The 126,009-nt window shown below is 53.0% G+C and overlaps 6 protein-coding genes and 1 long non-coding RNA gene across 14 annotated transcripts; 2 read left to right on the forward strand and 5 right to left on the reverse strand.

The window, feature by feature from the left end:
- The first annotated feature begins 346 nt into the window (after positions 1-346).
- On the forward strand, positions 347-12,244 carry LOC138418206 (uncharacterized). The gene is made up of 2 exons (XR_011248447.1): positions 347-729; positions 10,181-12,244. It is a non-coding gene; the product is annotated as an uncharacterized lncRNA (long non-coding RNA).
- GNG8 (G protein subunit gamma 8) lies at positions 5,352-7,507 on the reverse strand. Of its 3 annotated transcripts, none has more exons than XM_069549256.1 (3): positions 7,237-7,507; positions 5,959-6,337; positions 5,352-5,598 (listed from the first exon to the last, which is right to left on the reverse strand). In XM_069549256.1, exons 2-3 carry the CDS (start codon positions 6,040-6,042, stop codon positions 5,470-5,472), a joined length of 213 nt encoding a protein of 70 aa, XP_069405357.1. In that variant the 5' UTR covers positions 6,043-6,337; positions 7,237-7,507; the 3' UTR covers positions 5,352-5,469. The 3 variants fall into 3 exon arrangements, with proteins under 3 accessions (XP_069405357.1, XP_069405358.1, XP_069405359.1); XM_069549257.1 differs by having other exon boundaries at positions 5,959-6,044; positions 7,237-7,490; XM_069549258.1 differs by lacking the exon at positions 7,237-7,507 and adding an exon at positions 6,648-6,684.
- A 4,381-nt stretch (positions 12,245-16,625) lies between the features above and the next one.
- On the reverse strand, positions 16,626-26,494 carry DACT3 (dishevelled binding antagonist of beta catenin 3). Its single transcript, XM_069549259.1, has 4 exons — positions 26,173-26,494; positions 20,499-20,595; positions 20,184-20,336; positions 16,626-18,885 (listed from the first exon to the last, which is right to left on the reverse strand). The coding sequence occupies exons 1-4, from the start codon at positions 26,419-26,421 to the stop codon at positions 17,486-17,488; spliced, it is 1,899 nt and encodes a 632-aa protein (XP_069405360.1). The 5' UTR covers positions 26,422-26,494; the 3' UTR covers positions 16,626-17,485.
- A 4,514-nt stretch (positions 26,495-31,008) lies between these two features.
- PRKD2 (protein kinase D2) lies at positions 31,009-62,389 on the reverse strand. 3 transcript variants are annotated; one of them, XM_069549261.1, is made up of 19 exons: positions 62,072-62,389; positions 61,364-61,774; positions 59,033-59,171; positions 54,839-54,970; positions 51,571-51,725; positions 51,244-51,466; positions 49,909-49,986; positions 49,680-49,833; positions 48,635-48,752; positions 48,279-48,356; positions 46,541-46,799; positions 44,787-44,839; positions 44,578-44,650; positions 43,817-43,923; positions 42,797-42,958; positions 38,856-38,954; positions 34,642-34,909; positions 31,803-31,888; positions 31,009-31,468 (listed from the first exon to the last, which is right to left on the reverse strand). In XM_069549261.1, the coding sequence occupies exons 2-19, from the start codon at positions 61,601-61,603 to the stop codon at positions 31,256-31,258; spliced, it is 2,637 nt and encodes an 878-aa protein (XP_069405362.1). In that variant the 5' UTR covers positions 61,604-61,774; positions 62,072-62,389; the 3' UTR covers positions 31,009-31,255. The 3 variants fall into 3 exon arrangements, with proteins under 3 accessions (XP_069405362.1, XP_069405363.1, XP_069405364.1); XM_069549262.1 differs by having other exon boundaries at positions 59,046-59,171; positions 62,072-62,358; XM_069549263.1 differs by lacking the exon at positions 59,033-59,171 and having other exon boundaries at positions 62,072-62,364.
- Positions 62,390-64,922: 2,533 nt separating this feature from the next.
- STRN4 (striatin 4) lies at positions 64,923-89,684 on the reverse strand. Of its 4 annotated transcripts, none has more exons than XM_069549265.1 (18): positions 89,358-89,684; positions 82,427-82,530; positions 81,871-81,944; positions 80,892-80,970; positions 78,638-78,835; positions 76,377-76,518; positions 73,027-73,186; positions 72,398-72,511; positions 71,938-72,032; positions 69,905-70,080; positions 69,767-69,814; positions 69,288-69,409; positions 68,057-68,227; positions 67,779-67,919; positions 67,220-67,318; positions 66,952-67,038; positions 66,082-66,319; positions 64,923-65,857 (listed from the first exon to the last, which is right to left on the reverse strand). In XM_069549265.1, the coding sequence occupies exons 1-17, from the start codon at positions 89,640-89,642 to the stop codon at positions 66,150-66,152; spliced, it is 2,265 nt and encodes a 754-aa protein (XP_069405366.1). In that variant the 5' UTR covers positions 89,643-89,684; the 3' UTR covers positions 64,923-65,857; positions 66,082-66,149. The 4 variants fall into 4 exon arrangements, with proteins under 4 accessions (XP_069405366.1, XP_069405365.1, XP_069405368.1 ...); XM_069549264.1 differs by having other exon boundaries at positions 71,938-72,053; XM_069549267.1 differs by lacking the exon at positions 89,358-89,684 and adding an exon at positions 88,946-89,211.
- FKRP (fukutin related protein) lies at positions 89,231-99,138 on the forward strand. Its single transcript, XM_069549270.1, has 3 exons — positions 89,231-89,296; positions 90,791-90,852; positions 95,380-99,138. The coding sequence occupies exon 3, from the start codon at positions 95,419-95,421 to the stop codon at positions 96,904-96,906; it is 1,488 nt and encodes a 495-aa protein (XP_069405371.1). The 5' UTR covers positions 89,231-89,296; positions 90,791-90,852; positions 95,380-95,418; the 3' UTR covers positions 96,907-99,138.
- Positions 99,139-104,027: 4,889 nt separating this feature from the next.
- SLC1A5 (solute carrier family 1 member 5) lies at positions 104,028-116,382 on the reverse strand. Its single transcript, XM_069549268.1, has 8 exons — positions 114,272-116,382; positions 111,963-112,005; positions 111,457-111,504; positions 110,467-110,633; positions 107,479-107,712; positions 106,564-106,758; positions 106,271-106,405; positions 104,028-104,848 (listed from the first exon to the last, which is right to left on the reverse strand). Exons 1-8 carry the CDS (start codon positions 114,838-114,840, stop codon positions 104,614-104,616), a joined length of 1,626 nt encoding a protein of 541 aa, XP_069405369.1. The 5' UTR covers positions 114,841-116,382; the 3' UTR covers positions 104,028-104,613.
- Between the last annotated feature and the right edge of the window lie 9,627 nt (positions 116,383-126,009).

The raw sequence follows: 126,009 nt of genomic DNA on the forward strand, positions 1-126,009 counted from the left end.
GGGAAGCAAGGGGACCTCAGTTTCCTCGTCTGTAGAATGGGGCAACACTGACTCCGTGGGCCTGATGGACTGACTATGGCCAGTGGCCCATCTGAGACCCCTCTTTGGAACAAGGCGAGAACCTGTGTAGATATCCCAGCACATCCAAGGCCAGGAAGAATGGTCCTGACCCCGAGGACTGGACACTGGGCAGCTACTGACTTCCTCTCTCTGTCCTTATGTCACCCCAGCCTCCATGACCACAATCCCCTCCCCTCTCCCCCGTCTCCTGGTTCCCTATCACCCACGGCCAGCTGGCACTCCCAGCTTCCACCAGGATGGGTGCCCCAGCCCCAACCACACCAGGGGCTCTGGAGGGTGACCGTTCAGCCCTGCTCCGAGGGTGCCTGGTGTTTGTGTCTCAGGCCTACTTGGCCACGTGGTCCCCCCCTCATCCTCTGTGCAATCCCCAGCCAGACCAAAGGGAACTCAGGAAGTTCTCTCATATTAATGAAGGATGACGCCTGGCAGGCTAGCGTCCTGTCTCGGCATCAGGGGAGTTGCAGGGGTGGGAGGGGGTGCTCTGGTGCCCAGAGCCTCCCTGTCACTGGCTTCCTGTTGAGCATTCGGGAAGTCCACACTGCTCCCCTGACGGTACTCGCCTCCAGGCCTCGGTTTCCCCACCTTTGCCGCTGAGGGTCAGAAGCCCTGGCGACCTTGACATTCTGTGCTCCAGAGCAGGCAGGAGAGGTGAGTACTGTAGCTCCTTCCTAAGAATCCCTGGGGTCCATGCCGCCGGGGTCAGACACGCTCACCTTCTGGGGAACCCCCAGCCTCCTGCTTGAGAGGTCACCCCAGCTGGGCTGGGCTGGAGGGTGGGGTGGTGGCTTCCGGGGGTGGGAAGAGCTGTGGGAGGGAACTGCTCTGAACGGGTGAGTCAGCAGCTTCCCCCTGCCACGCACTGCTGAGACGGGACTCGAGCCTCCCCAGAGGGACCCTGGGGCAGCACAGCAGAAGATGGAGGACAGCCCCAGGAGGACTGGGAATGGACACGCAGCACCCTGCGGGGGAGGAATGGGTACCCCGAAGGGAGCGTGCTACAGACTGGGCCTGTGAACTTCGTGTGTGGGTTTGGGTCACCTAAGTGAGCATTGTATCAGCATAGTGCGTGCGTGTGTGTGTGTGTGTGTGTGTGTGTGTGTGTGTGTGTGTGTGTGTGTGTGTGAGTGTGAGCGGTGGGTATTCTTTCCTGTAAGGTCTCTTTGTGTATCTGTGTCTAGGGGTGTGTTGTGTCTGTTCATTGGTGACCACGTGTTTCTTCATGGCTGTGTCAGCCCATGTGTGTCCGTATGTATCTAAGCCTTGATGTTCTTCATCAAATGGCTGCCTTGCCTTTGTTGGGATGTTGTACAAAGTACAACAAAGTACACGTTGTACTTTGTTCAGCTACTGAACAAAGATTCAGTTTAGTCACTCAGTCGTGTCCGACTCTTTGCGACCCCATGGACTGCAGCATGCCAGGCCTCCCTGTCCATCACCAACTCCCAGAGCTCGCTCAAACTCATGTCCATCGAGTCAGTGATGCCATCCAGCCATCTCATCCTCTGTCATCCCCTTCTCCTCCTGCCTTCAATCTTTCCCAGCTTTAGGGTCTTTTCAAATGAGTCAATTCTTCGCATCAGGTGGCCAAAGTATTATAGCTTCAGCTTCAGCATCAGTCCTTCCAGTGAATATTCAAGGCTGATTTCCTTTGGGATGGACTGGTTTGATCCCCTTGCAGTCCAAGGCACTCTCAAGAGTCTTCTCCAACTCCACAGTTCAAAAGCATCAATTCTTTGGTGTTCATCTTTCTTTATAGTCCAACTCTCACATCCTTACGTGACTACCGGAATAACCATAGCTTTGACTATACGGACCTAAATTAGAGACGAAATTCACTCTGCCTGCTTTTAGGGAGCCCTCAGACTGTTACTGGTGGGGTTGTTATTCACTCAACAAACCACCATGTGTAGAGGGCTGAGGGACTCAGAGGTGGTACCATCCAAAGGGGGCGTGGTCCCAAGTGGCATGCGACAAGCAGTGGGAGTGGAGGGTCATAGCTGGAGCCTGGGCAGGCCCTCAGCTGAGTCATTCCATCCGGGCGAGTGTCCTCATGGGGACAAGCACCAAGCAAGCCAGGAAATGGGACCAGGACAAGCTCTCCCACTCCTGCCGGCCAGCGCCTATAGTCGCCTGCCCAGGCCTGCATCTGGTCGTGCTGCTGACCTAAGATGCCAGCTTGCCCTGGGCCTGACCCTCTCCCGGCTCCCGGGCTTCCGTCCTCCAGGCCCTACCCTGGGAGAGAGCTGGCTCCACCTCGTACCCACCGCCCCCCCCCCAACACACATATGCCACCAGCTGCTCATGCCTGCCAGGCCCGCTTGTCATCTGTGCCCACTCACTGCTGTGAGGAGCTGCCACGTGTCCATCCTAACCCATCCCTCCTTAGCAGGCCCCAGCGCCTTCAGTAGAGGCCAGTATTCTCTGCCCACCACCCCAACTGCCAGCCCACAATGGGCCCTTGCCCACCTACTAGCCGCTGCTTCCTTCACCGGCCCCTGGTGTCCCTACTCTGCCTCCCCTGCCCTGCCTTTGCCTGGGCTGGGTGCCTCCCCTGGGATCCCCTCACTTCTGTCCCTCAAGGCCCCCTTTGAACCCCTCCGGCCCCTCCGGAGGTCATCCATTGGCTCCTCCCACTCCAACCTCAAGCCCCAGCTGACTAGGTTGTCTCTCCCTGCCAGTCTTCCATGTCTGTAAAATGGGGTTAAGCAGAGTCTTTGTGGGAGCTGCTGTTAGAACGGAGTGAGATGGGCTTGTGAAACCGGACTCCTAAGTGACGGCCATGATTACGGCTCTTTCTGGCCTTGCTATGTCTACTACTCTCCAGCCCCTCAGTGCCAAGCATGCAGGGTGGGGTGTGGAAGGAGGACAGCTGGGTGGGGCAGTCTGCAGACCTGGGGTTTGGGGTGAAGTGGGAGGGAACGGCTGAATGCCAGCACTTCCCCAGGTATTCACCTCTGCCTCTTGGCCTGGCTCTGGCTGGCCTGAGCCTGACCCCAGAGCTGACCTCACAGCTGGAGGCGGCAGGGAAAGGGAACCAGAAGTCACATCCAGCTAATGAGATTATCTGGTTTGGAGGCTGGTCACCCAGGACCTGCTCCGGCTTCTCCCTTCTGGCTTCTCATCTCTCTCAGCCTCGGTCTAGGTGCAGGCTCACCCACCCCTGCTCCTCCAGGCAGGCACACATTCCTCCGGCTCGCTGCCCCACCACTAGGTCAGCCAACCCCACTTGCTTCTCCATTCCCATTCCCCAAGATCAACTCCAAGGTCCCAGGGTTCAAAGGGTCTAACAGGCCAGGCTCAAGAAATTCGTACACTTCTGAAGTGCAGAGCTCTGGAATCCTAGCCCAATTAGGGGACAGGACCCCAGCATCCTGACCCCAACAGGGTTCAAAGACTCCACAGTTCCAGCCCTCCGAGTTTCTGAGATTCCTTTGCATTTCAGGTTCTAAGATGCAAGGATGCTGAGTCTGTGAAATTCCAGAATCCTTCTGGCAACTTCCCCTCAGCATCACTCCTCCTCCCTTCAGCTCATCCTTGGCTCTCTCTGTCCCCCTCTGTCTCCCCCGGGGCTCCCACAGACATGATGCAACCAGGGCCGGAGCCAGGCTGAGAGGTGGGAGGTAGGAGAGAGATGTAATTACAGCGTCTCTTGCCTCAATTCAATAGGAAGCTCAGATTTGGGGCCCAGGGGACCCTAATTCAATGTGAATAATGGAGCACTTGCCAGACACAGGCACGGCCCCTCTGGGAAGGGGAGGCCTAGGGAGTCATCTCCACCAGATCCAGGGGTGCAGACTCAAGACAAGAGGGCTCGAGGAGAGGGGAGGGGCCACAAACTCAGTGGACCTCAGACCAACCAGGTTAAATAATTAAGCCCATAGCTCACCCAGTCTGCATTTCTTTATTTTCAACAGAATCATGGGTTCAAGGCATTTTACCTTTCTCTTCATTTCTCTGTAAGAAGCTCCTGGCACAGGCTCTGTGGTAAATAGTGTCTGATCCCCAGTGTCCCTCACTGGGAGACAATAGCGTGTGGTGGGGATTTTGGCAAACTGGAAAGCCAGGGCCCCATATCATAGCCTCTGGTCACCCTGGAGATTGTGCAGTTCTAAGGTCACCCAGACCTTCCAAATGGAAGAAGCCGTCAAGGTGGGCGTTTATGTGAAGTACTCTCATTTAACTGCCGGCATGTAGGTCCTAAAAGGGCTTCCCTGGTGGCTCAGTGGTAATGAATTTGCCTGCAATGAAGGAGACATGGGTTCATTCCCTAGGTGGGGAAGATTCCCTGGAGAAGGAAGTGGCTACCCACTCCAGTATTCTTGCCTGGAATATCACATGGACAGAGGAGCCTGGTGGGCCACAGTCCATGGGGTCCCAAAAAGTCAGACACAACTTAGCAGCTAAACAGCAAATACAGGTCCTGGAAATCACCAGTGTATGAAGTGGGAAACACAGAAGAGGAATCAGGGCTGTCACCGTAATCCATGTCCTCAGAAAAAAGGAAATAGAAGAGAATGTACGTACTGATTTGTCTCCTGTAGCCTCACTTCTCTCTTCTCTACCCCATGTTTAATTCCCACCCTGTACCAGCTCAGATGTCCCCTCCTCCAGGAAGCCCTCCCTGACCTTCAAGCTGAGTCAGGCCTTCCCTCTGAATTCCCCCATCCCAGCTCTGCCCACTCTGAATCATCACTATCCCAGGACAGCTCTATCATTCCCACTGGATTCTGAACCCCAGGAACCCGGGGCCAGGGCTGTCTTGGTCGTGTCCATGACCCCTGTTTCAACTATTACAGGTCCAAGAGTGTTTGGAAGAATGAATAAAGGAACAGGGACAAGTTCAGTGCTTGTGGGGGTGGGGCTGTGGTAGGGAGTAGGCCCATGTGTAAAAAGGGGTTGTAATCATTCAGGGGACGAAAAAGGTGGGTACTGGGTATTCTAAAGACCTCCAGCCCAGGAGAGAGGCAAGAAGAGCCACCAGCCGAGAGGTTCAGGGAGCAGGAGCGTCCAGTCTTCACCCCATTATCTCTTAGCTTGTGACTCTGAGTAAGGGACCTCCTTTGGCTCAGTTTCCTCATATACGTAGCCAATTGCTTTCTGGGGCTGTTGGGATGATTAAATCAATTCAGGATCGCGGGAACACTCCGTGGAGGCCAGAGCCAGGACGTAGGATGTCCTCTGATAATCCCCCTGCCCTGCATCCACATAACCTCGCCCCACACCCCCACACTCCACACACACACGAAGAAGGAATGAGAAGGGACACGGGCTCCTCCATGGTGGCCCCAGGTTCTGCATGTGCCTCAGTTTCCCCGAGAGCACAGGCACCCCCGCAGTCACCACGTTTATTGGATTCATATTTTGACGGGGTAGGGGGGTCGGGAGGGCTCAGAGCAGGACGCAGAAGAGGCGCTTGTCTCGGAAGGGGTTCTCTGCGGCGGGTACCGGCGTCACCAGCGGGTCATCTTTGGCGTGAGTCTCGCAGAAGGCCAGGAGCTCGGCCGCTGCCTGCGACACCTGCGGGCACCCAGGGGAAGATGTCCACGCCCCGCCCCGCCCCGCCCCGCCACGCCCCGCCACGCCCCTGCCTGGGCCACGCCCCCTGCCTGGGCCCTTCCTCTAGTCAGGCCCGCCCCCGTCAGGCTCCGCCCCCGTGTCCAGGCCTCTCCTATTGCCAGCCCCCGCCCTTAGGCCCCGCCCCCTCTCGGTCCAGCCCCCTTGTCCAGCCGCTCCCCACCCTCCACCCCCTTTCCTTGGAGTCCAGTCCCGTTCCGAAGGGGATCTTTCCACCCGGGCTCCCGGCTCCACTCCCAAGTCTGACCAGTCCAGACTCCAGCCCCGGAGCCCGCGGCCTTCCTCCCCAGCCCGACCCAGCACCTTCATGCGGTCGATGTTCACCTCCAGCTTCAGCTGCTCCACGGTCTTCCGGGCCTCCGCGATCTTGGCCATGTTGTTGGACATGGCTGCGGCGGGGAAAGGTTAAAAGCCGGTGGGAGTGGGGGCGAAGGAGTAGGCTAGGGCAAAGGTGGGTCCCCAGATAGGGTTGGCGGTGGCGGTGGAACCCACTAATAGGGGCGTGCGTGGAAGGGCTCACCGATGCGGTGCCCAGAGTGGAGGAAGAGACAGGAAAACAGAAGGAAAGGGGAGCGATGGAGATCTGCGCAGATGGGGGGCCAAGAAGCCGGCCGAAAGGGGGACCTAGGAACAGGGACGAGCAGGCCAAGAGAAGGCTTGGAGGGGTGCACAGATGGGGTACCTAGAGGCAGGTGAAGGAGGGAAGAGAGGGAAGGCAGGAGGGAAGCACAGACGGGAGGCCGAGAAGCAGGGGGAGGGAGGGACAGAGGACAGGGACACAGGTGTTAGATCCAGAGATCCAGGTGTCCTCGCCTCCCGGGGAGAGCGCAAGAGCCAGGAGGGGGCCCTCCCCAGGCCAATTAGCAGGGGCTCCCCGGAGAAAAGGGAATTAAGATCACCGCGGGAGGGGCCAGAGGGGGCCTCATTAGGGCCTTGGCAGCAGCTGCCCCCTCCGCCCCCCTCGGGGAGCCCCCCATCCCAGCCCTGGCCACCTCAAAGGCTCCTCTGCTCATTAGCAGCCTTAGAAAGGGCTGGAGAGGGGGGCAACACAGCCAGGACTGGGAGAGGGACAGGGAGGATTGCGACAGAGAGGAGCAGAGAGAGATGGGGAGAGGGAGGGGGAATAAAGAGACTGAGGGAGAGAAAGATGGAGAGACAGGCGGGTGGGACAGAGTGCTGAAGGGAGTGGAGACAGGGAGAGGGGTGTGAGGAGAGAGGCAGAGTGCTATGGGAGAGAGAAGCACAGCGCGGACCAAAGCACAGAGGGAGGAAAAAGAAGGGGCGACAGGAGGCTGAGGGAGAGATGGAGTGACGGAGGTGGGCGAGAGTAGACAGAAGGGCAACTAGAGCGCTAGAGGCAGGGGGAGAGAGGGGAGAAAGGCAGGGAACAGAGAGAAGGAAGTGGAGGGGCAGGAGGGGACCCAGAGTGATGAAAAAGGACAGAGGAGGGCACACGGAGAGACAGAGGGAAAGGCAGGCTGAGGGAGATGAGCAAGGATAAAGTCACTCATCCGCTCGCGCATTCAATCGTTCCCAGGCAGAGGGACCAGCTGTCAGGGGTTCAGGACCACAGCCTCCTACCTGTTGCTGCTCAGGGCTGGGAAGGCAGGCGGGTGGCAGAGACACAGCGTCTGTACCCACCTCGGTTCTGCCCCGCCCCCTCTCCTGGGGCACAGCCCCTGAGGACCCGCCTCCTCCTGCTACGCCACCAGCATGCCCCTCGCCCTCGCGTCCTGTCTCTCTGGGTCCTCTCATTACATCTGTCCGTCTCTCTTTGTCTTTGTGTGTCCGTCTCTCTCTTCCTTTCTCTCTCTCTCTGTGTCAGTCTCCCTTTTCAATCTCTGTCTCTGTCTCCGTCACACTCACACACACACACACACACACACTCACAGGAAAAGAGTCTTAGGATGAGCCCCCCCCCACCCCACTCTGCCGCATTTATCCCACAGTCATCCAAATCTCTCCTGTGCGTTCACACAGCCTCACACTCCGTTACATACGCTCGGCCACCCTGTCACACCCACAACCTCCGTGTCACCCCACCCCAAATAATGCCCTCTCAGCACACAGAGTCACACTCACAGTCCCTCGCAGAGATGCCTCACATGATGCTGTGTACAGTCTCCTGAACCACCCTAACCTTTCGCGGCGCCACAGTCATGTCACACGGTCCCTCACGATCTCTCTGAGAGGCCCATCACCACCAGTGACATCTTACACAACCACAGTCAGAGGGACAACCTCTGCGCATCAGGTGTAGAGACACACACGCGCAGTTCCACACAGGACCACACGCAACCTCTCAAGATGTCTTGCTGAGCCTCACACAATCTGTATCACACACAGGTGCTGCCCTCATACCGCAGCCGCCTGGTGTCACAGCTCACACCCATGCAGTTTTTCTTGCATGCTCATCTGAGCGCCCTGGACAGTTGCACATTCTCTAATGCACTGCCATGACACTCTGCCAGTCTCTCAGGGCCCCACACCATCTGTGTGACACACAGTCACACCCAGCATCTCACACGTCATCACTGTGACTGACACACCCTTGTCGCTCACTCACAAGGTCATTCACACTCAGCTTCCCTCCCCACGTCTCTCACACTGCTTCTCACGCCATTACTTGGTGGGCCATTCTCATTCATTCTTGCCGTCTCTCACACACCCTCTCCCCATGGACACACACAACTCTCCCATCCTCACCATATTGCACACTGTCACACACAACCTCTTGCTCACACATGGTCTCTCAATGTCACAGTCCTCCAAATAGTGTCTCAGGGACCCCCAAACTCATGGTGTCACATGCAGTCACCGATACGTCATCTCGGTCACTCACGTGAACGGTCACACACAATGTCTCGGTGTAACACGATTGGAAGAACTGACTCATTTGAAAAGACCCTGACGCTGGGAAAGATTGAAGGCAGGAGGAGAAGGGGACAACAGAGCGTGAGATGGTTGGATGGCATCACCGACTCAATGGACATGAGTTTGAATAAACTCCGGGAGTTGGCGATGGACAGGGAAGCCTGGCATGCTGCAGTCCATGGGGTCGCAAAGCGTCGGACACGACTGAGCGACTGAACTTTACTGAACTGAACACAGTTTCACAGTCACGCCCAGTTTCTGGTTGTCACAGAAAATCTCACAAGGTCACACAGCTACGCACAACCTCTGGACTTCACGCGCGATCTCAGAGTGGTACACACTCACACAGCGAGTGTCACCCATAGTGTCCTGCCCTGAACACACTCGCGGGCGCTGCACACTCAGCCCGCAGTCGTCTCCTGGCAGCTTCCTGCCGGCCACACGGGGGCGCCCGCGGTCCGCCGAACCGCCCACTCCGCCGGCGCCAAAGCCGTAGGAGGTAGAAACCGGGAGGGCAAAGCGCCCCCGCAGGCAAGCTGGGAATTAGAGGTGGGAGGGACACAGAAAGGTGGAGGGAGCTAGAGAAAGCTCACTGAAGATGGACCGGACACAGAAATTCAGAGAGAGGGAGAGAGAGATGCCGGGAGAGACAGAGGCAAAGATAGGGACACAGAGACGGAAATTTGGAGAGATGGGGACCCAGGGACTAAGAGAGACAGAGACAGGCAGAGGGTTGCAGAGACTGAGACGTGCAGGAGAGACACGTAGACAGAAAAGTACAGTCAGAAACGGTGACTGAGAAACACGGACACCGAGACACAGACAGAAGAGGGTAGAGAGACAGACACGACCGACCGCACCCTCCGCAGGGGACCAGACGGCAGAGGCGGAGTCTGCAGAGGCGCTTCCCAGAGGCAAGACCTCTGGGCCGCCAAAGGGGCGTGGAAGTTCGGGGCGGGGTAGAAGGGGCGTGTTCGGGGCGTGTCTTTGGGGCGTGTCCTGGGTGTGGTTTGCCGCGAGGGGCGGGTCTTGGGACCAGCTCCCGACCTCGCCTCCCTAGCGGGCTGAGGGAGGGGCGGAGGCCGAGCCCCGGGGAGACGTGGAGGTCGCGGAAAGAAGCCTCTTTACTGCAGTCATTCCATCCCAATTCGGTTTTTACTGCCTGAGCAGGGAAGCAAGACCGGCCGGCAGGGGATACGGGCCTGGGTCCCCAATTTGATAGGGGGATATCGGACCCTGGCTCCCCAACCCCCTATCGCGCGGGAGCAGCAGGGCCAGGTTGCGTGGGGGGAGGGGAACTAGGCTCACATCTGGAAAGCATCAGGCGCGCCGGACGTGCCAGGGCCCCGGGCCCGGCTGCGGAAGAGCGGAGGGGAGTTAGGGCGCCCCCGTCCCCCTCCCTTAGCGGGGTCGGCCGGCGCCGGGGAGGGGCCTGGGTTTACGCCTAACCTCGGCGCCTCCCGCAGCTGGTTTCCATCAGCAGTTTTGGCCCGGGCAGCCCCCGAGAAGGAAACACGGCTCAGAGCGGGGAAAGGCAGGGTGACGACCCAATCTTCCCTCCCTGTCTCTAATGGCAGCCAGAGGCTGGGGGCGGGGAGACGGACAGGCGGACGCTGTCTGAACCAAGAGTAACCTCCATTTCTCTTCCCAGTTGCGGACCTTTCCACTCTACGGATTACCTTGGTTTCCAGATGTGCAACCCTGCCCTGTGCTGCAGAGGAATTCCCCAGCCTCATGACAGTGGTACTCCTGATCCCATTTTCTGGAGGGAGAAACTGAGACCCTGGATTGCAGATTCAATTCTGACTTGAATTATTAAAGAAACGGGCGATGACTGCCAACAGTTAATCTAGCATGGAATACCCAGTCCCTACCGGACATTCCATATGAATGTCTGCCGTATGTCAAACTCAGTTGCCCAAAACTGAGCTCCTGAGTCCACCTGCCAAACCCTCTCCTACCACAGTCTTATTCATGTCAGTTGATGGGTCAATCTTAACCCCCCCTCCCTTTCTCACACCCCACAACTGCTCTGGCAACAAATCCCATTAACTCCATCTTCAAAGTCTGTCCACAATCCAGTCACTTCTCACCTCCTCTGCTGCCCCCACTCTGGTCCAGGCACCATGCCCTGCAGCTTGGGCAATTATAGTCCCTACTCACTGGGTCTCCAGCTTCTATTAATACCTCTGTCTCCCTCAGCCTATTCGGCACAGAGCAGCCAGAGGGACCCTGTTTAAAACAAAGTCCCAAGATAACGGTAGCAAGTGCTAGTGAGAATATGGAGACCGTGGGGATGTAAAACGATGCTGCCATTTTAGAAAATAACTCTGGCAGTTCCTCAAAAGATAACAGAGTTACCAGGTGATCCGGCAATTCCTCTATTATGTATCTACCTAGGAGAAACGAAAGAATGTAGTCACACAAACACTTTGTATTTGAATGTTCATAGCAGGATTATTCACAAAAGCCCCAAAGTGGAAACAACCCAAATGTTCATCAACTGATAAATGGATAAACTACATGTGGTCTATTCAAACAGTGGAACATCATTTAGCAATAAAAAGAAATGCAGTACTGACATGTGCTACAACATGGATAAACTTTGAAACATTATGCTAAGTGAAATACACAGTTACAAAAGACTATACATTGCGTGACTCCACATGTATTTCCAGAACAGGCCACTCTAAAAGGACAAAAATAGATCTACAAAAGTGGATCCCCACAGGCTGGGGAGACTGTGGGATAACAGATAAGGGATGCAGAGTTTCTACCTGGAGTGATGGAAATGTTCTGAAATTTACTGTGGTGATAATATAATCACAGGACAACTCTGTGACTATAATAAAAGCCATTGATAAAACCTTGATAAAAGACATTGAAGAAGACAGAAATAAATGAAAAGACGTCCTGTGTTCATGGACTGGAAGAATTAATATTATTAAGCTGTCCATACTATCCAAAGCAATTGAGAGATTGAGTGCAATCCCTATCAAAATTCCAATGGCATTTTTCACAGAAATAGACCAAACAATTCTACAATGTGTATGAGATCAGGAAAGACCCTAAATAGCCACAGCAATTTTGAGAAAGAAATACAAAGCTGGAGGCATCGTGTGCCCTAATTTCATACTATATTACAATGCTATGGTAATTAAAACAGTATGGTACTGGCACAAAAACAGACACATGGATCAACAGACTAGAATGGGGAGCCCAGAAATAAACTGACGCATACATGGGCAATTAATTTATAATAAAGGAGCCAAGGATATACAACAGAGAAAAGATGTCTCTTCAATAAATGGTGTTCTGAAAACTCAACAGCCACATGCAGAAGAATGAAATTGGACCCCTATTTTACACCTTATGCAAAAATTAACTCAAATGAATTAAATACTTGAACCTAAGAACTGAAACCACAAAAGTCCCAGGAGAAAACATAAGCAGTATGTTTTGACATCAGATGTGGAGATTTTATTTTTTGGATTTGACACTAAAAGCAAAAATAAATGTTGGACTATATCAAATTAAGAGTTTTTGCACAGGAAATCATCCACAAAATGAAAGGGCCACTTACTGAATGGGGTACATTGCTAACCATGTACAAGATAAGGGATTAACATTCAGAATACATAAAGAACCAGAATACATAAAGAACTAATATCCAAAATATATAAAGAACTCATACAACTCAAAAGCAAAAAGAAAATCTGATTTAAAAATGGGCAGAAGATCTGAATAGACATTTTTCCAAATAAGACATACACATGGCCAACAGGTACATGAAGAGGCGCTCAACATCACTAAACACCAGGGAAAGGCAAATCAAAGCCACAATGAGATATCACATCTATCAGAAAGGCCATCATCAAAAAGACAAGCAATGACAGGTGTCATTCAAGGATGTCAAGAAAAAGGAACCCTCGGCCACTATTCCTAGGCATGTAAGCTGGTGTAGCCACAATGGACAAACAGAATGGAGTTTCCTCAAACAAACAGAGCTACCATATGATCCAGCAATTCCACTTCCGGGTACCTATCTAAAGAAGATGAAAACAGTAATTGAAAAGGATACATTCACCCCTATGTTCATTGCAGCATTTCTTAACAATAGCCAAGACTGTGGAAGCAACCTAAGTGTCCACTGATGGGAATGAATAAAGAAAATGTGAATTCAATGGAATATTATTCAGGCATAAAAAAGAGGGAAATCTTGCCATTTGTCACAACACGGATGGACAACAGATGACAGAAGTCAGACAGAAAAAGACAAATGCCACGGGGTCTCATTGACATATGGAATCTAAAACCAAAAAGAAGCTTGTAGACACAGAACAGATTGATGGTTGTCTGAGGGGTCGGGAGATGGGCAAAATGGGTGAAGAGAGTCAAAAGCAAATTTCTAGTTGTAAAACAAGTAAGTCATGGGATATAAAGTACAACATGGTTAGTATAATTAATAATCCTGTATTGCATGTTTGAAAGGTGCTAAGAGAGTCCATCTTAAAAGCTCTCATCACAAGGGGGAAAAAATTTTAAACAAAAACCGCTGAGTCCCATATTTTATATGGGTGAATTTTATGGTAGTGAATTATGTTTCAATAGAGCTGTTAACCCCCTCCTCCCACACCCCAAACATCTAAGTTCCTCTTCTGCTCTGAATTCTCCCATGGCTCTCATCTCTCTGGAGGAATAAAAACCAAATTCCTCACCAGGGCCCATGAGACCCCACGTGATGCAGTGGTCCCAGACCATTTTCGGCCCTCGCCTCCCCCGCACCCTCCCCAAGCCCCGTTCTCCCCCGTCACTCATGCTCCAGACATGCTGGACTCCCAGCTGTTTTGCCAACATACCAAGCACTGTTTGGGCTTCAGCACTGGCTGACCCTTCCGCTTGGGAGGTTCTTTCCCAAGAGATCCACAAGCCTCAACTCTCCACCTCCTTCAGGTCTCTGTTCAAACGTCACCCTCTGAACTAGAGCACCCCTGATCAGTCTACTTAAAAACTCCTCTGCCTTCCTATTCCTCCCAATTCCTTCATCTCTGCTGTTTTCCCCTCACAGTCCTTATCACCTTTTAAAAATTATAGAATTTATGTATTTATTATGTTAGCATCCTCTCCTGCCTGCCACCAGCTCAGCCTCCATCCCTGTGAGCAGTTCCTTGTGTATCTGTCTAGAGATAATCCATACAGAAATAGGCTGATGGGGCAATGGCTAACAGCGTGGACTCGTAGGCAGTCTGAACTTAAAGGTCTGGCTTTGCTATTTCTTGGTTTCTGCTAAGTGACTCCAGAGAGCTGTGCCTCGGTTTCTCCATCAAAACGGACATAAGAGGGACTTCCCTGGTGGTCCAGTGGCTAAGACTCCACGCTGCCAATGCAGGGGGGCCCTGGGTTCGATCCCTGGTCAGGGAACTAAATTCCACATGCTGCAACTAAAGATACCAAGTGTCACAACTAAGACCCAGCATAGCCAAATAAATAAATATATATTTTTAATGGGTATAAGAATCATATCCACCTCCGTGAGAATGTGAGAATTAAGTGAGTCACTGAGAATAGTATGGCATATAGTAAGTGCTCACAGAGTGTTAGTTGTTATTTTTTTTATGATTAAGCACTAAAATCTTAAAAAGGAAGAAAGGTCAGCCATCTGCACTTCAACCATCTTGACCACTGAGTGATCTGTGTATCCTTAGACAGGTCCCTTCCCCCTTTCAGCTTTAGTTGCTCCTTTTATGAAACAGAGATGGGAGAAACATTCCCAAGGGCCTGAGAAGCAATGACTTTTCCCGGAAACTTTAAAAAATAACTTTGTGAGTTCCCTGGTGGTCTAGTGATTTTAGATGGCACTTTCAGTGCAATGCCCCAGTTCTCTGGTCAGAGAAATAAGATCCTGCAAATCTCAAGGCACAGCCAAAAAAAAAAAAAAAGGCCAAAAAAAAAGTAAAAACAAAGCAAATAATAAACTTTGTTACTGTAGAAGGAAGTATCTTTTAATCCACACTCACACCACCACTACAACTCACACCTACCAGAAGGGAAGCTCCATGGGGCAAGGACTTTTTTTCTGTTTTGTTCCTTACTATATCCAAATTGCCTTAGTGGGCCCTGGACATACAACTGAGTACAGCAGACCTTACTCTCTCAGAAGTCAAAGAGACAGAGAGGTGGACACACCCATGTAGCCATGTAGTCACAAAGATCAAAGCAACAACAAATACCCATTCTTCAGATTGTGGAGTCAGGCGGAGATTGGATCCTAGTCCTGGCTCTCTCTTGCTTTGTAACCAGGGTAATAGCCCCTCTCTGAGTCTCTAATTACCCATCCATGCAGTTAGTATAATTACTGGACTTACCCAAAAGAAAAATGGGCAAAAGGTGTGAACAGGCAATTCAGAGAATTACAAGTGGGTCAACAAGCATACAAAATGTGTTGTATGAAAGTAGGGAGACATGCTAATTAAGATAAAAACATTTTTTCCCCCCACATTGGCAAAATGAAAATGATTAATAGCATCTCTTGTTTGGTGAAGGGGTGAAAAAACTGGGCATCTCAGAAATTACTGTTGGAAATGTCAACTGAGGGCAGTCTCAGTGGAAGGAATTGTGACTGTGTCAATTAAAATTTCAAATGATTGTACTGTAATGACCAAGCAAGTCTATTTCTAGGATCCTAGAAATATTTATACGCACAGAGGCATATACAAAGATACAACTGCACTGAAGTCCAAAATAGAGACCTGAGGAGCTGACAATAAGGTGAGATCATGGAATCATACGCAGCTACTACAGCGATAGGAAAATACGTCACCTAGTAAGCCAGAAAGAAAAACACCAATACAGTATACTAACACATATATATGGAATTTAGAAAGATGGTAATGATAACCCTGTATGCGAGACAGCAAAAGAGACACAGATGTATAGAATGGATTTTCGGACTCTGTGGGAGAGGGAGAGGGTGGGATGATTTGGGAGAATGGCATTGAAACATGTATACTATCATGTAAGAAACGAATCGCCAGTCTATGTTAGATACAGGATACAGGATGCTTGGGGCTGATGCACGGGGAAGATCCAGAGAGATGATATGGGGTGGGAGGTGGGTTCAGGATTGGGAACTCATATACACCCATGGTGGATTCATGTCAATGTATGGCAAAACCAATACAGTATTGTAAAGCAAAATAAAGTGAAAATAAAAAATTAAAATAGAAAACAAAAGAAAGAAAATACATCACCTAAATTTAGATGAGATGAAAAAATTCTTAGAATACAACTTAGTAAAACTGACACATGAAGAAATAGAAGAGCATAAACAAACAGAAAATCTAAATAGTACTAAGAAATTCAACTAATTAAAACCCTTCCCCTATAGAAATCTCCAGGCACAGATCAAAAAATTGATAAACAATGTATACATATGGCTCAACTTAGGTAAACAGCTTTAGCTGTATAGAGTATAACTCTATGTATATGAATACATATGGGCTTCCCTGGTGGCTCAGCTGGCAAAGAATCTGCCTGCAATGAGGGAGACCTGGATTCGACCCCTGGGTTGGGAAGGTCCCCTGGAGAAGCGGATCTCCCCACGCCAGTATTCTGGCCTGGAGAATGGCATGGACTATACATCCATGGGGTTGCAAAGAGTCAGACACGACTGAGTGACTTTCATTTCATGCATATGTATAGTCACATGTATTTATATAGCTACTAGGATTCATACATGTGCAAACACATAAAGGATACATACAAGGACCCACATCAAACTGATTATGGTGACTTCTGAGAGAAGGCATTTGGGGCTGTCACTTTACCTACATTATTTCTGTTTCTAAACATTTTGCTTTTTATTTCTTTATTATTTCCATTTTATGAAACCATATATATGACCAAACAAAACTCAACCTAGAATTAGATTCATTGATATAAAATATTCAATGGTTAAAAAAAATGCTATTGAGACCTAAGCTAGGATTTGACATCTGGTTCTGACACTACCATACCCAAAACAAATAGTAGTTGCTCAATAAATATTAGTCCAAAGGAAAAGTCCATTTAACCATAAAAGGAAAGTCCACCACCACTTATGTAACACTGTGCATTTATTTACAAAGAGGTTAGAGAAACACACAGATTCTGGCCCCCCTGTGCACTGGGGAGTCACCATCGTCATAATAAATACAGTAATTTTTTTTTTAAGGAAAAAATACTGGATTGGAACAACTGAGGGTCATCCTGGGCTTCCCCCACTCCCTCTCACAGGGGGTGCCATGAGATAGAAGCCATCTTCCTTCCCCTCTTCTACCTCCCAATCCTTCATATCTGTCCAGGGAGGGAGGTGAAAGAGTCTTTCTTTCCTGGTGTTACCAACTCCTACTTGACCCTCAAAACCCCAAAGTCAGTGCTCCTTCCCTTTTCAGGGCACTCTGCAAGCACCCTCTGGGTCAGCCACAGAGTCTCTGACCAGGGTGCTAAGGGGATATCCTAAGAGTTCAAGGATGTGGACGGGGGCACTTTGTGAATGTGAACGGGGGCCATAACTGGCATGGAAACGAGGAATAAGAGGGCTCGGTGAGAGAAACGAAGTGGAAAAAACGGACTGTCTAAACTAAGATGGGGAAATTCAAACTGAATTACCCCTTCTGTATACCACAGTACACCCATAGCACAGATGAAGAAAGTGAGGCCCACAGAAAGGGAACTTTCTAGCCCAATGGCTGCAGAGTCCGCAGCTCAACTGGATCAAACAGGACTCCTCCCCAATTCCTCCCTGTGGTGGAGGAGGAGCCTTTTCAACCAAGACTGCAATGGATGGGGCAGTGAGGAAGGGTCTTTGGAAGCAGAGAGAATGGTGGTCTTTGGAAAGGAGGTGTAGAAGGGTCAGTGAGCGGGGGGTGTGGTGGTGCAGAGGCCATGAAGGTGGATCCCAAGCAAACCTCCAAACTCACACTGTAGTCATGACCTTGAGAGAACCCGAACGGAAACGCAGTATCTTCTTCTTGAGCGCGTGGGAAGCCTTGATCTTCACGAAGACTTTGGCGGGGCCCGCAGGCGCCCCTCCACCCGCACCAGCCCCCGGCCCGGAGGCCGCGGTGGCTGCCACCAGCTGCTGCGGCCACACGAGGCCACCGCTGCCGTCGGAGTCGCTGGATGCGGAGCTGAAGGCAGGCGACTCGCCCTCGCTGGCGCTCGATTCACTCTCCCCGTAGCCGCCTCCGCCGACGCCGCTCGCCGGGCCCCGGCGCCCCAGCGGCCCCAGGCGCCCGGCCGAGCACTCTGAGTCGCTGCCCGCGCAGCCGTAGAGCAGACGGCGCTGAGGAGCTGAAGGGGATGGGCCAGGACCCGGGCCTCGGGCGGCGGGGCCGCGGGGCCGGCCTCGGCGCCCATCGGCAGCGTCGATCTCGGCCGTGGAGCGCCAGCGGCGGCAGGACCCCGCGGCCTGAGCCGCGAGAGTGGGCGCGGGACCACGGCGAGGCCGCGGCGGCCGGGGCTCTTCCCTTTCGGCTGTGGGGTACTTGGGGGGACCTGGCGGAACTGCGGCGGCGCGGCCCAAAAGGCTGGTCTCGGACTGGGAGCGCGCGGCCTTGCGAGCCCTGGGCGAGCCCCGGCGGCCCGAGGCCTCGGCCATGCGTCCGCGGCGGCCCGCGGCCCGGGGACGCTCCCGGGGTGGGGACTGCTCCACGCTGCGGCCCCGCGTCAGAGGGGGCGCTTTGCGGCGCGCCGCGCGGCCAGGGAGGCCGCGGGTGGCGGCCTGCGCGCCCGGGATGTACTGTGCCTTCACCAGGCGGCCCTCCGCCGGGCTGTCGGGGGGCGAGGGGGCAGCGGGCGGCGCCGCGGGCTCGGGGGTCGCCTCCGCCTCCCACGGCGAGGCCCAGGCGCGGCCCAACGGGGCCGGGCTGGCGGGACGGACCCCCGCGCGCTCCACCGGGGGCTCGGGCGCGGATCGCGCGCCTCCGGGGGGCGGGGACGCGTCGGGCGGCCGCTGGCGCACGCTATTCTGGCGCCTCGGGCCCCCGTCCGCGCCCCCGGGACTGGTCCGGGGCTGGCCCGCCCCCCGGCGGCGGCGCCTGCGCAAGAGCGCCGAGATGTAGCCGTCCAGGGGCCGCCCCGCGCCCGAAGCTTCGGGCGAGTCCGGGGGACGGCGGCCGCACGGCCGCGGGCTGCGCAGCGCCACGGCGTGCAGGGGGCTGGGCGTCAGGAAGGGCCCCGCGCGGGCTCGTCGCTCCGCGGAGGAGCAGGCCTCCGGGCCCGCAGACCCCGCAGCCGTCGGGTAGGGCGCCGAGAAGGACCGCGGCACGGCTGCCCTAGCGCCCACCGCCTCGGGTGCGCTGGGACTGGCGTCTCCTAGGGGAGGGAAGCAAAAAAAGGAAGAGAGGAGAAGCTCTCAAAGCCCTTTCCCTATGAGCCTAGGAGGAGCAGTTTGCCTGCCGCCTGCCCTACTCTCCCACTCCCATTAAAAACGACAGTCACAACGAAGCACCTGCTCTCACCCCTTTCCACACATCAGGTTCATAACGAAGTCTTCACGGTGGCCTCCAAGGCCTTGCATGGTCCGTCCTGCCTCTGCGTGTCTGACCTCCAACTCCTCTGCACTTAGAGAGCTCCACCTCCTGGATGCACGGGGCCAGTCGCACTTCCATCTCACGGCCTCTGTTCGGCTGCTCCTGCTGCCTAAACTGCCCTTCCCTCAGCTTGGCCCAGTCCCTCTCTTACTTTAGGGCGCCGCTCCAATGTCACAGTCTCCGTGACGCCGTGTCTGGCCAAATTTTCTACAGTCGCAGTTCCCTCGGCTCCTAGAAACATGCTCTCATCCCCTTCCATAATTTTCTTTTCATGGTACATGTCAATATCTAATATCCTAGGGACTTCCCTGGTGGTCCAGGGGTTAAGACTCCGTGCTTCCAATGCAGGGGGCATGGGTTCAATCCCTGGTCGGGGAACTAAGATTTTAACATGGGACATGACCGTGAAATAATGAAAAGTGAAAGTGAAAGTCATCAGTCACGTGAGACTGTGACCCTAGGCATTGTAGCCCACCAGGCCCTTCTGTCCGTGGGATTTCCCTGGCAAGAATACTGGAGTGGGTTGCCATTTCCTTCTCCAGGGGATCTTCTCGACCCAGGGATCGAACCCGTGACGCCTGCATTGCAGGTGGATTCTTTACTGTCTGAGCCACCAGGGAGCTTATTAAATAAATAAACAAAAATCTAGTATCTTAAATGTTTCACTTATTTATCTTGTATATTATCTATTTCTCACTCGAATGTCAGTTTCATGAAGACAGCGATTTCTTTACTGCTCTATTCCTCACCCCTATGATATGTGCCAGGAAGGCACATAGTAGGGACTCAGAAACGTAGTTGAACAAATGAAGAGCAGCGATTTCTATTTACCGAATGGCTACCATGTGCCAAGTTTCAATGTCTTTGGGCAGAGGCTCACTGAATAGTCAAAACTTCCCTGTGAAGTAGATGTTGAGAATCCCATTTTAATGGATGGAGAGATAAGCCCAGAAAGAAGGAATGTGCTCAAAATCACACAGAAAGGGACAGTTACAGCCAGACTTCAAATCCAGGTTGGTCTGACTCAGATGCTTGTGGTCAAAAGCCTGGCTCTCGGGAGCCCAACCCCACCCACCTTACCTAGGGACTTGGGCCTCTCGCTGGCATAGATGCCTCGGGGTTCAGAGGGACCCAGGCGTCCATAGGAGCCAGAGCCAGAGAAGCCACTGTCCCCACAGAAAGTCGAGGGTGGTGAGTCCGGGCCTCCCGTGGAGCTGGGGTCTTCATAGAAGCCTAGATTTCAAAGAGAAGGGGAGAAAACAATCAGGGGGCGCTGAAAGGGGGACATGGGGTGGAGGAGAGGAGATCAAGAGGCAGAGTGAGGAGCCTGTGAAACAGGAGACAGTGGGGTGGGGGTGGTCCAGGCAGACCCCACTACCTCTAACCCATGCTTACCCGAGCTGCGCCCACTCTCCTGTTCCAAGCCCCCAGACTCCAGGCTCAGGTCTCCCAGCTGCTGGCCCAGGTCCCAGATGAGCCCAGGCAAGGCCTCCTAAGGAGGTAGGGAGAGCGAGATGGTCAGAAGACTCCTCATCCTCTGCCAACTGGTCCTCTATTCTAGCCAGCCCACGGGCAGTTTTGCTTTGACAGTGAGGCTCAATTTCAAAAAGGTAAAAGCAGTACCCAACTTCAGGATTCCCTTCAATATCTCTGTCTCTTCAACCCATTAGAAAGTCCTCCTGGTCATCCAACTCCAGTCCCTCACGCTGCAGGCACCTCATTCCCTCTTCAGTGTGAGTGATAAGGCTTCAGAAGCCCCCATCCCTTGTCCCTTCTCTACGAGCTGTTCCCTCCATCTGGAGCTCATGGCTCCTTAACCCCTATTAGGATGCTCTTTGAGCATCACTTCAGGTCTTCCTGCTGTAAAGGCAGGTCACTGCTAGAAGTTAGTGTTCAGGACCCCATTCATTCATCTGGCTTCTCCCACACTTCGACTCTCTCTTCTCAGATGCTCCCATCTCCCCCACCATGGCCCCCCTTTTTAATATTTATGTATTTACTTACTTGGCTGCTCCAGGCTGTAGTTGCAGCATGTGGAATCTAACTCACTGACCAGGGATCTAACCCAGGCCCCCCCTGCATTGGGAGTGTTCGGAGTCCTAGCCACTGGACCGCCAGGGAAGTCCCCCAGTGCCCCTTATCACCAATGAAAAGTCCTTCTGCAAGGTGTCCTCAAGTTTTTCTTGCTGCAGGTTGACTCTGTCTCTCATTTGGGTAAAACAGGCTGACCCTGATTCATATAAATCTTTGCACATCCCAGAAAGAATCCCCCTCATGCCTACTGGACGGCTTCCCTGGTGGCTCAATGGTAAAGAATCCACCTGCCAATACAGGAAATTCAGGAGATGTGGGTTCGATCCCTGGGTTGGGAAGATCCCCTGAAGGAGGGCATGGAAACCCACTCCAGTATTCTTACCTGGGAAATCCCATGGACAGAGGAGCCTGGTGGACTACAGTTCATGGGGTCGCAAAGAGTCGGACACGATTTAGTGACTGGTCAACAATAGCAAATGCCCTTCTGTGAATCTAGCCTTAGTGGAACTACCATAGCAAACCCCAGGGGGTTCCATTGCCTCCAGCAGGGACCCCTCCTCCTGCTGCCCTAGCTCCATCCTCACCCAGAAGCCCTAGTGTGGGTCACAGCACCTCATCCCCATGGGAAATGTCGATGGAGTCTACCATGGATCCTTTGTGCTGCAGGAAAAGACCGCCTCCTATCAGATGTGAATAAATAAATGAAGGTGAAACCCTTTAAGGGGAGTGACTGGGACACGGTGGGGGCAGGGGCTGCAACAACACACATGGGGTCTCCAAGACACTAGGACTTAACCCCCTTTTGAAAAATAGGACCGGAGCCAGGAAGAGTCTCACACAGATCTGGGTGAGGCCAGAGGTGGGGGCAGCCTCGGGCTGACGGTTGACCCTCAGACAAAAGCGGCTTGTCTGGATGGCAGGCAGGCAGTGGGAGGGAGGGAAGGGGGGAGGAGGGGCTGAGAGGGCAGCCGCCCAGGCTTGCCTATTTAGGGCAGAAAGACTGGCCGGCTCTCCCGCAGACAACCCCCCCCCCCAACTTCCTATTCCTGTGGCTGCTCTCCTGGGCCCTGGTCCTTACCCCTCCCCCCTAGAACAGAAGCCCCCATCTGGGCTTGTATCTGGGAGGAAAGTCAACAGATCGTTTCACTTTGAGCTCAGTGGACAGAGATGCTCAGAGTGCTGTCATCCTTGAGCAGATTCCAGGGATCTATGCAGGGACATGATGCAGTGTCAGGGATGGCTAAAACACATCAAGGACCACCCCTATATCCCGCATCCTGTCCCACACTAATCATGTCCTTGCTCACCCCACTGTAGCCACACTGGCCTCCTGACTGTTCCCTGAATGTACCAGACATGCTCCTAACTCAGTAGGATGTGTTTCCCCAGCACACTCTCCTGGCTCCCTCCCTTGCTTCATTCAGATGCTACATGTTCCCTTCTCTGATCATTCTTTCCAAAATAGCTCCCCATCATTCTGCACCTGGGTTGCCCTGCCTTTCCCCCCTCCCCGACATAGCAGCAATGACCTCCTGACTTAAAATGATGTATCAGGCTGTCATTTGTTCCTTGTCTTTCTCACCAGATCGGCAGCCCCAGCCCCAGAAGGGCAGAGAATCGTGTCTCTTCTGTATACTGCTGCACCGTCCCTGTCGCCACCCCTCCCCACCAACCCAGTCCCAGTACCTAGAACAGTTCCTGGCTCAAAGTAGGTGCCCAGGAAATGTTTGGGAAAGGAATGAATGAATATGGTAGAATCCTATACAGCTGTTAAAACGGAACGAGGCAATTTCTATATAATAGAACCATCATCAAGACCTATTGTGGAGTGAAAAAAGAAAAATGCAGAGGGACTTCCCTGGTGGCCCAGTGGTTAAGATCTACCAGGCAGGAGACATGGGTTTGATTCCTGGTTGGGGAACTAAGATCCCAAACGCCCTGAGGCAACTAAGCCCACACTCCACAACTAGAGAAGCCTGTGCAACAGACTGCCCAAGTGCCATGACGAAGAGCTAGCACAGCCAAAAAAGAAAAGCAGTATAATGATGAGTCAGAACTACTACCTGGGGGTGGTATTAAAAGCTAGGTTGCTGGGTCTGACCCCTGATTCCAGGCAGGAGCCTAAGAAATTGAATTTCTAACAAGTTCCTGGGTGATGCTACTAGTGCATCAGGCCACACTTTAAGAACCATAGTCTCTGATACCTCACTCAAGAAACTGGAATTTGAAAAAAGCCAAGCAAACTCTATGTATTTTGGAATGTAGGCTGGCTTTGTGCATAGATGCAGAATTTACACCAGGGTGACAATGGTGATCACAGACAAGAGGGTGGATTTTAGGGGGTCGGGGAGGGATGAGGGGACTGGATGGTAGGATGAAGTGTTTATGGAGGCACGGCTGGGAGCCAAATTGCCAGGGTTCAAGTTCAACTCACAGCCACTTGCCAGCTGTATGACCTTGAGCCAGTTTCTGGGCCTCAGTTTCTTCATCTCTAACATGGGCATCTTTTGATTCCAATGGGGTTGTTGTAAGGATTAAACAAATTTAAACAGCAGTTCCTTTTAAGCACTTAATAAATACTGACTTTTATTATTACATGAAAGCCATGAATTTCTAACAGGGAAAATATAAAATCATGCTTTACTGGTGTAATTAGAAATAAATGAAAAAAGATTTTTTCCCCCAGTAAGTTCAGTAGGTCCAATTTCAGTTCTTCCACTGCAGGGAAGAGCAGGAGTAAGGAAGATAAATAGCAGAGGCCTCTTCCTCCCCGGTGCCTGGACCCCACAACACCCCCCTATTTGCAAGTCTGACCTCATTTCTTCATCCTCCCAGCTGCAAGAGGATGAATCTTTAAAAGACCAGAAGGTCCTTGGCCTGAATCTGGCTCTCTGCCTATTCACAGTGCCCCTCATTGGTTTTATTTATTTATTTTTTTTGCAAGCCCGTTTGCAAGTGGACCTGAGGCTGTCCAACTCAGGCAGGTTTAAGATGAATGTGGTTTGGACCCCTGGAGACCCCTTTGCCCAAACTTTCCCAGGCCTTTACCGCCCCCACTCACATGCCCCTGGTCTGTGTCCAGTTCCCTTGATCTCTGTTAGGAAGTCCTTCTGCAAGTCTAACTTGAGTCCTTCTTGCTGGAAGGGGACCATTTTCCTTGGCGGCAGAGAACAGCACTCCTGCCTCATTCAGGATTCTTGCCTCTTTTCTGTGAGGTTCTCCCTAATCTTTCCCTGCATCCCTATCTTTCCTACTAGAAATGAATCAATTCTAGCCTCAATCTTTCTTGTTTCAAAGGGAGTGTATCCCTGGGTGGCGGGATGGAGGAGTCGAAGGGGCGAGCATCACACAACAGAGGCTCAGGGATCAGAGGAGGCCCCCACCCCCTCTTTGGAAGGACCCAGGAACCCCCAACACCAGAGGAGTTTATATTTAGCGCTTCTCTGCTCCTCCCTCAGTGGCGCTGTCTCCCTCCGGTTGCCTGCCACCGCCTCCTCCCTGATGCGGGGACGGAGCTCTGCTTGGAGATTGTTGGGGGTGGGGGTGGGAGTACTGATGGCTGGGAGTAGACAGAGGGGCAGAAAAGGGGGAGACTGAGGCAGAGAGAGGGAGAGGATGAAGGGCAGGGAGGCAGGACACGGCTGGCCCATCCCCATGCCTTCTGCCTCTCTTTGGAGGGATGGGAGGTGCCTTCCCAAGCCCAGCCAGCTTAGGGTGGGGTGAGCTGGTGAGGGCCCCCACAACGCGCGGCTCTAACTTCGGGAGGGGGTGGGGCCTCCCACAGCTGTTTCTGTTTCCACAGAAGAATGTGCAGGGTCCCTCTCCTGGCGGGGCGGGGGGGTGGGGGTGGGGGTGGGGGGAGGGGCTGGCCGTCCAGCCCCAGAGTCTGGCTTCAGTTTATCCCCACCTACCCGCCATTCCCCATCCGAGGAGGGGGCAGTCGAGGTCAGTAGCAGGGAGAGCCCCCTCCCCCTGCTACCTCGGCTCAGGTTTCCCCAAACGGGAAGCTCTGACCACACACAGGCTTGAGGATGGGATCAGCAAGTGGAGCTGGGGTCTGGGGCCTGGCAGGCTGGGGGGAGGGGAAGAGAGAGACAGGGATGCGGGGCAGGAAGAAATGCAAGAAAGGAAGACCGAGGGAGACAGAGACCAAGAGGACTGAGAAAGGCAGAGAAACAGGCGCAGAAAGTCACAGAGATGTGGCAGGAGGGGAAAGAGTGCAAGAACCCAGGAGAATTACGGAATAACAAAGAGAGGGAGAGAGGGGAGATGCTCCCTAAGTCATTCTGGACACCTTGCCTCATCGTCCACCATCAAGAACCCAGGGCGTCTAGAAGTCAGACTCCCATGCTGCTTCAATTTGCCACCACTTGGGTTAAGCAGGGCTGTGACCAGGTAGCAAAGGAGGGAAAGTGTCACCGGAGGGTCGAGATCACCGTAGGATCCTAAGGGACTGTGAACTTCCTCTCAGCAGTAATCCTTCCCCTCAGGAGGTTCAAGGATCCCCTCCCCCCTCCCCGCCCCCTCCGGAGATCTCCAAGCACACTAGGACTTAGGGAAGACGGCGGGGGGCGGCGGTGTGGGCCGCTGATACGAGGCCAGGAGAGGGGCATGTTTGCATCCGGCTGAGTGACCTTGGGTGAGTCGTTTGCCCTCTCTGAGCCTTAGGTTTTTTCTCTATAAAATGGGTACTATCATCCCCTTATCCCCCAAGCTGCAAGAAGACAACGCCTGCCAAATACTCAGCCCGGGCTTGACACGTACTTGGCGCCCAGATGGATTTTCTTTGGGGAAGGGGTGTAGGGAATGCGGGCCTGTGCATCACACGAGGGACCGGCAGAGGCGAGGCAGCCCCCTTTCACAGTTTGGGGGCGGGGAGGCCTGATCCTGCCCGCCACCCAGACTCCCCAGCCCCACCCCCCTCTCCTTTTCCCCTCCTCGCTCCCCCACCCGGACGGGTGTCTGAGCATCCAACCGAGACAGACAGACAGACACAGACGAGGGCACAGGGACGGAAGGACAGGCGGCCCCTCACCAGCTGCTCTTCCAGGGCCGCTGCGGCCCGGCGCGCCGCCGCCGCATCTTCGTCCTCGTCGGCGTCCTCCTCGTCCTCGGCCTCGGCGCCCCCCATTCCGGGCTGGGCCAGCCGCAGCGCCTGCTGCACGCGGTACTCCTGTCTCTCCCGGAGCCAGTGCAACTCGCAGAGCCCGGCCAGGCTGCCCTCTAGCCAGCCCCGCAGCCGACCCCGCTCGGGGCTCACCGGGAACGAGAAGGCCCGGATCATGGCTGCGGCCCCCCGCCCCAGACCGGCCGGGCCCCGCGGCCACCCCTCTCCCGGTCCCACCTCCCCGCCCCAACAGCCCGCCTGCCAGCCCGCCCGCTGGCCCGGCTGTCACCGTCTCATCTGCATAGACGCCCGCCCATTGGGCCGCCCACCCGCGCCTTATCTGCATGGCCACGCCCCCGGCGACAGAGCAACCCCGGCTTATTGGCTGGTACCCTTCCTTACGAAGATGCTCTGCTGTGCACCCCCCCCAACGCGACGCATGCTCGCAGCTGCCTACTCGATCGGCTTACGGCCCTCCTCGCCACGCCCCCCTTCTCACCGTCTTTTGGGCCCTGGCCACGCCCCCACGCGTCACAATGAAACAAGTCCTCCCTTGCCCGGATGTCATTGGTCCTGCTCTCTCCCATCCCGCAGCTGGTTCCGCCCCCTTGCGGGAGAGCTCTGGCTGTCATTGGACTGTCCCGCGAGAAGGGCAGGGGTGATCTATAAATAGAGAATGGGTGCTTGTGACATTTTGGCAGCTGCTCCTCTCTCCCCACCTCTCCTAACCTTCAGCTTCTGAAGCGACGCTCGGGTCGGAAAGGATTTGAGAGTCTAGTACCGGTTTTGCCTCCTCTTCCAGGAAGCCTTCCCAGATATTCAGCTGTAATACGAGAGGGCCAGGCCAACTGAGACGACATCCGCCCATAAAATTGTACTTCTAAGCGAGGTCGGCTTCACGGGCATATGACCCGCTTAGGAGGGCCCCGAATTTGGTTAAATACTTTGTTACTGTCTTGACATTCTTATTTTTTGAAAAAGGGCCTTGCATTTTCATTTTGCACTAGGCCTTTCAAATTCGGTAGCCAGTCTTACGTCTAAGAGTCTAAGATCGGTCTTGTCCCAAATTCGGGAATTATAAGACCCTGGGCCGAACAGAATCTAAGTGTCTTTTATCTCCCAGATGCTGTGGGGCTTTGCGCTCACCATTCAACGATTCCAGGGGCCTTTGTACTACGTTCTAAGAGGCTTTGTTCTCTTGCCTTCTAAGATGCTCTGTTCTCAACGCTCTACAGTTCATAAGAGTCTGAGCCTGACATTCGTTTGCAAGGTTCCCTCCTCCCTCCCCTGGCTCCTTGAGCAGGGTTGATGCCCCCTCAGGCGGCCAGCTTGTGTCACTACGCTGAGTGTGCGTCCCTACTACCTTCAAATCTAGCTCCAAAATTTATACCCATTTCTCAGACTGACTTTGACTCCCTAAAAACCAGGACCCAGAAGATTGTGCAAGATCCTTCCTCCTCTATGATCCTGGGTTACCTTCTGGTCCTGGACTGGAGAGAAAATGTTAGAGATTGCGAGCAAAGACTACAGAACCAGACTGCCTGGGGTGAGCCCTAGCTCTGCCACTTTCTAGCTGTGTGACCTTGGAAAACATGCTTGCCCTCCCTGTGCCCCACTTTCCTTAGCTGTCTAATCGGGGCTGTAATACTGTCTACTACATAGAGTTGTTATGAGGGTTAAGGGAGATGTTTGTCAAGTGCTTGGCATACTTCCATTATAAAGAGCCACAGAAGGGTCTGATACATAAGTTAAAAAAAAATCTTGTGAGTCCCACAGAGAAAAAAATGAGTCTGGATTTTAGTAGAGATAAACTTTATTCAATCCTCCTCTTGTTTAAGACAGATGTATACTGCCCTTTATTGTTGTTGTTATTCAATCACTAAGTCGTGTTTAACTGTTTGCAACCCCATGGATTGTAGCCCACCAGGCTCCTCTGTCCATGGAATTTTCCAGGCAAGAATGCTGGAGTGGGTTACCATTTCGTTAAGTTACATTAATTTACCAACAGTGGGGAGATGATCAGATTGATGAAAGGGGATATGGAAAGCTCACTCTCAAACAAGATTTTCTTGGCAGTAAGTGTGTGGGGTGATGTCAGGATTGGTTTTCATCCCTGCTGTTTGTGCAAGACCAGTGGAACCATTTTCTGTGTAAAATGTTAGATCTGGAGCTGACTTAGGGTTCTGGTCACCAGCCATTTGAAGATAAGTATTCCTAGGAAGATAAATAAAAAGAGAACTGCTCATGATCCAATTAGGGAATAAAACCAAAGATTTGAGACAAGAGTGCAGCCAGCTGAGAGGGTTCCAAGTAGGAGATGAAGAGAGATCCTTAGTAGGTGGAGTCAGAAGAGTGGTAGCAATTTTGTGGATTTCCTTGTTGGCCTTTGGATGGTGGTGATGACGATGTCTGCAGAGTTCCTGGGAATGAACGTACCACACATGACTCCTGATCCATAGATAGGGTAGGGGGAGCTTCCTGTGCAGATGGAGCACTGAGTTGGGAAGGGTCTTGGAAGGGAGTATGGAGGGAGGGCACAGCAACCCAGTCTAGTATTCTTGCCAGGATAATCCCACAGACAGAGGAGCCTGGTAGGTTGCAGTCCATGGGGTGGCAAAGAATCAGACACCACTGAGCAACTGGGCACGCACGCATGCAGACACCCATGGAGAACTAAGATCTCACATGCCACGTGATTAAGGCCAAAAAAATAAAAAAATTAAAGTGTGGCAAATTGTGGTATCTCATCAAAATCATTGCTGAGCCCTGAGGGCGGTTGAAAGGTGAAGTGGGGTGGCCCCTGTATCTACAAAGCTGAGGGTAGCATGCCCATTAACGGGGATGGTCATTTTCCTCTGTGGGTTGAGGGGTGTTTATGGAGGCAGAGGAGAAGGTCTGCTGGAAGTCACCAGGGAGAATGAATCTCAGGTTCAAATTCCTTTTATTTATTTAAATATTTATTTGGCTGCATCAGGTCTTAGTTGTAGCATATGGGATCTACTTCCCTGATCAGGGATGGTACCCAGACTCCGTGCATTGGGAGTACAGAGTCTTAGCCACTGGACTACCAGGGAAGTCCTTCAAATTCATTTTTTGTATTTTAAAGCTGGACAGGCTAAAGTCCAATGTTCCTTTTCTTTATAGTACCTGTAGGTGTCTCTCTCAAGATTAGGCTTAGTGGTTTCTGATGGCCCAATAGGATGGACTTTTTACCTATTTATCTCCAGTTGTTTAAGTAACAGGACCTTAAATTGGATTGTGTGGATTTTTTTTTTTTCATCTCATGTTGGACTTTCTTGGAGTTCTGTAATCAAACTAACAAGATGTTTTTGATTGTCTTTAGTTTCTGACCCCAGGATGTTGACAAAAGTCGTGGCCAAGATAGACGCAGTGTGATTGTCAGGGATCAGGCCTGAGTAGTCTTTCCATCTATTTCCTGGCCTGGCGCTATCATTGCAGATGGATTTGTCCCTTTGTTGTCTACCCTCCTGGATTTTTAGACCAGTTAGTTTAAGGAGAAACATTCAGGATGGGGTCTAAGAGACATGCCCCAAAAGTGTGGGCTTGGAATATGCCTCAGAGGTGCTCTGGTTTGTTTGGAGATCCTCATTGACTAGGGTTCATTCATTTAATCCTTTTCAAATTAAAGAGCTGCAACTCCCCAACCAACCAGCAGATGGGCTAATTGATATAAATTGGGAAGACATGGAGCCTAAGCTCTAGGTACTAGCCTAATTTGTTAGTTGCTAAGTCGTGTCTGACTCTTTTGTGACCCCATGGACTGTAGCCCACCAGGTTCCTCTGTCCACGCGATTTCCCAGGCAAGAATACTGGAGTGGGTTGCCATTTCCTCCTCCAGGGGATCTTCCCGACCCAGGGATCAAACCCACATTTCCTGCATTGCAGGCAGTTTTAAATTGGCTGCTGAATACCATCCTGGTTTTATGGGGCTCAGGAAAATCTTGAAGTTTGTGTAACTTCGAGTGTGACCAAGGTGTATAGAGAACTTGGGTAAGCGCAAGCTCTGATCGCTTGCCTTCAGCTCTAGGGCCAAAAGTCTGGGTGATAATGGGGAGCTAGGGCACTGGAGGACAGGGGTCAAAGGACAGAGGTTCTGTCAGCCTACAACCTTCTGGGTGAAGGTGAGCCTCAAGTCAGCTTAGAAGAACTGCCCCCAAAGACACCCAAGCTCATTCTAGGCTGCCCCACCCTCTTGGGCTCTCCCATTCCAGCCCTCCCCACTCCGGGTCCTCACTAGCCAGGAACAAGCCTGTCTCCCCCACTGGATGGTGAAGCCCCTGCAGGTAGGACCTGGGCTGGCTCGGTCACCACCGTGTCCCCAGCATCACCCCGCACAGTGTGACAAATGGATGAGCCAGCGAATGAGAGAAGTCATCACATCAACTTATAAGAAAATACCAACCACTGTGTATCGACTTTCTGCCATAGACCAGATGTGCAGTTAGTAGCAATAACACCAAATTATAAAATTAAACCATTAAGCCATGAGATTACTTGAGTTTTTGAGTTTTTCTAAATCCTTCACCCCTCCGATCCGATTCCTTCTATCTCTCTTCCATTAATCTTCCCTCTCCTCTTTATGCTCTTTCATATCGTTTCCCTTTCTAGTCTTCCCTCCTGGCAGTGCTCCCTCCGTATATTTTTTTATCCGTTAGTTCTCCTTCCAAAACTCCTCTCCCTTCAGTGCCCCTCCCTCCATCCCTCCTCCATCCCATCTTTTTTCCAGACTCAATAATACGAGAGTGCGGTGTGGCCAAAGACCAAGGCCATAGGGCCAGAGATGAGTCCATTTTAATTGTTGGGGAATTAACTTTGGAAATAACCCCGGCCCCTGCCCCCGCCCCCGCCATGCCCCTCCCCCGGGGGCGTGTCCAACTTGGGCAGGAAACTGCTTTCCTTAGAACAGTTCATCACTGGTAAGGTGTGAAGCGCCACTCTCCGAGCACGCAAGGACAGCATCACGAGGCAGCCAGAGCGGGAGCCCGAGACCTCAGAGGACACTGATGCGCTCGGCCAGCCCCTGCATCTCGTGGTCCGGGGGTGGGAGGGTCCCACCGAGCACCCTGTCGGCTGGCAGCCCCGGCCCGGGGAGTGGGTGCTCTGCCACAAACTGCTCCCAGCGCGTATCGTCACTCTCGTGCGTGATGTACCGCTCGCCCATCTTCCCTTCCAGTTCCCGGAGGTCCAGCCACGTCTGGTACTCCTGCGCCGGGGAGAACAGAGATTAGTTTCGATACTGCTCCAAGGGCAGCCAATAGTTGACAGAGCATCACCCGCATGGGATCTGCCCTGCAAGTGAGAAGCCGGATACCAAGGACCGTGAAGCCACACCCTTCACAACCTACCTAGCCAATTAGCTCCATCTCCTTCTACAGCCCAGCCAGTGGGAGGCTCAGCCACATTCCCAGTCCACGGGAAATGTACCTACAACTTAAACTACCTTTGTATCCAATAAGAGATGTGGTTCCACGCCTTCCTCTATCCCAACGAATGACTCAGCCCCTCCCACTTGGCTCTCAGCCCCAATCCTGAGTCACCTGTAACCAGGGGTGGCTGAGAGACTTGTCCACGCTGTAGCGCTTGCGCATCTTCACCTGCAGCAGGTTGTTGATGAGGTCGATGGCTGCACCGGAAGGAGAGAGACAGCTTAAATTCTGCAGGGTGAGGGGCCGCCCTCCTTCAACAGGCACCCCACCCTACTCACCTGCCATGGGGGCCTTCCTTCAGTGCAGTAAGTCTCACCTGCACAAATCACTCTCCCACCTATTTCCTCATTAAACTACACATTTATCCCCATCCCTCACGTTGGATCCTACATCTCCTCACCAAGTCTCATACCATAGGAATGTTTCCCCATTCTTATGCCACCTTCATAGGTTTCGTCAAACACAAGTATGTACAGGTACATCTATACTATACTTCACTTAGTATTTTTCTTTAAGCCAATTCATTTACCCAAGATTGCTGGGATGTGGACAAAGCAAGTTGGTTAAAAACAATATATTGTGTATAGCATGCTGCCACTGTGTAAAAGGAGAAATAAGAGAATGTATGTACCCGTATCTGCTTGCATAGACTTGTAATAAACACTGCCTTTGGGAAGGATGTCAAAAGAATAAGAGAGAATTTTCATTTTAGACCTTTTTGTACATAGAGAAACTCTGAACCATGTACATAACCCTTGGAAAATAGGTGGAATTTGGTTTTAAATCAATTCACTTTTTCAACTCACTTTTTAAGGTGAAAATACACAAATATTATATATTTATATATATAATTGTATAAATAGGTACTTTATATAAAATATAGGATGTAGAATTATATAAAATGGAAACTTTCCATCACCCTTGCCAATAGAAATCCTAAGATCACTTGCCAGGTCCACAAAAATAAAATGAAAAGAAAACAATGTTATGAGATGCTAATCAGGCACCAGTTTCCTGCAGAAGACCCAGAGTTGGAGGCCCACTCTCTATGAAAACGATTAGCGAGTGTCAGGCATTCAAGACAAGCTAGCACTTGTCCAAGGCTCCCTGTTTGATCATGAGCCTTGAAAGACAAGGCCCCACTATGTAAATTCCTCTGAGTATAGGCCTTGTTCTCACAGGCTCCCTTGCACACACCCATCCACACTCAAATTCACTCGCATACACTGGAGGACGCACTTTGACTGAGGGACTCCGGATTAGGTCCCAAAAGACAACCCCTTATACTGCTCCAGGACTCAAGTCAATCCACCGCCTCACTGGTCAGTGCTCATCTTTCTTGGGCCACCAACACCTTTTCCTGCACTGAGCAACCCTCTTTGCCTGCTCCATGAGGTCACATCCTCTATGCCCCTCCCCCTCCTCTTCCCAGACCACTGGGCAACCTTCGTTCATGATCCCTTCTCTCCAACTGACTCCAGTATTCCCAGAACCTAGGACAGTCAGTACTAGGCACAAAGTAGACACTCAACACATACTTGTTGAAGAAACTCCTATGGATGAGCTTGGTTGTTTTTTTCTCTGCACCTTGTGTCTTTTGGAATCTCAGTTCCCCGATCAGGGATTGAACCCTGGCCATGGAAGTGAAAGCACTCAATCTTAATGACTAGACCACCAGGGAACTCCCAAATGCTTGTCTTTTTAACTAATGTCCCTCCCACACTTCTGTCTTCCTGAGCTTCTGATTTCAGAACCTGCCCTTTGTTCTAACTCATTTAAGGCATCTTCACATACCCCAGTATCTTAGCCTCGCCCTTGGCTCACCCTCACACCTGGCTTTGCCCCAAAGCTGGGGGCCCTGAGGAGTTAAATTTCCCAGACCCGTCTCCAAGCCGGCAGGAGCATGACAAAGACCATCACCACCACCAGGCCACAATGCCAAAGCCCCTATATGCAGAGATCCCAATGTCCACCTCTGTCCTGTCCCCTAGCCCCGACCCCCATAGCCCCATGCTTCTCCCGACCTCCACCTGCTCCCAGATTCCAGGCCTGACTTTGGTTTCAGGATCAGTCCTTCCCTTAGAAGTCTGCAGAAACCCTCCATGGCCCTGCCCCTCCTGAGTGAAAGTGTTAGTCACTCAGTCATGTCTGACTCTTTGTAACCCCATGGACTGTAGCCCATCCGCCAGGATCCTCGGTCCTTGGGATTTCCCAGGACAGAATACTGGAGTGGGTTGCCATTCCCTTCTCCAGGGGAATCTTCCCAATCCAGGGATTGAAGCCAAGTCTTCCACATTGGAGGCAGATTCTTTACTACCTAAGCCACCAGGGAAGCCCCCCTGCCCCTTCTCTAGCTAAGCCCCTAAATCAGCTCCCTCCATCACTGGATCTAATCCCAGGGCCCAGGCCCATCTTCATCCCAGTCAAGGCCCCAGTACCCGGCAAATTAGCCAAGCCCTTGTTCCTCAACCCTGGCCCCCTGGCCACTGCTTCTGCGGGGTTAATCCTTTTGGGGTCATAACCCCAAAGACTTCAGGCTCCAGCCAACACCTTGGGAAGACCTGTTCTTTCAATCCTGGCCATCCCAGCCCTTTCACTTTCTCGGGTCTAGTCCTTCTCCTGGTCTCGCCCTAGACAAGCCAAGTATTAATAGCCTCCAAGGTGGCAAGTGTCTTAGTGTTTCCAGGGCACTTCCTTTCCAACTCGCATAACCTAGTCTAGGCCTGAGGCCTCAAACCCTAGTTTCACACACGTGCTGAGTCCCTCCCCCAAAGTTCCAGGTCTCAGTGCCTCCCTTAAACAGAGTCTTCCGGGTGCTGTCGCCCCTTCATTAGGCTCCACCCTCACGACCACTGGCCTTCTCAGGGCGGCCTCGCCCATTATCCCCACCACGCCCCCACCGCGGGGCCCCGCCCCTCGCTTAAATCCAGGAGTCAAGCTAGCTGCGCACCTCCCGCCGAGATGCAGCTCCAAGGGCAGGCCGGGTACATGAATGCAGCATTCTGGATCTGGTCTTTGATGTCCTCGTCCTCGTTGAAGGGGAACGTGCCGCTGAGGCTGACGTACATGATCACGCCCACCGACCACATGTCCAGCGAGCGGTTGTAGCCCTGGTTGAGCAGCACCTCGGGCGCCAGGTAGGCCGGCGTGCCCACCACCGAGCGCCGGAACGACTTCTCGCCGATGATGCGCGCGAAGCCGAAGTCGCACAGCTTCACCTGCAGAGGCGAGGGGTAGAGGGTCTCAGGGCGTATGGAGGTCATACCTCCCGCCTCTGCACAAGTGTACCGCCACTACGGTATTCCAGACAAAATCGGACGCTGGTTTGAATCCAGGCTCCTCTGCTCACTAGCTAGCTGGGTGACCCTGGGCAGGGGGCTTCCTCTGTCTGGGCCTCCGTTTATTCATCTGTACGAGGAGGAAGATCGTACCAGCGCCTATCTCAAAGGGCTGTCGTGAGGATTACATGGGTTTCATCCATCTAAAGCTCACAGGACAATAAATGCGCGACCTGCAGTGAGGCTCCATAAAGGCTCCCTGCTGCCATCCCTCTGTCACGTCGGACAGGTCTCAGCCTTCTTCTGCCTCTGTCTCTCTCTTGTACCACGGCGATGCTAACAGTCCCTACCTTAAAGGGTAGCTGTGTGAATTGAAAGAGTAAATATATGGGAAAATGATAGGAGCAGCGGCGGGCGTAGAGAGAGCGTCGGGGATCGCAGCTGAGGAACAGTAGTTCTCGAAGCCCCGTTTTTGTCATCCGGGTTAAGAATGTTAACAGCAGCTGCCGATCAGGCTTCCCTGGGGATTAAAGGGCACCCAGCATGTAAACAGCTAAGCACGGCATCCATTGTAATAGGTGTGAACCTACCTTGCCCTTGTTGGAGGCAGTCTAGGGTCATGGATAGGCTTCAGAGCCAGCAAGTCTGGGTTCAAAGTCCTGTCTGCTGCCTACCAGTCCATAGGCAGCTGCCACCTCTATTCATATACCGTCCCTCCCCTACTCAAAACCCTTCTCTGGATCACTATTGCCCCCAAGCCTCTACTGCCTTCAAAAACAGCCACACCCCAACCCCTGACCCAGATCTCAATGTGACAGCCTTTTCCTAGGATCCTTTGCCTTTTAACAGACCTTATAATCTTTTACTTTTCTAAGATCCACCCTTTTCTACCTATCTTATGATGGAATATTAAATGGCCATAAAAAGAAGTACTGACACATGCTGTAACATAAATGGACCTTGAAAACATTAAGGGAAAGAAGCCAGTCACCAAGGATGACATACTATTATTGTATCTTCCATATATGTACACATGAAATACACAATATGGAATATACAATAATATAATATGTCATCCTTGGTGACTGGCTTCTTTTCCTTAATTGTTTTCAAGGTTCATTTATGTTACAGCATGCGTCAGTCCTTTACTTCTTTTTATGGCCGTGTATAACGGGCTTCCCTGGTGGTTCAGATGGTAAAGAATCTGCCTGCAGTGCAGGAAACCCAGTTCAATCTCTGGGTCAGGAAGATCCCCTGGAGGAGGGCATAGCAACGCACTCCAGTATTCTTGCCTGGAGAATCCCAGGGACAGAGGAGCCTGGCGGGCTATAGCCCATGGGGTTGCAAAGAGTTGGACACAACTGAAGCTACTCAGCACACACACACACAAATACACACACACACACATATAGAGAAGTGTTTGTTTATTCCATTTACATAAAATGCTTGAACAGACAAATCCACATAAAGTAGATTAGTTGTTGTGGTTGGGAGGATGGTGCAATTGGAGGATGTTGGCTAGAAGTATGAGGTTTCTTTTGTGGTTATGAAAATGTTCCAAAATTGATCATGGTGATGGTTGCACAACTCTGAATACCCTAAAAGCCACTAAATTGTATACTTTAAAGTGGTAAATTGTATAGTATGCACATTATATCTCAATAAAACTGTTTTTTTTTTTTTTAAACTACACCACAGGGCCTTTGCACAGGCTGCTCCCATTGACTAGAACACTTGTCCCCTCCCCACAAAAAACCTACTCTTTCTTCAGATAAAATTTCTCTGACCTTCCACTGGGCTATACAGTTTGAGCTCATAGAACTGTGTCACAGAACTCATCACAGATATAATTATATTCTTGTGACAATTTGACCAATATTTCATCTTCCCTCTTTGAGCTTTGCTGTCCAGTATGGTGGCCACATGTGGCTGCAGAGCACCTGAATGTGGCAAGGGCAACTGAGAAACTATTTTTTATTTAATTTTAATTAATTTATATTTTAAAGGGGGGGTCCTAGATTTTTTTATTGGATAGTTTTTAAATAAGCTTGGAACAACTTGGGTGTGTCAACCTACTTTCCCAACTGTTAACTTTCTGAGATCTAAGTGCAAAATCAAGTATTTCTCATAGAAATTTATTACCCAAATTGAGATTTACTTTAAGTGTAAAATACACACCAGATTTGGAAGACTTAGTAGGAAAAGAAAGACTATTTCACTAATAATGTTTATGTGGTTGATTACATGTTGAAATGTTAATATTTAGATATATTAGAATAAAGTATATTAGCAAAATTAATTTCACCAGTTTCTCTTCAGTTTTTAAAATGTGGCTTACTAGAAAATGTAAAATTATAGATGGGGTTCACATTATATTTCTTTTTTAATTAATTTATCTTTATGTATAAATTTAATTTATATGGGATCTCTGATTGTGACCTGTGAACTATTAGTTGCATCAGGTGGGATCTAGTTTCCTGACCAGGGATCAAATCCCGGCCCCCTGCATTGGGAGCACAGAGTCTGAGCCACTGAACCACCAGGGAAGTAAGTCCCAGTACATTATATTTCCAGTGGATATTACTGCTCTAAGTTAGGGTTTCTCATACCCTGCACTACTGACATTAGGGAAAGATAATCTTGTATTTTGGGGCTATCCTGTGCACTGTCAGATGCTTAGCAATCCCTCCATGCCAGTAGTAACGCTCCCCCTCAAACAGCTTGTGACAACCAAAAACATCTCCAGTGTTGTCAAATATCCCCTGGGGTGCAAAATCAGCCCCAGCTGTAAACCAGTGGGCATGGAGATGGGGATGTCTCTACTTACTACAGTTCCTAATACTCCAGCATGCAGCTTGGCACATAGTAGGCACACAATAATTTTTAGTTGATAACCAAAATGAACTTTTAAAATGAAATGAAATAATCACAAAAGAGAAATAAGGAAGCAAAAACTTCACAGGGATGTGGAAGGGCTAAATGAGAAGCTGTAGCTAAAGGCCCTTAACCACAGTGGGCACCCAATCAACTGTAGCTGTTATAATCATCACCCTTGCTCAATCTGGCTTTGCTCCAAGGGGATTCTCATCTAACCAGTCAGAGGCTCATCAAAATTGTTTTCCTGGGACTGCCCTGGTGGACCAGTGGCTAAGAGGCTACGTTCCCAATGCAGGCAGCCTGGGTTTGATCCTTGGTCAGAGAACTGGATCCCACATGCTGCAACTAAAAAAGATCTCACATATGGAAGGGAAGATTAAAGATCCCACATGTGGCAACTAATAAATATTAAAAACAAACAAAGAAGAACACCAAAAAACTGTTTTCCTAAGAGACCCATAGAATAAATTACCAGTCGCTCCCCTCCAATATCTGTTCTCTGCTTCTCCCCTTAATAAAAATTCTGTATTTTTAATGAGCCACACGGCTGCTCAGAATGAAAACTACATTTCCCAGCATCCTTTGAAGCTCCACGTGATCAAGTCCTGGCCAATAGAATGTGAGGCGTGCCCCGTGCATGTTCGTAATATTACCTTCGGGAAGGAAAGGGGTGCATTCATTTCTTCTACCCCGTTTCTTTCCTCCCCCACATTATCCTTTTACATTTGAGAGGCGGGGCAGCAGCGGCACAACATGGACCACGAAGACCAGGCAACGCCATAGAGAGGCCAGAACAAGACAGCAGGAGCTGTGGTCCCAACACCATTGCACTGCTTTTTCACCCTCAAAATGATTATGCTGGTCCCTCCATGAGTGAGAAGCAAGCCTCTGTCTCACTAAAGCCATTATCTTGGGTCTCTGTGGCTGATTAATTATCTTGATTAACACAGTCCCCACCCACCGTTAGTGTTAGATGGACTTCCCCAAATAAGGAGGGGACATTTCTGACCTGAGGAAATGGGTCGGCTGATGACAGCAACACGTTTTCTGGTTTCAAGTCACAGTGGACGATATTCTTGAAGTGAAGGTGTCTCAAAGCCACCAGAATCTGAGGGGAGGAGATGGCACCAGTAAAATAGTTAGAAAAGTCCCTGCTGTGAGATTCTGCCTTCAGCAGCCAGCCCTCCAAACCCCATCCATGCCATCACCACCCCCGCCCCCCGGCCAACTCCACTCGCCCCCCCCCTCCCCCGCCCCGGACCAGGAAGGCATTGGAGCACCAAAGAAGAAGCTCAGAACCCCAGAACCATTTCAGTCAAAGATAGAAGCTGGACATATAATTCTAGGGAGACTGAACTGGAGCAGGGGTTTGGGGAAGATCCTGACATCCTGACATGCAGATCCTGCTGAAAAAGAGCTATGAATAATGCAGCGGTTTCAAAGAGGTGCTATTGTGTGATTCAATTTTTAAAAAAATATTTTTCACGGATTAAAACCCTGAAATACTAAACAATTACAAACAATACTAATATGACATAAATCAAACATAACACCCTTAAGAGGCGGGGTGTTATGTGGATGTTAGGTCGGTTTGACAGCCAGCCTTATCAAGGTAGCAAACCTGGCTCCACACTTACTAGCCTGATGCCTACAGCAAGTCACTTTACCTCTCTGGGTCTCAGTGTTCTCACCTGTAAAGTGGGGGTAATAATAGAACCCATCCTCATGGGTTGCTGTGAGCTTTAAGTGAGCTGAGTGAGGTATATAAAATGCTTAGGGCAGTGTCTGGCACACAGCAAGCACTCCATATGAGCTATTATTATTGTTGTTGTTTTGGTTATTATTCTTGTGATGGCCTGTTAGTGGACACCTTCCTGTGAGTGTTTTGAAGAAAACTTTTCCTGCTGTAGCTGTTAATTTAAGAATATTCTATGATGGGAAGGTGAGCTAACTTAAACAAACAAACAAACAAAAAACTGTTGGTCTTCCCTACTGGCTTAGTGGTAAAGAATCTATATGATAATGCAGGAGACATGGATTAACTCTCTGATCTGGGAAGATCCCACATGCTGCAGAGCAACTAAGCCCATGATTCCCAACTATTGAATTGAACCCGGTCTCTAGAGCCCAGGAGCTGCAACTATTGACGCCCTTGAACCCAAGAGCCTGCGCTCCACAAAAAGGGAAGCCACTGCAATGAGAAGGCCACACGCTACAACTAGAGTAGCCACTGCTCGCCACAACTAGAGAAAAGCCCAGGCTACAAGGAAGATCCACACAGCCAAAAATAAAGAAATGAAAAAAAAAAGACTGTTACCATTTCTAACTACTTGTCTATGGAAGCCATGATGTTCCCTGATTCTATATAACTCAAACAAAATGTCAAATTGTCAAAAGTGTGACAGAAGCATGAAGCTGTAATTTATATCTTAGAACGGAAATATTTGGACTTTTTCCTTGTTTTCAGTATGGAAATGCTATTTGAAAGCTACTGCTGAGGTCCAAGTTCCTCACTCTACAGACAGAGAGCCTGGAGGTCCAAAGCTATATATGGACATCCTCTCCTACAGAGCTTCAGTGTACTGATTTTCCCAACCCCTAGTAAATATGGTGAACAAAGAGGGTAGATGGGAAACTGGACAGACCCAGGTTCAAACCTTGGCCAGACTGCTACCTGGCAGTGTGACCTTATACCTGTATGACCTTGGGCGAGACCTAGGAAACCCCTCAACCTCAGTTTCCTCATCTGTAAAATGGAGATTATAGTAATACCTACCTCAAAGATGGTTGTGAAGTTTATAAGTTCATGAGGTATAGGGCCTAGCCTAGGACTTGGGGTGGGGCAGGCAAGAGGCAAAAAGCAAAAATCTGCAGAGAGAGAGAGAGAGAGAGAGCACAGACAAAAAGAGAGAACAAGATGAAAGACCAGAATGAAAGAGAAACAGCCTCAGTTGCTGAAGGCAGGCAGTTTTCTCTCCCCACCTGAAGTCCAGATGGGCCTCCCTCAGTGAGTTTCTATCCCCACCCCACAAGCCAGACTGACAAAGGCAGACTGCTTGGGAGAGCAAGGGTGCTGGGCCTGGAGAAAGGAAGCCAGCACAGACTTTTCAACTAACAGAGAACATGTCCCAGAATCAAGTGTGGGGCCAGCCAGGTGGGAAGATCTTTCCAAGAAGGCTGTGAAACCCCCAAAATGAAAGTAAACACCGCAAACAAAATGAAGAGGAAAAGAAATACTGGGATAAAAGATGGAAACAACACAAGCAACAAAGATCCAGGGTCCTTCATACACAAAGAGCTCTTTACAATTCAATAAGAATACAACTGAAAAAAATGGCCAAAGAGCACATAAAGCACAGGTCAATAAACGTGTGAAAATATGCTCAACCTCACTTGTAATTTTTAAACCACCAAGTGAAGCCATATGAAGTATTATTTTTCCACCTTTAAGACTAGCGATTGTATCAGGAATGTCCTGGCAGTCCAGTGGCTAGGACTCAGCACTTTCACTGCTGTGGCCCACGTTCAACCCCTGGTCGGGAACTAAAATCCCTCAAGCCATGTGGCTTGGGGGGAAATAAAAGGACTGGTGAATATATTATCCAGAGTAAGGACTGAGAAAATAGACACCCTCAAGCTCTGTTGGTGAGAATAAAGATTGAAAGAGGTTTTAGAGAATAACTGGGCAACACCTTTCAAAAAAATTTTAAGCACATTTCCTTAGGCTCGGGAGTCTACTGTTTGAAACATGTTCTATTGAAATCCTCCCACCAGAGCCTGTCGATGTTTGTAGACAAATGTTCACAGGCTGTTGTTTGCAGGAGTGGGATAGTGAAACCAACTACATGCTCAGCAACTGGAGAATTTAGTGATATTGTCATGGGATACGATTAAGAAAAAGAGACAGTTCTGCTAACTACATACTGAAATAGAACGGTCTTTCAGAAGCACTATTAAAGTGAAGAAAGTAAGAAGCAGAACAACAGTGTTATATGTGATGTGAAATCAATTTAAATGTATGTATGTACACACACAGACAAATAACACAAATTAGTTTGACTTTTGGAGAAGGGAATGGCAACCCACTCCAGTATTCTTGCCTGGAGAATTCCATGGACAGAGGAGCCTGGCGGGCTACAGTCCATGGGGTTGCAAAGAGTCAGACATGACTGAGCGACTAAGACACTGTTTGACTTTACTCAGTAACAGCATGCCTCCAGGTTTAAATCCCACCAGCTGTGTGACCCTGGGTGAGTTACTTAAAGTCTCTGAGCCACAGTAAAATGGGAGTAGTAATAACCACTACCACATGGGTTGCTAGGAAGATTACATGAACTAAAACAGTGGCTGGCATACAGTAAGGGCTCAATAAAGATTAGTGACCACATTGTTTATCATTCTCATTATCAGCACCCCCATCTCAGCCCTACCCACTCTGGGTGATCACTGTGCAGACCCAGGGCTATCGAGGTCACTGCTGTGTCCTCACACTGCCCAACACGGGGCCAGAGAGTGTCTGTGTTTGCTGAACCATTTAATAAATGAATGAATGAGCTCCCCAGAGAAAGGCTTCTCTCTCCTTCCCTTTTTCTTCGTGAAGTCAGGCCCAGCGAGCCTGACTCATTATATAAAATAATAAAAGAAAAAAACATTATAGTTATTTTCTATAATATTATTATAACCGCTCTATTATTTTCAACTTATTATGTATCTGTAGTTATTACTCTATTACTGTTATTCTACTGTTCTATCATATTATAATTTTTAAAGTATCATTCTAACACTTTTTCTGATCATTATTACTACATTTTCTCTTATCTGCGATTATGATTCTCACCCAATGTCTGCCTGCCCTTCAGGGCACACAGCACAGGTGCGTCTTGCAGGACAGGTGGGGAGCCAGGCTGGGGAGGCGGGCGGTGGGCGGGGCGGTGGGCGGGGCGTGCGCACCTGGGTGATGAGGAACTTGGTGAGGCGCTCAGGCAGCCGGCCCTTCTCGCTGGAGAGGATCATCTCCAGCATGTCCCCGTGCAGCTTCTCCATCACCACGAACACCTTCTCCGGGGTCTCGAACATACATTCCAGATTGACAATCCCTGGGTGCCGCAGGCTCTGGGGTGGGTGAGGTGGGGTGGGGAGGAGGGGTGGGGGTTAGGATCCAGGTCGCCCATGAGCTTGGGACCCCAGAGGACAAGCCACAGGAGCGGGTGGACAACAAATAAGAGGATGTCCCTGGAGGGCCGTTCCCCTCGGGGGTGGCAGTGGGGGAGGGGAAAGGGTGTCCAGAGCCCCAGAGAGGACCACCCTTCCCACACCACCAGGTGTCCAGAAGGATCTTTATATCATGAAATTGTGGTGAAGGCCCAAGGTGGAGGGAGCAAGAGGGAAGGGAGCCTGAAGAAATGGGAAGAAGCTTTGCGCATCTGTATCTTTTAAATCCCCGCCCTCCTGGCTCTTCCCCAACCCTTGCCTAGCTGAACCCCATCTGTTCACGCAGGTCCCCACCCAGCCTCCTCCCAGGGCCCCAGGCACCAGCCCCACAAACCTTCCGCCTCCCCTCCAATAGCAGCCAGTGGGATCTTTCTAAAGTTCACACATCTGACTCTGTCTCCCTCTTTGCTCAAAATCTTTCCATGGCTCCCTAGTACTCTCAGGAGAAAGCCCATAGGCTGGGACCCCACCCTGTTCCCTAGCCTCACCGCCTACCACCACCTTGCTTCACATAAACCACCTAGTAACCCTGAACCCCTTCAAGTTCCTCGAAGACTTTGTGTTCCCTCTCAACTCTAGACCTTTGCCCAGGCTGGTCTCTCTGCTCAGAATACGTGCGCCACCCCTTCAGTCTCAACATGCATACCGCCTCCTCTAGGAAGCCTGCCCTGACCACCCCCAGACTGGAGGAAGTGGGAAGGGAAAGTCCTTGCAGGGTGGGGATGGGGGCAGAGCGGGAACACAGACTCCAGGGCTCACCTGCAGAATGGCCACTTCGTTCCGGAGCTGGCTCTCCTGCTTGGTGGGGAAACGCAGTTTGTCGATGACCTTTACTGCCACATCCCGGCCTGTCTTCCGGTGCTTCCCTGGACAGAGGGTAGGGGAGGCGGGGGATGAGAGGAGCAAGACCTTCCAGTCCTGGCAAGAGGAAGACCCCACTAGAGACACACAGCTAGAGTTGGGCAGAAGTGGATGAAAGGCCACCAAGGGGCCTCAGAGGGGCCCCCAGGAGTGATGTCAAGGGTGGGGGCCCCTAGGAATAAGGGTAGAATGAAGGAAGGTAAAGTCAGAGCTCTGAGGCGCTGTAACAGAAGAAACTAGATTTGTAACCAATCAGAATCCAGCATCTAGCTCTGTGGCCAATCAGGGCAGAGTTTACCTTCCCTATTAATAACGGGAGAAAGTCACTGGCCTTTCCGAGTGAGAAAACGTGAGCCTGCAACCATCTGCCCCCAGGATCCAGCTTTCCTAATCAACTAGAAAAGGAGATGAGCATGTGGCCAATCAGAAGGGGCGGTCTGAGGACTTCCCTGGTGGTCCAGTGGCTAAGACTCTGAGCTCCCAGTGCAGGGGCCCAGGTTCAATTCCTGGTCAGGGAACTAGATCCCACATGCCACAGTGAAGATCGAAGATCCTGTGTGCCATAAGCCAGGGAAGCCAAATAAGTAAATAATTTTTTAAATCTGGGGCCCAGAAACCCCCAAGACGCCTTTCTAGGTCGGCTCTTGAAACATCCTTACCGCCGTAGACCACCCCAAACTGGCCGGAGCCGAGGACCTCATCTGGGAAGATCTGGTAGACAGTGGCGATGTCCTGCAGGGTGGGGGTAGGGAGAGTCAGAGGAGCACATGAGATGGCGGGTGGTCAAGGAAGCTGGGAGGGTGGGAGAGCCGGGAAGTGGTTTGGGGGCGGGGGAAGGGCACATCCTTGGGTGTGGGTGGGGTCTTACCACATTCTCTTGAATCTGGCTGTTGGACACAGAGATGCTCAGAGAAGCTTGTCCTGGGGAGAGGGGGAAGGCGGACTTGAGGAGACCCCAGGCTCAAGATCACCCATAACTCCACCCTCTGGGGCCAGTAGTTAGACTAGACTCATTCACTAAGAACCTCAGTTTTCTCATCCCGGAGAACGGGAATAAGAAAAGGACCCCCCTCCTAGGGCCAGTGAGAGGAGGAAATGAGAGGAGCTCAAAATATGTTGTCATGAAGCAGTTCACCGAGCATTTCATTCTGTGACCTCAGCACCAAGGGAGGTGTGATGATCCCATTTTACTGAGGAGGAAACTGGGGCTCAGTAGGAAACTGACTCAGGCTTCTTCTCCTGAATTTGCGCCACCTCCAACCCAACCAGGGCCAGACATTTCCAAAGTCCTGACCCTTCTGCCATTTGAACATGTGTCCCCTCCCTGAGGCATATTCAGTCCTTGCCCCTTAGCCTCCTCCCTGGTCTCCCTGTCCTGTCTCCATCTCTCCTATTCCCCCTCCATAGGGGAGCCAGAGGGATCTTGCCAAAGCATAAGCCTAACTCTGTCCTTCCCCTGTGCAAAACCCTGCCATGGGGACTTCTCTGGTGGTCCAGTAGCTAAGACTCCACACTCCCAATGCAGGGGGCTGGGTTCAATCCCTGGTCAGGGAACTAGATCCCACAGGCTGCAACTAAGAGTTCCCATGCCCCAGCTAAAGCTCTTGTGTGCTGCAACTAAGACCTGGCACAGTCAAATAAATAAATATTTTTTTAATCAAAAAAAATTCTGCTATGGCTCCCCAGTGTCCTGAGGGGGAAGGCCAAGTCCCTTAAATAGCCTAACGGGAAGTGTCTGGTCCCTCTGCCTCTTTGACTTCATCCTCTCCCTTGCTGTTGTGCGTTCCTGACACTCAGGCTTCCTCGCCAGGCCTCCCATACATCACAGTCTCTCCTATCTCCAGTCCTTGGCACTTGCTCTTCCCTCTGCCAGGAATGCTCTTCCCCTCACTCTGGACTTGGTTAAATCCTCCTCGTCTCCCAGTCTCAGCTCACATGTCACCCTGGGACCACACCGGATTCCTCTGGCACATATTCTACATCCTACTTGTCATTCTCCCAGGAAGATCAGATGAACATCTGTCAGTTACCCTGGACTATGAGCTCCATAACATAGTAAACCAGGACTCTGATCATCCTTTGCCTCCGCCTGAAATGATTTCCCATTTCCTTTCTCTTTGTTTCACCCCTCCTCGACTTCCAGGTCTTAGCCTGGATGTTGCCTCCTCCGGGAAGCCCTCCTGGACACTCAGCCTGGGTTAGTCACCCCACTCTGAGCTCCCACAGCCCTCTTGCTCCCCTGTCCCAACCCTGCCTACTGTGAGTCATCAGTGTCTGGGGACAGGTCTGCCTTCCTTCTGGGACTGAGTCCCAGAAAAGCAGGTCCTGGGCTGTTTTGGTCACAGCTGGGCCCACAGCACTGTCTGGCACAGGCCAGGCACAAAGGAGCATTAATTAAAAAGTCTGAACTCACAACCTGAAGGAGTCTTTACTCGCCCCGGGACAAGACTCAGAAAGGGGAAGTGACATGCGAGGTCTGGGACTTAATGATTTAGACTGATTTCTGCTGAGACCAGAAGCCACATTCTCCACTCTGCCATTCCCTAGCTCTTCCCTTCTCCAGAGCCCCACCTAAGCCCTCCGAGACCCCCCCTTCCCAGGGACCTGGAGTGGGGACCTTACTGTGGGGTGTGTGGCCTGGGGCGCTGGGTGCATCCTGGAGGATGACAGGCATCAGGGCCTGGCGGATGGCTGTTTCCCAGCCCCGGGCAGTCTCGGCCCCCTGCCCACTAGGCCCTCCTGGGGCCCCACCGGGGGTTTCTCCCACAAAGTAGGTGGCATTGGCAGTGACAATCTCGAAGCAGTGTGGGTTGGTGCCTGGTGGCACGAGGCTGAAGTTCTGGGCTGGCTCCACAGTGAGGATTTCGGACAGTGGAATTTCCTGGCAGGACAGAGAGAGTATGCGTGAGGGCTCCGGGCAGACCCTGGCGCTCTCTACTTAGATGAGCACACAGAATCCAGGTTTGGTGGCGAAGAGCCTGGTTTGCATGGAGTGGTCAAGAAAGGCCTCCTGGCGGAATTTACATTGAAGCAGAGATCAGAAAGTAAGAAGAGGCCAGCTGGTGGAGGAATATTGGGGGGAAAGCATGTGAAAAGGTCCTGAGGCAGAAAAGGCTTGTGTTCAAGGGACATGCCATATCCCCATTACATGGATGGTGCCTGGCACAAAGTAAGTATGCCGGGTTTGATGAATAAAAAAGGGAGATCAGGCTAGGGCCAGCTCTGCAGGGCCTAATGGGCCACAGGCAGGAGCCTGGGCTTTGTCTCCAGGGCCCTGAGGAACCATGGAAGGGTTTAGTGCAAGGCAGGGAGCATTTCTCTCTAGCTGTGTATGGAAGGTGAATGAGAGAGGATGGGACAGAGGAGACAAGGAGGGAGGCAGAGAAGGAGAGAAGGTGGAGGGTCTATGGAGAGGAAGAATATGCTTTGGCAAGTGTTAAAAGACAAAAGAAGGGAGGAAGAAAAGAAGGAAAGAATGAGAAAGAGAAACTTATGAAACCAATAAAGGCAGGAGCCAGGACTTTACTGGGGGTCCAGTGGTTAGGACTCCGAGCTCCCAATGCAGAGGGCACAGGTTCGATCCCTGGTCAGGGATGATCCCACATGCCGCATGGCCAAACCAAACAAACCAGGAGATGGAGATGTTGCAACGGGGATGGTGTTTTAGATAACATGGCTTGAGGAAGACGGGAAGGATGAGAAGAAAGCAGCCATGGGACGGGTTAGGAGGATGCTCCAGAGCAGGTAAACAGTGAGGTGTCTGGGTTTTATTCCAAGGGCAGTGGGAGCCACCGGGAGGTTGTAATGGCTTTAAAGGACTCCTCTGACTGCTCTGTGGAAAAAGACAGTGAGGGCGAGGGCAGAAGCAAGGACCGGGGAGGAGACTCGCTGGAACCCGGGACTGGCATGGGAGGCACTGATGAATAAATACAAAGAAAGAATTCAATAAATTAACTATAAAGTAATAATGATAACACACTTGAAATTACTGGGAGTTTAATGGAGCTTAACATACGCCTGGTCCTAAACTAATTGCTCCACAAAGATTATCTCTTTGAATTCCGGCACAGCCCTGAGGCAAGGACTCTTCTTGGACGCCCTTTACAGGTGAGAGGCGCAGGGTGCAGAGAGGTGGAGTAACTTGCCTGCGTCCCCCAGCTGAAACATGATGGAGCCAAAAACCAAACTGAGGGCACGACGTCCACGTGGGCGACACTTGCTGATGGGAATGGAGCATGCAAGCAGGGGGTGGGCAGAGGGTGTGATTCGCAGGCATTTGGCTGAAGCAACTGAGAGAGGAAGGGAGAATACAGCGGACAAAGAGGAGAGCGCTGGGGGACCTGGGAGCCAGAAGGCCCACCTTGTAGTATCTGTTGGTCGTGTTGTTCTGGAAGAGCGTGATGCACTTGCAGTCCAGGCGCCAATAATGCCGCTTCCTCTGTCGGGAGAGGCGCTTGAGAGGGTGAGGTCATCCGCCCCCCCATACTACGGCTACTCTGACTCGAACCCCAGCCAAATTCTAGCCCCGCCTCACCCCTGACCTTGCCTTAGTCCCGCCCCCAAATCCCGCCCCGCCCCCAAACCCCTAGAGCCACCCACTTCTAGCTCTGCCTCCAGCATGACTCCACCCATTCCAAGCCCCAACCAGCCACGCCCCCTCAAACCCCACCTCCTCCAACTCTAGCCCCACCTACCTGGCTCCCCGCCCCTACTCACCAGTGTATCCCTGTTGCTGTAATGAACCACCCAGCCTTCTCGAAGCGTCGTGCTGGATTTCCGCGTTGTGTGTCGCACTGACTGCACCACCCTCATTAGGGGGATGTACCCCAGGGAGCTGAGAGTCGGAGAGAGAAGGAGTTACAAGCAGAAAATAACCATAGTGCCTGGGGCTACAGCAGGGGGAGGGGTGGGGAAGTGGGAGTCAATCTCTGGGTAGCTGGGGCCATTTCGCCAGCACTTTTTTGCCTGTGTTTCCAGATTTACCATAAAGAGGAAGGCGACTCTTGAGAGACCCACATTAAGAGGCTGGTTTCCAAAGTCAGGCTACCTGGCAAGTACTAATCTCTTCGTGCCTCAGTTTCTCCACCCAAAGGGGTTGTTGTGAGAAGTGAAGCCCTTCTTAGGAGCTTAACAGAGTGTTTGGCACATCGTGGGCCCCCAGTAAGCGGTAATTAGTTCTGAACCCACTGATCGTGGAGCCAGTTGTGTGACACCGAGCAAGCGGCTCAGCCTCTGTGCCGCTGTGCACATCATGCTATTGTTACAGTGCGGAAATGAAGGCAGAGAAAAATTAAGTGTGCAACTCCAGAGCCGACAATCTCTTGATCCCTGTGTGAGAACCTGGACTGGACTGACTGTGGCCACATCTCTTTGCCTCTCTGAGACTCAATTTCCTCATCTGTGAAATAGGCTGCCTCTCCCAATAGCCCTCTCTTCTTAAGTGCTTCAAGGTCCAGCTCTGATAGCCTATCACTCTGTTAATGATAGGAAAGACCTGGGAGAAAGGGATTCTGAGGTTCCAGGCGGCCAGAGCCGGTGGCACTAGGAGGAAACTCGGGGTGACCACTGTGATCTGAATACCCCACCCCCTCCCTGGTTTCACGTCCCATCCTTTTCCCCTCATTCTCCCTGCGTCCACCACACGGGGTTGCTTGCTACTCCTGCAACAGGTCTCAGGAAACTGGGAAATAGAAAAGTACAGGGTGAAGTCAACCCACGGTAGGGATGGGGAAGGGCCTTTGCTGGATGGGGCCCTGGGTACCTCTCAGATTTGCCCCCCTCGCCTTCCTCCTCCTCGCTGGCATGGAGAGCATTTTCCGAGTGGGAGCCAGGGATGAAACCAGAGTCATCTGGCTCATCCGTGAGGGAGCTCTTGTCAGCCTCGCTGAAATCAGTGGCCTCCTCCATGGGCACATCTGGGGGGACAGGGAAATCAGAGGGGCCTCCACCCAGTCCTGTCGCCCTTTCACTCAGCACCCCTAGCTTCTTACCTCCATTGATGAGTGCCTCCCCCAGACAGTCGTTAGGGACGCGGGTGGCGCAGCGTTTGTGACAGTTGAACTTGCAATCTGGTGGTAGGAGGACAAGAAATGTGGAGATGAGTGGGAGGGGGAGAGGAGAGGTCACCTGTAAGGGTTGACCCTTGACCCCTAGCCCCCAGGCTCAAAGAGTCTGTTCTCGCTTTGTGGAGCAGGAAAGCTAACTGATCCTACTCTGGTCATCCTGCCTTTGAGACAAAGTCCTCAACTATGGAGTGGCTCAATTAAATGGAAGAGGGCCAGATGAAGTGTTCATAGCTTTACAGTCCTAGGACTTAAGGAGTCTAAATTTGGTGATACACTTCTATGATTCTAGACTTCTAACCCTCTAGAATCTAAGAGTGTCAAAATTCTTAGGATTCTGTACACCCATTAACCTAGAACTTAATGTTTCTATGGTTCTTTAGCTCCAAACACCTAAGGTTCTAGAATCTGCTTGTTCTGATGAATCCTAGAATTGGATGGCTCTAACTTTTTACGGGTCTAGACTTCTGGTATTCCAGAATTTGGTCATTCAAAGTTCTGGGATCCTAGATTTCTAGGATGCCTCCAAGGCTATATGGTTCTAGACTTTTCAAACTCAAATGTGTTGTTTCTAGGTTTCTATGATTCTCGCTTCCTATGGTTTTAAAGTTGTAACATTCTGAGAATCTTTTCTTTTTGCTTTAAAAATCCCATGTATTTGGAAATTAAATGCCCACTTTTAAATGATGGGTGTATCTAAGAAACCATAACAAGGATATAGAAAATATTTGTCATAGAATAGATATGAAAAGAGAATTTACCAGAATTTGTTGCATGCAGCTGTAATTGGCTCAATGCAATTAAATATACTGGGGAGTCTTGAATAAGGTATGAAAACAATGGACATCTGAGAATCTATAATTTGAGAGTTTTAATATTTCTGAGTCTAAGGTTCTGTGATTCATTCTGTTGAACCCTGTGATCCAGAAGTCTTGAAACATGTTTCTACAATTCTGATTTGAGAATTCTCAAGTTCTACAGTTTTAGAATTCCATGCTGAGAGTCATATGAATCTAGATTTCACAGGTGCTAGGATTACAAGTTTCTAAGGACTGAGGTTCTAGGATTCCAGAATTCCAAAGGTTCTAGAACACCAGGATTCAGGGCACTCCCCTCTGAGACCCTGCGCTTCTTAAGAACAGGCCAGAGGTTCTTGTTTCCAGCCACAAGCCCAGCTGAGATCCTAAGCCTCTTAGAGTGTGTGTGTGGGTGGGGGTGGATTCTGACTCTGTCCCCACCTCCACCCCGGGGGCCCTTGCTGACCTTTGCACTGCAGGCCCTGGCGAAAGAGGCCCTTGAGGAGTTTCTTGCAAGCCTGACAGACGGTGGGCCGTGTGTAGCTGTGGATGAGGAAGGTGTGTGGCACCTTGACCTTGGACAGCAGCATCTTATCCAGCTCGATGGGGCGACCGGTGTAGGACGAGGCCGAAGATGAAGAGGAGGACGAGGGAGGGCGGCGAGGGATGAGCTCGGTGGTACTACGGCTCTATCAGACGTCAAGAGTGGAGGGGACACTGTAGTGAGCCGTCCCCACACCGGAGCCCCCTCACCTTCCAGCCACTCACCCTCTCCATTCCCCCAGCCGCTCACCAGCTCATCAGGCATGCTGAGCAGGGACTCAGAGGTGCCCAGGCGCACCGAGTGGCTGCTGGCCAGAGATGTGGACGACAGGCGTCGCTTGCGTGCCCCGCTGCAGTTGTTGGGGATGCTGAAGGCGCAGCGCTTGTGGTAATTCAGTCCGCAGCCTGTGGAGGGCGCCAGACGGTCAGATTCATAGCCTCTACCGGGTCCGGGCTCTAAAGCTCCGCTCACCCCCTCCTCCTCCTTTTCTGAAGCTCTGGAATAGAGCAGATCCCTTGAGATACCTCTTCCTAGTGTAATTAACTTCAACGGAAAACTACAAAACCCAATTCAGGCAGAACTGCTAAGGGCTGAGAGACTGCAGGAATAAAGGTCTGGGGAATTCCCTGGCAGTCCTGTGGTTAGGACTCTGCGTTTTCGCAGTTGAGGATGCCGTGCAATCCCTGGTTGGGAAAATAAGCTCCAAGATGCGTAGGGCAGCCAGAAAAGAGAGAAAGAAAGGTTTGGGCCACCACCCTGGGCAGGTGAGGTGTTGGCTGAGGGCGAGGGAAACATGGACCAGGCAGTGGAGAAGGAAGACAAGGAAGCCAAAGCCACGTGGCTAGTTGCAGCCCCGAGGACTTCACAGTTATGACTATTTCTTCCTTACTTTGTTATGAATACATGCGGATACCAAATATTTTCTTCTTCCCTCTTCTACCCCGTTATCCTATAACATATTAATAATAACTAGCTTTATATCATGGGCTTTCCTGGTAGCTCAGACGGTAAAGCGTCTGCCTACAATGCGGGATACCTGGGTTCGATCCCTGGGTGGGAAAGATCCCCTGGAGAAGGCAATGGCAACCCACTCCAGTATTCTTGCCTGGAAAATCCCATGGACGGAGGAGCCTGGTAGGCTACAGTCCATAGGGTCGCAAAGAGTTGGACACGACTAAGCGACTTCACCTCACTTATATCATGATAGTAAGTTGTTGTTCAGTTGCTAAGTCGTGTCTGACTCTTTTGCCACCCCATGGACTGTAGCCTACCAGGCTCCTCTGTACCTGGGATTTTCCAAGGCAAGAATTCTGGAGTGGGTTGTCATTTCCTTCTCCAGGGGATCTACCCGACCCAGGGATTAAACCCTCGTCTCCTTCATTGGCAGGCGGATTCTTTGCCACTGAGAAAACTGGAGAGTCCCAATATCTAAGTTACAGGATATCAAAGGAGAAAAGGGACTATCACATGAGGGCATTGCCTTCTGGAGAAAGAGCACATTTTCAGTCCCACTCTGGATGGTTGTATCATATCAGGTGGAAGTGTGACTTTGTTCTTTCTTTTCTATTTTTAATCCTTGACCATGATAGAGTCAGGCTCAGCTTGTCATTTCCTACTGGACTTCCTGAATGCTTCTCCATACATCTCTGATAATTCCAGATGACTCCAGGACTGCCCTCTGGAGCAAAGAATCTTCCTTCAGGGACTCCCTTGCCTAAGACTCCATGCTTTCCAATGCAAGGGGCCTGGGTTTGATTCCTGGTCAGGGAAATAGATACCACATGCTCCAGCTAACAGCTGGAATGCTGCAACTAAAATCCAGCGCAGCCAAACAGATAAAGAAATACTAAAAAAAAAAAAAAAAGGAAAGAAAATGTTCCTCCATCCTTTGGAAACTTCTTTTGAAACATCTCATGAAACCTGTCTTCTGGCAGCCTGCCTGCTACAGACTTTCCTGCTCAGCAATTCCTCCTCCTAGACAGTCTCGAATGCAAAATGTCACAACTGCAAATGCAAGCCTCAGGACCGCTGTTGGCACTGCTAGGAGTTCCAGGATGGCAAATCGCACACAGGAACCATGTCTCAATTTGTCTTTAATCACTCACATGCTTCACAGAATTTCAGAAACTCATCTTTGACTCCTAGCACGAATACCAAAGTGGAGTCAATCTCCTGTAGGAAGGTTGTCACTAGCATTAAGGACAGACATTTGGGCCTCTTTTAGAACCATGTGTACTTGGACCATCATCTGTGATGCCAGGCCAATGAAGTCCACTTGGAGAATGGCCATTAGAACTTAATGACACCAGGAACACACCGTGATGAAGGTTATGCAAACCAAGACATCAAGAGTCGGATACGATGTGTGGACGATGGCAATATTGATAGCAGCTTTGAATGCACTAAATTGGCTTTTGTGGGCCTAATACAGCTATTATCTCTAGAGCCCTTAAATAATGTCACGTGTATTTAATTATGCTTTGCTTTTTGTTGTTGTTTTTTGGCCATGCGGCATGCAGGATCTTATTTCCCCAACCAGGGGTCGAATCTGTGTCCCCTGCAGTGGAAGAGTGGAGTCTTAACCACTGGCCCACCAGGGAAGTCCTCCACAAGCATATTTAGGGCTGCCGTTGCTGCTCAGTAGCTTCAGTCATGTGCAATTCTTTGCAACCCCATAGACTGTAGCCTGGGCTTCCCTGGTGGCTTAGTGGTAAACAATCTGCCTGCAATGCAGGAGCCGCAGGAGACATGGGTTTGATTCCTGAGTCAGGAAGATCCCTTGGAGGAGGGCATGGCAACCCACTTCAGTATTCTTGCCTGGAGAATCCCATGGATGGAGGAGCCTGGCGGGCTACGGTCCATGGGGTTGCAGAGTCGGACATGACTGAAGCGACTTAGCATTCATGCAAGTATTTGGCGATGTGATTCAAGTCCACAATCAGCTGACTTTAAGGGAGGGAAATCATCCTAGTTAATCTGGGTGGGCCTGTTTCAGTCAGTTGAAAGGTTTAAAGAGTAACCTGAGATTTCCCAGGTGGAAAGACGTTTCAGCTCTTGCCAGAGCTCCAGCTTGCCCTTCCTGACGACCCACCCCGTGGATTTCAGAGTTGCCAGCGGCCACAATCCTGGAAGCCAATTCCTTCCCCCCAAATCCCTTAATATGTGCTCCCCACAGGTTCTGTTTCTCCCGTTGGTGCCTGACTGGTACGGGTTCCGCTCTCTTCTCCATCACCCCTTTTCTACCCCAAAGCCTCTGTCTCTTACGTCTCCCTCGGAGCTCCACCTCCCAGTCCCCCCTCCACCCCAAAACCGAGTCCCACCCAGATCCCGCCCCCACCCAGGCCCAGCCTCCTGCCCCACCTCCAGGTCCTCTCCCAAGCCCTGCCTCTGGGCGCTCACCTCGCCTTCCGAGCTCCCCCTCTTAGGCCCCACCTCCAGGTCCTGAGCTCCACCTCGGCCCCGCCCTCGCGCCCACGCCCTTCCTCTTGGCCCCGCCTCCAGCCCCTCGGTCTCTCACCATCACACTTGAGGCCCTGGCGAACTAGGCCGAAGAGCATTTCTCCGCAATGGTCGCAGAAGGCAGGCGCTCGGTACGAATGCACGGTGAGGGCATGCGGGCGGATCTGGAAGTCCTCAAAAGTGGCCGAAGCTGCAGGCAGCAGGGAGGGGCGCATGGTTGAGCCGCGACCAGCGGTGGCCATTTCAGCCTCCGCGTTCCCAGGTTTCTCAACAGTCCTCCCGGCTGCAAGGTTTGATCTCTCTTTCAATCATTTACTCGCATCCTACATTCGACCTGGGTTCAAATCCCAGCTCCACCACTGGCCAGAACACCTATGTACCTATGCCAGGAGCTGAGGGGAGGGGGAATGGGGAGTTGTTTAATGGGTACAGAGTTCCAGTTTTGCAATCTGAAAGCAGTTTTGGAGGTTGATTGCATAACAATGTGAGTGCGATGAACACTGCTAAACACTGGACTTTTAAAATGGTTAAGATGGCAGTTTTATCTTATGTATATTTCATCACAATTTTAAAATGTTTAACTAAAAGAAAATACAAATGCTTGGGTCCCACCCTCAGAGTTTCTGATCTACTTGATCTGGGAAGTGTAAAAAAAAGAGAGAGAAAGAGAAAGACAAAACAAAAGAAAAATACCTATGTTTCTCACTTTTCCCATCCGTAAAATGGAAATTCAACAAATAATTACTGGATATTGTTCCAGGGGCTGGGGACACTACAGAGAACAACACAGACAAAACCTCTGCCTGGCCTCTAGTAAGGGAGACTGACAAAATAAGGAAGAGAAATACTCTCATTTAACAGTCTCTCAATCTAGCAGTTACTCTGTGCCAGGCGCTATGCTAAGTTGTTGTTGCTGTTTAGCTGTTAAGTTGTGTTAGAGTCTTTTGTGGAGTCTGTAGCCCGCCATGGGATTTCCCAGGCAAGAATACTAGAGTGGGCTGCCATTTCCTTCTCCAGGGGATCTTTCTGGTCCAGGGATCACACCTGTGTCTCCTGCGTTGGCAGGTGGGTTCTCTACCACTGAGCCACCGAGCCACACTGTGCTGAGTACTTTATAATATTAACAAATTTACCCTTATCAAGAGCCCACTGAGGTACATGATTATCCCTATTTTCTAGATGAAAAGACTACAGCGCAGATAGGTGAAGCAATCTGCCCAAGGTCAGTTAGCAAGGTGCAGAACTCAAATTCAGATCCAGGCCAGGGTGGCTCTAGAGTTCATGCTTTTAACCCTGTACTTGAGAGTGTCAGTTGCTAGTCGTGTCTAACTCTTTGCGAGCCCATGGACCATAGCCCGCCAGGATCCTCTGTCTGTGGGATTCTCCAGGCAAGAATACTAGAGTGGGTTGCCATTCCCTTCTCCAGGGGATCTTCCTGAGCCACTATACATACTGCTTCTGAAATTTTTAAGCAATAAAATATACACTAAGTGAGAAGTCAGTAAATGCTTGGGAGAAAAATTAAGCAAAGAGGTTAGATAGGGAAGATGCAAGAGGTACCATTTTAAATAGGTGGTCAGGGGAAGTCCCTGGCGGTCCAGTGGTTAGGACTTGGTGCTTTCACTGCCTGGGGCTGGGGATCAGTCCCTGGCTGGGGAACTGAGATCCTCGAAAGCTGTGCTGCATGGCCAAAATAAAATAGGTAGTCAGGGAAGGCTTTCTTGAGGAGATGACATGAGGATATAGGCCTGAAAAAGGTCAGAGTCTGGGCCACGAAGGAATCTAGCACAGAACAGGCTCAGTATCTTTTTTCTTTCTTTTAAGTATTTATTTGGCTGCACTGGATCTTAGCTGTGGGATGTGGGATCTAGTTCCTCAACCAGAGATCGAACCCGGGCCTCCTGCATTGCGAGCACAGAGTCTTAGCCACTGGACTACCAGGGATGTCTCTGTGCCCAGTATCTTAATACTATCTGCTTACAGTTCTTTTTTATGAGTTAAATGAATATATGGAAAGCTTTATTTTTTTGTTTTGTTTTGTTTTGCGCCTTACCACATTGCTGGTGGGATTTTACTTCCCAGACCAGGGATTAAACCTGGGCCCTTGGCAGTGAGCTTGGAGACCTAACAACTGGACTGCCAGGGAAGTCCTGGAAACCTGTTAAAACAGTGCCTGACACAGAGAAAATGCTCAATAATATGTTAGCTATTGTTTTTAAAGTTTTGTTTTTGGACTAAATCTTGTTGGGCTCCCTACCCCCACCCCAATTTTTGTCTATCATTAAGTTACCTTTCTTATATTATGCAACTGAAAGGGGACTGGGTTCTATGTGCCAAGCACTGTTTACACACTCAGGATAAAGCTCTGAACAAGGGAGATTTTTCGCCCCACTCTCAGAGAGCATTCTTTTAGGAAAGAGACAAGAAACACACACACACACACACACACACAAAGAATAGGGACTTCCTGGTGATTCAGTGGCTAAGATTCTGCATTCCCAATGCAGGAGGCCCAGGTTTGATCTAGTCCAGGGAACTAGATCCCACAAGCCGAAAAAAAGACCTGGCGCAGCAAAATAAGTAAAGAAATGTTAAAAAAAAAACAAAACACCAAAAGCCAAAACCAAAAACAAAACAGCAAGGGCAAAGGCCCTGAGGTGGGAGGGAGCTTGGCTTCTTCAAGGGACAGAAGGCAGACAAGATGGTTGGAAGAAAGAAAGAAGGACAGTGTTAAGAGATGAATTCACGGAATTGCCACGGGCCAGGTCATGCACAGCCTTGAGACCACATTGAGGAGGAGTTTGCATTTTTTTCTTCCAAGGGTACTGGGGGGCCATGGGAGGATTCTCAACAGTGGAATGTCATGAGTTGACTTAGGTGTTACTGCAATAATCTAGGCAGGAAGTGATGGCGGCTTGGATCCATGGAGAGAATAAGAAATAGCTTCAGGATGTAAATTAAGGGTGAAATCAGTAGGTCTGATGATGGACCAAGTAAAGGGGTACGAGAAAAAGAAGAGTCAGGGATGACCCAAGGTTTGGGGCATGAGCACCTGTGTGAATGGTGATATCCTTCACCAAGCTGGAGAAGATTGTGGGAAAGGAAGGGTTAGAAGGGCAGGGGACTTCCCTGGTGGTCCAGTGGTTGAGACACTGCGCTTCCACTGCAGAAGGCATGGGTCCAATCCTTGGTGGGGGAACTAAGATCCCATATGCCCAGTGGTGCAACAAAAAAAAGAAGGCAAAATCAAGATTTCTGTCTTGGACAGGCTATATCTGAGATGCCTGGAGGCACCCGGTGAAAGCATCAAGAAGACAGCTACATGAACAAGACTAGGGTCTGGGGGGAGACCAGGATGCAGATAAACATCCAAGGGTTGTGAGACTCCAGGAGGGAGGTAAATCCAAACTTCTAATTGTCATCCATCCATCCAGCAAATTTTACTGAGCATTGCAGCACTCAGGGTGGGGGTGGAGGTGGGGGCAGGGGGGGACACACAGCCTGAGTAAGGAAGGTGCTTCCCATCCACCTCAGCCTTTCTGAAAGAACCAAGGGCTAAAGATTCCTCTAAGTGCTGAGAGCTTGCGCATCTATCAAATGGGAATGGCCAGTGGGTGGGCTAGATTCTGGCTGAAAATCCAGGTGCCCGGGGTTTCATCTCCTGCTGCAGAATCTGACTGAATTAAGCATGTCATCGAGAGGAGACACAGACAGCAAAACATTTTGAACTTTATATCAAGGTGACGCGTAGGTCTAGAAAGGGTCAAATCAGAAACACATAGCTCCATGAACCGTCAAACTGTTTACGCCGTGTCACCAGCGTCCTGATGGATAAATGGAAGTTTCAACCACTGTGACCCGCCCCCCACCCCCTCGCCCACCGCAGCTTCCTCAGAGGCACCCACTCTCCTGGCTTCTGCCAAAATAGCGTAAATGTCTTTGTGCTTCGTAAATGGCATGATTCAATGCCTAGCTTAGCTTTTGTCCCTTAAGCAAGGTGTGTGAGATCCATCCGGGTTGCTCTGGCTCATTTACGTTCAGTGCGGGGCGAATTCCACAGTGTGCAGGGACCACATCTACCCATTCCGCGAAGCGGGAGTTTTTAAGAGCTCCCGCGGGGCTAATGATTTGCTGCCAGTGCTTAGAACTGAAGAATTGAGTTTCTGGGCCTACCCCGCCCCGCCTTCTACCGATGTCCCGCCCCCCCCACCCTGCTCGAGGCTCCGCCCCTAGGCGGGCCTCGGCCTCTCACCCGACAATACCACCTCCACCAGGTCGCCCTCCTGGATGTCTCCGACAGAGCGCACCAACTGCAGGAGGTTGGCCGACGTGGGGTCATGTTTGAAGAGCAGGATCTTGTCGTAAAGGCCGTAGAAGCCACATTCGGGGAACTGAGGGGGCGGGAGAGGGACGTGGTGACGGAAAAGCTCAGAGCAGCGGTCTGGAACCTTCCCGGGGCAGGGCGGTCTGTTTCCCCCGGAAACTCAAGAGACCCCGCAGCCCCTTGCTTCCTGCCAGTACCCTCCCAAACCCAGCTCGAGCCGAGCCGGGCAGGGTGCCAGAGACCCAGGTGTAGTGGGCGAGAGCTGCCTGCCAGAGTTGGGGAGGGAGATTGGCTCTGGGATCTTAGGGACCTAAAATCTTCTGGAAGTGAGAGGGGCACGGCTGAGTGAGCACCCCTTCCCTTATCTCCACACCACCTCCTGCTCCCGCAGCACCCCCCGCCTCCCCCCTCCTTGTCCCCCAACCACCAGTTTCCTTCCTGAATCTATTGTCCCTGTTACCTGGCTCCACGCCCAGCACTGGGGCTGGGCAATCTGGAAGGAGGAGATTTAAGACTCCTGGTTGGAGGGTGGGGTGGGGGGGTGCAGAAAGTCTAGGGCTCCAAGGAGTTGGAAGATAGGCAGGGTGCCCCCACCCAAAGCCCCAAGGACCCAGGTGCCCCGGTCCCCAGCTTAGGGAGAGGGGGGCAGGAAATGAAACCTGTAGAACAGAAAGTGAAACCACCCAGGTGGAGCCGCTGGAAGGAAGGAAAGAGGCCCTACTACACCTGGACAGGGGGGCAGAAAAGAAAACTGGGGTGAGGCCTGAGGGGGTGGGCTGAGGACTTGAGCAAATAAAGAATCTTACCCAGGGAACAACTGATCTCCCCCCAGCCTATTTCCCCAAGGAGCAGGCTGAGTTGGGTGTGGGAGCTGGTTGAGGGGAAGAGGGGTTGGTGGCAAAAGGAAACTAATCTGTTCTTGCTGCTGGGAGAGGGTCCCCAGGTGCCAGGACTCAGTCCTGACTGCCCCCGGGGGTCTTTCTCTAAGTTTCTTTGTATGTAAAATGGGAGAGTTGGCCAGGTTCCTCGTGCTTTCTCTGAAGCCCAGAGAATCCATTCCCAGGAGTCTAAGAAGATTCTAGAATTTGACTATTTGGGGATTCCAGCATGCTCCTATGATAGGATTCATTTCTAGATTCCAACAAATTATTATAAGGTTTAGACTTTTAACTACCTAGATTAGCAGTAGCCTAATGTTTTAATGTTGTAGGGATCTGCCAAACTAAGATTCTAATATTTGAATATCTTAGTCTGAAAGATTTCGACAACCCAGGGTACCAAAATTTTAACATTTTAATGCTCTAGGATTCTAACAACATGGGGATCGAATATTCCAACATTTTAATGTTTTAGTATTTCAACCACCTCAGGGTCTAATGTTTGAACACTTCAATACCAGAGGAGTCGGTCACCTAGCAGTTGCATATTCCAACAATGTAGAATTCTAACATTTTTAAAGTCAAAAATTCCAGCAGTAGAGTAGCCCACTATTCTAACTTTCAGCATTCTAGAATTCAAGCACTGTGTCCCACATGATCTTCCCCTTGACGAGATTCTCCAGGCCTCAACCCCAGTGACTGTGATGTCCAAAGCAAAGAGTGGGGTGGAGTGGGGAAGGCTCGTGTTGACAGGCCAGCCTCAGAGCTGAAGGGTGGGGACACTGATCAGGAGCGGGGACAGAGGCCTCAGAACCTCTGGGGATTCTGAAGAGGCGTGCCTGCCCCTCCACACACACCTCCGGCCTGGGGGAGGGCAGAAATTGGTCTCTGAGACCTCACTTGCCCCTGGCAGTTAGTCCGGTGTGCACCCACACCCACACCCACACATGTCACCCGATCGCCCAGGCCGGCCCGGCTTCAATTTCTCCTGTTTCCACCAAGTCGGAGGCTGGGGTGGGCCCCGGCAGGGAGGTCTCCCACATCTGGGGCTCCCGCCTGCTCCTTCTCGGCGCCTACACCTGGCCGGCCCCTCCCTTCCTCCCTGCTGTCTGCAGCAAACAACAACATGCAGGGACATGCAATTCGGGGAGGCCTCTGGGCCACCCCACCTCGGACCAGGCCTCTCTCAAAGGGGTAGTGGGTGAGGAGGCAACTGGGGGGCCAATGCTGCACCCTCAGCAGCCCAAGGCTTAGTCCACTTCTCTCCCTCTTCCTTATACTGGGTTCGAAACCACCTCTGCCAGCGCCCCCCCCCCCACCTCCCAGACATCTCCTAAAGCTGGGGTGGGGGTGGGGGGGGGTGGGAAACCTGTGTGCTCACCTTCTGGTCAACGATGGAGCAAGCCAGCTGCTTCACGTGGGCCAGCTCAGAGGCGGCGGGCAACAGCACGAACTCGCGGGTCAGCCCGATCTGGATGTGGAAGGAGACCCCCGAGCCCGGGGCCGGGACCTGGGGCAGCAGCGGTGGCGGCGACTGCAGTTCCAAACCGCCGGAAGGCGAAGGTGACCCCGGCCCGGGAGAGCCCGGGAGCCCGGCGGGATGCGAGGGGGCGGCGGCCATAGGGCGAGGCCCGGGGTCCGCCGCCCGGCGCCCACCCCGGGATCCGGCTGGAGAAGCCTGAGCAGGGAGGCTCGGGTCACAGTATCCCAGGGATCTTATAAGCGGGGATCCCAGGGATCCAAGAAGAGAACCCTGACTGGCAGGTTGAGAGAACTCGAGGATGGTGGGACCCTGGGAAGTTAGAGAAAAGGAATCCAGTGGATCAGACACCCATCCGGGGAATTAAAGGATCACAGATGATCAGAAAGGAGAAATCTAGTGCTTTGGGGGAGGGGGGCCAGCGATTGGGAGATACCAAGAAATCAAAGAAGGAAAGCTAGTAGGTCCGGGTCACAGCGATCAGAAGAGCCCAGGATCCAAAGGATTCGTGGAGAGAGAGGGGATTGGAAAGGGAGCAGGTGGAGTCAAGAAGTCAGTGGCTCTAGGAAGAGGATCCATTTAAGAAGGGGGCCAGAGGATTCACCAGACCTTGAGGGTGGAGAGCAGGAGCCTCTGAGTCGGGGATCGAATGGATCCCAGGGATCCGATGGCGGGCCCGGGGATGGGCAGAGGGTTCCCGGGGGATGGGCAGATGGATCCCGAGGGCCGGGGTGCTAAGGAGGGAATCTCACGGGTCTCGGAAGTTGGAGAAAAACTCAGTCGGGGCCCGCGGGGAAGGCGGTGTTACCATCGGCAGTGGGGTGGCGGGGGGTGGGAAGGATGGGAAAGTCGCCCAGCGCAGGGAGCCGGTGGCTCTTTTTCCCCCTCCAAAGTTTAACTCCGCAGCGGCGGCCCAGGAGGAAGTGTTCAGAGTGACAGTTCAGTTGACCAATCGGCACCGGTCTTGGTGACGTCAGAGAGGGTGGAACCTGATGAGAGCCTGGGGGCGGAAGAGGAGGGCGGGCTGAGCGCGCCTCCAAGTTGGGGATAACACCTCACCCGCTCAGGCCTGGGGACCTAGGATGGGAGATGCAGGACTGGGAGGATAGACTGATTCCTCTCACCAACAAACCCTTGTCTGGAAAGTTGACTTTTCCCTCAGCTGGTGAGGGAGGAGCAAGTCACCCTCAGCCCCACCACGGGTCGCGAGGCCGGGGCTGAGGAGGTGTCTGGCCCTTTAAGGAAGGGAGCCATCTCGCCTGGCCTGCATCCGGCGCCCACCGCAGGGGAAAGGGTGGGAGACGGTGTCAGGTCCGGTCCGCTCTCCGGAATGAGCCTGCCTCTTCCCAGAGCGTCACCCCGTCCTCCCTCGCGACACACCCTAGCCCATTCCACAGGTGGGAAGACCGAGGCCTCCAGATGGACAGAGATCCTTGCCTCAGGTCTTGCTCCAACGACCGTGGCCAAAGTGCCACGAACAGACTGGAGTGTCAGGGCTGGTGCAGCCGGTGCCGGTAGGGTCAGGCGCAGGGCCGGTGCAGAAGGGGCGTAGCTTCCTTCCTCCTGTAGTCAGCTTCCCACTCTGCCCCAGTCTTTAGAAGGGTGAAGAGCCAAATAAAAGCCTAGGGGAGCCTGGAAGAACCATAGCGACCAGGGAGGACCACACAGCCTCACCACCACACAGACGGAAAGCACATTGTTCTCCTGGGGGAGTGTGCACGTGTCTATCTCTGGGGAACTTTAGGTTGGTGACTTCTCCGCTGTGAGCCTGTTTCTCTTATCTCTCAGATGGGACAATTGGACTGACCCCCGAGGGTCTTTGTGGGGATTAATGAGACGGTGTAAGTGTGCCTAGAACACAGCAGAAGCTCAGTCCTGCTGGCTGTGACTCTAATGTGCTGAGATAAAGGCATGCGCACCTCAGACACTCAGGTGCTGTGGGTGGGTTTGCTCAGTCATTCAGCAAGTATGAATTGAGGCCCTAGAATGTGCCAGGCCTGTCATAAAACACCCCTTCAGGAGCCATTTGGACTTGATTTCTCCTCCCCAGCTAATAATAAGGGTGGCTACCATTTAGTTTACATACAGGAAGCTGAACCCTCAGAGAGACAGAGTGACTTGTCCAAGATCATCCAGCGGGTAGCTGCCGCCCATGGGCTGCATCGAGAGGCCAAGGCCTGGCTGAGCCCCAGAGGCACCCAGGTTGAGATGGGCTCCCAACCAGCAGGGCTGGGTGGGGGATGAGGACCTCAAGACGAGCCCCCTGCTGCTCCTAGGAGGGCTGTTGGGGGCAGCTGAGGTCGGTACAGTAGCGAATTTGCCACCACATCCGGAGGCTGGCTGGGGCTGGGGAAGGAAGTCTGAGGCTGGGGTGAAAACCTAAACCACCACCTGGGGAAGCAGCACAGAGCCTAGAGGGATGAGAGGGTGGGGGGGGTGGGGTGGGGAGAATGAGGGCACGTGGCGCCCAAAGCTGGGCTCCTGTCAGCTTCACCTGATGGCCCTCTGCCCACCTGCACCCTCTGTCCAGATGGGCGGGCAACTGCCACTGTGAAGTCCTAACAGGAGTGTGTACTTCTCAGGGTTTCATCCTTCCTCAAGTGTTCACGGGGCCCTGACAGGAGGCAGGCCCTGTTCTGGGCATTGGGGTGCAGCCCTTGATAAGCCAGGAGGTAGGCATTACTGTCCGGCTCTTTCCTGGGGATGCTGAGGTCTAGAGAGGTGCCGGGATTGGCCCAAGGACCTGAGCAAGCAGAGGGGGTCCCCAGGGACTGGATACAAACTCTGATGACCTGCTGGGCCCTGAACAACCTGCGGGGCTGTCTCAAGCGCCGGACTCCATCTCTCATCCTCTGCAACACGCGTCATGATCTGTCCTCACTCTCTGAGGTTGTGTGAACCCGGCGCAATGGCACCTGAAGAGCTTAAGCACAGGGTCTGGCTCCCGCTGAGGGAACAGCCAGCCACTGAGATGTGGCCACCTCAAGAGGGAAGAGGAATCCCAGCAGGGTGGAGGTGTTCTGAGCGGGCAGGCCCCAGGCCCTTGGCAGGCCCTAACACCCCATGCAGGCAGGGAGGGAAGGGGGGGTGTTCGGTACTCTGGGTCAGCACGCTGACTTCACGACCAGCTTTTTGCTGCCATGCTGGGGTGGGCAGGGGAGAATCTTGAGCTGAACTGTCGCGTCTATCATCGGCCAGTCAGGGCTCTGCCCCCCAGGCTGCTGCTTGAGCCCCTGGGGAGGGAGTGCTTAGGGACCCAAAGGAGGGGCACGGGGAGATTCGGTCCTGTGCCCCCACTTCCGTCCCTCCACCCACACCCGCCCAAGCTCTGCCCCCACAACCCTACCACAAAACCCCAACCCATCCTATCTCCTCTCTCCAAGCTCCACCCACCCCTGGCGGAGCCGGTGACTCCTCCCCGAAAGTCCCCGGTCCCCTTGACAGTCACCACTGCCACCCGTCTTACTCCAAAGGGTTTATTGAGACAAGTTTCACGTACAAGTCAGGGCGGAGGGAATGGGGCTTATAAACAGGAACCTGGGAGGGGGGCCTGGGGGCACAGGGTGGAACCCAAAACAGAGTGAAATAAATAGAGGAAGAGAGTGAAGGGTCAGGAGCGGAGACGGACAGACTATCACACAGTGATTACAACATGGGGGGGGGGGCTCCATTAAAATCCCATTTATTTATACAGATATACAGGGAGTTATGGGGGGCCCAGGGGACCCCACTCCACCCTCCATGCCCTGCGGAGGGGCAAGAGAAGGCTATCTCTCCCCCCATGGGTGACCCCATGGGGGTTTGGGGGGCTGCCCTTGGAGGAGTGTTGGGGGAGGTAGGGTCGGGCACTCCCCCGAGGGCATCACCTGCTCCCCAGGCAGTTACTGGCCCTGGCGGCCCTGGGTAGTGTCTGGAAAGCTGTGCTGAGGGACCTGAGGGGAGGGGGATTACTGGGCACACTGGTAAGGAGATGGGAGGCCCCCGCAGGGAGGACGATCTCGGCCTGTAGCTGGCTCCAGGGCCCCAGCAGACCCAGAGCAGGGGCTTGGGGCGCCTCCCGCTCAGCTCCCATCCGGGGCCAGGGAGGTGGAGAGGAGCGGTTAGGGGTTCCAAAAGAGAACCCGGCACCTTCTGGCGTCTTGGAAAAGTTGAGCCTCAAGGACACCCAGGCCTGGATGTGCGGCTCCCGAGAAGGAAGCTCAGAGACCCGGAGTGGGTGCCAGGGTAGAGGGAAAATTCCGAGACCATGCTGGAGGGCGATTCCTGAAGGAGGCCACACCCGGTGCGAGGCCGTGGGAAGGGCCTCCTGGGGAAGAGGGCCGATAGCACCACCAGGCCCCAAGGCAGGCAGGAGGCGGCTGGGCCTCGGGGCCTCCAGACCGAGGCCGGGGTCACCTGCGGGAGACAGGAGAGGGGAGGCTGGACCACAGTCTCCAGGGTGCCAGAGGTCAGGCAGTTCCGGCCCTTCCTCTGAATGCCGGGGGGCCACCCTGGCAATTCTTGCAGGGCATCCCAGCTAGGGTGTCGGGATTTGGCACCCTCCAGAAATGCCAGGCGGGAGTGAGGGTGCCCGGGGCTTCTGCCCTCCCAACCCAGCCTCCCTCCCTCCATCCCCTCACCTCAGTCCCACTGCCCGGCCCCACCCCCCAGCCAGCGTGGCGGCCTGGGCTGGAGGGCCAGGTGGGCATCATACGAAGACCTTGGCCAGGGCGTCGGCGCCTGCGCTGGCAATGAGGGCCTTGCTGGGGTGGCAGGCGACTGCGTGGATGGCCTCCTCATGCTTCTTGCGGTGGGCCGTGATCTCCTGGACACACGTCTTGTTGTCCAGGCTCCACAGACGCAGCGAGCAGTCGTGGCCTGTGCGGGTGCAGGAGCAGGAGGGGCTGTCGCTCAGCAGCTCCGGGTCCCCCAGCTCCCCCAGCTCCCCGCCCAGACCTGCCTCCTGAACCCGGCCTCCCTGGAGACAGCTGAACCGCCCTGGGCCATCCTGTCAGGCCAGTGCCTCCTCTTCATCCCCCTGGGGAGTTTCAGCCCCTTCTCCATCCGCCCGAGTCCCAGCCACGCCATCGAGGAGCAGTCACTGGGGCTTGGTGTCTTTATCCACAAATGGCAGGTGCCCCACTGCTAAGAGTCCCCTGTCTTGCGGGGACTGAGAGTCAGACAGGCCTGAACGTCAATTCCTGCAACCCGCTGGGCTGTGACCAAGTGAAGTGACTTCTCTAGGCCCAGTTTCCACATGTGCACAGTGGGGGCTCCAGTACCAACCTCATTCAAATGCAACAGGGCCGTGTGGGAGCGCGCCTACCGTGGCTCCGGTATCCCCACCCCCGTGACCACTCTAACCTGCCACAGAGGGGCTCCTGAGCCCTGCTCAGACAGCACTCCCACCAGCGCCCCAGCCTCAGGGAGCCCCCAAGCATGCCTCTCCCGCTCCTGCTGGGAAGGGCACGTGCCCTCACTCCTGAGGGGCCAGGAGGCCCCCGACTTACTTCCTGACATCAAGAAGACACCATTGGGGTCCACGGCGAGGCAGGTGACCGCATCCAGGTGGGCAACCATGGAGTGCACCGATTTCCCTGCAGGGAGACAGGGTGGGCAGCAAGTTACTTTTCCACTCTGTGCTCAGCCTGGAAAGGTGTAGGGGCTAGCGGGGACACTGAGGCTCCAAGGTGGACTGACCAATCTCCCGCTCTGAGCTGGGCTGACCCTGCCCCCCAACCGCACAGGTGAGCGGGGGCTGGGGAGGCTGGGCCTCACCTGTGCGGTTGTCCAGAAAACGGATGCCTCTGTCGTCATGGGCGGTGATGGTGAGGGGCTGGCTGGGGTGACTCACCACCTGGTTGATCTGGGTTGGGCCTGAACAGGAGAGAAAGCAGAAGTCAAGGGGGGGCGGAATCAGGGAGACCAGGAGGAACAAAGACAAGAGGAGAAACGGCCATCCCATCCCTGTCCTCTGCCGAGATGCCGAGCGGGGCTGGGCGCCCCAGCTGCTCCCTCCAGGGCCCAGGGTTTCTCCATCTGTGCCGTGGACGCTGCATGGCCCCGGGGCGAGCAGGAGGGATGGCAACCGTGAAGGCAGTGCTTCTGCTCCACTGAGCGGTCCACAGGGGAGCCCCTGGGATGTCTCTCTCCCAGCCCTCCGGAGATGTCCGTAAGGGCACAGTGACTGGGACTTGATCTCCATCCTGCTCGGAGCCCTGCAGAGGGCAGGGCAGCCACTGTCCACTGACTGGGCAACAGGTCACCAAAGCCCCAGGAGAAACTGGGGCCCTGGAGGCATTCAGGCCTCAGCCCCTGGCCCTGGGCACCCCCTTACCACTGTTCCCCCGAGAGTCCAGCGTGAGGAGGGCACTGCCAGCCTCGAGGTCATACAGAACAGTGTCGCCAGAACGGAAGGAGGCCACGATGTGGGCAGGCTCGGTGCTGGTGAAGGCCACTGAGGTGGGGGTCCCGTGATCTGAAGGCAGAGGAGACAGAAGGCTGCCAACAGCCCTGCTCCTGCCCTGTGGCGGGAAGCCTGGGCCCCGGTCAGAAGTCGACCTCCCCTGGGGCCTCCACCCCCAGGGTGTCACAGCCCCCCGCCCCGCCCCTCACCGCTGGCTGTGGAGAAGGTGCAGAGGCAGGTCGGGCTGCTGCTGCTGGGGTCCCAGATGCGGACAGAGCCGTCGGCAGAGCAGGAGGCCAGGCGCTGGGAGGCAGGGCTGAAGGCCAGGCCCCACACCGCGTCCCCGTGGCCCTCCAGGACGTGGCTCAACACGCTTGGGTCTGGACCCGCCAGAGTGGGGAGAGGGCTGCGTCAGGGCCTCTGTCCAGCTCCAGCTCGGACAGCCCAGCAGCCCCACTCTGCCGAGTCACCCTCCCCCCGCCCCATCCTTGTGCCCTCAGAGCTGCTCAGGCTCCGACCATGGGCCGGCTGTTCTGTGAAGGTTTCAGGCTTTCAATGCCCCCAAAGTGGAAACTCCAGAGGTAGGGATGATCTGGCTCCCTGCCATTCCCCCAGGCCCGTGACAGCGCCTACCACAAAGCCCTGCGCGGAACATAACTTTTAGGACTCAGTTAAGGGGATAAGGGCCAAGACTTCTGCAGCCTGGCCCCTGGAGTCAGCCCCACCCTCTGTCCCCGCAGTCTTTTCTTGCCCATTCTCTCCTCCAAAGCTCTGAGGTCATTCCCACCATGACCTCCCTGGTCACTTGGGTCCATGTGGGGTGCTCTGGCTGGGCCCTGCTGACACCCAATGTGTGACAGCCTGCCTGGTGAACAGCAGACACTGCCTGGGGCTGACCCCTGATCTTTGACAGGGTGAGACGATCCTGAGAGGAGACACAGATCCCCAAACTCTGCCCCGACATGCTGCGGCATGGAGCCAAATGTGATCAAAAGCATTATCAAAAGAGGTGTCAGAGGGCAGGGACACGGACACTGAACCAAGGGGACGGTCTGCTCACTTCTCCACTTAACAGTAAACCCTGTAGCCCGGCCCAGCCAGCGTCTCCACCTCCCCGGCCCTGCCGGCTCCGCTCCTCCACGCAGATGCAGGCGGAGACCGTGGGGTGCTGCCAGGGCCCACCACGCCTTCACCTGGCTTTGCCCAAAGCTCCAGCCCAGTGAGCTGCTCTGTGCACCGCTCACCCACCGCCCCCTCGCTGCCTCGTTCATCTGACCCTCGGTCACGTGCTCAATCACCTGGGTCCTGGCTTCACCAGAGCGGGAGCCCTTGGTGTACCTTCCCGAGTTCTCGAAGTGCGAAGCCTGGGTGCTAAGGAACCAAGAGGCCCCCGGAGGCAGGCGGGTTGGGGAAAGGAAGACGGGAGGGAGCTGTCCTCACCGTAACCGTCGTAGGGGTCCATGTTGAGGTCTGGAATCTTCCAGCTGTGGATGCGGGCGTCTGCCCCACCACTGTAACAGTATTCACTGTGGCTGCCCACGGCCACGGCCAACACGGGGCCCCTAGAAGATTCCGAGCTGGGCTGAAGGGGGCGACCAGACACTCCGGGCTCGCCTCCTCCCCTCAACAAGACCGCTAGTGTGTTTCAAGGCTGCTGAAAAGGAACCCGGCATCTGGACCTCTGGTTGGGCCACCCAGGCTAGCTGTCCGCCACCAGCCTCCCCCCACTCCTCTAAAGGCTGTGCCGAGAACCGGCTGCAGGGCACTGGAGGTGTGCAGGGCGCCAGGAGCGGGTGGAGTGTGTGCAGAGGGCCACGGGGACCTGGAGCCTTTGGCTGCCCTGCCGTCTGCCCTGGCCCCCAGGATGGCAGTGAGCAGGCCAGGGGCAGGCTGCCACGGGGGCAGGGATGCTTCCCTACCTGTGAGCCCGGAAGGCGTGGATGGGCTCCACGTCTAGCGCAGCATTCCTGCGGGCAGGCAGAAGAGCCAGGGTCACCCTGCACCCCCATGCCCAGACTCCCCCACCCAGCCCTCCACCCCGGGGCTGCTGCCCTCACTTCTTGGCCGTGACTGCCTTCTGCAGGTTCCAGAGCTTGAGCGTGCCGTCCTCAGAAGCGGTGAGCAAAGCTGACTGGCTGTGGTGGAAAGCCAGGGAGCGGATGCCATCGTAGTGAGAGCGGAGGGTGAACTTGGGGTTCCAGGTCTTCTTGAAGGCGTCTTTGCTGTCAGACAGCTGGGGTGGGGGAGCTGCCTCAGGGTCTGCCCATCCCAGCCGGCGGTCCCCACACCCAGCCTTACATGAAGTGGCATGCGGCACACGCGAGCCTCTGGCCCGGGCCGGGCCGGGCCGCTTCCTTCTCGGCCGCCCGCAGTGCCCCCTCACTCGTTCTGTGAGTTCCTGCAGTGTGCAGGGCCCGTGCTAGCTTCTGAGGAGGCAATGGTGAGCCCAAGCCCTGGGGTATCCCCGTTCAGGGGGAGTGTGGGGGAGATGGTCAGAGATGGCCTCCATCACAGAGACGATTAACAAGCAGTGCTCTGAATTTCAGATGCACTGAGAGGAGGCACCGGGCAACCCGTCCCCATCTGTGCGGGTCAGTAAGGCTTTCCTGGGGAACTGACGTGTGACTAGGTAAATGAAGGGGAAGAGGGCGGAAACCGAACGTGCAAAGTCCCTGAGGCAGAGGGAGCAAAGGCAGATCTTGAGCTGCGAGGAGGCCAGGGACGCAGCAAGTGAGGGAGAGCGGCAGGGGAAGAGGCCTGGAGGGCTGGCCCACACTCTGGAACCTGCTGCTCCTTCTCAGGGACGGGGCGGGGGGGGGGGGGGGGGGGGGCGGGGCGCGCGCCCTCGGGAGCGTTTAGAGCAGGGGAATGGCCCAGGTTGTTCTGGCTGCTCCATGGCGGGGGCGCTGGGCTGGACAAGAGGAGAGTGGCTGCAGAGAGAGGCGCGAAGAGATCCCCAGGAAAGTCTCCCAGGGAGTGGTGAGGCAGACCTGACGCAGGGAGTGCAGAAGGGGACCAGCACACCCGGCGGGGAGAGACTGGGGAGCAGAGTCCACAGGCCTCTGGGGGAGAGTTCCCGAGACACCACCAAGGGCCTGATGGATCGTGGTGTCACTCTCGAGGTAGGGGACCCAGGGAGGGCCCCTGGGGAAAGGAGACGAGCAGACTGTCAGGCAAGCATCAGTGCCCTGCCCTAAGACGGGGTGCACCCCGACAGACCCCTACCTCTAGGCTCTGTCCCTTGAGGTCATCACTTCTGCCACAGTTGTTCTGGACTAGAGGGTCTACCCCAACACGCGTATGTAGCTCTGGGGCGGGGGTGTCTTCATTTCATTTTGGGGGAGCAGAAGAACCCTGCATCTTCCTGCTCAAACTCTCCCAACCGCCCCCTCACCCCCAGCGTGCCTAACCTGGCTGAAATCATAAACCACATGGAGCCTCGCTGGAAGCTGCGGTAAGTGTCCTACCACAGGAACAAGCTCACACGCACCTGCTTCAGAGATGCCCGGGGAGCCAGCGGCCTGGCCACAGACCTCAGGCTCGGGACACTGGCCCTGAGGCCTCTCTGCACTCCAGCCCCACTGCCCCACCGGCCTCCACTCACACCAGATCAGCCTGATTTTGTTTGTGTTGTTTTGTGGCTGGAGGTCACCTTCCCGTCCACAATCCCCGCCTCCTGTACAGACTCCAACCCGCTCTGCCCTAGCCCAAAGGCACCTGCCACCTCTGATGCTGTATGTGGACTCAGCGCCCCTTTGCCCCTGCTTCGTGCCCATGGTGGGTCCTGGATTTGAGGTGCATGGAAGCCTGGGGTGGGAGGGAGCGTCGCTGAGAGGAGCAGCCTGGCAGCGTGACTGAAACCCAGGCCCCAGAGCCTGCCAGGCCAGGCACCTCAGTGACCCCGTCAAGTCCCAGCGCCTGTCTGCATCGGCACCCCTGTGACACAGGCTGAGCTGGCGAATGATCTCACACCGTCCTGCTGTGCGAGGGGCTGGGTGCAGGCGGGCAACTGGCCAGAGCTCAGCCAGTCCCAGCGCTGCACCGGAGGCCTGGGGGGGCCCGCGAGGGGTGGGGCACCCCAAGGACTTACATCACAGCTGAGGTCGTTGTCGTTGGTGACGGTGAGATCTGCCAAGTCCCCCAGGCTCACCTCCCCGCCCCCGATAGTGTCCATGATGAAAACGTCTGAGGAGAAGCCAAAGGAACCTGGTAGGGGGAGGGGAGGGAGGGGGCAGAGAGGGGCCGGGGGAGAGAGAGAGAGACAGAGAGAGGCAGAGAGAGGTGAGAAGGGAGACAGAGAGGCAGGGAGAGGACAAGATCAAGAATCACAGCTGGAAAGAAAGAAACAGGGAGAGCCAGACAGACAGACAGGGCAGGACAGACAAAAAGAGAGGGAGACAGAGATAGACAGACGAACTTTTGGGACAAGGAGGCTACAGACCAGAGGCTGGGCCTCGACCCTGAGGACACAGAAGCCCGGGGCTTAGCTTCTGCAGCCTCCCTCTGCCGTGGGCCCCTCAGGACTGGGCCAGGATGCAGAGGCCGCTTACCTTCGTGGGGCCGGGGCTGGGGGGTGCCGGGAGGCGGGCCAGTCACTTTTGGGGGCAGCCCATCCACATCCCGAAGGTCAGCCAAAATCCCCTGGAGTTTGACCCGCCGGCTTTCTGCAGGCACAGGGCGCAGGCAGGCAGGCGTCACTGACCAGCCACTCAGCCACGTGGGGAGGGTGCTCTCCTGCCACTGTGGGGGGGGCTGGAGAGCCCTGGGCTCCGAGTGGGGGTGGGGGACAGGCGGAGGAGACAGATGGAGAGGGGACCCTCCATGGCCTCAGTCCCCCGCCATCCTACGTGACCCCGGGGGCCTCAGAGCTCAGAGTCACAGGACAGGAAGCGCTGCCCCCCTGCCTCCCCCGTGCTGGGTCTGCATCCTGTCCCCTCTCCCCTTCCCATCCCTGGGGGGTGGGAGGGCTGGAGGCCCTGCCTCAGGAAGAGCCGGGCCTGCCTGTGACCCCCTGAGATTTTCCAGGGAAAGGGAGAGGGCCTGGCTGCTGGCTCTGCGGGGCCACTCTCCTCTCAGGAAGCACATCCGGCCGGTGGGGACCCTGGGGCAGGAAGCAGCTGCAGGCTGCAGGCAGTGGTGGTGCCCGCGGCGAGGAAGGCCGGCAGACGCCCCAGCTCACCCAGTTCGTGGTGGGCGCCCTCTGTAGCACACCGCCGCGGGTCAGGCGGGCCCTCCCCGTCCTCTCCCGAGCCCAGGAAGTCAAACTCGCTGATAGCGTCCTCCGAGTCGTCCTCCTCGTCTTCATCCTCCGTCTCAGGGGCCAGGGCCTTGGATGGCAGCTGGGGCGCGGAGACCAGCAGAGCGCTCAGGGCCCCAGCCCACTTGCTCGCCCAGAGCGGGGAAACCAGCGTTCCTGCCTGCGGCCCCCAGTCCCACAGCCTGCCGCCATGCTCTCCCTACTGGAAGCCCTTGGGGGGTGCCAGCCCCCAGCCTGGCTCTGGAGACCCCTTTCACTGCTGCCCGCAGGGACCCCTACACAGGGCCCTCCTTTCGCTCAGGCTGGTCCTGCTCCCCTGTGCCCTGCCTCCCAGCCCAGTACACTTCTCATGAAAAAAAGTCAGATAATATGACAACCTGTTTCGGGGGCAAGGGAAGCTATATTTGGGTGAATGGGCGTGGAAGGAGACACTATAAAGTGAAATCAGATCCACGGCTACAACAGTAACGATGATGAACACTTACCACAGTGCTGGCCTCTCGGAGTTACTCAGTGAACTCATCAGCTTCGCACATATGATTTCACAACCCCACGAACAGTTATCAGCCTTCTAATTACTATCCCCATATTACAGATTAAGGAAACTGAGGCTGAGCAGAGTGAAGCCCCTTGCCCCAGGTCCAAGCCATTCCACATACATCAAAGACAAGCTTTGGGGTGTGAGGTTACCTGGGGGTCTCCAAATCTTCCTGATAACTTCCTATACTGGCTGCATTTTTATTTTCTTATATAACAAGCAGGAGCTACTTTTAGAATAAGAAAATACCCCAGTTCTTCCTTTCTGAGAAACAGAACACTGGGCAAGTAAACAGAGTCTGCTGAGTTTTCCCACAGTCGGTTGTAACCAGGGTTGAGAACCAAACCCTCGTTTTCCTCAGTCCATGAGCTTGGACCCCATCCCAGGCCTGTGAACTGAGGGGCAGCGTCGCGCCTGCATTTCCCCACCAGACACCTTTGAGACGCAGCCTCATGAAGTGACATCTCGCACGTAATCCTTCAGCCTCCCATCTCCTACGCGTCACTGTTTCACGTCAAGTGCCATCTGGGAGGGAGCTGTGCGCTTGGCACTTCACAGACTGCACTTAGGTCGCTTAAAGAGAATTTCAGAGTTTTCAAAGACTGTTTGGGTATCTGAGTTCTGCTTTCAGTGCTGGCTTAGGACTCAGCCCGCCCTCAGCACTGGGACTCCGGGCCCAGTGGACTCAAACACCACCTCTTCCAGGAAGCCTTCCCCCTCCTCAGTGTCCCCAGCCTGGACCCAGGTTCAGTCAGGCTGTGAATTCCTCCGGGGTGCCGGTGACTCCATCCCAGAGGCTCAGCACCCCAAGCTGGGTCTCAAGGGTATGGACATGGAGGTGGCTGCACTAGGGCATCTTGAGCGGCCAGCCTCTGGCCTGTGTGGGAGGAGGGGGGTGGGATGTGACTGCCTTTGCCTTCCTTTCTGGGAGAAGACCTGGCCTGCCCAGAGAGAGGATGGTAGGGCTCAGGCCCTGAAAGGGGCCTCGCTTCTCTCTCACCGCCTGGGACCATCAGTGCCACGTGTCTACCCAGTGTGAACTCATTTATTTTTCAAACATACAGATTTTATTTACTTACTCATTTATCTTTGGCCCTGCCATGTGGTGGCTTATGGGACTGCAGTTCCCTGAGTTGGGACTGAACCTGGGCTGCAGCAGTGAAAGCGCCGAGTCCTAACCACTGGACTGCCAGAGAACTCCCAGGACTCATTTTAATAAATTCCTCAACAACTCAGAAACAGACTACCAGCCTCTGAGGCTGAAACCATGACAAAGAGAATCACATGCCCCCGGTTATAGAACCAGGCCAGTGGCCACTCTGGGAGGCACTCACGAATCTCGGTCTGGTCACTGAAGGTCAGCTGGTGGAGACAGAGGCCTGGGGAAGCGTGAGACCCTGCACAGGGAGCCGCCTGGCAGGGTGTGCGGGAGAGCCGTGGGGAGCAGGAGAACATTCCTAACAGGAGTGCAGGGGAGAGGGGAGGTTTCCCAGAGAGGGCTGAGGGAGGCCTGAGAAAGGAGTGGAAATCCACCAGGGGGCAGGAGGGACCAGGCGCTCTGGACTCGGAGACACCCTGCTCTTCCTGGACCCCCAGGGCCAGGGCTCCGGCTCCGGGCGCTCCGTTCCCCTCAGTGTGGTCAGTGAGCGCCTGACCTGCGTGGGCCCCTGCGCTGAGCCATGGTGGGGGCCCGGGATACAGAGTGGAGGCCAGGACAGGCCTGACACCAGACAGGGAGGACCTAGGGTGGTCCCGGTCAGGATGGGGCAGCCCACAGGGGCGAGTCAGAGAAGGCTTCTTGGAGGAGGGGGTGTCTGAGGCGAGTCTAAGGAGGGAGGGCTGGAGTTCAGGTGGGAAGAGCTGCTCAAGGAAAGTCCCCGAAGCTGTCTCCTCTCCCACAGGCGCCCCTCATGGGTGTGTGTACCTGCCTGTGACTACCTATAAGCCCACTGCTGGCCACAAGCTCCTCCCTGCAGGGACCAGGCCTTGGGGTCTCCATGTCCTTGCTGCCAGCACAGAGCCTGGCCCACAAGGCCTACACTGACAGGCGAGACCAGGCCCACCTGAGGACAGCGCCGTCAGGACGGCAGGAGTACTGGGCTCCGGCAGTTCAGGAGCAAGGTTGAAACGTGGTGGGAGCCCGACCTCCAGGCCAAGCTGAGAAGACCTGGACTCTACCCTGTGAGCAGCGTTCCTGGGCCTGGGTCCTGCCACCACCAGCAGACTGGACATTCGCATCCTACAAAGTGCCCCCAGAGCCCCCCAACCTGACTCCAGGCTAAGCTGGGGGCTCGGCCACATCTTCTAAGGGTGCTGGGGAGGGAAGAGAAAAGACCCACACAGCCCCTGGCTCGGGGAGCTCACAGTCTATTGCAGGAGACAGAGCCGGGGGCGCGTCAGAACATTTCCAAGTCCCACTGTGGTCTGGCTGGCAGGAAGGAGAACGCGCCATGAGAGGGCGTCTCGGGGCTGGCCTGGTCTGGAGATTCAGGAAAGGACTCTTGGAAACGTCAGAGCCCAAGGAGGGAATGTGGAGAGAATGACGGGGGTACAGCTGGAGAAGGGGTTGCCCTGACGAAAACGATCGAGGTGCCTCAAAAGGAACCAGAGGCCACAGCATGGCTGGCAGGAGCCAGGGACGTGGGGAAGGGATGGAGCAGCCCTCAGAGGAGCCAAGCAGGCCCCTGGAGGCCCTCTGCTACGGGGCTCCTCCTGGGCGGGGTGGCGCGCTCACCTTCACACGCTGCTTCCTGTGCTGCGCGCCGTCCAGCTCGTCGTCCTCGTCACTGTCATCGTCCTCGCAGTGCTGCAGGAAAGGGATCTGCTCCAGCACCGAGCCACCCAAGCGCTCTCTGCCGTCCTTGCCGGCCGCGTTCCTGCCCAGGACGGGGTAGGGGAGAGGGGGAGGGGTCAGTCCTGCCGGGCGACAAAGCTCAGCCGGGAGCGCGCGGAGGCTGGGGGCGGAGCCTGAGCCCAGGGGAGCCTCGACTCTGACCCTGCAGGGGGCTCGTAGCCCCGCCCTGGCTGGGTGCACCCCGGCGGGACCCCTCACTGAGCTCTGGCCTCCCCAGAGCAGTTCCAGATCAGCCCGGTACCCTGACCACACACCCCCGCGTGCGCCCAGTCAGACAGAGAGCTGGTCGCGAAACCGCTGCTGACTCCGCAGCCCCTGTCACCACAGCCGAACCCCGCGCACAGTGGGCAGAGCATGCCAGGGACACCCCCGGTGGCAGGGCAGCGGAACCGGTCACCCCGTGACTGCTCAGGCCCCTCACAGCCTGCACCCTCTCCACCGCCAGACAGCGCTGCCCATCCACCTCCAGGCCTGCTGTTGAGTGGCTCCCTTGGGATGACAAGCAGTCATCTGCCACCAAACGTGACTCCAGGGCAGAAAGGAGGGCAGAATTCGAAGTTCAGATTAAAGCGAACGGCCTCCCAAAAGGAGGCTGCCGCTGGGCTGATACTCTAAGCGTTCTTGTCAGCTGCCTGGGCGAGACGGGTGCCACTTGGTAGAGACCTCCCACCCCTGGGGTGCCAGTCCAGCCCCCAGACCTCACTTCCCAGCCTCCCTGCCCCTCTGGGGGCCTCCACACATGAAACAGGCTCCTTACTTGGCGCCATCTCCACACCCTCTGCCTCAATGACTGCCCAGCCTCATAGTTTTCAAGCCCACCTGTGTGCTGGTCAACTGCTGATACATTTACGAGTCAAGTGCTGCCCCTACCTTCGCCATGGGGGCTCACACAGACACCTCACACTCCACTCAACCTGAATGGCCCCCATGAAGCCCCCCACCCAGGTCAGCACTGCTCCCAGCTGCTCAGACCCCACCCTCCAGTCACCCCAGTTTCTTTGCCTCTATCCCCACAGCCAGTCCTTTCGTTATCGTCAGCTCCTGCTGAAAACCTGCTGAGAAGCGGACTGGCCTCACCCCTCCACTGCTGACGTCCACTGTCTCTGGCCTGGATGTCTCCAGGAGTCTCTGATCGGCCCTCCCTGCTCCCAGCCTGGCCCTCGGTTAGCCTCTCCATCTCGAAGAAGACCAAGCCTATCAGATGATGTCACACCCTGGCTCGAAACCACAAGCCTGTCTCCAAGCACCTCATCGTGGCCCGTGAGGCCCGCTATGATCGGACTCTTGAGATTTCAGCCTTACCACAGACCGCGGCACCACATGCTGGCAGCGCTGCCGCCACGCCGGCCTCTGCCTGCTCCTGGGCATGCCAGCCCTCTCCTGTCCTGGATCCTTTACCAAGAACACTCCCCTCCCAGCTACTCGGCTGGCTCGGCCTCCACTCCATGCAGTTCTCTGCCCAAACGTCATCCTGTCCTAAGCAGTACTGCTTCTCCCATCTCTCTTTTTTGCTTAAATTGAGGTTTTTTTTTTCTTTTTTGATGTAGATCGTTTTAAAAGTCTTTACTGACTCTGTTATACTATCGTGTCTGTTTTATGTTTGGGCTTTTGGCTGCGAGGCATGTGGGTGGGATCTTAGCTCTCGACCTGGGAAAGTCTTAACCACTGGACTACAGGGAAGCCCCCTCCCATCGCTTTCTCACTGCCTTTCATAGACCTCCTCATTGTCATCAGCAATTTAGTTATTTTCTGACAAACAACAGCTACTGATGAGAGAATGAACACAGGAAAGCTCCCCGGGGAACAGTGACCACATGTCGTGCTACGCTCCCCAGGTCCTGGCGTGGGCCGAGGGCTGCCTTCAGCAGGGACTTGGCATTTAATGGGGAGCGTGCAGGCCGGAGCTTCAGGCAGGGCCGGACCGGAGGGGAACTGTGGAGTGCATCAGCACGGAGGTGACGCGAGGGGAGGGCCACCCAGGGGGACCCAGGACAGAGCCTGCACATCCCGTAAGGGATGGACAGAGGGTTCTGGAGCAGAGGAACCCACGATACACTCCAGGAAGGATGCGACCCCAGAACATGGACCGGCCTCATGGAGGGGGGGTGGTGGGGAGACACCCTCCAGACCCCAGGACTCACCTCTTGATCTGCTCCTCAATCTGTTTCACCAGCAGTGACTCCCCGCCGCTGAGCCCCCCAGGGGCCGGCGGGGCCCTAGGGCCCCCTTCACTGGGCTCGGGGGCCCCGTTGAGCTCTAACGAGCGGCCCAGGAGGGCGCGCACTCGCTTGGACCGCATGTCCAGGATTGTGTCGGTGTAGCCGACCTCTTCCAGGTACCTGCGGGAGGCAGAACGAGGACAGGTCGGTGGGGGAGGCGGAACTGGGGTGGGTCAGGCACCACATGGCTCCTTTCTATACCGCAGGGGCAGATGCAAGCTGGGCCAGCCCTTTTGGAGAAGCAGCTGAAGGCAACACACAGTAATCTCACGTAAGCGTTCCCGACCCTGCTGCTTCCCCTTCGAGACTACTCCCAGTGGAAGCCTTTCTACGTGGGCATCGTGCTGTCGCAGATGCTCGCGGAGACAATGTACATTTGGGGGGCCTAAAGGCAGGGGCCGACCCACATGTCTGCTGATGAGGATTGCAGAAGTAGACTGCTGGTGGGACAGTAGGCACAGGATAAACGCGGCAGAGTGCCAAGTGCTCACTGCGTGCTCAGTTGCGTCCGATCCCTTGTAAGCCCACAGACCGTAGCCCACCAGGCTCCTCTGTCCAAGAATACTGAAGCAGGGTGCCGTCCCTTCTCCAGGGGATCTTCCCGACCCAGGGATCGAACCCATGTCTCTTAATGGCTCCTGCATTGCAGGCAGATTCTTTACCACTGAGCCACCTGGGAAGCCCAAAGAGGAGAGGGCCTGCTAAATAAATAGCACAATGGAAATTGTAAGTTAAGTGTTCCTTACAATTCAAGTGGTTGTAGGAAAAAAAAGCATGTGCCTCTAAGGATAGACCACACACAAACACGCATTTGCATCATGCCCTGCACCAGGCCTAGAAAGAAACGCACTGAACTTCAGAGCAGTGATCTCCTCTGCGGAGTAAGATTAGGGATGTCAGTAGGAACTTCTGTCATTTACTCTACACACGAGCATTTATTACCCCCAGGATTACAAAATCTGAAGCCAGCTGAGACTGGCCTAAGGGCTAAAAAAACGGAAAAAACTCAACTATGGGTATCTGTGGCTTCAAATCACTGGAGACAGGAATCCCTGGCTGGTCCTCAGGGGCGCCTGCAGAGCCTTTTCTGTTGACTGTGACCTTGCCCCTTGGGCAACAACAGACACACCATCTTGGGCACGTGCGTGCCTGTCTTGAGGCTCCCCTGCCCCCACCACCAGGGAGAGGCGGGGGAGGCAGGGGAGGTGGGGTGGAAGGAGCTGGGCTTGGGGGACGGGTTCCTAAGATCACACGTCAGACCCTCCACTTATTAGCTGGGACCTTCTGCACAGATGCCCTCTCTTCACCTCGTTTTTTTCACCTGTGAAAATGAGGGGAACACTAGCAGTTACACTGCCCGGGGATTTCCGTGAGGAATCCTTGTGTGCCGGGCGTTCAGCCCAGTGCTGGGCACATAACAGGTATTTGGCAGGCGTCGGCTGGGACAATCCTGCTGTCATCACTGCCTGCACGCCCTTTAAGCTACCAACTGCGACTACCCTCTCTGACGTTTCGCATAAGGAAATCAACGATACGGACAAATAACTTCCTGGTGTTTGTCACACTGTCTATTAAAAAAATGCCTTCAACAAAATACACAAGAAGGGACTGGCCACAGGAAGTTATGATTATCCACATAACAGACGATCACGTGGGTCTTGAAATGATGCAACATAACTAATTTACGCGGAAAAACGTTCAACACTTAAAAGCAATGCCTTATGAAACAATGCAAAGGGGGAACCCCTGCTACAGACACACACACACAAATACATATATACAGAAGAGAAAGCCTGTGTGTCAAAATGTTTACAGGGGCATGAAATTCCCTGGGTGGTGGAATTATGGGTGATTTTTGTTCTTTTCTGTGTTTTCCTGTTTCCCAAGTTTTCTAAAACACACATATCTCTCTAATGAAAAGCAAAAAAATTTTAACATTACACCCTCGGGGGGAATAAAGGGCATGTGGGATTGCTTTCCAAGTGTGGGGGTCCCCCAGGGCTGCCTCCTGCCAGGAGTCTTCCTGCGCTCCGCCCCCACAGGGTGAAGGGCCCTCTCAGCTGTGGCCAGCAGGGATCCTGAGAGCTCTCAGTCCCCAGTGGGGACAGGAAGGACTGTGGCGTCCCCGGGCTTATCTCCCCGGCCCAGCCTCCGCCCTGGCCCAGCGTGCACTCACTGTCGGAGAAGCTGCCGCCCCTCCTTCCACACCAGCGGGCTGTTCTCCAGTGTGACCGACTCCACGGGGCCATTGGAGACTGCAGGATGGAGAGAAAGGAGGTGGGCTGTCTCGAGGGCACCACCCAGGCGCCCACCACCTCCTCCACGGGCCCTGTCCTCACCCTCAAACCCAAGTTGGTCACTGCGGAATCACGTGCCGGGAGGGCCTGGAGTCCCCCTGCCCCTGCCCTCCTCCTCTCTGCTCTCTTTGGGTCACTCCCCAGACCGTCCCCGGACTGTCTTCAGACCCTGTTCTGCTGTTTCCCCACACAGGAAATGGGCTGGGCTCTGAACAACGGGCAGACGACTGGCCCGCCTCGGCCACTTCCCAGCTATGTGGCCTGAGCAGGTCGGTTTACCCTCTGAGCTTCAGTTTCCTCACCTGAGAAACGAAGTTAACAATCACAGCACCCACCTCTTGGGACTGCTGTGAGGACTGAATGAGGCAGCCTGTTTACTTTCCTCATCAAATATTTATTGGGCATCTATTATGTGGCCGGCTAGGTGCCTGGACTGTATTGGTCAACACAGACCCCTGTCCTTGGGGAAGGCGTTCTGGTCGGCATCCGACATGAAGAACCACGGCCACCGTCAGCCTCACCTTGTGAGCACACCACTCTCTTCCATGTCTCCGCGCTCCTGGATACCCTCCCTACTGCCCCGAGGGTGGACTGATGCCTCTTTCTAGGAGCTCTGACTCCCAGGGGCCTCGTGTGTCTGTCTGCCTCAGACAGACAGAGGGACAGCGGGCAGGATTCCCAGGCCTTCCCTGCCCCCTGCCCCCCCATTCTTGGGCACCAAGAATGAGACCCGACCACTCTCGGTCCTGGCCAAGCTGCTCTCCGTGGAGCATTTGAGGCTTGGGGGTCCATCTCTGCTCTGTCACGCTAGGTTTGCAGGGGGCGGGCATGCGGGAAGGATCAGGCTGGCGTGGGTACCTGGTTCCGACAGTTCTGGCTTCTTCTCCCCCTGGTTCAGGTCTGTCCCGAATTTCAACTTATGGTATTTGGCCCTGAAAGGTCAAATGATGAACGAATGAGAGGCACCGAAGCGTCGACAGGGCCAGCCCTCGCCTCCAGAATCCCAGAGCCTGGGTTCTTGCTTTCCTCCGCCCTCCGCCCTGCCCGACTGGGAAGCAGCCGTGGCGGAGGCGGCAGCACAGATGGCACCGCGGCGAGCCCGATGCTGGGAGCCGGGCACACCAGCCTGCCGTCCCAGCTCTAGAGTCCTCGAAGAAGTCCTCTCCCTCCAAAAGCCTCACCTGCACCCATCAGGCCCCTGGAAGGGAGGGAAGAGACGAGGACTGTGTGGCGTCTGCCACGTGGTGGGCCGCCGCCATGATGAAGCCGTTGCTCGCGGTCTGCCCTGAACCCCACCCACGAGGGCCTGCTCTGACCCCCTCTCCTGGACCATGTGGTACTGAGTGATGGAGGAGAGGATGCTCCCAGGGGCTCGACCCCTGAAGGCAGGCAGCCGGGGCATGGCAGGGCTCACCTCTCCTGCTTCAGCGCGTATTCCAGCATCTTGATCCGCCGCACCAGGTCCGTCTTGAGATTCTCCTGCCCCTTCCTCTCTCCCTGGAGGAAGGCCACCTGAGCCTGCAGGCGGACAGAAGAGGGCGGGGAATAGCAGGGCTCAGGCTCACCGACCTGTGTCCCGTGCTCGCTCGGGGCAGGCAGCTCCAGCACCTCCACCCCCGGGACACACAGCAGCCAGTTCTTCAAACGTGGAGACCCTGAGCCAGGGTTCAGCGGAGCAATGAGAGGGCGGCTGGATCTGTTTCCCTGTCACCCGCGATGAAACGACTGAAGAGAGACTAAATGGGAACAGCTTGGGGCTCCCTGGGCCCCCACCTTTGGGGAGAAGGTGGGGGCGGTAGGTATTAAGAGCCCTGGGCGCCTCCTCCCCCACCCCCAGGCAGGTGCCGACCCCGAGGTGGCTGGGGGAGGTGGCATGGCACTGTTCAAGCAGAGCTTCTGTCTCTGGGGGGTGTGGGAAGCTGCTTCTGGAGTCTAGGGACCGGAGTGGGTGGCTCGGCTCGGCTCCCGCTGCAATGCAACAGCTTCGCCGCCTGACCTCCACGGTGGGGACCAACCGTCCTGGGGGAGTTGGCCCAGAGGAAGGCAGACGTGTCACAGACATGACCCCAGGCCCCTGCCAGCCACTTCACACCATCTGCTGGCCCGGTCTGTCCCCATCTGCTCTGGCCTGTCAACAGGCCTTTTGGAGACACCAATGGCCTTCGAGGCAGGCTCCTGGCCCCCGACCATGTTCCGGAAGCCCAGTGCCACAGCCCTGAGTGCCGTGCTCCCCCCTGGCTTCCCCTCAAGCGCTCCTCTGACCCAGGCTGGGACCGCCCGAGCTTCAGGCCTGGCTCGGCCACTTCCGCGAGGCACAATCTTAGGCCCTCTCTGAACCTCCCCTTCCCCTTCCCTGTCTGAACCAGCCCTCTCTGAACCTCCCCTTCCCCTTCCCTGTCTGAACCAGCCCTCTCTGAACCTCCCCTTCCCCTTCCAGAAAATGGGGCTCCTGAGAGTGCCCCTCAGAGTGCCTGCCCCTCACGTGTTAGGTTGTTCTCAGTTCAAAGCCTAGCACAGACGAAGGGCTAACAAATGCCAGCTCCCACCTCTTGTTATTTTTATTCTCTCAAAGTACTTAATTATTTGGCTGCACTGGGTCTCAGTTCTGGCATGCAGGCATGCGAGATCTTTCCTTGTGGTCCACAGGCTTCTCTTGTGGGCTTAGCTGCCTCGCTGCATGTAGAATCCCAGTTCCCTGACCAGCAATCAAACTCGCATCCTCTGCTTTGGAAGGCAGATTCTAAACCACTGGACCACCAGAAAAGTCCCGGGGCCCAGTTCTTCACAGAAGCTAAGATCCCTGAGACCTGAGACCACCGAGCAGAGGTGTCCGTGGCTGACAGGCCTCCTGCCCCCCCGGCAGCTGCGTCATCCTGGAGCCAACCCTCACACATCACGCGCTTGCTGAAGAACTTCCGCAGCTCCCTCAGGAGCCCCTAGACACCTTTGCCAGGCGGTGAACACTCCCAAAGCCTTGCTCCAGGACTGTCCGCGGTCAGTGGCCTCTCAGATACCCATGAACATGCTTCCTCCTCGGCCTGGGGCTTGAGGAGCCCTGACCTCCCTGCCCTGGGCATTTGTGCCCCACACGGTCCTGTGCCCAAATTCCTCCCATCACCGGCCTCCTGCTCCAGGGACCAGGTCTCTCCCTCAGGTCAGCAGAGAATCACATGTGGGCTGAGCACTGCTGAGCATGGGCCTGAGCGCAGGGCCAGAGGAAAAGGCACACTCAGACACTGCCAGCGGGCCACAAGTTCACAAACCCCTCCAGCGGGCAATCTGGCCATATCCACAAACATGTCAAATACACACTCCTTTTGTCTTAGCAGTTCCACTTCTAAGGAGTTTACCCCATAAGTATAATTGCAAGGATAGACTTCCTTCCTTTGCATATATTAACGCACAACAAAAGTATCTTTCATTCCCTCCACAAATGCTTACTATGTATCAGATACAATCCTGGACACAGAACTGAACAAGATGAAGTTCATATTTTAGAGGAGGGTGTGGGACCAGCAGTGAACAAATAAATACCTGTCGCAGGTGTGCTACGGAAAATAAACCTCACCTGTCCACTGAAAGAAAGGGACTCCTCCCAATACTTCTTTTCGCTACACTTTAAATCAACACATATGTACTTAAAAATCCAAGGCCAGACAGGCAGACATACATGTGATCAACATCTTCAGAGTCTGAATTTATGTCCTTTGTGGATCTTCTCAGCCACCCAAATCAATGCTGTCTGGAGTTTTAGAAGGTGAGGGGAGTGGTGGAGAAGACGAGGCTGATCACCAAACACATGCCCCGGGTTCCCGTCTCCCTGCGCCCTCGCCCCTCTGGGCTTCCATCCACAAGTTTCTGCTGCCAGGTGCCTGCCCCGCCTGCTGAGCCCACAGGCGCTCCCCACTGGACACTGGTGACCTGCCCGTGATGGGACAGGTTCAGGGTGCGGGGCTGGCGGAGTAACAGAGAAGATAAGCACCTCCTGCTCCCACAGAGCCCTCAGTCCAGGGCATGGGCCGGCACGAGCAGCCACAGCTAACACACGACTCGACTCGGACCCCAGGAGGGAGCAGAGGAGGCTGGGGAGGAGGGACACCTAGGTGAAGAAGTGACAGTTCAGCTGAGACCTGAGCTTGGTTAGCAGGGGGCCAGGGGCGGAGCGCGCAGCTGGTAGAGAGCGGCAAACTCTAAAAAGGGCAGCATGGCTCCATCTGAGAATGCGTAAAAGGGTTAGTGAGGGAAGTCAGAGAAGCTTGTCAGCCTTACAAAGAATCACAGATCATGCAAACAAGTTTGAAATTCACCTTAGGAGCACAGGGGAAGCTATGGAAGGGCTTTTTCAGCAGATATATCATCAAACTTGCTCAAATTTGGGGCAGGGAGAGGGCCAAGCCAAAGGCCTAGAAACCAGTCACAGAAGGAGGCAGATCCCAGGGAGAAATGACAGGGGCTCAAACCAGGATCAGGTAGGGGGGGTGAGGAGTGGGTTTAGGGTACTAAGGAGGTGGCCCTCACCTGTGGGGGAAGAAAGTGGAGGGGGAGAAGCAGGGTCAGAGTCACGCCCAGACCTCACACCTGCTCGCCCCCCACGGTCCCCCTTGCTCCCTGAGCGCCCATCCAGTGATGACGGAAGAACATCACTCTGCTCTGTGGTCCCCTCCCCAGTTCCTCCAGCAAAGAAAGGAGAAGGAGAACCAGAAACACGTGGGTGAAGGGTCCTGAGCTGGTGGAATGCCACAGAGAGGGGAAGCGCTGGGGGCCTGGCCCTCCCACCCTGCGCACACCTGAGGTCACAGCCACATGGCTGTGGCTCCCTGACCTGCCGGGCCGCGGCGGGCCAGCAGGCAAGGCTGGGATCTGGAAGTTCTCTACCCAACCAGCACCTCCACCCGCTGCCACTGAGACAGGGCGGCCGCCTCTCCTCCGGCTGTTCCCTCCCCATCCAGGCGGCACAGGAGGAACCTGGCTATCTCAGTCCTCCCGCGAGCCCTTGCTGACTCTCCCCATCCCAAGCTTTCTGTCCCACCCCTCCCGGTCCCTTCAGTACCATCTGGCCCTGTGTCTCCTGCACTCCACTCCCTCCTCCCCAGGCTCTGGCAGGGTTGAGTCCCTGTGGATCCCTCCGAGCTCCTTGTGAGGCTGGCGGGGGTGGGGGGTGGGGGCGCAGGGGGCAGGGACCAGCTCCCCATCTTCTCCACCTGCAGCACTGTACTCGCTGCCTCTGCTCATCCCTGAATGTCCAGTCAGACCCCACCCCCACCCCTCAAGGTTCCTCTTGTCCTCAAAAAAGCTCACTGCCCTTTGCAGAAGTGCCACAGCCACACCACTGAAACCTCAACTGCGTGTGAACCTCTGTAACCTCCTGCGCAAACCAGCCTTCTCCGTTAGCCTGGAAGTTTCTGAAGGGCAGAAACCTCACCACCACCTTCTCTGAATCCCCCCATGATGCCAGCTTCCTGCTCCCATCTTCCAGGCGCCTCCTGGCAGGACCTCCCAAGAAGTTGTCTTTTCTGCCATTCCCCCACACTGACTGTCTGGTGCCAGGAGCAGCTGCACAAAGAAGCTATTTGGAGAAGAGGTATTCGGGATTTATGGGGAAAATCTGACGCAGTCCCGGCCTTGAAGGTTCTCGCGGGAGAAGTCACACCTCTCTAAGTGATAAGTGCTCAAGTAAAAGTGTATAAAAAGAGGTGCTGCTGCGGGGAGTGTAAATGTGGGACAACTTGGCAGAACCAATCACCAGTTTATAAATACGTCTGTTCTACCACCCCACCTGTTTATTCTGCTGTACACTCACTCAGGAGGGAATACGAGGACAGTCCCTGCGGCCACTTCCAATGGGCAAAAAGTGGAAACTACCAAAAAATCCATTAAGGGGACACAAACTAAATGAGCTGTGGTGCAGACACCGGCGGGGTGCAGTTCCCAAAAATAATAAGCGCTCTGTGTGCTCATATGAAAAAAACGCAAAGATATATAAGTAGGTGAAAATAAGTCACAAAATGATGCATGTAATAGGATGTAAAAGGCGGGAGGAGAAGGGGACGACGACAGAGGACGAGATGGCTGGATGGCATCACCGACTTGAGGGACATGAGTCTGAGTAAACTCCGGGAGCTGGTGATGGGCAGCGAAGCCTGGCGTGCTGCAGTCCATGGGGTCACAAAGAGTCAGACACGACTGAGCGACTGAACTGAACTGAATAGGATTTCATATACTACACACACAGAGCTGAATTACTTTTATAGCAATAATAGGGTTTCGGGGAGTGGCTCTTTCCCTTCTCACTCACTTGGTGTGTGTACATCTATACACACAGGCACTTCTGAGATCCTTGAAATTTACTAATGTAACAGAACAATAACAACAAAGGGGTACAAAGTAAACGACGCTGGAGCCTGGATGCATCGTTCCTCTTGCTGGTCTCAAAGGTGAGGCAGCGGCGTGGTGGGTGCTGCAGGGTACCCTCGTCTCCTATGGCCGCCTGGATGACCCTGGGAAGGTCACTGAGCTTCCCTGAAACAAGCCTGTCATCTGTCCTGGGCGTCAGACAGGTATGGGCTTGAAAGTCCACAGACCACCCCTGCCACCCACAGGCTATGATCCTTGATATACGACTGACCTTCTCAAAGTCTCCACTTCCTCTTTTATTTTTGAAAAGGAAGGGAAGGGGAATAACATCCCTCACCCTCCCAGAATGTTGCAAGGACTAAGTGATACCATGTATCTGCTGTGTCTAACACAGTGTCTCACCCATAATACAAACTCAATAAACAGCAGCTGCTATTATAATTGCTAAATAAGGGCAACGTCCTTGGCCCTGTCTCCACAATGGGGGTATTGAGAAGATCTAATAAGACGTACAGATGGGATATCATAGCAAGGGGTACTTAGGTAAGGCTTTCTCTCCCACTCTAACCCCAAGCCTCAGCCACCACACAGTGAAGATCCCTTTCAGGGTGGGAGAAGTGTGGGATGCTCTCTTTAATCATCCTAGGGAGAAAATTATAATCTGGTTATTTACTTGGGTCCCCACCTCAACCAGATACGAAACAGCAACTGAAAAGAGGAAAGACCAGATGCTAGAAGGAGATACTGACTTTGCTAACAATGCCCCAACCCTCCAAATCCTCGCCACTGGGATACCCAGGCTCCTCAGGACACTCTGCTAATCGACCCACACTTCTCAAGGTCACAAAACCCAGCCCAGCTCCTCAGCCTCTTCCAAACATCTCAGGACACCTTCCTCCCTGAATCTACTCCACAAACCATAGGATCTTTTCCCAGAAACTTCCACAAACACCTCCCACCCCAGGATCCTTCTGAAATGTTTCCTCTGGCTGTCTTCCTGCTCTCCAAAAAGGCTCCCCTTGCCATGCCCCAGGTTCCCCGATTCCTCTTCACTGTCTCCATCCTACCGCCCCTCTCCACAGCTGGCCAAGTTTGACCCTCCCATACTCCAGTTCGGGGGTTCTCCATCTGACATCCCACACACCTCACCTCCCATCTCACGGCGGGGGCCCCCACATCCCCAAAGAGTTTCGGCTCTCCGTTCTCTTCCAACACAGGCTCCTGGCTCACGTCCTGGCTCCATCCGTGCTTCCAACCCTGGGACCCCTCCCCTGCACGCGGAAGCCAGGCCTGCCAGGGCTCCCCAAAGTTTCCTCCTCAGAGGAGAGAACACACACCTTCACGCCCCCCACCTCGCGCCCGGAGACCTTGCTCCGCATCCTTGGAGTCCTCAACACCGCCGTCATTCAGTCCCTCCAGTCCAAACGCTCCGAAACACACACGCGTCCCGGGCTCCCTGACTTCCTCTCTCGACTCACGCGGGCTCCCCGCCCCGCTCTCGCCCCCGGCTGATCGCAGTCACCCCCGACGCCCCCTCTCCCCCGCCCGGGGTCCATCGGGCTCCGCCTCCGGCGCGCACCTGGTCGGGGGCGGAATGGGGAGTCCCTCGTGCGGCACCCTGGGAGCTGCCGGCTCACTCGTACACAAGACCCCTCATCCCCTCCCAACGCTTCGCGGAGCTCTCCCGGGGCGCCTCGGGGCTCCGCGGCCACTCTCCCAGGAACCTTTCCGCCGGCCGGCTCGCTCCCACTTCCAGCAGGCCCGGGTGCCCCGCGCCGCCTCCTCCCGGCGACCGCGCGGGCCGCCCTCCCGCCGCCGGCCGCCCCTCGGCCGGCCCCTCACTCCGGCTCCCGGCCGGTCGCCGTCCCCGCCCGCCCCCCCGGCCGTCCCGGCGGCCATTGCTTCAAGATGGCGGCGGCGGCGGCGGCGGGTGAGGCTGGGCCGGGCCGGGCCGGGCGGGCGGGGGCCGGGGGTCCCGGGGCGGTGCTCACCTGCAGCTCGGCGCGCTCGGCCTCCCAGCGGGCCTTCTCCGCTTCGAAGCGCGCCCACTCGTGCTGGATAAAGTGTAGGATCCCGGGCAGGCTCAGGGGCTCCGGTCCCGCTGCGGGACCCGGGCTGCCTCCGCCGCCGCCGCCTCCCTTGGCAGCCGGGCCGGGCCCGGGGGCGGGGGCGGAGACCAGGGCCGCCCCCGTCGGGCCGGGGCCCGCGCCGGAGCCCAGCGGGCGGCAGGAGGAGGCGGCGGCGGCGACGGCGGCGGCCGCTCGCTCCTCCATCATGGAGGCCCCGGGGCCGGCCCGCGCGCCCGCTGTGCCTCGCGCGCCTGCGCGGCCGCGCCAGCCCTCGCGCGCGCGCTCGGCGGGGGCCGGGGGGGCGGGTGACGGGAACGAAGTCGGGCGCGCGCCTCGCCCACCCGGGTCGACCCCGAAGGCGCGCGCGTGGGAGGGGGCGCGGGGCGGAAAGGGGGCGCGCGCCCGGAGGAGGGCAAACGCGACCCAGGCTCCGCGCGAGGGTCGCCCCTGGGAAACGCGGTACTTGGGGGGGGACCGCTTTCTACCCCCCTCCTCCCGTTTCACCCCAAAGAAAGACTCTAGCCCTCTCCAGACCCAAATAGCACTCTCCTCCACAATCACTGTCACTCTTTGAGGGAAAGAACGACCACCAGGGGTGGTTTCAGCAATGGCCCCATCCTGATTTCTGGCCCAGGTCGGTTGTCATGGTAACTCCTCCCAATCTGGAACACCCTTAGCCTCCTCTCCCTTCCACCTTTGTGGTTATGGAGCTCCAACTCTCTCCTGGCCCTGCACCAGGAAGAGGTTGCTAAGGTAACCCAAGTCTCTGGTGGTCCTTATGCCCCTACCCACATCGGTTACTATGGCAACCTCACCCAGCCCTCAGGTAGAAAGGACCCCAGCCCCAAGGACAGTGCTGAGGGTAGCAGCTCTTTCCCAGCCCCTCCCCCCAGCCACACAGTTGGCATTACCATGGTAACCATCTCCCCTTTCCCATCGTGGGAGGTCTGTGGACCAAACCAACCAGGTGTTTTTATTTAGAGGAGATGCTCTGCTGAGAAGTAGTTGCTATGGTTACAAGGCCTGGACCATCCCCAGAGAGGTGAGAAACAAGCAAAGCCAAGTCCTGGTTACTATGGTAATGGGGGCAGTCCCCCTTCCAGTGACCCTAACACCCACCAAGGTAAAGGACATTTTAAGATTGTCTCTCAGGATGGAGTGGATCTAGGGAAGGGGTTGTCATGGTAACACCTTCTGTCACTTCTAGTCTTACCTTTCTGGACACATTTATGAAAGAAGAGGTGGTTATACATTGCTATGACATCCTTCCCATCTCACTTTTGTAGGTGAGATGAAATTGTGTTCTATTGTGTGAAATTGACTGATTGAGGGTCTCCTGGTTTCTCCTTCCTCAGCGATGCAGCTGAGCTGGGCTGGAACTGCTCCCCTGAAGCTCCCTTATCCTGCAACCTAAAAGGTAAGAAATCTCTCAGTGTTACCAGCAATCACGGGAAAACTGCCCTTGTCCCCAAAGGTTTCTCCACACGTCAGATGTTTTCTTTATCCATTACATTACCATTCTACAGCTGCAGCCAGGTGAAGCCTGGCCTGAAGTGAGCATAGATCCCCTTACACTGTTTCGTGGGCAATGGTAGGACAGTCTCAGTTTAACAGTCCTCTCCTCACCTGACCACTTTTTCTCTCTCACAGCCCCCTTTTGTTTTCCTGCTCTATCTGTAAGTTGTTTGCAGGGATTTTGTCTGTCTTGCAACCTCTGGAAGGATGTGCCCAACCACTGTCTGGTTCATCCAGGGTCTCCAGAACACAGAGGACACTCAATAAATACCTGTTTGTTGAGTGACGAGTTAATTAATTAACGGGCCATATTCAGCTTTGAAAGCACCTGTTAGGTGAGGACTGGGAAAAGAGGGTTGTCTCACTGAAGATGGGCTGAATTGGACTATCTTTGTGGACCCAAAAGAGACAGCTAAGTTTATTGGCTAAAATCACAACTCTGAACCCAGCTTCCCAATCCAATCCTGGGTTTGCCACTTCCCCGCTGTGTGACCTGGAGCAAGTGACCTCACTTTTCTGTGCCTCAGTTTCCTCATCTTTTAATGTGATCAAATGTGAAGATTAAATAAGTTGATACTGGTAAAATGCTTAGAATACAGTCTGGCACATCATGAGTGGCTAGAATTTTTGATATTATTATGATCCTGTTATGATCTTTCAGAAGCCTTGTTTCATCCCCTTGGCCCCAGTGTTTTTGAGTCCTTACAGTTGGGGAAGCCAAGACTGACCTTGTCATGGAACAAGATGAGTCTTCTTTCTTCACGGTCCCATCGCCTCCTCATTTGGCTCTCACACCACTGGTCTCTGAGAAACCAGCTCCTGTCCTGTGTTCTATTGGGTGCCTCCTGGCCCAGAGTCAGCCAGACAGTGCCTAGTGAGAGTCAGGGCCAGGGGATGGAGACCTGGATTCTGCTCCCTCTGGCCTTCCTCTCTATGGGGCTCATGTTCCCCATTTGAATAAGAGGAATCAGTCATTCTTTCCACGCAAATTTATTGAGCACCTGGAGTGGGCAGGGTACTGAGCCATGTTCCAAGTATACAACATGAAACAGAATAGACAAAGCAAGACACAAGATAAGTCACATCTACATGAGAACTACTGGGAGAGGAAGAAAGACATAGGAAGTATGGGGGTGCTAGGGTGAGGCGCTGTAAGTAGGGTTGCCAAAGGAAGGGGCCAAGATCTGATGGCTGGCGGGGCAGGGTGGGGGGCATCCAGCTGCTGCCGGGCCGGGAGAGCGTCCAGTCAGAGGGAACAAGCTGCAGCTGAGTGGGAGAAGGCAGGGATCATGTGGGGCCTTGTGGGTCCCAGTGAAGATTCTGGCCCTCCATTTGAGCAAGTCTCCAGCCACAGAAGGTTTGAGAGCAGATGCAGGCAGGATCTAATTCAAGGTCGAACAGGATCCCTCTGGGCTCCGAGGGGGACCCAGACCATAGAGGACAAGGGTGAAGCAGCAGGATGGTCTCTATTTTTTTGTAAGTGAAGCCAGGCAATCCTCAATTTTTCATTTTTACTTTTTGGCCACACGGCGGCATGTGCAATTCTCAGTTCCCTGACCAGAGATTGAACCCACATTGGAAGCGCAGAGTCTTAACCACTGGACCACCAGGGAAGTCCCAGGATGGTCTCTTTAGAATTGGTAGACGATTCTGGAACCACCTGAGGGTCTGTTCTGTGCTTCTGTGTACCTGAGTGCTGAAACTCTCAGGTCTTTAAGACCCCGAACATTCTGTGGTTTAAAGTTTCCTCCCCTACTGTAATGTGCGTTGTCCAAGCTTAGGAGTCTTATCTGTCTCTTACGTCTCCATGGCTGGGTACCCAGTGCCTAGGACAGTGCCCTCTGTGTTGTAGAGTTCCACAAATAGATGCTGAAGGGTGAAAGGAAGGAGGGGCTCATGGAAGGTCCAGAAGGCAATTCCAAGGTCCTGAAGAATAGCAAGTCACTCTGAAAGTGCAACGCAGATTCTTAAGCATCATCTGAATTGGATCAGAGAAGGACAAGCAGGCCTGGATGGCTGAAGGGGATGGGAGGGTGTTCCTGGTGGGTGAAAGAGAGGAGACAGGGAGACCAGGGCAGGGCCCCAGGTACATGGCCCCAGTGCAGCCCTGGGGACCTGAGTGGGCTACACAGACACACAGAAACCATGCCCCCGGTCATCTTTTCCCCAGATACATTTTCGGTGTCCAGCTGCATGCAAGGAACACAGCGGTGATCGAGACAGCCCTGGCTCTGTCCTCTTGGGGCTCACAGTCTAGTCAGGGCAGACAGACCCATTCCCAGACAGTGGCAAACCAGAACGGGCAGCCCAAGGGCTCTGGGAGCCTAGAGGGAATTTCTCACTCAGCTGGTGGTTCAGGGAGGGCTTCCTGGAGGAGGGGGGCATCTGAGCTGAAGCCTGAACATAAGCAGGAGTTCTCCAGAGGAAGAGAGGCATGGGGAGAAGGTGTTCAAGAGAGACTCTTCCAGGCAGGAGGAACAGGATATGCAAAGGCTTAGAAATAAGCCTGTTTGGGAATTCCCTGGCGGTCTAGTGGTTAGGGCTCTGAGCTTTTACGGCTGTGAGCCTGGGTTCAATCCCTGGTCAGGGAGCTAAGCTCCCACAAGCAGGGCAGCATGGCCAGAAAAAATTTAAAAATCGTGTGTGGTAGGGGTGAATAAGACCTGTCAGAAGCAAAGCCCAAGATGGTTTAAGCTCAGAATTCAAGGAAGTGTGGCAGGAGACAGGGCTGGGCAGGCAGGTCACACCTTGTGGGACATTGTGAGAAACTTAGACTTTCTCCCCAGAGCACTAGGGAGCCATGGCAGATTCCGAGCAAGAGGAGGAGAGGTCAGGGTGTGCTCTCTGCAGACCCCTGTGGCTACCATGAGGAAGGGACTTGGTCAGGAGACCAGGAGGAGGCTGAGTGGGCATCTCGGTGAACCTGGACTGAAGCAGGAGCTGGGGGAGTGAAGAGGAGGGGTCAGAAGTACTCAGGAGGGAGGAAGATTAGCTGGGTCTCTAACGTCTCCCTTTCTGGGAAGGATTGAACCTAAGATGATCCTTCGTCGGAAAACTGTTTCTTGAGTATCTGCTCAAAATGGGGCGAGTTAGTTACTCCTTTTATGCTGGAAACCCGCCCAAGCTTCAAGTTGTGATGAGGATAGGGAGACAGCGCCACCTGGGAGTTGCCTAGAAATGTGATCAGTGAGCAGACCGTAGACGGTGCGCTATGGAGCGCAGCCTTTCCTTTGATGCAGCCCACTCTACTTTTTTGGGGGTGGGGAGAGCGGCTTCCCAGGTGGCTGTAGTGGTAAAGAACCTGCCTGCCAAATGCAGGAGACATAAGAGACGCAGTTTCAATCCCTGGGTCGGGAAGTTTCCCTGGAGAAGCAAATGGCAAACCACTCCAGTATTCTTGCCTGGAAAATCCCATGGACAGAGGAGCATGGCAGCCTACAGTCCATAGGGTCACAAAGAGTTGGACACGACTAAAGCGATTTAGCATGCATGTACTCTACTTTTTAAAAAATGATTTTTTAATTGTGACAAAAGACACATAGCAAGATTTGTCATCTTAACAGTTTTCAAGTGTATAGTTTAGTAGAGTTATGTATATTCATACTATTGGGGAGGCAATCTCCAGAAATTTCGTCTTGCAAAACTGGAATTCCATTCCCATTAACTTAACAATTCCCCCTTTCTCCTTCCCCCGTGGTCCCTGGCAACCACCATCTACTTCCTGTTTCTGTGAGTTTGACCCATTCCATTAAAAAAGAGAATTAATTAGTGGCCAACATTACAAATTGGAATTTCTGACTTAAAACTTCTAGCTTTTCTTGCAAAACCATCTGGCTGATCATCAGGAAAGAGATGGCCAGATGGCACAGGGTTTGAGGAAGTGAGAAGGAGGCGGCAGGGGAGAGGGGCTGGATGGCCACAGCTCTGACCCCAGGGCCACAGTGTGGGAGGGAAAGGAAGGAAAGATCTCCGGTAAGAGCAGGGGATGAAGGGGTCTGGGCATTTGTAACTGAACCCGAAACTGAAGAAGCTGACAATGAATAAAAGGGTGGGATTGAACAAGGAAGACGGGAAGGTGGTTCATTCGATAAAAACTTCCTGAGCATCTAGTGTGTCCCTGGCTCTGGGCTGGGTGGCCGTGGGGACCCAACAGTGACCAAGACAGGCTCTGGACCCCCCTCACACAGCTTGGTCCCTACTCGTAATGAATTAGAGTGGTAAGCTAGAGTCAGAGAACCTGGAGGAGGCTGAAGGAGACCAGAGGGGGTTGCATGACTCAGCCTGGGATCAGGGAGGGCTTCCTGTAGGAGGAAAAGTCAGAACTGAAAAATAAAGAAAGGGCTGGGAGAGGAAGACAAGACTGAGGATGGGTGGGGGAGTTTCTGACAACCAGTTCCAGTCTCCCCTTTTATCACTGCCCCCACCCCAGGATACCCCGGAAGCCCAGCTAGGGCCTGACTTCAGCCCCATGCGGCTCACCCGCTGCCAGGCTGCCCTGGCAGCCGCCATCACCCTCAACCTTCTGGTCCTGTTCTACGTCTCATGGCTGCATCACCAGCCCAGGAGCTCCCGGACCAGGGGCTCCCGCCGTGGATCCGCCTCCGGCCCCCGTGTCACCATCTTGGTGCGTGAGTTCGAGGCCTTTGACAACGCGATACCCGAGCTGGTGGACTCTTTCCTGCAGCAAGAGCCCGCCCAGCCGATGGTGGTGGTGGCCGACACGCTCCCCTACCCGCCCCTGGCCCTGCCGCGCATTCCCAACGTTCGCCTGGCGCTGCTCCAGCCCGCCCTGGACCGACCCGCCGCAGCCTCGCGCCCGGAGACCTATGTGGCCACCGAGTACGTGGCCCTGGTGCCCGACGGCGCGAGGGCCGAAGCACCAGGCCAGCTGGAGCGCATGGTTGAGGTGCTCCGAGCGGGCGGCGCACGCCTGGTGGCCGCTCCCGTCGCTTCAACCAACCCGGCCCGGTGCCTGGCCCTGAACGTCAGCCTGCGGGAGTGGACCGCCCGCTACGGCCCAGCACCCTCCGCACCGCGCTGCGACGCCCTGGACGGGGACGCCGTGGTGCTCCTACGCGCCCGCGACCTCTTCAATCTCTCGGCGCCCCTGGCCCGGCCCGTGGGCACCGGCCTCTTCCTGCAGACCGCCCTCCGCGGCTGGACGGTGCAAATGTTGGACATGCCCTTCGGCGCGGCGCGCCAGCCTCCGCTGGCCACGGCCCACGCGCGCTGGAAGGCGGAGCGCGAGGGGCGTGCACGGCGGGCGGCGCTGCTGCGGGCTTTGGGCATCCGCCTGGTAAGCTGGGAGGGCGGGCGGCTCGAGTGGTTTGGCTGCAACAAGGAGACCCCGCGCTGCTTCGGGACGGTGGTGGGTGACACGCCGGCCTACCTGTACGAGGAGCGCTGGACGCCCCCGTGCTGCCTGCGCGCACTGCGCGAGACGGCCCGTTACGTGGTGGGCGTGCTAGAGGCAGCCGGCGTGCGCTACTGGCTAGAGGGCGGCTCATTGCTGGGGGCCGCCCGCCACGGGGACATCATCCCATGGGACTACGACGTGGACCTGGGCATCTACCTGGAGGACGTGGGCAACTGCGAGCAGCTGCGGGGTGCTGAGGCAGGCTCGGTGGTAGACGAGCGCGGCTTCGTGTGGGAGAAGGCGGTGGAGGGCGACTTCTTCCGCGTGCAGTACAGCGAGAGCAACCACCTGCACGTGGACCTGTGGCCCTTCTACCCCCGGAACGGGGTCATGACCAAGGATACATGGCTGGACCACCGGCAGGATGTCGAGTTCCCCGAACACTTCCTGCAACCTCTCGTGCCCCTGCCCTTTGCCGGCTTCATGGCGCAGGCGCCTAACAACTACCGCCGCTTCCTGGAGCTCAAGTTCGGCCCCGGGGTCATCGAGAACCCCGAATATCCCAACCCGGCACTCCTGAGTTTGGGGGGAAGTAGTTGAAGCTGCCGCGCCTGCTCCTGGCGTCCGGAGAACATTCGGGCACAGGGCGTTGTCCTCTGCTTGGTGCAGCTGGCGTTTGGTGGGCGGGACAGGGATGTGAAACCGCCCAGCCATGGATGTCAAGGATGTGCCCTACCCAAGAGTTCCAGAACCGGGGCTCCGGGGCTGGGACAGAGTTTTGGAAAGAGAAGGAGAATATGCGTGTAGGTTATGGGGTCAGACTGTCTTGTTGCAATTTTTCTGTGCCTCGGGTTTCCTTCGGTATTCCTCGCAAACCCTTGGAGTCCAGCGCAGAGGCCAGGACGCTTGGCTGTTGGGTTGCTTTCGCCACTAGGGGGCCCCCTTGTCCTACCTTGGAGCCAAAGCGACTGTAAGCCCAGGACCTGTGTTCCACTGGCTTTCACGTCTTTCGAGCCTTTGGCTTCTATCTCTCTGGTCTCTTGCGCCTGGCTGGACAGGATAACAAACCCGCACACCACCACCACCTTTTTTTTTTTTTTTTTCCAGAAAATGACCTCCTTCCCTCCTGGGCGAGCCCTTGGGGGGTGCATGCTGCTATTCACCCCATCAGGCTCAGAGCTCAGAGATGCAGATATGGTTCTGGATCCTAGCCCCAGGCCACTGAACTGTTACCTCGTTATTTCAGCTCTCTGCGCCTGTTCGCCCACTCGCAAGGCAGGGTGAACAGTCCTCATAGCTCACATTTACTGAGCACTTACTGTATATCAGGCTTCGTTCTCAGCATTTCACACGGAGTAACTGACTTACCCCTCACCTCCACCGTCTGAGGTGAGAGCTGCTATTATTTTCATTTTACAGAGGAGAAAACTGATAAAATCACTTGTCCAAGGTCAGACAGCTTGGGAAGTGTCAGAGTCAGGGACTCGAACCCAGGCTGTGAGTCTGGAGACTTCACTGCCGTTGCCCACATCGTCTTTGCAGATGTGGTACCCCAAGGTGGGGGCTTGGGGAAGCCAAACCACTTAGCAGGTGATGCGGTGGCAGCCTTCCTCTGGTGATCGAGTGCCTCAGAGGAAATCCTGTTTGGCCGTGTACCTCCAATATGTGTATTTATTGATAAATTGTATCCAGGCATACTAGCATTCTGTGTATTAGTAATACAGCTCAAATTATTCCATTTTTAAATAAAAAAATAAAGAGAGGGCTTTGTTGACCAGCCTTATCCCAGTGACATGTCCTGCACACCCCTTGGGTATGTGCACTTGGCTTTGAGAGCGCAGGCTCTGAAAAGGGAGAGCCCTGGATTCAAATCCAAGGACTGCTGCGTCCTCCTACTGTGAACTTGGGCCACGAGGGACTCTGCTTCCCTGCACCTCAGTATGCACCCGAGAATTAGGTAACGGTGATCCTCAACCCGCAGGAGTAAAGGGATCTGTGAGTCAGGACCAGGTGTGGCTCTTGTCTTTCTTTGTGACCTTAGGCAAGTCACTGCTTCTCTGAACGGGTGGAGGGATTGGTGATCTTGCAGAAGTGTGACGCCCTTGGAGGAGAAGGCTTCACCGGCAAGAGAAGCTAAATGCCACTTCGGTCCAATCTCCAGAGGCTCAGACATCCCAAGCCTGACTTCTTATAATGCAGCCTCTGTTTCTAACCACTGTTTTGAACCTGCCAACTGCTGGCAGTCTGTTGGGTTCCCAGGGAACATTCTGGAAACTTATGGGGATGATTCAGGTTATTGATGCCATTGGACAGTGTTCTTGGCTCTCTGCACAGTCCAGGGAAATGTCTTATATGCAGGGCACCTGCACACAACGAAGCAGGGACCCTTGTCACATACTGTTTCAAGATGTCCCATCAGGCATTCATGAAGGACTGGTGATATTCAAAATATTTTGCAACTGGTATGGTAATATAAAAGTATAAATCAATATATGCATCACATTTTAAAAATATTTTTTAATTCTCAAAATGATCAAAATTATCTATATATCCATACTTCTTGTTGCTAAGGACGTAACTTGAAGCTCAAATCACTTAAATTATTGTAATGGTTTTGTTTCATTTAGAAATTGTTCCTGTGACTTCTTGATTGACACAGCTATATATGCATATATACATAAAATATATGTACATATATATATTTAAAACAACCTTTTCTTAGCTGTGGTTTGAGAAAGGAACCACATCAAATGCTTCTAGCAACTTTCCATTAAATGAGAATCATTAGAAACTTGAGATCTCAGTAGATAAAGAATTTCTCTTAGACTCAAACTTAGTGTGTTGGTGTTGTTTTTTTTTTTTTCGAATTCTCTGTTTGCAGTTCCTGAACTAACAGCAATTACATTTGAGACTTTTCTAGCCCTTAAAATATCTGTTCAATATCTTTATATTCAGCTAAGTAATGGAATGACAGAAAACCCATCACAACAACTAACTTGAACTAATAAGTTTGTTGCAATTTGTCTTTTTGAATTTTACTGCTTTCTCAATTACTCTTATACTGTTCACCAGCCAGAACAGAAGCTTTTTCAATAGTTCAACAACCAGCCCGTCCACATTAGCACAAATGAACGAAATTTTAGACCTACTTGGAAAAACCTTGTTAAGAATAATCCAAGCCCAGAACTAGACTATCCTTGGGCAAACACAAAGTCCTTTTAGGACGGCTTTCACTAGTTCTGAATTTTCCAGGAAGTGCAACTACCATGAAAGATGAGGGGAGTATCAGGTTTTGTTCAAAGCTTGGCTAGGGATTGTCAACAATATCAAAAAATCATGTTCCACCTGGTTCTCAGTAACTCGACACCTACATTGCGTGTTTATAGCCAACTAGGGAGCTGCCTACTTTACAGGTGTAAATGTTTGGTTTCTCTCAGCTTCTGGGGAGGTGGCCCCACATATCTGCATATTGAAATACACATTATAAATTTTTATCGTTTTTTTTTAAGTTGTTATTTATTTGCTATTTTGGCTGCACTGGGTCTTCCTTGTGGTACACAGGCCTCTCTTATTGTGGAGCCTGGGCTCTAGAGCTCTCGGGCTTAGTAATTGTGGGCTGGCCTAGAGTTAGTCACTTAGTTGTGTCGGACTCTTCGCAACCCCTGGCAGGACTGTAGCCTGCCAGGCTTCTGTGTCCATGGAATTCTCCAGGCAAGAAGCTAAGGTAGCCATTCCGTTCTCCAGGGGAACTTCCTCACCCAGGGATCGAACCCTTGTCTCCTGCATTGCAAGCAGATTCTTTACCATCTAAGCCACCAGGGAAAGAGGGTGGCCTACCGCAATGTGGGATCTTAGTTCCATAATCAGGGATCAAACCCATTTCCCCTGGATTGGAAGGTGGATTCTTAACCATTTGACCACCAGGAAAGTCCCAAATTCCTATTCTTTTATTTCTCCTTTTTCTTTCAGTTTGGGCAATATGGGATTATTTTGTGTGTGTGAAAGGATTTGCTTTTTAAATTTTTATTTCTGATCCAAATATAGTTGATTTACAATGTCGTGTTAATCACTGCTATGCAGCAAAGTCATGCAGTTGTATACATACACACACACACACACACACACATTCATTTCTGTTGTGGCTTATTGTAGGATACTGAATCTAGTTCTCTGTGTTGCATAGCAGGACCTTGCTGCTTTTTGGAATCATTTTTAATACCAGGTGTGCGTGGGTTTTATTACCTATGAACCTCATTTGAGGAGAACCAAGAAGTCTTTCCTAGAGCTGACATGCAAGTCAGCACAAGCACTGGTGTGGCCCTGCCTGTGGTTTAAACACAAAAGAATTAACTTGCAGGTTATTAATTCATTGGTAAATGGTCCCTGCCAAGAGCCCCTTTTGTTTACTTTAGTTTCTGTGCCCCTGCGCAGCATGGGGGATCTTATTTCCCAGACCAGGGATGGGACCCATGCCTCCCGCAGTGGAAGTGCAGAGCCCCGACTGCTGGACCACCAAGAATCCCCTATTATCCTGGCTCTCTCTGGGGACCCCTTCCCTAGATCTCCCCCTGACCCAGCAGCCCAGGGTTAACACTAGGCACTGTGGGAGGAAACGTCTCAGTGGCTGTCAGACAGGCCAATGCGTTTACTAAGTAGCATCTCTTTTGTAGTATCACTACTGGACATCACAGAATATTTGGTCTGAAAAGCGAATGGCACACAAAGACATGTTTACAAATGCACTTTTATGCCCGGCAACTCCCAACTGGAAACGATGCAATGTCCTTGAACACATGAAATAAGCTGTATACATCAGACAGTGGAATACTTTTCAGTGATTAAGGTGGACAGGGGGAGGGATGAACTACTGATACGTGTGAAAACATGACTACATTTCTAAAGCATTATGCTGACTCAAAGGAGCTGATGCAAAAAGCTCCATGCTGTACAATTCTGCCACTGTGAAATTCTAAAAGAGACAAAAGGAAATCCTTCAGGATCAAAAGCAGATTAGTGGTGGTTGGACCCGGGGTGAAGGAAGGAAATAACTGCAAAGAAGCATGAGGAAATCTGGGGAGGCAGTGGGAATACTGTGTTTTGTGGTGGTGGTTTTTCAAGAGTGTAAGTATCTGCCAAAACTAATCCTTCAACTCCCCCGGTGGTCCTGAGGTTAGGACCCTGAGCTTCCACTGCATGGAGCACGGGTTTGATCCTTGGTCAGGGAACTAAGATCCCACAATTCTCAAGGTAAAAACCAAACCTCCTCCCATTGTGTGCTTTGATTGATGCAGTTTATTGTACGTAAGTTACACTCAATAATGTTGACCCCCTCCAGAAAGCAGAATTTGGCCACTACATATTCTTTCTATGTACATGTAATTTCTCCATAGATTGTATATGCAGTTTATTACATGTGTAGGTGTTTAAACAGCCATCCCTCATCACCCAAATCCAATCCATTCCCCCAAAAGCACAAAATAGAAAATTGGAGAATAACTGTTTCAGTTGAGGAGAATAAGACGCCTCTTTCTCCACCCAAAAACCCCAAATGATTTCCCTAAATATCATTCAACACTCTTATCAAACCCTTCTATAACTACCCACTAAGGATTCTGGCATAATAGAAAACATTGAAAACAATTAATTTTTCAACTCAATGGACTCATTAGTGGCTGTGTTTGTGCACAATACAGTTTTGCACAGAATCAGATATGTATCTTTTTTCTGGGTCACACAGCAATGATCAGATGTAACTAAATAGCTCCCCAGAAAGGTCAAAGTTACAAGATAACATTTATAATTGGATCCATATTGGTGGTGCCTCCAGGCACCTGCAGTCTACATAGAAACCCAGGGAGGGGAAGAGAATATCAATCATGAGTAATATGCTTCAACAATGCACAAGACAGGATCCTGTTAGAACAGGTGAGTCTTGATTGCTATCTTCCACATCAGGGATTCAAACAGGACTGCCAACAGTTACACAGCAAGTTTTTGATTCAAACAGCAAATTGGGATTTTTTAAAAAAAGAGCAAGCCATTGTTTTAGGGTAATGAGACTTAAGATATCAAGAGGTAGGGACTTCCCTGGCAGTCCAGTGGTTAAGACTTTGCCTTCCAATGCAGGGGATGTGGGTTCCATCCCTGGTTGGGGAGATAAGATCCCACATGCCTTGGGGGCCAAAAAACCAAAACAGAGGCAGTATTGTGACAAATTCAGCAAAGACTTAAAAAAAAAAAGATACCAAGAGGAAACTGCATTACTCTGGAGGTGGTTACAGTGGGAAAGGAATTTACCACTGGTGGTACAAAACTTTTAACTAAAAGATAACATACCTAGGAGAGATAATACCCACGTATTGTGTACCAGTTAATGTTTTTCAAACTGTTTACATCTGTGTAAACATCAGTCATATCAGGATACACATTTCCTGTCATAGAAAGTTGCCCTCAACTTTCCTGGTGGTCCAGTGGTTAAGAATGCGCTTCCAAGGCAGGGGGCACAATTTCAACAGCTGGTTGGGAACTAAGATGGCATATGCCCTACAGCTTGTTTAAAAAGAAAGTTCCTTTCTGCCCTCTCCAAATGGATAGATCTTCATGTGAAAGTCACTCAGCCACGTCCTGCTCTTTGGTCATGCCCTACTCTGTGGGCCGCAGTCCATGCAATTCTCCAGGCCAGAATGCTGGAGTGGGTAGCCTTTCCCTTTTCCAGGGGATCTTCCCAACCCAGGGATCAGACCCCGGTCTCCTGCATTGCAGGCAGATTCTTTACCAGTTGAGCCACAAGGGAAGCCCAAGAACACTGGAGTGGGTAGCCTATCCCCTCTCCAGTGGATCTTCCTGACCCAGGAGTCAGTCACCACTGTTCTGAGCTCTCTCATTATAGACCACTTTAGCTTGCTCTAGACTTTCATGGGACTTCTCAGGCGGCGCTAGTGGTAAAGAACCCACTTCAGGTTCGATCCCTCAAGAAAATCCCTGGAGGGAGGGCATGGGAATCCACTCCAGTATTCTTGCCTGGAGAATCTTATGGATTCAGCCTGGTGGGCTGTAGTCCATAGGGTCACACAGAGTCGGGCATGATTGAAGCAACTTAGCATGTAGACTTTCATATAAATGGAATTATAAGGCACTTACTATTTCTGGTTCCATTCACTCAAAATGTTATCTGTGAGATGCATCGCATTGAGTGTATATATATATACATATTTTCATATTTTTTTGTTTTTGTTTTTGCTCAGGAGCCTTCCATCAAATGATGATTGTACCCAGTAATCCAGTTGATGTTTCTAAGTTTTGGCAATTACGGAGAGCAACTCTAAACATCTGTGTACCAGTTTTTGAGTGAATAGGAACTTTCCTTTCTCTTGGGTACATTCCCAGGACTGAGACTCACAAGCTCCCTGGTTAAGTAGATATTTTAATATATGCTTTGACATTAAAACATCCCATTTTCATAATCACCCAGTGATTTTCCAAAATGACTAGACCATTTTGCATTCCCACCAGCAGCAACACGGGCTCTATCCACTTCCACATCCCAATTGGCACTTGGTATTGTTTTTGATCACTGCCATGCCAAGTGAAGTGGTATCTCATGGGGGTTTCCAATGGTGTTTTTCGATAAGCAGATATTTCATTTCAATGAAGCCCTATTTGTATTTTCTGTTGTTTTCTGCAGAGCTAGCATTTTTAGTCAAATTTTTACAGACATCTGATGAGATAGACCAGACAGTTTTATTATAAACCTCCTCAGAGTAACAGCAATGTGTTAGCAGTCTCCCTTCAGTTTCCCCAAGGAGTGTTTGCTATTGTGGAGACAGAGGGCCTGGGGACAGGGTGGGATGTACCGTGGAGAGTCACAGAACACACACACACAAGCAGCCACAGCCACCAAAATAACCAGCAAAAGAGCCAGCAACCTGTCAGAACATCCTTGCTCTCAGAGAGCAGAACTTCCCATGATGCCCTGTGCCCTGAGACAGGAAGGCCAGGCAGGCTGCCAGGACGGGGTGTGGAGGCCACGTTCCCTCTCCATCTTCTATGGTTTCCTAGCCTTAGGTGGGGCCTGGGTAGACTTGGAAACAGTCACACACACACACACACACACTCATTCACACTCAAGCAGCATACACCCCAGCAGCGAGGCCTCCCGGATCTGACGTCAGGGAGGGAAGCTGAGGCCCATGGCTCCCGAGTGTGTGGTCAGGGCCCTCCAAAAGGCCTTGTTTGTCCGTTCATCCATCCCCCGTGATTCCAATGTCCAGAGCAACCCCATGGCGCAGGGAAGGTCTCTACAGGATTTCACATGACTGATTCCTTCTCACAGGTGTCAGCATCCCCAGCAGGTCCCGGGCAGCCTTTGAGGAGAGGGTTCCCCTCCTCGCTGGGGACCGGCAGCGCGGCCAGGGGCATTTCACTCTTCACCTGGATTAGCTCCGGCATGGAGTTGCTTTTCTCTGTGCGATCCAGGTAACTCTGGAGGAGTCCCGCCCCAAAGGCGTCACCTTCCACGTTGAGGATGGTACAGGACCGGTCCCTGAAGGGGGAACAGTGACAGGGAAGTGAGTGGGAGGGGAGAGGTCAGGCCCCAGCCCCACCCCCCTCCCCCGAAATCTTCATAATCCCAAGGGCCCCATCATGCAGTTCTCTGCTTTAGAACCTCAAAGATCTCCTCCATTCTCCCTGGATCCCCAGCAATCCTCCTTCCAGTAAAACACAAGATTCGTTCCTTCTGGAACCTCAAAAAGTCACCCCTCCCTTTCCTGGGGGCCCCAGAAGACCCCTCAATGCCTCTTTCTCCTTCTGAAATACTACATTCTCCCTCAGGCCCCCTGAACTCCCTAGAACCCTAAGGATCTTCTTCCTTCCTCTTCTTATACATTTTGTGTGGGTGTGTATGCTATTAAAAAAAATTGAGATCTAATTCAGATATCATAAAATTCATGCTTTAAAAGCATACAACTCAGTGGGTTTTAGATTTTTTTCAGAGTTAGGCAATCACCACTATTTAATTCCAGATTATTTTCATCACAGCAGAAAGAAACCCTTGTATCCATTAAGCAAGTATTTCCCATTTCCTCCCACACTGCAGCCCTAGGCAACCACTAATCTACTTTGTCTATACATCTGCTTCTTCTGAACAGTTCATATAAATGGAATCATATACAATGTGGTCCTTTGTGTCTGGTTTCTTTCACTTAGCATAATATTTTCAAGGGTCATATGTTACGTATGTTTTTCTCACTGCTTCATTCCATTGTATTGCTGGGTAATATTCCATCGTATGGACATAGGACACTTTGCTTATCCATTTATCAACTGATCAGTATTTGGTTTGTTTCCCCCTGTTTGCTCTTATGAATGGTGCTGCCATGAACAGTTATGTACAAGTTTTTGTGGCCATGTTTTCAATTCTCTTGGGTTTAAACTTAGGGGTGGTATTGCTAAGATACATGGTAACTCTCTAAGTTTTGAAACTAAACTGTCTTCTAATCTTTTAGGTTCTAATGCTTCATCATGATAGCTAACAGTGATGTAGCACTTACTACTTACCGTTCTAAGAAAGCTGCTTGTATTACGTTATCTAATCCTTCAGGAGAAACTATTCTCATTTACAGATGGAGAAACTGAGACACAAGGAGATTAAGTTTTTATGTGTGATAAAGTTTCCGTGTGTAATATTATGTGTAATAATCTTACACATCTTATGTCCAAGGTCATAATAGCCAGCAACAGCTGATCTGGGAGCCTGATTGAAGAGTCTGCTCTATTAACTACTTTGGAACCCCAAAGATCCCTTCCTTCCCTCTGACTGGAATACTCTAGATCCTTTCCCCTTTCTTCTAGAATTCCTTCCTTCCTCTCCTCTTCTGCTCAGAGGCTATCAATGACCCTCTTGCTCATTCCCTTTCCCAGGAGTACCCCTGAGCAAACCCTGAAATCCCAAACCCACACTCACACTAGCCAGTCCACGGCCAAGATCAAGGAGATGTCGTGAACCGGCAGGTTGACCGCCTCGAGGATGATGGCCAGAGTGAGCACCGCTCCAGATGGGATGCCCGCCGCACCCACACTGGATGCTGTGGCCGTGACCCTGGGGGAGGAGAAGGGAGGTCACAAGGAGGTCCCTGGGTAGTGGGAGAAGCTGCGGGGGTGGGGGTGGGGGGGGTGGCTGCTCTGCCCAGGTTTTCTCCGTTGTCAAGGGAGGGGTCAGGTGGTCGGGGGTCCCCGCCGCAGCCACCCCACACTCACAGGATGGTGATAATCTTCACGAAGTCCAAGGACCGGTGGTTGAGCTGTGCAATGAACACTGCAGCCACACACTGGAAGAGCGCGGCACCGTCCATGTTGACCGTGGCACCGATGGGCAGAATGAAGCGGCTGATGTGTCTGGCCACTCCATTCTTCTCCTCCACACACTTCATCATCAGCGGCAGCGTGGCGGAGCTGCGAGGGACCACAGATCAGAGTCAGCGTTTGCTCCCTAGGCCAGGCCAGTCGGGACCCGCCCACTGCCCAAGCCACGCCCCTGACCACCCTGGGTCAGGCCCCGCCCACAGTGCCTCCCCTGGGGCAAAAGCTCGGCTCACCGGCTTAGACCCCCTGCTTCCCACACCCCCAGCCCTCCCCAGCCCTCCATGCCCTTCTCTTCCCAGAGAGAGAAGGCACTAGGGATCCCATAGAGTGAAAACACTCCAAAATATAGAGTCCAGGACCCCGAGGGAGAGTACCGACCACTACTTGCCAAATACACATAAAGACTCCTACCTAAATTCTGAGTGCTCGCTGACTCACACCCCTTCCTATAACAGACCTCGACTAAGCTGCTGTAGGGAGGGTTGGGTTCCGAGGGGACAGGGCCAGCAGATGGACAAACTACCCAGGAGGGGTGGAAGGAGATTTAGAGAGGTTGGATCCAGGGTCCTAGAGTCCCTCAAGGGCAGGCCTGGGGGCGGGGAGAGCTTCTCCGGAGGAATAAATCTCCAAGACAGCAGTTTCTTAAGAAGAGGGGTTTTCCAGGACCTTATGAGAAACATACCGAAGTATGGCCTCTGTGCCCAGATCCCATGTCCCACAAACAAACTTCCAGGGCTTTTTAGACATCAGATGCCCACTCCAGATCCCCTACTCTTAAAAATCCTGTCCTGGTCCACCCCAAGGTCATACCTGGAGGAGGTCCCAAAGGCAGTGGCCAGCGGCGTCATGATTCCCCACAGGAAGCGGTAGGGGTTCTTGCGGGCGAAGAGGAAGTAGATGAGGGGCAGTATCAGGAGCCCGTGGATGGCGTGGCCCAGCAGGCAGCACAGGATGTATTTGCCAAGACTGGCAAAGAGCAGCCCCACGTCCTCCATCTCCACGATCTTGCCGGCCACCAGGAACAAGATGCCCACAGGGGCGTACCTAAGTACCCAAAAGACATTGCCACCTCTAATCATGCGCTCACCCAGTGCCAGGCACTGTGCTGGGCACATCTCAGCCTTCCTCAAAGTCAGGAAGTGCCCACTGCATTGTGGGCTGATGTTTGGACACCTCCCCTGTCATCTGCCACTCTCTCCCCTTGAACATGGTGCTGCTGGGATGTAAAAGAAGTCTGGATGGTTCCATCACCACCTGGAGTAGATTCACCCACCAGATCTGCACTTAACACATGACCAGGAAGGAAACACCCACCATGCATACCATTTACATTTTCTGGGGTTTGTTACAGCAGCTGACATGACTTAAACCAATATACTATCTCTCCATGAAAAATAAGGATTGTGACTCATGTCTTAATGACAGCTCCCAGGTATGAAGCATTTATGATGTGCTGAGCCCTTGAAGAGGATGGAATCTTCACCACAACCCCAGGAGGGAGCTTTTATTTTGAGACTCTTGCAGCTATCATTGCATTAAGCAAAATCAAATCGGTCTATAAAACAGGGACCCATAATGCTACCAACTTCACAAGAACTATGGGAAGATTAAATGAGATGCCAGTTGAAATGAGTTGAAAGCTTTCTGTGCCCAATAAGTAAAGTCTATAGACTTCAGCTAGGCTTCCCTGGTGGCTCAGTGGTAAAGAAGTTGCCTGCCAATGCAGGTTCGATCCCTGGGTTGGGAAGATCCCCTGGAGGGGGATATAGCAACCCACTCCAATATTCTTGCCTGGGAAATGCCATGGGACAGAGGAGCCTGAAGGGCTACAGTTCATGGGGGGTCTCAAGACTCCGACACAACTTGGCAACTAAACAACAACTAGACTTCAGCAGGGATTTATTCTAACTCCTGGAGTGAAGATCCCAGGGGTTGCTCGTGCCTCCCTGCCAGGAGGGCTCCCATCATCACCTTGACTGTCTGATCACTATAGCTACTTGTTTTCAAACCCTTTTTCCTCTACTTTTTTTTTAAAAAAACATTTATTTGGCTGTGCTGAGAGTTAGTTGCAGCATGTGGACCTAGTTCCCTGACCAGGGACAGAACCTAGGCCTCCTGCATTGGAAGCGTGGAGTCTTAACCACTGGACCACTAGGGAGGTGCCCCCTTTCTCCTCTTTAGTAACAGAAGAAAAGCACCATTTCCCAGCCACCCGTGTACCACGGTTTGGCCAAATGCCTGAACTTTAGCCACTGGGATGTGCCCAGAAATTATACCATTACTTGACAAATACTAGCTAAGCTCATTTACTGTAGGCACGCTATGGGTCAGGCACTGACCCAAGAACTTTACACATATTAACTCATTCATGCCTAGCACTATCAATTCCATTTTCCACATGGGCAAACTGAGGCATGGCAAGATAAATAACATGTCATAGGGCACAGAGCTGGGAAGTGGCAGCACCAGGATGGGATCTAGGCTATCCAGCTGCAGAGCCTACTCTGACCCAACCACCAAGTGTTTTCTACTGGGTTTCCCAGGTGGCTTGGTGGTTAAAAAAAAAAAAAAAAGAAAGAAAAAAAAAACCGGTTTGCCAGTACAGGAAACACAGATTCCATCCCTGGGTCAGGAAGATCCCCTGGAGTAGGAAATGGCAACCCACTCCAGTATTCTTGCTTGGAAAAATCCCATGGACAGAGTTGCCTGGCAGGCTCCAGTCCATGGGGTTGCAAGGAGTCCGACACGACTGAGCAACTAAACAACAAACTTTTTCTATTAGTTCCAACAGCAGCTTTGTAGATGTCAGCTACACTGGAATCAAGGTCAGGGAGGGAGATTTGGTAAAAACGCAGCAGCCCTAACCCACCTCCTAATTTCCTTTTTTGGCCATGCTGCATGACATGTGGGATTCTTGTTCCCCAACCAGGGACTGAACCCTCACCAGCCTGCATTGGAAGCACAGAGTCAACCACTGGACCGCCAGGAAAGTCCCCCACCTCTTGATGTCTGACCTTCTGATCTAGGATGGGGGCTAGAATCAACGTGACACCATGTGGAGACACGGCAGAGGGAGGTGGCAAGGGTGAAGCCGAAAGCCTCAGCATGTGTTGTTTTCCCTCATTATCCGAGGCCATTTAACAGAAGCTCATACATATTAATAATAATCGTAGCTGACATTAAGTGAATGCTCAGTAAGTGAGAGATATTTACAACACTTTCTAAGTGCTTTACTTACGCCCCAGTCACTCGTTTCATCTTCATGATAACCCTATAAAGCAGGCACTATTCTCAATCATTGACCCAAAGGCAAACATTTGATGACACTGAAATCCAGAAAACTGAGATGCGTTAGCCAGGCCGTGGCCACAGCCCGGCTGTCTTTTTGTCACCTTTCAGTGCCAGGTCGTGCTAGTGGTAAAGAACCTGCCTGCCAATGCAGGAAACATAAGAGACTCAGGTTCAATCCCTGGCTTGGGAAGATCCCCTGGAGGAGGGCATGGGAATCCACTCCAGTATTCTTGCCTGGAGAATCCCATGGACAGAGGAGCCTAGTGGGCTGCAGTCCAAAGGGTTGCAAAGAGTTGGACACGACTGAAGCGACTTAGCAGTGGGATCAAGAAGGTTCTGGGATCAGTCTTAGCTCTCATGGAATACAGCACTGTCGTCTTACAGATAAGAAAACTGAGGCACAGAGAGAGTAAGTCACTTGTCCAAAGCCACACAGCCAGGGAACAGTCAGTGTGAGACTAGATGATCTGGTTTGAAGGGACAGAGGTCCCCACTCCCATCACTTACCACATGATCCAGGACACCAGCACCATGGTGGCATCATTGAAGGAGTTGAAGAAGCGAATGAGCAGCTCTCCCTCGGGCCCCAACTTCCGCAGGGCGACGCCAAAGATGATGGCAAACACCACCAGGCCCAGGATGTTCATACCTTCAACCTCGCCCCCGGTGGGCACCTTTGGGCAAGAACAGATGGGGTCAGGAGGGGCCATTCAGTCAACCTGCACAGGGACTGGGGGCCTGTCCTGAGCACTGCTGGGACCCAGCAGAGACAAGATCATTCCCCAGGCCCCTTCCTCCAAAGGCTCATAGTCCAGGTCCAGGGACCACCCAGAGAGGGCAAGGGAGAACCCAAGGGAGTAGGGGAACTGAGGAAAGCAGTGCTGCCAAATTCAGAGGAGAGGGATCAGGAGGACTTCCTGAAGGAGAGGGCTAAGACTTGGAGACTGGGGTGAACAAGGTAGAGCGGGGAAGAGGTAGAAGGTTCTAGAGTGGTAACAATATGCAACAACCTAGAAATGACTCTAATTCAGGCATTCAAAGAAGAGAAAGAAGCTGGAGTAGAATGGGCTGGGCAGTGTCACAAGATGGGGCTGGGTGGGTGGATGGGCAGGGGTGGGGCTTCACAGAGCCCCATGGACTATGGCGAGGAGCCTGGGCTTTCTTCCGAGGGTACTCAGAAGCATGAGAGGGCTTTAGGTGGAAGAGAGGAGAGGTCAGGTTCACACTTTGGAAAGCCAGGCTGAAGGGGGGTGGGGGTGAGAATAACAACCCAGATCAGAGCATGGCTGTAAGGAGGAAGAAGGGCAAAAGGGAGATTCCAGAAAGTCAGAAAAGACGGAAATTGGGGAGGGGCTTCAGAGAATTTAAAACAGACTGCACCCCAAATGCTAGAAGATCCTGAGGGCAGACAAGACAGGGGAAGAACAAAGTGAAAAAGTCCACAGCAATGGGCCAAGGTGCAGCCCCCCACCCACCCCAACCCTTCCCACCTCTTACCTTCACCGGGCTGCCGTTGAACAATATCTCCTTATAGGAGGTAGTGTACTGCAGGAGGGGTTGGGAAGAGTCAGGATCAGTTGTCATTGTCAGTTGTCATCGAGGCTCCCCCATCTGACCCTGGCTCTGTTAATACTCAAAGCCCCCCATAGGCACCCCTTATACTGATTTTGTTCCATCCCACCATCAACCCCACTGCAGTAGGACCATTCATATCCCCAATTTCCAGAGGTGGACATTGTGAGGCTCACAGAGAGGTAAAGGCCCTTGCTCAGGGTCACCCAGCTAGAATTAGAACCCAGACAGGGCTCAGAACCCATATTCTCATGAGAGACATGGATGGGTTTCATTCATAGGTCATCTGGGAGCCCTGCACTATGGCTATAAATAGGTAGACATCTGTGTTTTTCCAGGTGCCACCCCAAGTCAGGCATCCAGTGGCTGAGACTGCCTATCTCCCTCCCTGCCCACCCTCCCAACCGCTAGGGACACCCCCAAAGACTCACTGAGCGGAAGGCTGCAGACACCAGGTTGGAGGGGAAGATATTTCTGCAGAAAGAAACATGGGCAGGGTTAGGGGGGGCGGAGGGAGTATTAGACAAGGCAGGAGATCAGGGGGTATCAGGGTTACTGGGTTGGCTTCTTGGAGTGAAGGGAACCTTTGTGGCCCCATTTGTATCCAGACGTGGTCCCCAACCATGCCTCAGCTAGGCAGAAATGGACCTGGCCCTGCACATTTTTCCAGGGTGTGGGGAGTCTGAGCTGGACTCTGGGGCCCCAGGAGACTAGTGTTCTAGCCCCAAGGGAGTGTTGATTAAGACTGAGGAATGCCAGCTTCCCATGCTGGCTGGGGCAGGGTTACAGGACCTGGGCTCCACCCCTGTAGCAGCCTCAATACCCAGGACATCTTGCATCAGCCACTTCCTCCTTCAAGCCTGAGGAAGGGCTGGCCCTGGGGGCTGCCTGGTAGGTTGCAGGGTGTGGGGAAGATCTGGGTATGTTGGAGAGAAAGTGACAAGGATTGGCTGTGCTGTCCTGAAGGCATCTTTGTTTATGCGGCCACTCTTGTGTGAGGGTGTCTGAGCGTGATTAAGGGTACAGCGGCATGCATTAAACCCCATGGAGTGTGTGAGGGAGTCAGACAGTGGCCCCCTGTCTCTCAGGTTAAGACAAAAATAACAGCCAAGGCAACTATGGGCATTGGACTAAGTGGTGTATATAAATCAACTCATTTCATCCCCCATTTGACAAGAAAGTAAACTGAGGCACTGACAGGTGAAGAAACTTGCAGGACTGGCAGAGCTGGGATTTGAGCCCTGCTGGTTGCTTTCACAGTCCCAACCACTTGGTAACCTCAGATCCTCCCTCTCACCAAAGCCATGGGTACGAGCTGGTGTGGGGGGGGTGGTGGTGGCACGGGTTAGTGTCTAGAGATATGTGACCCTGAAGGTGTACGTGAGTGTCTATGAGCTGTGTTTAGGCAGTGTTTCACATGTTGGTGTGATCGGCAGCATCAGTGAGTGGCTGTTTGTGCTAAAAAGGTGGGAGTACCCAGTGGGTGTGACGGTATAAGCCCCCGTGTCAGTAAGATGGCACAGCCGCGTGTCTGTGTGCCTGTGTCCAGCTGTGTGTCAGCTGCTTATAAAGCTGGGTGGTTCTGAGATGTTCCTGGTCAGTTGTCGAGTGACTGGCCAAGTGCGTTACGTGGATCTGGCATAAGAGCAAAGCTTGTACACATAAAAACAGCCTTCAGGTGGCTGTCTGTCTGCAGGTCAGCCTGTATTCAGCCAGGCCAGCCAGGGCTGGGTCGGGACGCAGCTATCTGTCTGAGCCAGGAGGTGCCCACCCACGTTAACTTCTGGACACCCAGCCTTCCCCCAATATCAGGCTGCGTTGATGCCAAGAGGCCGGGGGGAACACTGTTCCGTGACTCGTCATTTCCTTCTGCCACTTCCGGGAAGTCCCCAACCAACCTGGAGATACTGAATCAGCAGCCCTCAGAGGCAAGGCCGTGTGGACCCAGCCCGTCCGCCCTCCTTAAAAGGGAGAAGAGCTATTCTTGAGGAGCAGGGAGCAAAAGCCTGAAGGAAAAGAATCTGCCCCCTCTCTGGGCAGCCTAGTGCCAGCGGAGGGCAGCCGGGGCCAGACAGAACAGGAAATGGGATGGTAAGGCTGCACAGGTGGCAGCATGCATGGTCCAGCACAGATGAACTAAGCGTGGAAGAGAGGCTCAGAAAAGGACCTGGCTTTGTCTGGGTGACACATGGTGGGGGAACCACATGGGAAGAGGGCCTGGTTGGGGGAGGGTCCCCTCCAATCTCCTCAAGTCCTTCAGGGCTCCCTGATGCAGAGCTCCCCAAACTTTTATCCAGACAAGGGACTTAAATCTTTATCCAGAAATCTCATCCTGGGGCCCTCCAACACTCAAAGATTCCCTTCCAATATCCCCTCAGCATCCTCCCCTTTAACAGCAGAGACCCTCCTAGGCCCCCCAATCAACACATCCTCCCCACCACCCTGGCTGCCAAGCATCACTGCTAAGACTTTCATGCCTATCACTGTCCTGTGGGGTCCCCTTTATGTACCCAAGCCCTCATATTTAGAAACCTCCAGGAGTGCGTCCTCACCCTCCTTATCCTGACCCTCCCCAGAGCCCCCCCAACTATCCCACCCCGTTTTCCTGAGGCCCTGGAGATGTCCCGGGCCCCCCACCCCAGGACCCCAACCCCTCTTCCATCCACGTGGCGACTCCCCTTCCCACCAAGCTGAAGCACCCCTATCCCCCACCCCTCCACCAGATAGGGCGGGCTCTGACCTCACAAGATCCAGGAACGAATCGAGCACCTCCTTGGTGGGGGCCTCTTCCACCGGGCCCATGGCCCCGACCGAGGTGTTGATGGCGGCGAAGGCGGCGCCCGGCTGCAGCGCGAGCGCCAAGCCCACGCCGAGCGCCGACGCTAGCAGTGTGGTGACAAGGAAAAAGAGCAGCGCCCAGGCGCCCAGGCGGCCGAGCGCGCTCGGATCCAGGCTGGCGGCGCCGCCGATCAGGCTGCACACCACCAGCGGTAAGATGATCATCTTTAACAGGCGGAGCAGCAGCTCTCCCGGAAAGGAGAAGGCTTCTAGGCGAGCGGGGCCCAGGGCGAGCGCGCCGCCGGCTCCCGAGACCCCCAGGCCCAGTGCCACGCCAGCCACCACGGCCACCACCGTCAGCAACACCAGCAGGTTGGCGCGAAGGCAGCGACGCACCTGATCCCTGGAACAGCAACGGCCGCCTTTTACCGAGCCTACGTCCTCTATGGGGACCAACGTCGAGACACCGTTGGCGGTGGGTTCCGCCGCCGCGTACCCTTTGGGGTCTCCCTTAGGCGGATCGGCCACCATGATGAACGCCCCTGGGGTTCCTTAGCGCCTGCAAGCTGGGAGCGCTTGGGGTTCCTTCTCAGGACGCTGACGTTCCTTAACACTTTAACAGAGTCCGGAGGCCAGAACTTTCAAGAATTCTTTGCAGTTGTGAGTTCACAGCGCTCAAGTTCCTTGGCTCTTAGAAGCTGAAATGTTTGAGAGTCCCTTGGCTGGGCGCTGGGGTTCCTCTGTTCTCAGTCTGTGCCCGGCGCTGAAAGCTGGGAGGTGGGAGCGCTGGCGTTCTTGACCGTAGGGGTTAGGAATACGGGAGTTTCTCGAAGTGGGACCCTGGGGTCCTCGGCTCCGGAAGGGTTGAAGACGTCCGGGGGGCGGCGGTCTTCAAGAGGCTAGGTCCTGGTGGCTCAGATCCGGGACGCCTGGATCCGGGAGGCGGGAACCTGGCGATTGGCGGGGTCCTGGAAACAGAGGGCTGGGGAGTCTGAGTCTGGGGGCCAGAAGACGGAGCTCCGGGAAGAAGGGAGCCAGGTTCTTGGGTCCAAGAGGGGAGATTCGAGCCCCGGGATGCCGAAGGCGGTGGCCCGAGACCCCGGGAGTAAACAGCTGCTAGCCTATACCAAACCTCCCGAGCGCGCCGCGTGGCTCTGAGTGGCTTTGGCGGAAGCTGGCGGGACTAAGAATCCCGGGGCGAGGCCTGAGAGAGCCGGAGAGGAGCGCACCGCTGGCGATTGGCTCTCGCGCTTATAGGGCGGGACTTAGGGCCGGGGTGGGCGGGACTTAGGGCCGGGGTGGGTGGGCCCAAGGCACCCCGAGGGAAGGCAAAGTAACAGTTTGTATTTAGGGGCAGGGGCAGGGTCCGGGTGGGGTGTGGAGGGTCCGCAGGGGCTGGGCGTTGGAAGGAGGTTTGTTTTTCCTCCTAGAAAGGCTAGGATTGGGGGCTCTAAACCACAAAAGTCCCTGGAGCCAAATCATCTAGAAAGTGCCAGGTAATCCGCGGGGGGCTTATCGTGTAAATCTGTTTAGCTCCTACCGCCCTAAATTCCGTTTTTTTTTTTTTTCCCTCGTTGCCAATTCCTCGATGTCGAAGTAAAATACAGATCCCTCACGTGATTGGTTAAGATTTAAATAAAATGGAGTGATTGAATGATGTTAATAATTTTCAGAATAAAGGTTCTCAGTTCAGAGCCCCACACGTGTCGATTAATGGCAGAATCGATGCGTTTGAACGGTGGTGCTAGAGAAGACTCTTGGGAGTCCCTAGGACTGCAAGGAGATCCAACCAGTCCATCTTAAAGGAGACCGGTCCTGGGTGTTCATTGGAGGGACTGATGCTGAGGCTGAAATTCCAATATTTTGGCCACCTCAGGCGAAGAGTTGACTCATTAGAAAAGACCTTGATGCTGGGAGGGATTGGGGGCAGGAGGAGAAGGGGACGACAGAGAATGAGATGGCTGGATGGCATCACAGACTCGATGCGCATGAGTTTGGGTGAACTCCGGAAGCTGATGATGGACAGGGAGGCCTGGCATGCTGAGATTCATGGGGTCACAAAGAGTCGGACACAACTGAGCGACTGAACTGAACTGAAGATTGTAATCCACTTCCCCCAGGTAGGTAATTTGCAGTTATCTATTTTAAATGGTAATTCAGTTTAAGGCTTTTACTTTCACCAAATATTTTCCTCTTTTTATTATGAACATTTTCAAGATACAAAAAAGTTTAGAGGATTTTACAGTGAACACCCAAATAGCCCAGACCTAGAGTCTAGAGTTATTTCACCATACTTCTATATACAATCTCTATACATTTATCTTTCTCTAGCCATCTACCCATTCACCTTCTTTGGATACATGTCAAAGTAAGTTGCAAATATCAGCGCCCTTTCCAAACAATTAAGGATGCATTTATTAATCACAGTTCAATATTTGTATGCAATCCTCTTTATTTATTTTTTTATTTTGGGGCCATGCTGACTGGCTTGTGGGATCTTAGTTCCCTGACTAGGGCTTGAACCCACATTTTGGGCAATGAAAGTGCTGAATCATAACCACTAGACCACCAGTGAATTCCCTGTACACAGTCCTTTTTCACAAAATGCACAAACCATTAGTGACGCCTGCTGGTTTTTGACAAATGCGTATGCCTGATTTCACCGGAATCTCCAAAACTGCTTGGTGAGGTTGGGTCCACTAATATACCCATTCTCCAGATGGGCAAAACTGGGCCTTATGGCCAGAGGAAGTCACTCACCTTGAAGCCGCACCTGAAGGGAGCTGGGAGTTGCAAACCTGCCTCTCTAGACCCTACCCTTAAAGGGAATCAGTTGTGATCTCCTATTTCTCCTGGCCATGTTGAAATCCTACTTCTTTCCCACCTGGACTGTTCTCTGATAACATATCAGGTGTTCACACTTGTAAAGACTATTGATAGTGATCATCTCAGAGGCTTCCTTCTGAAGCAACTGTGGGGCCTTAGGCAAGTCACCACCTCTATAAGCCTGTTTTCACTTATAAGTCTGTAAAATGGGGAGAATAATAGTAGCCCAGACCTCCTTGGGTACTAAAGATCAAATGAGACCCTAGATGCAAAGTATTTAGATGGAGTACAGGTTAACCCCTAATAAAGTTAACTATGACTACTCTTATTGTTGTCACTATCTTTCTAAAATATTTGTTGTTGCTGTTCAGCCACTCACTCATGTCCAACTCTTTGCAACCTCATGGACTGCAGCATGCCAGGCTTCCCTGCCCCTCATTATCTCCTGGAGTTGGCTCAAACTCATGTCCATTGAGTTGGTGATGCCATCACTCCCTTCTTCTGTCCTCAATCTGTCCCAGCATCAGGGTCTTTTCCAATCAGTTGGCTCTTTGCATCAGATGGCCAGAGTATTGGGGCTTCAGCTTCAGTGTCAGTCCTTCCAGTGAATATTCAGGGTTGATTTCCTTTAGGGTTGACCACTTTGATCTCCTTGTTGTCCAAAGACTTTCAGGAGTCTTCTCCAGCACCACAGTTTGAAATCATCAATTCTTTGGCACTCGGCCTTCTTTATGGTCCAACTCTCACATCTATACATGACTACTGGAAAAACCATAACTTTGACTGTTTGCCATCACTTTGTTGGCAAAGTAATGTCTCTGCTTTTCAATACACTGTCTACATTTGTCATAGCTTTTCTTCCCAGAAGCAATAAATAAATAAATATTATTATTTTATTAAAATATTTTAATATTTATGTTATTTATTTGGCTGCACCAGGTCTTAGTTGTGGCATACGGGATCTTTGATCTTCCTTGTGGCGTGTGGGATCCTAGTTCCCTGACCAGGACTTGAACCTGGGCCCCTTGCATTGAGAATGCAGTCTTAGCCACTGGACCACCAAGGAAGACCCTATTGTTGTTATTGTCATTATTATTGAAGAACATGACCTTGGGAGTCCCCAACCAGCTCCAGATGGTGTTGGCCCCTGGTGGTGAATTATTCCTCCCGGTCACTTGGTCTCAGCCAGCCCTAGCCCTCGACCTGCCTGGACAGGAACTTTGAGAGCTTATGATGACATCTGGCAGGAACTGAAGGGGCCAAACCAAGCAGAGAATTTGCCCAGAACCTAAAGAGCCCACCACCCAGGCACAAGTGGCCATATAGACCTCCTTCCTGGGTCTCTTGGATGCTCTCCCTCCCAAATTCTTCCAGATTCCACGCCTCCTACTTCAGAAGGCCCCCGTCTCTCACCCCACCCTCCGAGTCTAAAGTTGTATTCATACGACACTCACTTTAAACTCCCGCATGCTTGGCACTCTGCTAGACACAGAGCGTGGGCCCTAAAGCCACACAGACTGGTTTGAATCCTGGCTTCACCACTTATCAGCTAAGCATCAGTTTCCACATTTGTCCTAGAGTCACTGTGAGTGTAAATTTGATGCTGTACACAGAGACCCCTGATGCAAAACACGAGGGAACAACTCCTCAGCACTCTGTTCATTCTACAAATACTCCTTGGGCCATTACTAGGGGCCAAGTGCCGTTCAAGGGGCTGGGGATTTCACAGTAAGGAAAAGAAGTAAAAATAAAGCCCAGGAAATATATTCATTATCTTTTTTTGGGGGGGTGGGGGCGGGGCATGCCATGTGGCTTGCAAGATCTTAGTTCCCCAGCCAGAGGTTGAATCCGGGCCCTGGCAGTGAAACAAGAGTCCTAACCATTGGACAACCAGGGAATTCCCTCAATATCTTACAATAACCTCTAATAGAAAAGAAAACTATATATATATATATACACATCTGAATCATATACACATATATCTGAATCATATACATATATATCTGAATCACTGTTACAGATCAGAAACTAGCACAGCATTGTAAATCAACCATTCTTTAATAAAAACTTTTTAAATAAAATTTAAAAATAATAACTCATACCAAATTCCTCACTAGCATTCTAGCAAGGGGAGATGAGGAGATGAACTTGGGTTGCCAGGTGGGAATAAGAGCTGGAGAGAGAGAAACCGTTCATTGCCCAGCAGATACAGAGAGAACAGTACAGGATGGCCCACTCCGAGGAGGTGACATTTGCCATGAAATCTGAATGACAAGGAGCCCACTGGGACAATCTGGGAAGAAATCTCTCTTTTTAAAATATTTATTTAATTAACTTATTTGGCTGCCCTGGGTCTTAGCTTCCGCACATGGAATTTTTGATCTTCACTGTGACCTGTGGAAACTTTTCATTACGGCAAGCAGGATCTTTGAGTCGCAACATGCAGAATCTTTGGTTTCGGCACGTGGGATCTAGTTCCCTGAGCAGGGATCGAACCCGGTCCAAACCTCTAAGGCAGCAGGAGGGGTTTCTGCCCTTGTGTGGATGCTATCAAAGGTTTTCAGATCTTCACTAATCTTTGAGATCAATCCCATTTTAGTGACTTGGAAGCAGACAGGGTAATGAGGTTTGTTGTGGCCCCACCCCTACCTGGGCAGGAGATTTGAACTCAGGTGTCCTCAACCTTTATCCGACACCTCAGCTATCCTACAGTTGGTCCCCATCCCAAGCAGAGCTATTTCCCTCCAGGGACCATCATTTATTCTGATCACAGCTTTGGGCCCTATGATAGGTGGTGCCAGGGATCCAGGAATGACCAAGATAGTCCTAACTCTATCCTCTGGAGAATCACGTTCAGAGAGGGTGACAGACACATCCTCCAATTGTGACAACACAGAGCGAGCAGAGCTGGGTTGAAGGAGCCCAGATGGAATGCTTGACCCAGACTAGGGGTCAAGGAGGGCTGCCTGGAAGAGGAGGCATCCCAGTTGGGATAGGGAGGGGTTGGACCAAATCCAGGGAAAGAGTGAAGGGACAAGTACATGAGAAGAGCCTAGAATGTTCAAAAGCACAGATCTAATCTAGTCACCCCAGTGACTTCTCTCAGGACAAAGTCCAGGCTCTTTAGCCAAGCATCTGTCTATTCAGTAATTCATTCCTTCAATCATTCAACAAACCATATCCACTGAACGAAACGTTTTGTTGTTGTTATTGTTTAGTCACTAAGTCGTGTCCAACTCTTTGCGACCGCATGGACTGTAGCCTGCCAGGCTCCTCAGTCCATGGGATTCTTCAGGCAAGAATGCTGGGGTGGGTTGCCATGCCCTCCTCCAGGGGATCTTCCCAACCCAGGGATGGAACCCAGGTCTCTGGCTCTGGCAGGCAGATTCTTTATACTAGTGCCACTTGGGAAGCCCTCCTGACCCACTAAGAGGCACCAGATAGAATGAGGCAGATGGGGCTCTGGGTGGAGGGCAGGTTTCAGTACCAAATCAGGTGGTCAAGAAATACTGCTAAGGAAATAAAGGCCAGATGCAGGAGGAGTATATAAGACAGGGCACCCTACCGTCTGTGGGGAAAAAAGCAATCTATATAACAAAAAATATATATGTATACATATAATAATATGTATATAGGGACTTCCTTGGTGGTGCAGTGGTTAAGAATCTGTGCTTCCACTGCAGGGGGCTCGAGTTCAGTCCTGTTAGGTAGATGGGAACTAAGATCCCACATGCCTCCCAGTGATGTAAAAAATTAAATAAAAATAAATTTGAAACATATAACAAAAATTTTAATAAATAAATTAATTAAAATATTTATAAAAATGAAATATGTAGACAATATATATAGGGGTCTTGTTTTTGTATCCATTCAGCCCGTCTTTGTCTTTCGGTTGGGGCATTCAACCCTTTTGATAAGTAATTAAATAAAGTTAAAATAAATAACTAAAATAAAAATTTATTTAAAATAAATAAAATATATGAAATGAATTCAATAAATTAAACTAAGTTTCCTCTGCACTGACTGTCTCTGCAAGAATTCACAGAAACTTCTCAGAACGGGAACTGACAGGAAGGAAGTCTGTCGCTTTGTAGTACCGCACCGCACCATGCAACAGTCATCTTCTTGTCTCATGGCTTAGCAGCTGAATGACCTCCAGCAAGTCACTCAGTCCTCCAGCCTTAGTTTGCATGACTGTGAAATGGACTTAAAGGGTAGCATCTGCCTCCAAGGTCGTGGAGGGTGAACCAAGATCATGTGTGTAAAATGCTTGGCTTGGTGTCTGGCAAATCATAGCCTCATGGTATTTTAAGCTCTGATGACTTTTTGATATCGACATTGTACCTAAGGGTGAAAGTAAAAAAAAAGCTCTCTGTGAGTTCCCGCAGACTCACGGACTGGTGCTTCTGCCCAGGAATGTTCAGGGCCCAGGAACCACTGAGCAAAAGAGCCTGAGAGGTCCCAGATGGGACCCAGCACCAGGTGGCCAGGCTGGGGGCCAGCAAGCTGCTGGCAGCCTTCCTGGTAATCAGAGCCCCTGGCAATGGAGAAGCAACCCAGGCCAGCTGGGCAACAGGAGCGTGGGCCAGGCTTGGTCTAGTCACTGGCCACCTACAGGGGTGCCAGACAGGGAGGAGAGGAAGGGAGAAGGCTCCAGAACTCAAGGGATCCTGGAATCCCAGAACTTTCAGGAAGTACAGAGTGGGTCCCAGCCATGAGGGCAGGGTTTGAGGATTTGGTTCAGGATTGGCCAGGAATGTCCCACCCCTTGTCCTCCTCAGGCTTGGAGAGAAAAACAGACAACTGGTCTCGGCCAGCTTTCTTGCTATTCAGCCAAACCTCCTACCCAGATTCAGATTTCATCATTAGGAAAAAAGAAAAGACTCTGGGAAGGAGGTGAGAGGGCCCAGGAGAAGGCTGGGATGAGAACAAGAAGGCCCTTTTTGGTCTCAGTTTGTTGCCTGTGAAATGGGCATAGTTCTGAACATCATCCTCCCTGAGAGGACTAGGTGTCTGACCTCGGGAGGGACTGAGTAAACTCCAGGGCTTCAGCCTTCTCCATCAAGCCTGTGATCAGGCCTCTCCTCCTGCTTCAGATTGGCATTCATGCATTCACTGGACCTTTTCTGATTGCCGGGAGAAATCAGACCTTTTCAAGATTGCCAGGAGAAATATCAATAACCTCAGATATGCAGATGACACCACCCTTATAGCAGAAAGTGAAGAGGAACTCAAAAGCCTCTTGATGAAAATGAAAGAGGAGAGTGAAAAAGTTGGCTTAAAGCTCAACATTCAGAAAACGAAGATCATGGCATCTGGTCCCATCACTTCATGGCAGATAGATGGGGAAACAGTGGAAACAGCATTAGACTTTATTTTGGGGGGCTTCAAAATCACTGCAGATGGTGATTGCAGCCATGAAATTAAAAGACACTTACTCCTTGGAAGAAAAGTTATGACCAACTTAGATAGCATATTGAAAAGCAGAAACATTACCTTGCCAACAAAGGTCCGTCTAATCAAGGCTGTAGTTTTTCCAGTGGTCATGTATGGATGTGAGAGTTGGACTGTGAAGAAAGCTGAGCGCCAAAGAATTGATGCTTTTGAACTGTGGTGTTGGAGAAGACTCTTGAGAATCCCTTGGACTACAAGGAGATTCAACCAGTCCATTCTAAAGGAGATCAGCCCTGGGTGTTCTTTGGAAGGAATGATGCCAAAGCTGAAAGTCCAGTACTTTGGCCACCTCATGCGAAGAGTTGACTCATTGGAAAAGACTCTGATGCTGGGAGGGATTGGGGGCGGGAGGAAAAGGGGATGACAGAGGATGAGATGGCTGGATGGCATCACGGACTTGATGAACGTGAGTTTGAGTGAACTCCGGGAGTTGGTGATGGACAGGGAGGCCTGGCGTGCTGCGATTCATGGGGTCGCAGAGTCGGACATGACTGAGTGACTGAACTGAACTGAACTGGGTGCCCTGTGCTAGGTGGCACTAGGGACCCATCAGTGGCTGAGACAAGCCTAGTTCCTATTCTCCTGGGGTTCAGAATCCAGTGGGATAGACAGACAGTGATGACCCAGAGTGAGTAGGGCTGGAATGGAGGAGCTCAGAGGGGAAACCCAGCTTAGGAAATGGAGTCAGGGAAGGCTTCCTGCAAGAGCGGACATTTGAGCTGCATTTGGAAGGATGTCAGAGCCAGACAGTGAAGAAAGGAGGAAACGGGAACAGGCAGAGGACGCAGCAAGGGCAAAGACCTGGAGACGGGAAATTTATGAAACCAAGAGTTCCATCCGGCCAGAGTGGAAGAGGGGAATCACTGAGAACTGAAGCTGGAGAGGTGAGCGCTATCAGTCATGTCCGACTCTTTGCAACCCTCTATCCATGGGATTCCCCAGGCAAGAATACTGGAGTGGGTTGCCATGCCCTCCTCTAGGGGATCTTCCTGGCCCAGGGATTGGACCCACATCTCCTGTGGCTCCTGCAATGAAGGCAGATTCTTTACCGCTGAGCCACCAGGGAAACCTTAGACCACGTAGACAGAAATAAAAAGACTGAAGTTAAAATCATTGCTTGAACACATGTTATCTAAGCACCCAGCTCTGCGCTGGGTCCTTCTGGGGCCTGTGCAATGGCCAAGGCAGATTCTGCCCTGTCCTCTCGGAGTTTATCACTATGTCACTGTTTCTTAAATTTCCCAAGTCTCACAGCTCCTGTTGTCTGTTAAAATGCAGATTCCTGGGCTTCAAGGCTATCTTCCAAAGGGAGGTAAGAACAATCCCACCATGTGCCCAGAGGGGTAGGAGGATGGGAGAATCCTTGAGCTGACCTAAGACATCACACCTGCTGATTCTAGAATTCCCCTCCTTTGATTGGAGTCCAAGTGTTCTAAGCACAGCCTGGACATCTATATTTTCAAACCCCAGTGTTAACCTATTAATAGGGCATGAAATAAAGTAGCGGGTTCCAAGCAGTTAATTTTTCAAAATGTCAAATAGAGGAGGGGTGTGGGAGGGAGGTTCGAGAGGGAGAGGATACACGCATACGTATAGCTGATTCACTTCGTTGCACAGCAGAAGCTAATACCACATTGTAAAGGAATTATACTCCGATTAAAAAAGTGAAAAAAGGTCAAGTAGAACATATTGTACAAGTCATTACTGTTTCGTGAAATTTGAATTTATTTGTGTGTGTGCGTGCTTGTTCATACACATACTGTGTTACATGCAAAATAAACACTTCGTGGTGTCTCTAATTCAAAACAGCTTAGAAAACAGTGGCCGAAGGAGCCCTGCGTGATCTCCCGCCTCAAATTTTTAGACCTATTTCCTCACCTCTTTTTCTCACATGCTTTTCCCTTCAAGTCACTAAGATCTTCAGATTTCCCCTCAGGCATCCCCGGAGTCTCCATGACCCTGAGGCCAGCTCAGGTGTCCCTCTCGTCTCCACCAGCACCTTGGACATCCTCATCCAGCCCTGCCCACTCTGGGTGGTCACTCTCGGGGGTTGAGTCTGTGCCCTCCCTTGGACTCGGGTGGGGACCTTCTCAACCACTGCTGAATCCCCCCAGGCATCGCCTTGCGTGGGGCCAGGCACACAGTAGGGACTCTGGGAGTGTGGGTTGAGTCTTTAAGAAATAGGAAGGAAACGAGGAAGCAGAACCCTTGGGTCTATCAGGGCCAAGAATCATTGGGACTTCATGCTTTCTGGCCTGGCTGGGAAGCTGCATTTGGGGGTACTGGAGACGGGCCCAGACCTTCCCTTCCTACCTCTCTAGTTATTTATTTAAAAGCTGGCTTGTCTGGGTTGCTCTGCCCCACCTCCTCCGGCTGTAGGCTGTCCGGCCCCTGCGGCTTGTGGTACAACATGTAACTCAGGCTTCTTGAGGCTCAGAGCGGGGAAAGTCGGACAGTGCCCTTTGCCCAGATCAGCCAAGGCTGTAGGAGCTGTTTTCCAAGGAAGTCGACCCTGCCACCACTCCAGGCCCTGCCCTGGGAACCCACAGGTGTCCAGGAGCTCAGGTGACCTGCAGAGAAAGATATTTGATGCTTCCAGGGAGATAGGCTAAGATGATGGACTCATTGAAAAAGACCCTGATGCTGGGAAAGACTGAGGGCAGGAAGAGAAGGGGACGGCAGAGGACAAGACGGTTGCGTGGCATCATCGACCCAGTGGACACGGGTCTGAGCAAACTCCGGGGGACAGTGAAGACAAGGAAGCCCGGCGTGCTGCAGTCATGTGGTCATGAAGAGTCAGACTCAACATCACGACTGACCGACAACATCAAGTGGTCAAAGGCAGAGGGGGCAGGGCCAGAGAGATGTGCCTGCCCACCCCTTAGCTGACCTTGGACAAAGGATTCCACCTCCGAGCCTCAGATCCTCTGGTCTAAGACAGGATGAGTAGAGTTTCCACCCCAGTGGTGTAAGAGAACGGAACAAAACCATGTGAGAGGACACTTCCCTGGCGGTCCAGTGGTTAAGACTGTGCTGCCCCTGGAGGGGGTACGAATTCAGTCCCTGGCCAGGGAGTTAAGATCCCACATCCAGCAGAGCACAACAAAACACAAAACCAAAAAACAAGAAATGATCAAATGGCGTGACCAAAGTCCTTCGCAAGGGTCTGGACGATGTATTAAGAGGCAGTATGTTGGAGAGGCTTTTATTACTGCGATTATTAGCTTTTCTCTTTAGAGAGCCCCGGTCAGAGGCAAGCCAAGCCACAGATGGGGGGAGGCCAAGGGTACGCTGGGCTGCCCTGGGGCTGGTAAGGATGAGGCCCTGTCAGGAACCAGTTCTGAGGGCGGATAACCACACAGTTTGTTCCTGTGACCGTGTGGGCACCATCTCTGAAGGCGGCCAGCCCGAAGGACCAGG

Source organism: Ovis canadensis, chromosome 14 (genome assembly GCF_042477335.2).
Source record: "Ovis canadensis isolate MfBH-ARS-UI-01 breed Bighorn chromosome 14, ARS-UI_OviCan_v2, whole genome shotgun sequence".
Lineage (NCBI taxonomy): Eukaryota > Metazoa > Chordata > Mammalia > Artiodactyla > Bovidae > Ovis > Ovis canadensis.

Coding starts and splice junctions, on each gene's coding strand:
- GNG8 (XM_069549256.1), bottom strand. CDS start 6,042: ATGTCCAACAACATGGCCAAGATCGCGGAGGCCCGGAAGACCGTGGAG. Junction 5,599..5,958: donor TGAACATCGACCGCATGAAG/GTGCTGGGTCGG, acceptor GGGTGCCCGCAG/GTGTCGCAGGCAGCGGCCGA.
- FKRP (XM_069549270.1), top strand. CDS start 95,419: ATGCGGCTCACCCGCTGCCAGGCTGCCCTGGCAGCCGCCATCACCCTC.
- DACT3 (XM_069549259.1), bottom strand. CDS start 26,421: ATGATCCGGGCCTTCTCGTTCCCGGTGAGCCCCGAGCGGGGTCGGCTG. Junction 20,337..20,498: donor GGAGAGTGGGCGCAGCTCGG/GTAAGCATGGGT, acceptor TTTGAAATCTAG/GCTTCTATGAAGACCCCAGC. Junction 18,886..20,183: donor CGAGAGGCCCAAGTCCCTAG/GTAAGGTGGGTG, acceptor TCCCTCCCCTAG/GAGACGCCAGTCCCAGCGCA.
- SLC1A5 (XM_069549268.1), bottom strand. CDS start 114,840: ATGGTGGCCGATCCGCCTAAGGGAGACCCCAAAGGGTACGCGGCGGCG. Junction 110,634..111,456: donor TCAACGGCAGCCCGGTGAAG/GTAAGAGGTGGG, acceptor TCTTGCCCAAAG/GTGCCCACCGGGGGCGAGGT. Junction 106,759..107,478: donor GCCTTTGGGACCTCCTCCAG/GTATGACCTTGG, acceptor GGTCCCTCGCAG/CTCCGCCACGCTGCCGCTGA.
- PRKD2 (XM_069549261.1), bottom strand. CDS start 61,603: ATGGCCGCCGCCCCCTCGCATCCCGCCGGGCTCCCGGGCTCTCCCGGG. Junction 49,987..51,243: donor CCAGGGCCTGCAGTGCAAAG/GTCAGCAAGGGC, acceptor TCCTACCACCAG/ATTGCAAGTTCAACTGTCAC. Junction 31,889..34,641: donor GAGCTGCATCTCGGCGGGAG/GTGCGCAGCTAG, acceptor CTTCCGGTGCAG/CCATCGACCTCATCAACAAC.
- STRN4 (XM_069549264.1), bottom strand. CDS start 89,642: ATGATGGAGGAGCGAGCGGCCGCCGCCGTCGCCGCCGCCGCCTCCTCC. Junction 70,081..71,937: donor ACAACGACCTCAGCTGTGAT/GTAAGTCCTTGG, acceptor CCCCCACCCCAG/CTGTCTGACAGCAAAGACGC. Junction 67,920..68,056: donor CACCTTCTCCACAGCCAGCG/GTGAGGGGCGGG, acceptor CTCTGCCTTCAG/ATCACGGGACCCCCACCTCA.